This window comes from Ranitomeya imitator, chromosome 6 (assembly GCF_032444005.1).
Source record: "Ranitomeya imitator isolate aRanImi1 chromosome 6, aRanImi1.pri, whole genome shotgun sequence".
NCBI classification, from domain to species: Eukaryota; Metazoa; Chordata; class Amphibia; order Anura; family Dendrobatidae; genus Ranitomeya; species Ranitomeya imitator.
This window is the reverse complement of record NC_091287.1, coordinates 62,280,491-62,424,669: the sequence shown is the minus strand read 5'-3', so window position 1 is coordinate 62,424,669 and position 144,179 is coordinate 62,280,491. Positions and strand designations below refer to the sequence as shown.

Genomic DNA, 144,179 nt, shown 5'->3' with positions numbered 1-144,179 from the left:
CACGTACAACACAACAGCTTAATTTTAAGCGGCCTAAAATGACAGATTAAATATGTCCTATAGCAAAGTGGAAAAGATAAAAGCAGGAGTGCTTCTTTCAACTACTTTCTACTTTTGGTGACTATATTGGAGATAAAGTTTACTCTTTAAAGCCTGCTCCCACCCGCAGATGATAATTGCTGTCCTGCTTTGCCTTCTCATATAATAATAATAATCTTTATTTTTATATAGCGCTAACATATTCCGCAGCGCTTTACAGTTTTGCACACATTATCATCGCTGTCCCCGATGGGGCTCACAATCTAGAATCCCTATCAGTATGTCTTTGGAATGTGGGAGGAAACCGGAGTGCCCAGAGGAAACCCACGCAAACACGGAGAGAACAAACTCTTTGCAGATGTTGTCCTGGGTGGGATTAGAACCCAGGACTCCAGCGCTGCAAGGCTGCTGTGCTAACCATATTTAACTCTGCTACATTAAATGGACCAACGTCTGTCCTTATTTACCCCAAGGGCACAAACTGCAAAAATTTGTGGGAGCTCTTTCAATGACAGTCTGCCTGTGGGTGGGCACCACCAGATTCAAGGCCTTGTTCAGTTGCCATCATGTTAGGTCATTGCATATACAGATTAACAAGTTGGTTGCTGCCATGATAACCTTGACTGAAGCAAGCGGTTATACATTTTTGGAAGGTAGGGATTTCCCTTAGATACACCCTGTCATTCGATGGAAGGTATAAGAAGCTGGATTCACTGCTGAGCCTTGTACATAGCACACACTATCAGACTGGCTGATGTAGGGCAGAGAAGTTTTCTAACTTGGGCCTGACTATGTTATCACATGTAGAAGACCTTACAAGAGTCCTGACTCACAACACAGGAATGTCAGCACGAAAGCCATAAACAACTGTCAACGTCCCCTCTGTTCTGACGTACCATGGAGATTTTCCTGCCAAACCTAACCAAAATGTATGTAGTGTAGTGCTTAGCTCCCTTCTGTGGAAATTTGGCCGGATATCAAATATGTAGGGTGATCAGCAAGGACGATCTCGGAAAATTAAAAAAAAAAAAAAAAAAAAAAACTAGGGTTAAACTTTAGAAGGAAAATATTGTACTAAAGTTTTTTTTCTCACCAAAATAGATTTGTAAAAGATCAAGCATAACATGAAATTACGGTATATCATATAACTAAAATAAGGTGATTGCATAAGAGTGGACACCCTCAAACAAGTGGGGATGTGGCGGTGTTCAGAATTAGCCAAATCACATTTACACTCATGTTACATAGTAGTCAGTACACAGCTGCCATCATTTACAGTGATTCTGATTAACCCCCATAAAAAGTTTAGCTGATCCATTAGGATATTCCTGACATTTTCTTGTTTGCATTTTACAGTAAGAGCCATGGTATGCAAACAGCTCACAACAAAGCAAGGGGATCTCATTGTTTAAAATTATCAGTCAGGAGAAAGGTACAAACACATTTCAAGGAATTAGATATATACGATGAAACACTGAAGGCAGTGATCAATAAGTGGCTTAAATTTGACACAAAAGTGATATTACTTAGAAAAATTGTTGGCAAGACAAGGGCAAATAGGCTGCCAAAAGGCCTACAGCAACATTAAAGTAGTTGCCAAAATTTCTTGCAAATACAGGTTACATACTACATCTGGAAGCAATCTCCCATATTCCTTCATTGTCTGGCCTGTAGGGTAGGGTAGCAAGATGAACATCAGGTCTTAGAAACAAACAACAGCCAAGCCCAGCTATGTTTTGCCAAAACCTACGTCATGTCTTACAGGTTGGACTTTTTGGTTATAATTTGAAAAGGTTTGTTTAGTGCAAAACAAAATATCACATCACAAAAAGAACATCATACCCACAGTGAAGCATGGTGGAGGCAGCCATTATGCTTTGGGCTGTTTTTCGGCAGCTCGAGCTGGGGATTTAGTCAAGGTGAATGGAATTCTAAATAGTTTCAAATATTAGTTAATTTTGCTACAGATCCTTCAGGCCTCTGCTAAAAGTCTGAAGATAACAAGGAATTTTATCTTTCAGCACGACAAATGACCCTAAGCAAAACTATGAAATCAAGGCTGCACCAGAAGATGATCAAAGTTTTGGAATGGTCCAGCCATAGTTCAGACCAGAATCCCATGGAAAATCTGTATGTGACCTGCAGAGGGCGCTGTACACTGGGGATGCCCTTCCCAATTTGACAGATTTGGAGCAACGCTGCAAGGAAGAGTGGGCAAACATTGTGAATTATATAAGTGCCATGCTGATAAGAGTCCTGCCCAAAGAGACTGAATGCTGTCAGAAATTGAAAGGATACATAAAAAAAAAAAAAAAAAAAGGATTACCGTCGTTTGAAACTGGCCATACACATTAGACTTATGTTGGACGAACCCGTCGATATGGAAGGATCCAGCAGACTGTCTAATACGTATGGAAGCGCCGCCCAAATGATGGTCGGAACTGATGTCGCACAGGTATGTCTAATTTCGGACTGCTGATCGAATTGTTCTCCCCAAAATAAGCCATAGCTCGACATGATAGTTGGCGGCTTTTTCATAAATAACACAGGAGCACTTGGCGCTCCTGCATTCGGGATAGTCAGCTGGAAGATCAACTGTCCAACAGCCATCTAATGTGTATGGACAGCTTAAGGGTGTGCATATTTATGCAACCACATTATATAAGGCCTTTATTTTTCCTTTTTCCACCCAAAAAGATTTCTGGCTATTTTTCAATTTTATTGTAAAGATTGTAGGTGACATTAAAGGTGGAAAAAGTTATTGGTATGAGTTTTTTTGGGGGGTAACAAAAACCTAACCTTTTAACAGGGGCATGTAGATTTTATTTATTTTTTCAATATCCATTGTACATTAATATGCGCTATGGAAGCTCAGAGGCATATTAAAGAGTGGAGCTGATCTGCACTGCTGGACACAACAAACAGACCGATGCGGGACTAAACAGACCGATGCGGGACTAAACAGACCGATGCGGGACTAAACAGACCGATGCGGGACTAAAACAGACCGATGCGGGACTAAAACAGACCGATGCGGGACTAAAACAGACCGATGCGGGACTAAAACAGACCGATGCGGGACTAAAACAGACCGATGCGGGACTAAAACAGACCGATGCGGGACTAAAACAGACCGATGCGGGACTAAAACAGACCGATGCGGGACTAAAACAGACCGATGCGGGACTAAAACAGACCGATGCGGGACTAAAACAGACCGATGCGGGACTAAAACAGACCGATGCGGGACTAAACAGACCGATGCGGGACTAAACAGACCGATGCGGGACTAAAACAGACCGATGCGGGACTAAAACAGATCGATGCGGGACTAAAACAGACCGATGCGGGACTAAAACAGACCGATGCGGGACTAAAACAGACCGATGCGGGACTAAAACAGACCGATGCGGGACTAAAACAGACCGATGCGGGACTAAACAGACCGATGCGGGACTAAACAGACCGATGCGGGACTATTCCTGGAAAAGGAGGTAGATCCATTTTCCTAATCCTGGATGAACATACATCAGCAGTCCTTCGTTTAGAGGTTTTATCTGAAGTGACTGAGGATCTGCTTATCTTATACTCTGTCATTTAGGATTACTACTAATGTCACACTAGATATTGCGGAATTAATCAGTAATGTGTCTGATCTTCAGACAATTTTTCTGTCTTCTTAAAAAATTGTAATTCCTTGACGTTGCGCTCTTTAGCGGCTCATGATTCAGTCACGCAATGCGGCCGCCCGTCCTTATTTGTTTACTTCTAAAAAACAAGAAAAGCAGTTCTAAGACCCCAAGGATTCCAGCACCAGCTGCTCAATGGATTGTCAGCTTATGGAGACTCAAATTTATGCTGACCACATACTGCAAGAAATAAGTTCTCTGCTGCGCCAAGGAAACTGTAAATGTATGAAAATGGGTCAGATCAAAAGTCTAGACACATGCCAACAGCCTCCTAAATTAGTTAATTTTTAGTATTTGCAAGGTGTGCCAAGATATGCACCTGTAGGTACAATATATACCGTGTATACGTTCTATGATTCTAGCACAAGATTTGGCAGGTTTGGTACTTTAAAGTAGTGCCAGGCAGACGGAAGAGAGGAACTGCAGGATCAGACTATAACACGTTCCAAATTATTAGGTAAATTGGATTTAAGTGTCAAAGGTTTCATGTTTTCAAGCAACACGGGGGGGGGGGGGGGGGAAAGGATCTCTCTCCTAACAAAAAGTGTCAAATAGTGCAATGCCTTGGATAATGTATGAAAACAGTAAATATTATACAAAAAAACTTAAGCATCAGCATCGTACTGTGAAGAGATTTTGGGCTGATACACAGCACATACGGGTTCGTGCAGATAAAGGAGTAATGAGGAAGGTTTCTGCCTGACAAATTCATCAGATTAAGAAAGCAACTGCTAAAATGCAACTGAAAACAGCAAACAGGTATTTGAAGCTGCTGGTGTCTTTGGAGTCCCACAAACTTCAAGGTGTAGGATCCTCTAGGTTTGCAGTTGTGCATAAACCTACTATTCAGCCACCTCTACACCGTGCTCACAAGCAAATACGGTTGCAGCAGGCTCCGACATCCGACATACATGGAGACTAATTCTAAAAGAGTCTTGCTTACTGAAGATTGCCATGAACCCTGGATGGGACAGCTGGATGGAGTAGTGAATGGTTGGTAGATGGCCACTATGTCCCAACATCAGCAAAGGGGTAGCGTAGTCATATTTTGGGCCGGAATCATGGGGCAAGAGCTGGTAGGTCTCTTAAGGTGTAAAAATGACCTTGGCAGAGTAAATAGAGTTTCTGACTGACTACTTTCTCCTATGGTGCAAAAAAGAAGACTCATGCCATCCATAGCAAAATGATCTTCATGGATGACAATGCACAGAATATTTCAGTCATTGGCTGCTATGGGCAAAAAAAGGAGAGAAACCTATTTTGTGGCCACCAGCATCTCCTAGCCTCAATCCTACTGAGAACCTTTGGAGCATCCTAAAGCAAAAGATCTGAGAATGGGAAGCAGTTCATCTAAAACAGCGGCTCTGGGAGGCGATTCGGACATCCTGTGAAAGGAAATACAAGCAGAAACTCTCCAAAAGAATTGTGAAGGTGATATTAAGGAAGGGTTCTCATGTTAATGTGACTAGGTCTGTGAAGAATTTTTTGATTTCAGTAAATGTGACCTCTTAATGCTGAAAATTCAACTAATTATCATAATCAGTTCTTACGACTTACAAAATGTTTGGAATTTCTTGTGCGTAATAATTTGGAACAGGGGCGCAATTAATTGTTTTTTAGTTTTGCAAAAAAAAAAAATTACGGTACTTTTATCATTGGGAGGTTTGTCCAATAAAATGTGATCTACTCTGATGATTGGAACATTATATGGACTCATTTGTATCGACCACTTAGGAAAAATCAGGGACAAATAGTGTTTGCATAATAATTTGGAACGCGGTGTGCGGTGTACACAGGGTTTGTCTGTGGTTTTTAACTAGAGAGACACAAATCTGAAAAGGAGCTTTTTTTTTATTTTTCGTCTTGATTTTATTTCAGTTTAGTAAACTATTAATCGTTTCAGTTTTTTTTAACGTAGAAAACTTATAAAAGTACTACTAGTACTAAACCATTTTGTTCAGTAAATTTCTGATATACAGTAGTATAGATAAACCTCAAGAACAGGTTGTAGCTGTCATATGGAGATGGACGGTAAATCCCGCCATAATCAGAGGACAGGATGACCCGATTCGTCTGGCACATGGCAAGCAGCAGTTCCTCTTAGGCATCAATATCGGAGGCATCAATTACACCTTTCATTTCATAAGTGCGTGTGGAACAAAACTTACTGTATAAAATTATGTACAATTAAAAAAAAAAAAAAAAAAGTTTTCCTTGAGTTTTTCATTCTTTCCCTCCTGAACAGTGGCTTCACACAGGATATGTTTGGCCTCTCTTATCAGCGTTAGGGTCAGTTCACACTAGATGTTTTTTTTCAGCGTTTTGTTTTTAACGTTTTGTTTTTTTATGCAGCAAAACCTGATCTCTTTATAGTGAAGAAGCTGCAGAAAAAAAGCATTTTTCTATGCAAATTTTGCTGCGCTTTTGGCATACTAGATCTGTCTCTTGTGCATGTTGATAAAATTTAATGTTGAAAAAAAAACAAAAAAAAAAAAACAGACATTCTATAGAATTGGGCTCTGGCACAAAACAAATGCAGCCAAACTTGATACCTGCATTTTCTGTGTGTTTTTTCACTACCCATTCATTTCAATGGGTGAAAAAACGCTGGAAAAAAAAATGCTGAAATAAGTGCCATGCTCCATTGTGCAAAAAAAAAAAAAATAAGCTGCAAAAATGCCTAGTGTAAACTTAGCCTAATTCTATTTGTTTTCTGCAATAGTGCAAGGTGAACAGATAGTTCTCAAACTATCTCAAACTATTTGCACACAATAGTTAGATTAGAGCTCTATTAGGCTAAGTTCACACTTTGCGGATTCCACTGCGGATTTTTCCGCAGCAGAATTCCAAAATCCGCAGTGAAAACCTGTCGCGTTTTTTACCACGGATTTATCGCGGTTTTTAATGCGGTTTCTTCTGCGGATTTTCATCTGCAGTTTCCTATTGGAGCAGGTGAAAATCCGCAGAAAAGTAGTGACATGCTGCGGAATGTAATCCGCTGCGTTTCCGCGCGGTTTTTTCCGCAGCATGTGCACAGCGTTTTTTGTTTCCCATAGGTTTACATTGTACTGTAAACTCATGGGAAACTGCTGCAGATCCGCAGCGGTCAAATCCGCAGCAAAATCCGCAAAGTGTGAACATAGCCTAAGTGTTCTTACAACAACTTCCTTCCCAATGACAAGCTTAAAAACCATTATATACTAAAGAAAAAAAAAAGCGCATGTGTTTATTCATTGAACACCGACAACATATTTATCTTTAGAAAACTTCTACAAATGTTTCTTAGAATACATCCTGAAAATAATCACCAAAAACCACATGCATTTTTGCTGTACTTCTCTTTATACCATAAAAGTCTATGTAAGTAACAACTGCTGTGTGCTTCACCCGCTGAAAAAAAAAATTCTACAGTGGCTTACAGAATCCGGAAAATGGATGACATTTTACTAATCTTATCCACATGCTTTGTTTTTGTTTTGTTTGTTTTTTCAGAATGGAAAGTACCGTAATATTTTCAGACTTGAAGAATGACAATCTCGCAAAATTTTTGACGCCTTTAAATGTAACAAGGTTTAAATCTCCTGAAATTCTGCAAAAAAAATCTGCACATAATTACATGCAATAGTTTTCTGGAGCAGAAAAAAAAAAATCTGTCAAAATAGGACTGACCCCTTGGGGTATGTGCACACCGAGTTATTCAAAGTAGAGCAGCTTTAAACTAAAATAAAAAAAGCAAACGATTGAAAGACTCATTTCTATTATTCAGCCTTTTAAAGCTTTTTATTTTTCCTTTTTGTTGGTTTTGAAAAATCTCAGATGTAAAAAAATAGAATGTTCATGTCACTTCTTTAGAGCAAGCAGATCCTTTTGGAATCAGCTACAAATTAGGCATTGTCCCTTCAAAATACTGGAAATAAACCCAAGAAGGAGCCTTTCCTGAAGTGGTTTCCATTAAAAAAAAAAAAAAAAAAAAGCTTGCAGTTTTTAACTGTTTCAAAAACTCAATGTGCACATACCCCAATTCTGTGTCTACTACTGCACCAGTGTCAGCAGGTCACCAAGCTTAATTTGAGATTTGCCTGCCCATACAAGCAATCTGATGGCTTCTATTATCAAAAAAAACTCTGAAATCACCAGTGTGTAAACGCATGAAATAAGCTTTTACATTGGATTAAGGAGTAAGACAACAACTCATCTCAAGACAACACATTTTGAAGATAATAAACCATCTGGGGAATTTCCTGTTTTAATATAGTCGATAGTTAAAAAAAAAAAGTTAACAAATTCCATACATTTATGTGACTTTTCCCACCAAGGGTATCCTGAAGGTGCTTGAAGCCAGGATCTCCTCCTCCTACAGTCTTAGCCCAGGATCTCCTCCTCCTACAGTCTTAGCCCAGGATCTCCTCCTCCTACAGTCTTAGCCCAGGATCTCCTCCTCCTACAGTCTTAGCCCAGGATCTCCTCCTCCTACAGTCTTAGCCCAGGATCTCCTCCTCCTACAGTCTTAGCCCAGGATCTCCTCCTCCTACAGTCTTAGCCCAGGATCTCCTCCTCCTACAGTCTTAGCCCAGGATCTCCTCCTCCTACAGTCTTAGCCCAGGATCTCCTCCTCATACAGTCTTAGCCCAGGATCTCCTCCTCATACAGTCTTAGCCCAGGATCTCCTCCTCATACAGTCTTAGCCCAGGATCTCCTCCTCATACAGTCTTAGCCCAGGATCTCCTCCTCCTACAGTCTTAGCCCAGGATCTCCTCCTCCTACAGTCTAAGCCCAGGATCTCCTTCTCCAGTCTTATCCCATGATCCATCACTGATCTGACTCATTTGGTAGCGGTTTTGACCGTCCTGTAAATTGCTGAACAGTCACATGAGAACGGGCATTTTAACAAGTACACAATTACCGTAGTTATTTGAGAGGTCCTACCAAAACAATTTCACAAATAGAGATGGCATTACAGACAGACAGGGACCCACAACCAATAGATGGCCGTCAGACGAATGATGGTTCTGCCAACTGCTTGGTCATCAGCGATCTCTCGAGTCCTCCATACACAGGAGAACTCGCCCTGCCAAGCGCCCCTGTGTTCTCTACAAGCGGACTGTTAGACTCTAGCGGTGGCTTATTTTACAGAGAACAAAAAGGAATAAAAAAAATTTGACCTACCTACTTATCTCCCCCAATACCATGTCTGTGGAGTTGGGAGGTCCCCCATGCACATTAGGCTGTCAGCCAGGCCTGCCGATGTTAAAGGGCTTAGCTGGTGTTTGTGTAAGACCTTAAATGGATCCTCAATAGTGAGCTTGAGAGTAAGAACCCTGAGACTGTCTATTGAGCCCTGAGTTAGAGAACTTTAGAACCAAAGTTGGCTTTTGAGAAGGAGCCATTATTTAAAAAAAAAATGCTTCAAAGTGTTTAAAAACGGTCCATATAGACAAGACTGACACATACAGCTCAGGCAAAAATTAAGAGACCACCACATCAAACCCCTGTCATGGGCAGCCCAATCTCCAGACCTGAACCCCACTGAAAACCTCTGGAGTGTAATCAAGAGGATGATGAATAGTCACAAGCCATCAAACAAAGAAGAACTGCTTACATTTTTGCGCCAGAAGCAGTGTGAAAGACTGGTGGAAAGCATGCCAAGACGCATGAAAGCTGTGATTAAAAATCATGGTTATTCCACAAAATATTGATTTCTGAACTCTGCCTGAGTTAAAACATTATTAGGGTATGTTCACACGTTCAGGATTTCCATCCTTTTTTTTTCAGGACAGTTTTTTTAAAAAACTGCAGCTCTTGGCAGAAAACGCAGGTCCTTTTTTTGGTCCTTTTTTTGTCCTTTTTTGATGCGTTTTTTTATCCTTTTTTTATGCAGTTTTCTATGCAGAGACTGTGTGTTTCCTAGGAAGCTTTTTAGGGCTAAAATGGCTGAAAATACCCTAACCCTACCCCTAACCCTAATCCTACCCCTACCCCTACCCCTATTCTAACCTTAGTGAAAAAAAAAAAAAAAAATTCTTAATTTTTTTATTGTCCCTACCAATGGGGGTGACAAAGTGGGGGGGGTGTCATTTACTATTTTTTTATTTTGATCACTGAGATATAACCTATCTCAGTGATCAAAATGCACTTTGGAGCGAATCTGCCGGCCGGCAGATTCGGCGGGCGCACTGCGCATGCGCCCGCCATTTTGCAAGATGGCGGCGCCCAGGGAGAAGACGGCCGGACGGACACCGGGACGCCGGGTAAGTATAAGGGGGGGAGATTAGGGCACGGGGGGGGGGCATCGGAGCACTGGGGGGGGCATTGGAGCACGGGGGGGCGGGATCGGAGCACGGGGGGGCAGCCACACTCCGCCCACGCACTTCCGCCCGCTCCCCCGCACTTCCTGCTGCAGCGGTTCTGCACATCAAATCGCAGTAAAACCCGCAGATATATTTTTGATCTGCGGGTTTTACTGCGATTTTGACCTCACAATGGAGGTCTATGGGTGCAGAACCGCTGCGGTTCAGGAAAAAGAAGTGACATGCTCCTTCTTTTTTGCCGCAGCTATTCTGCGCGGCTTTTTAAACGAAATTACGGATCATGTGCACAGCAGTGACTGTTTTCCATAGGGTTACATTGTTATGTACCCTGCATGGAAAACAGCTGCGGAACCGCAGTAAAAAACGCACTGTGTGAACATGGCCTTATTGTTGATTCAAAATGATTATGAACTTGTTTTCTTTGCATTATCTTTTTTATGTAATTTTGACCATTTCTCCTTTTCAGAAAAAAAAATACAACATTTATTGCTTGGAAATTCGGAGACATGTTGTCAGTAGCTTATAGAATAAAAGAACAATTTACATTTTACTCAAAAATATACCTATAAGGAGAAAAATCTGACAAACTGAACAATTTGCAGTGGTCTCTTAATTTTTGCCAGAGCTGTATATGAGGTCAAGATTCTCTGCAACAGTGAGCAATCCCTTAAAATAAATGTATCTACATTTACAAAACTGGATTAAGTTAGAGCGATTCAAAATGACATTAATACTAGAAGACCACCGTATACATGATACAATAGGTCTAATTTATACTATAAGACCACCGTAATATATATTAGAAGACCACCATATACATGATACAATAGGTCTAATTTATACATGATACAATAGGTCTAATTTATACCAGGAGACCACCGTATACATATATACTGTATATTAGAAGACCACCATATACATGATACAATAAGCCTGGCATCTATACGCCTATATGGGCTAAGTGGAATTCTTACTCCAATTCATAGATGGCCCGAGACAATAGTTCAAAGGTCATCCCTAGTGGTAATGATGGATGCCACTTGTGAATACTGAAATACTAGAAGCAAAGGACACAGTACAGCATCCATATAAATAGCTCAGCTTTCAGTCATGGTCCCAAACAAAAATACCACTAATAACTCTTGGGAGGCAGGACAACTACAGTCTGTCCTTGAACTGATGACATCACCCGAAATGGTGATTAAAAGTGAAAATGTTTCATATATCAATGTCTACCAGAACATTACACCCTTGCTTTAGCAAGATTTACACCGCTATTGATTTTTGCTTCTAGAAACACACTTGCTACAAGTAACTTGCATGAAGCCAGTGGTAGACGATGACATTGCCACTTCAGGCACAGGCCATCAAGCAAACTTTGACTTTTTTACTTCGAGTCAAAACATTTTTAAAACTCGGATTTGTCACTTAGACAATTTTTTTTTAAAGAAAGTACACCAGCCACATCAGGTCAAAAATATCTAATTTAATAATACACAGATACAGGTGCTTCTCACAAAATTAGAATATCATCAAAAAGTTAATTTATTTCAGGTCTTCAATATAAAAAGTGAAACTCATATATAGTCATTACAAGCGCAGTGATCTATTTCAAGTGTTTATTTCTGTTAATGTTGATGATTATGGCTTACAGCCAATGAAAATCCAAAAGTCATTATCTCAGAATACTTTATTACACCAGCTTCAAAAATTATTTTAAAATCTGAAATATTGGCCTACTGAAATGTATGTTCAGTAACTGCCCTCAATACTTGGTTGGGGCTATTTTTGAATTAATTATTAAGTCAATGCGGTGTGGCATGGAGGCGATCAGCCTGTGGCAATGCTGAGGGGTTATGGAAGCCCAGGTTGCTTTCATAGCAGCCTTCAGCTCGTCTGCATTGTTGGGTTTGGTGTCTCATCTTCCTCTTGACAATACTGCAGAGAGGAACTGCAGCAAAAGGTTTCTGCAGCAACGGGAGGGGAGCAGAGTAGAACGGAGCAGAACCGCAGGAGTGCGGAGCAGAGGCAAAGCCACCAAGATACAGAGCAGGCAGAGCCGCAAGAGTGCGGAGTGTAAGCAGACTGAGAACACAAGGAAAGACACAGCAGGGAAGGAAGCCACAGACAAGGAGACCGAGATAAGACTAAGTACAGACAAGGCAATGGAACAAGACACAGGGACAAAGACACAGGGACCAGGATATTCTGCCTCCTGGAGGGCGGACTACAAGATCAAGGCAATAGCACAGAGAAAAGCCTCCACAGAGAGGGAGTAACTCAGAGCAAGGCCAGGCAAACTCAGCAGCTAAACACTAACTGAGCTAACACATTGCACAGGCCCAGACCACAGGGTGGAGCTGCACTATATACAGGAGGCCTCTTGGTAATTGGTCAGGAACTGATTAGACAGATGCACCTGATTCCTATAAGAACCAGAGAGTTCAGGCGCCGGCCCCCTATACACATAGCCATGAGGCATGCAGAGAGCAGAGACACAGAACATGGAGCTGGCATGAAACAGAAACCACATCATGGCCTGGAGCAGTGGGTAAGATTGTGTGAGAGATGTGAGGCCATGCCGTGATGCCAGCAGAGTTGTTACAGTTGGCCAATCAAGGACACAATTCCCCAGGCTCGGGGTTACCCGGTTAGCAGCACCTCAGGTATTCCCCAGCCTGTCTTCATCCGGGAAGAAAGGTGGCGCAGTGGATAGCACAGCAGCCTTGCAGCGCTGGAGTCCTGGGTTCAAGCCCCACTAAGGACAACATCTGCAAAGAGTTTGTATGTTCTCTCCGTGTTTGCATGGGTTTCCTCCGGGTACTCCGGTTTCCTCCCACATTCCAAAGACATACTGATACTGATAGGGAATTTAGATTGTGAGCCCCAACGAGGACAGAAACGATAATGTGTGCAACCTGTAAAGCGCTGCGGAATATGTTAGCGCTAAATTAAAAAAAATAAAGATTATTATTATCTGGCTCCTGTTAGTAGTCCAGATCCTTGGTGCTTCCTGGACCTTCACGAGCTCCAGCCAGATCCCGTCTTGCACATGGGCTTCCCCCATGTGCCTCACACAGGAAATATGTAGGACCATCCTGTGTTCACAGGAGCACACCCCCTGGGAGGTATATGGTAAACCAGTCCCACCCATCACTATCTGGTTAACCCTTGAATCCAGCCCTTTACTAAAAATGCAGGTATGTGGAACTACAAGACCCAGCGACCCATCCTGGATTCATATGACAGCAGAACTCTGTGTAATACATACCTGTTTTTCCATAAACCATTAGTTGGTACATCACAATAGGTATTGGTACTTTTGGCAGTGTGGACAGGTGCCAAGTTCTGCTGGAGAATGAAATTTCCATCTCCAAAAAGCTTGTCTGCAGAGGGAAGCATGAAGTGCTATAAAATTTCCTGGTAGACGGCTGCGCTGACTTTGGTCGTGACAATACACAGTGGACCTACACCAGCAGATGACATGGATCCCCAAACCATCACTGATTGTGGAAACTTCACACTAGACCTCAAGCAGCTTGGATTGTGGCCTCTCCACTCTTCCTCCAGACTATGAGACCTTGATTTCCAAATGAAATGCAAAATTTAATTTCTTCTGAAAACAACACCTTGGACCACTGAGCAACAGTCCAGTTCTTTTTCTCCTTGGCCCAGGTAAGACGCTTCTGGCGTTGTCTATTGGTCATGAGTGGCTGGACACAAGGAATGAGACACTTATAGCCCATGTCCTGGATATGTCTGTGTGTGGTGGCTCTTGAAGCAATGACTCCAGCAGCAGTCCATAGCTTGTGAATCTCCCCCAAATTTTTGAATAGCTTTTTCTTAACAATCCTTTCAAGGCTGCGGTTATCCCGGTTGCTTGTGCACCTTTTTCTTTCCCACTTTTTCCTTCCACTCAACCTTCCATTAATATGCTTGGATACATCACTCTGTGAAAAGCCAGCTTCTTTAGCAATGACCCATTGTGGCTTACCCTCCTTGTGGAGTGTGTTAATGGATATCGGTGAAATCAACACAGTCTTCCCCATGATTGTGGAGTCTTCTGAAACAGACTTAAGGTACCTTCACACTGAACAACATTACAATGATAACGATAGCGATCCGTGACGTTTCAGCGTCCTGGATAGCGTTATCGTTGTGTATCTGGATCCTGCTGTGACATCGCTGGTCGGAGTTAAGGTACCGTCACACTTAGCGACGCTGCAGCGATCCCGACAACGATCCGGATCGCTGCAGCGTCGCTGTTTGGTCGCTGGAGAGCTGTCACACAGACCGCTCTCCAGCGACCAACGATGCCGGTAACCAGGGTAAACATCGGGTAACTAAGCGCAGGGCGGCGCTTAGTAACCCGATGTTTGCCCTGGTTACCATCCTAAAAGTAAAAAAAAAACAAACACTACATACTTACCTACCGCTGTCTGTCCTCCAGCGCTGTGCTCTGCACTCCTCCTGTACTGTCTGTGTGAGCACAGCGGCCGGAAAGCAGAGCGGTGACGTCACCGCTCTGCTTTCCGGCTGACCGACGCTCACAGCCAGTATAGGAGGAGAGCAGAGCACAGCGCTGGAGGACAGACAGCGGAAGGTAAGTATGTAGTGTTTGTTTTTTTTTACTTTTAGGATGGTAACCAGGGTAAACATCGGGTTACTAAGCGCGGCCCTGCGCTTAGTTACCCGATGTTTACCCTGGTTACCAGTGAAGACATCGCTGAATCGGTGTCACACACGCCGATTCAGCGATGTCTGCGGGGAGTCCAGCGACGAAATAAAGTTCTGGACTTTCTTCCCCGACCAGCGACAGCACAGCAGGGGCCTGATCGCTGCTGCCTGTCACACTGGACGATATCGCTAGCGAGGACGCTGCAACGTCACGGATCGCTAGCGATATCGTCTAGTGTGACGGTACCTTTAGAAGGCCAGAACTTTATTTCGTCGCTGGATCACCCGCTGACATCGCTGAATCGGCGTGTGTGACACCGATCCAGCGATGTGTTCACTGGTAACCAGGGTAAATATCGGGTTACTAAGCACAGGGCAGCGCTTAGTAACCCGATGTTTACCCTGGTTACCATTGTAAATGTAAAAAAAAAAAAAAAAAAAAAAAAAAAACACTACATACTTACATTCCGGTGTCTGTCACGTCCCTCGCCGTCAGCTTCCCGCACTGTGAGCGCCGGCCGTAAAGCACAGCGGTGACGTCACCGCTGTGCTCTGCTTTACGGCCGGCAGGCGCTGACACAATGCAGGGAAGCTGACGGCGGGGGACGTGACAGACACTGGAATGTAAGTATGTAGTGTTTTTTTTTACATTTACAATGGTAACCAGGGAAAACATCGGGTTACTAAGCGCGGTCCTGCGCTTAGTAACCCGATATTTACCCTGGTTACCCAGGGACTATGGCATCGTTGGTCGCTGGAGAGCTGTCTGTGTGACAGCTCTCCAGCGACCACACAAGGACTTTCCAACGATCACGGCCAGGTCATATCGCTGGTCGTGATCGTTGGAAAGTTGCTGAGTGTGACGGTATTATTAGAGACGTTTTGTAAAGCTTAGGAAGCCTTTGTGGGTGTTTTTTGTTAATTATTCTAATTTACTGAGATAATGACTTTTTAGGTTTTCATTGGCTGTAAGCCATAATCATCAACATTAACAGAAATAAACACTTAAATACATTGATCTGTTTGTGACTCTACATAATACATGAGTTTCACTTTTTGTATTAAGGAACTGAAACTTTTTTTTACTTTTTGATGATATTCTAATTTTGTGAGAAGCACCTGTAGCTCGTAGAGTGAAATTCGGTGACAGAGCTGCCCGCAAAGCTCTAAAACAGAAGAAAAGGAGCATAGGTTCTGTCTAAACAGAGATGAGCGGATCGACTCACAGGACTCAGGTCCAACATTAAGGTCAATAGACAATAGTACTGGGTGGCTAGACAGGAGGCCCGCAAACCTCTTATCTTCCGATGTATCTTTGATTTGTTAGGGAGGGGTAGAGTGAAGCCACTGTTGGCCACAGGGATCGTGTGACATAATGCATAATGTCATGTGAGCCCCGGGAGAGCCAATGCCAACACCGCTGGAATGGCGCCAGCACCACATGATTTTTCATTAAAATCATCTTAACTCTCTATGCCGATTTTGTGCTCTTCACAATGAGAAACTTTTCCCCTTAGACCCTATGACATTTATCACACCTCTTCACAGAAACAACCTTGCACAACCACAAAATAGAGGAAACCGGTGACTGCCACCTCGGCGGTTTGTAACCTAGCAACGATTCAGGAGGACACGCTTACACATGTGCACCATTGTGTTTCACACAAAAGGTAGGAAAGCAGACGAGGAACTCCGGTCGCCACCTTCTTACTGTAATAATAATTATTATTACTACTACACTTTTAAACTATAGCTGAGGTTATGTTCACACACTGCGCTTTTTTATGCTAATTAAAAGCTGCTTTTTACAGTACCAGCCGAAGCTATGAGATTTCAGAAATCTCACATACACACACTGGGTTTTTTTCTGACTGAATTGGAAAAGTGCTGCGTCTTTGAAAATTGCAGCAGGTCACTTCTTGGGTTTTGGAAGCATTTTTTCACCCAGAGAAAGAAAAGTCAGGGGAAAAATGCAGGCATCAGGCTTTGCTGCAGAAAACTCAGGAACAGGTGGCACTAAACTGTATCAACATGCACAAGAGACAAAAGCACCTAAAAAAACGCAGCAGAAAAAAAAAAAAAAAAAAGCAGCAAAACCTGCTTTTTTTTTTTTTTTTTTATAAACAGCCTCTTTACTGCCAAGAAAACAGTAAAGAAGGAAAAAAAAAAAACACAACAAAAGCCACGTGTGAACATAGCCTAAGAGTCCACAAGTTTCCATTCATCACAACAATTTACGGTAGCTATTGCGGGATGAAGCCGCCCGTTTCACATCCAGAATAACCCCACAGAACAAGCGCTGCCAGATTGGATTTCCGTGGTCATTAAAAATGGATTGCCTTCACTTATTAGAAGTTGTGAAGCACGCGGGGAGGAAGCAGGTCAGCGCAAGGATGACAGAGCGGAGCTTTGTAAGCAGAAAAGAAGGGCGGCTCAGCACTACGCCAGCTCCGCTACGCTGCACTTACAGCAGGATCCCGCACCAAATGGATTCCTTGCTTCTTTTCCAAAGTGCTAGGAAATCTGTGATCACTTGAAGCTCTTAAAAGCAGGAAAACTCGACGTGTTTTCTTCAAGTTGTAATTTGAGATGATGTCGCAACATGTAAAAGTGAAGAAGGTGACATTCTCTCTCTATGGTGTAAACTGTATCCAAGAGGTGACGGATTATGAAATATCCTGAGAGCAGTTGCAGAAATGACTATCCCTTTATTCCAATAATCCAGCACTTACAGGGAGCCTGGCAGCACAAAACAACGGTTCAAACCAAACAAGCGCTTGGTGCCCCCTTGGTGTGGCCAAGGACGCCACTGCGGCGTTCCACTTAGTTGTTTCCCATCCATCTCCGCCGTCGTCGCCTTCTTTGATTGACAGCTCTGGCTTTTAAAGAGTCAGAGGAGTGCAGAGCAATATGGTAAAAAAAAAAAAAGTAGGTGGGAAGGTGCAGTGCCCAGTTTGGCCACACCAAGGGTGCACCGAGTGCCAGTGCTTGGTATGAACAGTCATTCTGTGCTGATTGACTCCCTGTAACTTAGAGCTGCAAGTTACGATAATTAGCAGTCAGTAACCATAAATTATCAAACGACTGATATCTGAGACTATATCTCCAAGCACATGATCACAGAGGATTCCCTGGACAGCTGGGACTGACAGCTCAGCGTAGCCTCCAGCCACCAACATCATCATTGATCCCCCTTCACAGGAGAGTTTCAGCATAAATCTTCCAAGGCAACTGGCCTTTTTTTTTAATTGAAACCGCTTCTATGCAAAATCACGAATGCTCACTGTTGGCAGCCAACACACCCGAGCTCAGGTAGATGATAGCTACATAAGAAGTCGATGGAAATAACGAAACACACTTTTTACAAAGATTGTGCTTCATACACCAGACTTCAACAGCAGCACAATGGAGTAAGAGGTGGCAAATTAATTAAGATCATAAAGTTTCTCCTTGAGGAGACAGTCGGGCATAGGGAGACAGAGGCCAAGGAATGCCCCCTGGGAAAAGGGAAGAAAATCTCCAACAAGAAGGGTTTATAGCGCCACCTATTGGAGGTAGCAATCCTACAAGTCAGTATTGCCCCTTTATTGAGCCTTGCCTCTTTATTGAGCCTTGCCCCATGACTTAGGATAAAAGGAAACACTAGAATGAAGAACTCCATGTGCAGATAACCGTTTCAGGGGTTCTGCCCCTCGACAATCGATAGTAGGGGGCATATTGGCCGGGTTAGAGGTCTTAGGAAGCTCATGAGCTGACAGCTTGTGTGCAGCCATAATATAACCTGATGCATAAAGCCTAAATCCCAATTCTCCTGTAATTGACAGGTCTTCCTCATTTCACCAGACACTTGTACACTTTCTTCCGAATGAAATCTATGGAAAACGCATCTTTTTTTGTCTTTAAATAATCTGCTTTGCACATATGCAATGGCTGCACAGTTTCCCCAAGGGTGGAGGGCTTATTCCTCTGTTGCCTTATGTCTTGGTCATGGAGACAGTATTAGCAGAGGTTGCAGAACACCGGCTTCTTCAAATAGACCGACCGCAAGATAAAGGGTTCACAGATCTGCAGCACATCACTGACATACCTGGGCAGCTGCCAAACAGGAACTCCTCACTGCGCCGCCAATGGGGCTCTGCCATATACAGGGGCCCTGCGAGACAGGTATGCCCATTCTCCCATATTGCACACATACCTGTCTTGCAGGGCCCCTGTATATATAATATATATATTAGATAAAAGGGAACAGCACAACTCTAGTACTTATCTTCAGGTGCAGGGCCTCAAGCAACCAGTCCAGTGATTGCAGCAAGTTTACAGACACTCAAAAAAGAGGCAGCACTCCATAGTTTAAGTGAAAAATGTGGAAGGTTTAATCGACCCACATAGCCGGGCGACATTTCAGCTCCATCTGAGCCTTTATCAAGCTTGATATAGGCTCAGATGGAGCTGAAACGTCACCCGGCTATGGAGTGCTGCCTCTTTTATGAGTGTATATGTATATACATTTTACATATATTTTTTTTTTTTGCACAGACTCCTTGTTACATGGAGCTGGTCATGTAAGCCTGCCCCATTCCTTTTTTTTTTTTTTTTGCCGACTGGTTTAGACTATTTAAATGAATGGATCCACAGAAATGATGTACAGCACAGGGATGGTACCGTTTCTTGACCTGTTTGATGCTTTGGAAACTCATCCATCGTTTGTTTTAGTTTTTTTGCATAAGTGAAAAACAGAACGCATGGAACATGATCGGATGAAAAATTGACCATCACACGGGGAATGCAAGATGGATCTATTAATTTAGTCGTCATGCTCCTGCTAGCTAAGGAAGTACCGTAATTCCAATGAAAGAGGCAGGAAACTTTTGTGTATGTGTATATATATATATATATATATATATATATATATATATATATATATATATATATATATATATATATATATGTAACTTTTGTGTATATATATATATATATATATATATATATATATATATGTATATATATATGTAACTTTTGTGTATATATATATATATATATATATATATATATATATATATATATATATATATATATATATATATATATATATATATATATATATATATATATATATATATATATATATCTACACACACACACATACACACACACACACATACACAAAACTTTCCTGCCTCTTTTATTGGAGTTACTTCCATGGCTAGCAGGAGCATGACGACTAAATTAATAGATCCATCTTGCATTCCCCGTGTGATGGTCAATTTTTCATCCGATCGTGTTCCATGCGTTCTGTTTTTCACTTATGCAAAAAAACTAAAACAAACGATGAATGAGTTTCCAAAGCATCAAGCAACAGGTCAAGAAACGGTACCATCCCTGTGCTGTACATCATTTCTGTGGATCCATTCATTTAAATAGTCTAAACCAGTCGGCAAAAAAAAAAAGGAATGGGGCAGGCTTACATGACCAGCTCCATTGAACAAGGAGTCTGTGCAAAAAAAAAAAAAAAAATTGGACATCGAGCAGTCTGCAGCCAGGTAATAAATTGGAATTTTTGGTAATTGCTGTTTATGCAGTTTTCCCAAGTATAAACCGGGGTTTTCCAACTATTCTAAAAAGATTATTCCCAAGATGGTAAGTTATCCCCTATCCATATTCCAGCAATCTGAAGTATGGAGGTTGGCATGTTGGATTTCCGCTCCATTCGTTAACTAAGAGTATAAAGTACTAGCTTTTGAACCCGTATGTGTGATTGTAAGGTTTTTGCCTCCGGGATTCAATTATTATTCCCATCTTCATAAATAGCCATTTTCAGATAGTGATTGCTCTTAAATACTATTTGCAGCCGTCCTTAAGATATAAACACTTTTCTTTTGTTTAAACCTCGTTGCCTTGGAGACCGACCACTGCTGCTAGACAGCAGACTATGAGCAGTGCTTACAAGCTGTTTTCTATTCCGTTTGTAAACACTGTCTTGAAGCTGGACAGGATCCCTGCAGCGCGTGGTTGCCTCCAAATGACGGACAGCTTCAGCACAGTGTTTAAATAACTAGACAGCAGAGGTGGTCGGTCTCCTAAGGAACGAGTTTTAAAGAAAAAAGTAAGGTGTTAACATCTCAAGAGCAGATGAAAATTTTAATAAGCAGCAAACTGCTTGTTCTTTTTACAGGAACTATCCGACAATATCCATCTACAAAGATGAGAGTAACCCTTTAAGGGTGCCTTATCGCCCAATGGAGGGTTGTTTCCATAACTCCATAGTAAATAAACTGATTGCTTTCGGGCAATTTTATGGCTTTGGTGACTAATGCTCTGTGCATTCCTGTAGTAACACTCCCTGGATTCCCGTTATCAGGGCAGACGTTGCTGTTTCCATGTGTCTGACGTCCAGTGGATGGACCTTGTCTAGCGAGCGCTCGGGTCAGTAACGGCCGTAATCTCTGGGGTATCGATCACAGTGGTGGTGCCTGCATGGTGTTCCCCTGGATTATAGGAGTCCATCCATATGCTGGGCAAAGGTCGCTGGGCAGACATCCTCACTGCACGTCCACCCAATAGACGGCCAAACTCGCCTTATAGCAGGGACCTTAGTAATAGGATAAATGGCTTATGGGATTCCCATCATGTTGCCCATGAGAGAAGACCACAGGTGCATGCACTTATTATTTAACCCCTATAATGCCAAAAAGGAAGTCGCCGTAGCCTCAGGCATATACTCCAACCCTCCCGAAAACACAGACCTGTTGAACTGGTCTGTTACTTACGAGGTTGAGGATTATTTTAGAGCACTTCTGCAAAAGGAATGCAGACTAAGCTGCTGCAGAAGCTCAACAAAGCGCTAGTCATACCTATAGACTAGGATGACCGCTGCCCGAGGAGCGTGATGCAACTTACAGCCCTGAGAAAGAAATATTGACATCTGCAATGTCCACAGGACACCATAAAACCTGGCGCTGTTATTGTTCGGCTGCCACATTACTAATGCACTGATGATGAGCATGCCTCCCAGCTCCAGCCACGTCTATGGGCCTCGCACTGCATGCCGTGAGCCTAGCCCTTTGCTGCTACCGCAGAACACCTTGTCCAGCCCAAATAACTCACAGACAACACACCGTACTAAGACCGGCCGGAAAAACGTGCCAACACCCACAGCCGTGCCCTGGATGGTAATGATCGCATGCAGATGTGCCCGCTATTTACCCTACTGAAGGACGGGTGTGCCAACAAGTTCTCATTTTCTACGACTCCTATAGAACGTGGTGACATTTAAGAAGGGTGCTTATGTTAAAGGGATTTGCCCCATAACCCGCATTCATCACCTAACACGGGACGTATGCAGCAGTGTGTAACCAACGCTTTATTAGCTGGGGACTGGTGATCACACATTACCACCTCCAAATTCCATGGAAGTCAATGGAGCAGTGGTCACACTCACACTGCTGGAGTTTATGGGAAAACACTTAATTACATTGTGTTACATGTCACTATGGGATATAAATTCCTTTTATCAGCGTTCTAGAAAATGGCACCTCTCTTTTAAAGCGTTAATCTATTTCTTAAAGCCAAGGGAAAAGGATCCGGCGGCAACGACAAGTTAAGACGGCGACTTTGACGGATAAATGCGTGCCCTCTGCGAGCTGCTGTGGGACGATGACCTCATGGTGCAAAATTAAGATACGATTTAGGATTTGCACCCTTCCCCCTTAGACTGGGGATAGACGCCGACTTCAGTTACAACCCAAGATCGCCGTACGCCGCGCTTCGCTGTACCAAAACGCAAGCGAGCGGAGTCACATTGCAATCCACAAAATACCGCAAACAAGCAAGTTGTCGATTTTTTTTTTCTTACGACTTGCTTGTTGTGTTTACGGTGCTCTGTGGGTTACAACGGGACCCCATTCGCTTGCATTTTGCTACGCTCCGACCTTTCAAAGCCGGTCGCTAAAAAGGAAAATGTGACCGGTCCCATACGGAGCACAAAGCTACAAACATCTGTCAGCAGCTGCCTGGTGCTAGTTGCCACTTATCCAGGCGGGCAGGTCTGCGGACAAAGCTACAAACATCTGTCAGCAGTTGCCCGGTGCTAGTGGCCACTTACTCAGGCGGGCAGGTCTGCGGACAAAGCTACAAACATCTGTCAGCAGTTGCCCGGTGCTAGTGGCCACTTACTCAGGCGGGCAGGTCTGCGGACAAAGCTACAAACATCTGTCAGCAGCTGCCTGGTGCTAGTAGCCACTTACCCACGCGGGCAGGTCTGCGGACAAAGCTCCAAACATCTGTCAGCAGCTGCCTGGTGCTAGTAGCCATTTACCCAGGGAGGCAGGTCTGCGGACAAAGCTCCAAACATCTGTCAGCAGCTGCCTGGTGCTAGTAGCCACTTACCCACGCGGGCAGGTCTGCGGACAACGCGGCAGGTCTGCGGACAAAGCTACAAACATCTGTCAGCAGCTGCCTGGTGCCAGTTGCCACTTACCCAGGCGGGCAGGTCTGCGGACAAAGCTACAAACATCTGTCAGCAGCTGCCTGGTGCTAGTTGCCACTTACCCAGGCGGGCAGGTCTGCGGAGGCGATGCTGTGCTTCACCGTCTTCTCCTCGTTTTCCAGGAACGCCAGCGCACGGTGCAGCCTGGAGCTTTTATTCCCTTTATTTTTCCTGAACCACATAAGGAAGACCAGAGCGATGAGCAGCCAGCTGAAGCTCAGCCCCAAGTATCCCAGCACGTACACAGGGAAGATCAGCACAAAAGTCTTGGAGAACTGATAGAAGAGTCCTGTGATATCCACACTGATCATGCCAGGCTCCTCGGGGGGCACAGCAGGGCAGCCAGCCCCCTCCTGCACAGCGCCCTCGTCCTGGGTCATCCTGCACCGCTCACCAGGCTTCAGAGAATGGCTCAGCCAGCAGCCCACATCAGGAGCTGCCGCCCACCCTGCGCCCTCCACAGCAGGCTCCCAGTGCTGAGCTGTCCCTCCTCGCCTCTGCCATGCACAGCGCCGCTGCCAGCGCCTGCTCCTGCTCCTGTGTGACTCAGGCCCCGCCCACCGTCCGGCCACAGCGGCAGTATGCGCGGGGAGGCGGAGCTGCTGCGGATTTTTTTTTATCCTTTTTTTTTCAAGCAGCTTTATTTAAACAAATATGTTAACAATGAGAGCAAAAGTGATCCTCATGCAAGCATTTCACGCATTACTTTAGCTAAAAGGGTTCTCCAATTTTGTTTTTAAACTTTAAAGGGTTAATCATTTTGGGGGCACTTTTATATTTTTTTTACTTTAATCGCATGCATGTATTTTGGAATAAAAATCATTTTTGTATAGTGGGATTTCGTTAAAAAAAAATTGCACCTTTTGGCTTTTATGGGATTTTTTTAGCTGCACGTTCAACTTTGATATGGTTTGTGTTTATAAAAAAGAAAAAGACAAAAAAAGTTATACAAGTAAAATTGCAAAAGAAATAAAATAAAAACAACATGGGGGAGAAATGGGAGAGAGCTCACCCGCTAATATAAAGGGTAATGTGTTATGAAGGCAATCCAGTAACACAGTGTGCAGTAATCAGAGCACATACAGTGATCTGACAATAACCCAAAAACAATAGAACGAGCTCTGAGACGTGGAATCTCTGTAGACCGCAATACCTGAACCTATCCTAAACACAACTAAAGGCAGCTGTGGATTGCGCCTGACACTACCTATGCAACTCGGCACAGCCTGAGGAACTGACTAGCCTGAAGATAGAAATACAAGCCTGACTTGCCTCAGAGAAATACCCCAAAGGAAAAGGCAGCCCCCCACATATAATGACTGTTAGCAAGATGAAAAGACAAAACGTAGGGATGAAATAGATTCAGCAAAGTGAGGCCCGATATTCTAGATAGAGCGAGGATAGCAAAGAGAACTTTGCAGTCTACAAAAAACCCTAAAGCAAAAAACCACGCAAAGGGGCAAAAAGACCCACCGTGCCGAACTAACGGCACGGCGGTACACCCTTTGCGTCTCAGAGCTTCCAGCAAAAACGAATAGACAAGCTGGACAGAAAAAACAGCAACAAAAGGAAAGAAGCACTTATCTAAGCAGAGCAGCAGGCCACAGGAAAGATCCAAAGCTCAGATCCAACACTGGAACATTGACAAGGAGCAAGGAAGACAGAATCAGGTGGAGTTAAATAACAAGGCAGCCAACGAGCTCACCAGAACACCTGAGGGAGGAAGCCCAGAAGCTGCAGTACCACTTGTGACCACAGGAGTGAATTCAGCCGCAGAATTCACAACAGTACCCCCCCCTTGAGGAGGGGTCACCGAACCCTCACCAGAGCCCCCAGGCCGACCAGGATGAGCCACATGAAAGGCACGAACAAGATCTGGAGCATGGACATCAGAGGCAAAAACCCAGGAATTATCTTCCTGTGCATAACCCTTCCATTTAACCAGATACTGGAGTTTCCGTCTAGAGACACGAGAATCCAAAATTTTCTCCACAATATACTCCAATTCCCCCTCCACCAAAACAGGGGCAGGAGGCTCAACAGATGGAACCATAGGTGCCACGTATCTCCGCAACAACGACCTATGGAATACATTATGTATGGAAAAGGAGTCCGGGAGGGTCAGACGAAAGGACACAGGATTGAGAATCTCAGAAATCCTATACGGACCAATAAAACGAGGTTTAAATTTAGGAGAGGAAACCTTCATAGGAATATGACGAGAAGATAACCAAACCAGATCCCCAACACGAAGTCGGGGACCCACACAGCGTCTGCGATTAGCGAAAAGTTGAGCCTTCTCCTGGGACAAGGTCAAATTGTCCACTACCTGAGTCCAGATCTGCTGCAACCTGTCCACCACAGAATCCACACCAGGACAGTCCGAAGACTCAACCTGTCCTGAAGAGAAACGAGGATGGAACCCAGAATTGCAGAAAAATGGAGAGACCAAGGTAGCCGAGCTGGCCCGATTATTAAGGGCGAACTCAGCCAACGGCAAAAAGGACACCCAATCATCCTGGTCTGCAGAAACAAAACATCTCAGATATGTTTCCAAGGTCTGATTGGTTCGTTCGGTCTGGCCATTAGTCTGAGGATGGAAAGCCGAGGAAAAAGACAGGTCAATGCCCATCCTACCACAAAAGGCTCGCCAGAACCTTGAAACAAACTGGGAACCTCTGTCAGAAACAATATTCTCAGGAATGCCATGCAAACGAACCACATGCTGGAAGAACAAAGGCACCAAATCAGAGGAGGAAGGCAATTTAACCAAGGGCACCAGATGGACCATTTTAGAAAAGCGATCACAGACCACCCAAATGACTGACATCTTTTGAGAAACGGGAAGGTCAGAAATGAAATCCATCGAAATATGTGTCCAAGGCCTCTTCGGGACCGGCAAGGGCAAAAGCAACCCACTGGCACGTGAACAGCAGTGCTTAGCCCTAGCACAAATCCCACAGGACTGCACAAAAGTACGTACATCCCGTGACAGAGATGGCCACCAGAAGGATCTAGCCACTAACTCTCTGGTACCAAAGATTCCTGGATGACCAGCCAACACCGAACAATGAAGTTCAGAGATAACTTTACTAGTCCACCTATCAGGGACGAACAGTTTCTCGGCCGGACAACGATCAGGTTTATTAGCCTGAAATTTTTGCAACACTCGCCGCAAATCAGGGGAGATGGCAGACACAATGACTCCTTCCTTGAGGATACTCGCCGGCTCAGATAAACCCGGAGAGTCGGGCACAAAACTCCTAGACAGAGCATCCGCCTTCACATTTTTAGAGCCCGGAAGGTACGAAATCACAAAATCGAAGCGAGCAAAAAATAACGACCAACGGGCCTGTCTAGGATTCAAGCGCTTGGCAGACTCGAGATAAGTAAGGTTCTTATGATCAGTCAATACCACCACGCGATGCTTAGCTCCTTCAAGCCAATGACGCCACTCCTCGAATGCCCACTTCATGGCCAGCAACTCTCAGTTTCCCACATCATAATTACGCTCAGCAGCAGAAAACTTCCTGGAAAAGAAAGCACATGGTTTCAACACTGAGCAACCAGAACCTCTCTGTGACAAAACCGCCCCTGCTCCAATCTCAGAAGCATCAACCTCGACCTGGAACGGAAGAGAAACATCTGGTTGACACAACACAGGGGCAGAACAAAAACGACGCTTCAACTCCTGAAAAGCTTCCACGGCAGCAGAAGACCAATTAACCAAATCAGCACCCTTCTTGGTCAAATCGGTCAATGGTTTGGCAATGCTAGAAAAATTACAGATGAAGCGACGATAAAAATTAGCAAAGCCCAGGAACTTTTGCAGACTTTTCAGAGATGTCGGCTGAGTCCAATCCTGGATGGCTTGGACCTTAACCGGATCCATCTCGATAGTAGAAGGGGAAAAGATGAACCCCAAAAATGAAACTTTCTGCACACCGAAGAGACACTTTGATCCCTTCACGAACAAAGAATTAGCACGCAGGACCTGGAAAACCATTCTGACCTGCTTCACATGAGACTCCCAATCATCTGAGAAGATCAAAATGTCATCCAAGTAAACAATCAGGAATTTATCCAGATACTCACGGAAGATGTCATGCATAAAAGACTGAAAAACAGATGGAGCATTGGCAAGTCCGAACGGCATCACTAGATACTCAAAATGACCCTCGGGCGTATTAAATGCCGTTTTCCATTCATCTCCTTGCCTGATTCTCACCAGATTATACGCACCACGAAGATCTATCTTAGTGAACCAACTAGCCCCCTTAATCCGAGCAAACAAGTCAGATAACAATGGCAAGGGATACTGAAACTTAACAGTGATCTTATTAAGAAGGCGGTAATCAATACACGGTCTCAGCGAACCATCCTTCTTGGCTGCAAAAAAGAACCCTGCTCCCAGTGGTGATGACGATGGGCGAATATGTCCCTTCTCCAGGGATTCCTTCACATAACTGCGCATAGCGGTGTGTTCAGGCACGGATAAATTAAATAAACGACCTTTAGGGAATTTACTACCAGGAATCAAATTGATAGCACAATCACAATCCCTATGCGGAGGTAGGGCATCGGACTTGGGCTCTTCAAATACATCCTGATAATCAGACAAGAACTCTGGGACCTCAGAAGGAGTGGATGACGAAATAGACAAAAATGGAACATCACCATGTACTCCCTGACAACCCCAGCTGGTTACCGACATAGAGTTCCAATCCAATACTGGATTATGGGTTTGTAGCCATGGCAACCCCAACACGACCACATCATGCAGATTATGTAGCACCAGAAAGCGAATAACTTCCTGATGTGCAGGAGCCATGCACATGGTCAGCTGGGCCCAGTACTGAGGTTTATTCTTGGCCAAAGGTGTAGCATCAATTCCTCTCAACGGAATAGGACACCGCAAAGGCTCCAAGAAAAACCCACAACGTTTAGCATAATCCAAATCCATCAGATTCAGGGCAGCACCTGAATCCACAAACGCCATGACAGAATACGATGACAAAGAGCATATCAAGGTAATGGACAGAAGGAATTTGGACTGTACAGTACCAATGACGGCAGACCTATCGAACCGCTTAGTGCGCTTAGGACAATCAGAAATAGCATGAGTGGAATCACCACAGTAGAAACACAGCCCATTCAGACGTCTGTGTTCTTGCCGTTCAACTCTGGTCATAGTCCTATCGCACTGCATAGGCTCAGGTTTAATCTCAGACAATACCGCCAGATGGTGCACAGATTTACGCTCGCGCAAGCGATGACCGATCTGAATGGCCAAAGACATAGACTCATTCAAACCAGCAGTCATAGGAAAACCCACCATGACATCCTTAAGAGCCTCAGAGAGACCCTTTCTGAACAAAGCTGCCAGCGCAGATTCATTCCACAGAGTGAGTACTGACCACTTCCTAAATTTCTGACAATATACAGTTAGGGCCAGAAATATTTGGACAGTGACACAAGTTTTGTTATTTTAGCTGTTTACAAAAACATGTTCAGAAATAAAATTATATATGTAATATGGGCTGAAAGTGCACACTCCCAGCTGCAATATGATAGTTTCCACATCCAAATCGGAGAAAGGGTTTAGGAATCATAGCTCTGTAATGCATAGCGTCCTCTTTTTCAAGGGACCAAAAGTAATTGGACAATGGACTCTAAGGGCTGCAATTAACTCTGAAGGCGTCTCCCTCGTTAACCTGTAATCAATGAAGTAGTTAAAAGGTCAGGGATGGATTCCAGGTGTGTGGTTTTGCATTTGGAAGCTGTTGCTGTGAGCAGACAACATGCGGTCAAAGGAACTCTCAATTGAGGTGAAGCAGAACATCCTGAGGCTGAAAAAAAAGAAAAAAACCATCAGAGAGATAGCAGACATGCTTGGAGTAGCAAAATCAACAGTTGGGTACATTCTGAGAAAAAAGGAATTGACTGGTGAGCTTGGGAACTCAAAAAGGCCTGGGCGTCCACGGATGACAACAGTGGTGGATGATCGCCGCATACTTAATTTGGTGAAGAAGAACCCGTTCATAACATCAACTGAAGTCCAGAACACTCTCAGTGAAGTAGGTGTATCTGTCTCTAAGTCAACAGTAAAGAGAAAACTCCATGACAGTAAATACAAAGGGTTCACATCTAGATGCAAGCCATTCATCAATACCAAAAATAGATAGGCCAGAGTTAAATTTGCAGAAAAACACCTCAAGAAGCCAGCTCAGTTCTGGAAAAGTATTCTATGGACAGATGAGACAAAGATCAACCTGTACCAGAATGATGGGAAGAAAAAAGTTTGGAGAAGAAAGGGAACGGCACATGATCCAAGGCACACCACATCCTCTGTAAAACATGGTGGAGGCAACGTGATGGCATGGGCATGCATGGCTTTCAATGGCACTGGGTCACTTGTGTTTATTGATGACATAAGAGCAGACAAGAGTAGCCGGATGAATTCTGAAGTGTACCGGGATATACTTTCAGCCCAGATTCAGCCAAATGCTGCAAAGTTGATTGGACGGCGCTTCATAGTACAGATGGACAATGACCCCAAGCATACAGCCAAAGCTACCCAGGAGTTCATGAGTGCCAAAAAGTGGAACATTCTGCAATGGCCAAGTCAATCTCCAGATCTAAACCCAATTGAGCATGCATTTCACTTGCTCAAATCCAGACTTAAGACGGAAAGACCCACAAACAAGCAAGACCTGAAGGCTGCGGCTGTAAAGGCCTGGCAAAGCATTAAGAAGGAGGAAACCCAGCGTTTGGTGATGTCCATGGGTTCCAGACTTAAGGCAGTGATTGCCTCCAAAGGATTTGCAACAAAATATTGAAAATAAAAATATTTTGTTTGGGTTATGTTTATTTGTCCAATTACTTTTGACCTCCTAAAATGTGGAGTGTTTGTAAAAAAATGTGTACAATTCCTACATTTTCTATCAGATATTTTTGTTCAACCCTTCAAATTAAACGTTACAATCTGCACTTGAATTCTGTTGTAGAGGTTTCATTTCAAATCCAATGTGGTGGCATGCAGAGCCCAACTCGTGAAAATTGTGTCACTGTCCAAATATTTCTGGCCCTAACTGTACTTCTATATCATCCTGACCCTGGCACAAAGCCAGCAAATTTTTCTCAGCCTGATCCACTGAATTAGGCTCATCGTACAGCAATCCGAGCGCCAGGAAAAACGCATCGACACCACTCAATGCAGGGTCTCCTGGCGCAAGAGAAAATGCCCAGTCCTGAGGGTCGCCACGCAAAAAAGAAATAATAATCAAAACCTGTTGAACTGAATTACCAGAAGAATGAGGTTTCAAGGCCAGAAATAGCTTACAATTATTTTTATAGCTCAGAAACTTAGTTCTATCACCAAAAAACAAATCAGGAATAGGAATTATTGGTTCTAGCATAGATTTCTGATCAATTGTATCTTGAATCTTTTGTACATTTATAACGAGATTATCCATTGAAGAGCACAGAGCCTGAATATCCATGTCCACAGCTGTGTCCTGAAGCACCCTAATGTCTAGGAGAAAAAAAAGACAACACAGAGCTGAGAAAAAAAAATGATGTCAGAACTTCTTTTTTCCCTCTATTGAGAATCATTAGTTGGGCTCCTTGTACTGTTATGAAGGCAATCCAGTAACACAGTGTGCAGTAATCAGAGCACATACAGTGATCTGACAATAACCCAAAAACAATAGAACGAGCTCTGAGACGTGGAATCTCTGTAGACCGCAATACCTGAACCTATCCTAAACACAACTAAAGGCAGCTGTGGATTGCGCCTGACACTACCTATGCAACTCGGCACAGCCTGAGGAACTGACTAGCCTGAAGATAGAAATACAAGCCTGACTTGCCTCAGAGAAATACCCCAAAGGAAAAGGCAGCCCCCCACATATAATGACTGTTAGCAAGATGAAAAGACAAAACGTAGGGATGAAATAGATTCAGCAAAGTGAGGCCCGATATTCTAGATAGAGCGAGGATAGCAAAGAGAACTTTGCAGTCTACAAAAAACCCTAAAGCAAAAAACCACGCAAAGGGGCAAAAAGACCCACCGTGCCGAACTAACGGCACGGCGGTACACCCTTTGCGTCTCAGAGCTTCCAGCAAAAACGAATAGACAAGCTGGACAGAAAAAACAGCAACAAAAGGAAAGAAGCACTTATCTAAGCAGAGCAGCAGGCCACAGGAAAGATCCAAAGCTCAGATCCAACACTGGAACATTGACAAGGAGCAAGGAAGACAGAATCAGGTGGAGTTAAATAACAAGGCAGCCAACGAGCTCACCAGAACACCTGAGGGAGGAAGCCCAGAAGCTGCAGTACCACTTGTGACCACAGGAGTGAATTCAGCCACAGAATTCACAACAGCCATGTGAGCAGAGTCCTTGGTTTCCAAGCAATGAGTGTAGAAAATCCACAGTGAAACAGCCGGCATTTCTGTAATAATAGATTTTATTTCTATAGCGCCGACATATTCCGCAGCGCTTCACATTTTAGAGGGGATTTGTACAGACAAGATAAGACGTTACAGAATAACACATAACAGATCCCAGGAGGAGTGAGGGTCCTGCTGCTCGCTAGCTTACAATCTATGGAGGAAATAGAGGGGACACGAAAGCTGGATGGTAAAATGTGCTTGTATTGTACAGTCCGGCCACCAGACAGTGTTCAGACACTGAGGGTTATTAAGAGCATGGGGGGTGTGAACAGATGATAGTTAAATAAGTAAGGTGAGGAGGTAGGCCAGTCTAAATAAATACTTATTTAAGGCACACTTAGAACTGTAGGTATTGGGAATTAATCGAATTGTCGTGGGTAATACATTCCAAAGAATTGGTGCAGCATGTGAGAAGTCTAGGAGACCAGAATGGGAGGTTCGGGTTATAGAGGATGTTAGTCTTAAGGTACCTTCACACTGAGCGACTTTAGCTCGATAACGATAGCGATCCGTGACGTTGCAGCGTCCTGGATAGCGATATCGTTATGTTTGACAGGCAGCAGCGATCAGGATCCCGCTGTGAGATCGCTGGTCGGAGCTAGAAGGCCAGCACCTTATTTCGTCGCTGGATCACCCGCTGACATCGCTGAATCGGCGTGTGTGACACCGATTCAGCGATGTCTTCACTTGTAACCAGGGTAAACATCGGGTTACTAAGCGCAGGGCCGCGCTTAGTAACCCGATATTTACCCTGGTTACCATCCTAAAAGTAAAAAAAAACAAACACTACATACTTACCTACAGCCGTCTGTCCTCCAGCGCTGTGCTCTGCTCTCCTCCTATACTGGCTGTGAGCGTCGGTCAGCCGGAAAGCAGAGCGGTGACGTCACCGCTCTGCTTTCCGGCCGCTGTGCTCACAGCCAGACCAGAGAAGCACAGCGCCGGGGACAGACAGCGGTAGGTAAGTATGTACTGTTTGTTTTTTTTTTACTTTTAGGATGGTAACCAGGGTAAACATCGGGTTACTAAGCGCGGCCCTGCGCTTAGTTACCCGATGTTTACCCTGGTTACCGGCATCGTTGGTCGCTGGAGAGCGGTCTGTGTGACAGCTCTCCAGCGACCAAACAGCGACGCTGCAGCGATCCGGATCGTTCTCGGTATCGCTGCAGCGTCGCTAAGTGTGACGGTACCTTTACAATAATCCTCACGAGAATGAATAAGAGCGACGGTAAGAGCTTTTTTCAGAGTCAAAGGTTAGAAAATGTTGAATTCTAAAGATGTATTTGAGGTGTAGGTGACATGAGTGGGCGAGTGATGTAGGGGATGAAGTAAAGTGGATAAATCCAGGTGACAAGGTACCTCAACTGATTAAACGGAATATAGTGTAGATCCACTAGACTGGATAAGCAGTGAAAAGGCGTTTATTATACTTCACAAAAGTAATTAAAACAGCGCTTAAAAAAAATGCATGGAGCAGTCAACCTCGTGGCAGGCACCGAATGTCTAGCCCGACACAGGGTTTCACCCTACAAATGACGGCTTCTTCTGGGGTTTGAAAAAAGCCAAAACCAGTTATAAACGCCCTGTCGGACAGTCATAGCGAGCTGACTAACCCATGTTCACACGTTCAGTATCTGGTGCGTTTTTACCTCAGTATTTGTAAGCCAAAAGCAGAAGTGGGTGATAATACACAAGTGGTGACGTGTTTCTATTCTATTTTTCCTCTGACTGAGCCGCTCCTGATTTTGGCTTACAAATACAGAGGTAAAAAACTCAACAAATACTCAACATGCGCACGTGGCCTTACTGTATAGTTTTAAATGCCCCTATTCATTTTAACATATAATGTGCTGAAAAAAAAATGTGTAAAATAAACAAGAATTCCAAGTGGTGTGAAATAGTGTAAAAACTCCCCCACAGTTTCATCATTTTTGGGTATAATTTTTATGGAGTTTATTGTGCAGAAGAAATTACCAGGCGACACTATTTTCCAGCTCAGTACAATTACGGCAATTCCAAACTTATATATATATTTTTTCTTTTATTAATGACAAAAATTATTCAGAGCCTAAATGCATTTTTTGGTTTGTATTGCCATTCTATGACATCTGTAACTTGTTGATGATGGATCTGTGTTATGTTTTTATGTTTTTGTTTTTTTTTGCGTGACGAGCTGTACTTTTTATTGATACCATTTTGGGATACACACGATCATTCTGATGTTTTGATTACTTTTTGCTACATTAATGGGGAGGTATGGCAAGCAGGAAAGCAGAGAACAACAATTTCACAGTTTTGATTTATGTTTTTCCTTTACAGTAATTACCCTATGGAATAAATCATTTTATAATTTGATAGATTAAACCTTTACGGATGCAAAAATATCATATATACTTGGTTTTTGTTTTGTTTTATTTTTTTTATAAATGAAGAAATACATGAAATTTGAATTTGTAGTTTTTTTTATTTTGTAAAAACTTTTTTTTACTCTATACTTTATTTTTTATTCCCTCCCATCGGACTGGAAGCTGTGATAGTTTGATTGTTTGTACTACACACTGCAATACTTTAGCATATAGTTAAAATCAAGATCTCATGTAAAGCCCGGGTCCTGGTTGGATTTCACAGGTGCACCAAGATGGCAGCAGAGGTGGCCTTTGACAAGCCTCCAAAGATGGCAGCAGAGGTGGCCTTTGACAAGCCTCCGACTGCTGTAGAAAACTGCTGACACTTCATGAACATGTTGTGGCACTACTGGAATCTTTGGACTTAAATGTGTTATCTGGGATTATAGTTATTTTGTCTATGGGGCTAAGAACTTCCAGGCAGGTAGTCGTTACCTACCTACCTTTTCTGCCCTGTGACAATCTGTTCTGGCCCAGGAGGTGACTCTACAGCTTAATTTCACCTCATATCAAAAGAGCTGCGCCTTCTCTTCCGGGCTGCTCTGTTGATGGGGCGAAACTGCCGACGGCATGCTAATCAACAGTCTGCTCCCCGCAGTTAGGAAGTGGGGAGCCATCTGTCAATCAGCATAGCATTGGCAGTGATGCCACATTGACAGAGCAGGGAATAGAAGATGCTTCTCTATTGATGTGAGGTCAACAGAAGCAGAAGAATTGCTGTCAGGATTGGTCCATGACGGCTCTAAATTAGCAGAGGTCGTTGCCAGGTAGAACAACCAGGTACTTAGCAACTGTCAGGAGAAATCCCCATAGAAAAAAAAATAACCAAAGTCCTGGATAACCCCTTTAAATGGTGCTATCTGAGATTGACAGCTGCATCTGTGTGGTTGAACAGTAGCTAGCTGACCTAGCTCCAATCGCTTCAGTCAGTGGCAGGCGATGGCTGTATAACACAGCCGGAAGCATTGTAACATTAAATATTAGATTTTATGGAGAATTTCCCTATCAACTCTTACTGCTGGTAACAACCTATTGTGTCTGCACTGGAGGTTACGCTGCATCACTAGGTGAAAGAGGAAGGTTGTGAACTGCAATGAACTCCGCAGATTGGGAGCTCGCGTGATCTTCTGGTATGTCAGCTTGTCAACAATCCGACACTCGACATAACTATTGTGTAATTTAAAAAAAAAAATTATACCCAAAAAAGTATGGTGGAATTGCATGTGGCAACTAACTAGAATGCAGTGTTTACTTTTAGCATTAAAAAAAAGAGGATGCTTGTCTTAGGTCATTAGCAGAACGGAGGGCACGGGTAGGGTGGTGGACAGGGACGAGGGAGGAGAAGTGTGGGTGGAAGTGATAACTTTATATTGGACTTTGTAGCAGATGGGCAACCAGTGTAATGACTGGCACTGGAACCTGGGAACTTTTCAGAATATTTTCCCACGCTCGAGTTCATATGAGGACATCCAGCAGAGGGCGCATCACCGCAACTCGAGGTAACTACAGGTCATTCACCTACATTCCATTCATTCGCAGGGTTTTTACAGGCAGGGGCGGCAGCATTAGCAGGCTTCTGCTTGTAAAATCAGTTTACCCTTTCAGATGGATTTACAGCGTGGGACGAGACTGATCATCGGAAGGTATGGAATATTGTTGTTTGTTTGTTTTAAATTTGTTCCAGGTGACAAGGGTCTCCAGGTGGATTACCAGTATAATAAAATATTACAACAACCTGTGTATTTATTTCATTAAAATACTTTGTTATAATGTGTGTGTGTATTTTTAACCATTTCATACTATTTTATTAATAATGGATAGCTGTCATTATTGACACCTCTCCATTATTAATCTGGCTTAATGTCACCTTACAATAGCAAGGTGACATTAACCCTTCATTACCCCATATCCCACCGCTACACGGGAATGGGAAGAGAGTGGGCAAGTGCCAGAATAGGCGTATCTTCCAGATGTGCCTTTTCTGGGGTGGCTGGGGGCAGATGTTTTTAGCCGGTAGGGGGGGGGAGGCAATAACCGTGGACCCTCTCCAGGCTATTAATATCTGCCCTCAGTCACTGGCTTTACTACTCTGGCAGAGAAAATTGCGCGGGAGCCCACACCAATTTTTTCCGTGATTTAATCCTTTAATAGCTAGATTGCCCATATTTTGCACATACACACTACTAACATTAGTAGTGTGGAATATGCAAAAAAAAAGGGATATGAGATGGTTTACTGTATGTAAACCATGTCTCATATCATGTCGGGTTTGGGAAGGAGATAGCAAAAGCCGGCAATTGAATTACCGGCTTTTAAGCCATTTAGCGCTGTATGAAATATTAATATATATGTGTCTCACTGACATATATATATATATACCCCTATACTATGTGTACACATTTATTCTACCTATTCTATTCTAACCTGTCAGTGTGATTTTACTGTACACCGCACTGAATTGCCGGCTTTTCTCTCTAACACTGCTGCGTATTTCTCGCAAGTCACACTGCTGGTCCGTGTGTAATCCGTAATTTTCTCACCCCGATAGACTTTCATTGGCGGATTTTTTGCGCAATACGGTGACAAACGCAGCATGCCGTAGAAGACCGTATAATACAGATCAGTAAAATAGAGCAGATAGGAGCTGGGCCATAGAGAAGCATTGTACCGTATCATGCAATACGTATTTTATGCACCTTTCATACATCCGTAAAACTCGCTAGTGTGAGGCCGGCCTTAGTGGGTATCCATCTGCATAGTCCCAGCTAGGGGGACCCCATACACAGTGACCTGCCAGAGGGTCTTTATATACAATGTCCCAGCTAGGGGGTCTCCTTATACTGTGCACAAGTAAGTGTTCCATATAGAGGGTCTCAGTTAGGGGGTCTCCAACTACCAGGTCCCAGCTAGGGGGTCTCCTTATACAGTGCACAAGTTAGTGTTCCATATAGAGGGTCTCAGCTATGGGGGTCTCCAACTACCGGGTCCCAGCTAGGGGGTCTCCTTATACAGTGCACAAGTTAGAGTGTCCCCACATACAATGTCCCAGATAGATGACCCCATACATAGATAGACGTGCACCGCAGGGTCGTACTCGCTACTGCTGCTCGCTGTATGGAAAGGCTCTCACAGAAAGCCCCCAACTCAGAGAACAATTACAACAGACACGTATGCCGCATGCGCACTGGGTAATCGAGAACGCGCACAAAAACGTCTCGCGCACTACTGCGGTTGCCAGGTAGACTGACGCCGCCGTTGCCTTGGTGAAACTGCCCATTGCACATGCGCAAAAACGACTAGCCTGGGTGTCATGGCGCCGGCCCGTCTAGGCAACAGAACGGAAAGTCTCGCTTGGTAACGGAACGAGCAGGAGGTGGAGGCTCAGGCTGATGGTCAGGAAGACGGACGTAGGACCATGCAGCCCGACAGGGTGAAGTATACAACCATTCATATACTGCGCACACAGTGACAGGACAGACATCCTATGACACGTAGTTCCTCAGTAGGTGGCGCCATTAGGTCACCATGCAAAGTAAATTGCTGGTGGGAACACAATTGAGGGGTTTGGACATGTCTGCTCCTGTAGAGACAGCGCCACCGCTGTGCACAGGTCGTGTGCGGTACTGCAGCCGGGAACCCTTCACTTCGATGAAGCTGCGCTGCAGTACCGCACACAGCCTGTGCCCAGGGGTGGAGCTGGTTCTCAGCATGTGCGCTGTGCTCAGGCCTTATAAACTGTGGCCAGGGTAACACCGCACACAGGCTAACCTCTGTCCTATGGAACCGATCCCAAATATCAGGTTAGGACTGACTAAATAAAATCCAATATGGCTGATTAAAGGGGCCACCTGTACTGGGCAACCCCCACCCCAGTGTAATCACTTATAAAGAAAACCAATGGGTATTCCTCTACCGGCACAGTCTCCGCAGGTCATGTGACATTATTGTGCCATGTGACTGCTGCAGCCAATCACTGACTTCTGATCAGCTGCAGCCCTTTAGTACTAAGCTGGGGTTGTCAAGTATTAAACACCTTTATCCTTTTTTAGGGTTAGATCTCATTTTTACATATGAGAAGGAGCAGCGTTTTTAGCGTGTGTGCCGGATGTAATTTTCCTCCACTTTAGGGCCATGGCTGCATGTTTCCATCAGTTTTCAGTGACATCAGTTTTTTCATATACTGAAAAAACAATAGCTAACGTCACCCATAAAGGTGTGTGCCCACGATCCAGAATAGCAGTGTTTAGGACCCAGCTCACCTGCAGTGTCCAGAACGCTGTGTTCTCCGATACAAGCAGAGGAGGGGATTTATAGAAACCCCCCATGCCCACAGTGCTTCTATTTGACAGTGCAGGTTTTCGAGCCGCAGCATGTCCATTTCCGTTGAGGCGCTGGTCTCTGCAACAGACATTTCCACAATAGAATATTAAATGCGGTAAATCCACATTGTTCAATGAACACGTGTGGATTTAACTGCGTGATTAGAACGCAGCATTTGGACACAGGGAAAATACGCTGCATCCAAAGCGCTACTGTATCCTGATCGTGAGCACGTACCCTAAATTCTAAAAAGCAGACCTGTGGTTGGCCATCCATGTGCTGCTCAATGTTTTCACAGACCCATTATTTATGAATGGACAAGCTTCATCCACGACTGTCATGTAAAACAGATAGGGCCTCCATTATTTATTTATTTATTTATTTGGGTGTTGGCATGAGATGGTTTTCACCACAACTTCTGGTGGTTGACCGCATGTGGTTTTTGTATGGGCAGACGTAAGGGTTTGTTCCCACCATGTACGGACTGGGGCTGAAATTCAGTCCTGGCATTTGAAATCACACAGGCCCATGTTGTCCCCATCCCCAAGCACCAGATGGCATATATTACTAATATTACCGTGGATGGAGGAAAGGAAGATTTTCTACAAGACCAATATTTCTAATGATACCCGTGGCCTGATGGGGTAAGTGACGGAGTCAGCGACTTTGTGCTCCATCACAGCTCTTAACAGTATGGGTGCCTTGAGATCGCTGATTCTGTTAACAATGTAGCAGACAAGGCAGCTCATCACCAGATAGGCCCTTCTGGCATTTGCCAGAATTGCCAGATGGCCAGTCAAGCCCTGGTTCCCACAATCCAGAACTGGCAGTTCTTTGGATGCAGCACATGTCCGCCATGTTCAAAGCACTTCCGGCTATCGATCGCTGGTGATTCCGCATGTGTTCACCGAAACGCACGGATTGCTGCTACGGACAGCCTCTGAGCAGTCAGTAAATCTTCTCCTTTCTGAGAAATTCTGACAGCTGCCTGACCCATGTTAACATCGGCCATCACATCAACCTCCCCCCTCCGTAGCCGCTTACCACCTCCTGTACTGCGGGGGGCTCTATTGGGGAACGGCTGCACTGTCCACCCAGGCAGCATTCACACTGCAGCTACTGCTTCTGAATGGGCCAGCGCAATAAAGCCCCCTCAGTGCAGGAGGTTGGGGTAGCTACAGGATATATGAATATAAAAAAAAATCAAAAAAATTACTCCCCATGAATCACAAGAAAAAAAGGGAAAATTAATTGAATAACCAAACAAGATAAAATTCTTTAAAGCTCTTAAAGGGAACCTGTCACCCCCAAAATGGAAATTGAGCTAAGCTCACCATCATCAGGGGCTTATCTACATCATTCTGTAATGCTGTAGATAAGCCCCCGATGTAACCTGAAGGATGAGAAAAAGAGGTTAGGTTACACTCACCCAGGGGTGGTCCCGGTTCTGTTCTTGTCCGGTGGGCGTCGCGGTCCGGGGCCTCCCATCTTCTTACGATGACGTCCTCTTCTTGTCTTCATGCCGCAGCTCCGGCGCAGGTGTACTTTGTCTGCCCTATTGAGGGCAGAGCAAAGTACTGCAGTGCGCCGAGAAAGGTCAGAGAGGCCCAGCATCTGCGCACTGCAGTACTTTGCTCTGCCCTCAACAGGGCAGACAATGTACACCTGCGCCAGAGCTGCGGCGTGAAGACAGGAAAAGGACGTCATCGTAAGAAGATGGGAGGCCTCAGACCGCGACGCCCATCGGACCCGGACCGCCCCCTGGGTGAGTATAATCTAACCTCTTTTTCTCCTCTTTCAGGTTACATTGGGGGCTTATCTACAGCATTACAGAATGCTGTAGATAAGCCCCTGATGACCGTGGGCTTAGCTCAACTTCCATTTTGGGGGTGACGGGTTCCCTTTAAAACTGTATATGCAAAAAAAAACTGGTAATTAAAGAGTGAAAATGCAAGCTTATGAACCTTTTATATACAGTGGAAACTGTCAATGTGGACACATAGAGGTTGGGATCCATCTTTTCTGGGCTCCAGAGTGGCGAATCTGCTGACTTATGGAGTAGGGGATGTCGGCACATGTTCCATGTAAATAGTGGCCACTATACCGGCTGTCATTTGGGTTCACCCAACACAGATTTCGGCTGCATTATGTTATTTTCTGTGAACACTAAATACAGCAATGCCCAGTTTCTGCTTCTTCTCCTTATTTCTCGGTATTTCTGCACTAGAAGGTTTTTCATATATCTCACTGAACTGTTTTTTTTGTATCTTTTGTAGTATAAATCCAAGGAGGACACCTGGAGCACCGAGGAGCTGAAGAAACACCTGAAGGTGACACATTAGTTTTCTCTAACTCTTACGTCTGCCCCCCACAGGTTATATCCCCCCGGATGACTCCTGTATTCAAATAGCGAAGCGTAGCGTTCTCGGCAGAATCGGCGCGATTTGTCGTAACCTAGGATACAGCGGAGGAATAACCTTACCTATAAAAATGTCATCCATTGTGCGAAACACAGATAATTTCATGCCTGAGATCACAAGGCCGCACATCTATTAGTCTGCTGTATGGCAGGTTGTTGCTGTAAAGCCACTGAACAACTGTGCGGCGAACGTGGCTCCGAAACAATCTATTGCTATACTAATAACATAACGAAAAGCTCAATAGTGTCACAATATAACACTGTAATGTTCCCAGAGCAAATAAAACATGAATATAATATGCATCAGTCCAATTAATAGCCGGCACTCACATCTTAATATTGCTTTATTTATCCAGTAGTATAAAAGGTCCATGCAGGTGTGAAACATGTTTCTTGGGAGCGCAGTGGATATTTCTTTTCTGCCTTTTTCATTTTTGTGGTGTTGTTTTTAACCATTTTTTGTGCCTGGATCAATAAAGCAATTCTTAAGGAGATGTGAGTGCCGGCCATCGTTTGGACAATCGCAATTACAGGACTGTTTTGCCGTGCACCTGGACAGGAGAGCTGATTGATCCTTTCTCAAATAATTTGCATGTTTTCTAAATGGCTCCCAATCCCTTTTTATTTCCAAGTAGCAACAAGTTTATAAGATGTGATTTTCCCCAGCGGATGATATGTTGCATGCGCCAGAAAGTGAATACTGCATCACTCCGTACAGGCAGCGGATGTCCCAAGATTTTATAACTATGCTTGCTACCTACAGGTTGTTACAATTTTTTACATTGCTTTTGCCCTCCTAACTCTCGTAATAAATGCTGAGTGATGTGCCCTCAGATAAATCATTTGCCGTCCAAATGTAATAAAGACCTAAATCTCTTTACTGGATTTGTCCCAGTCCATGTAAAGAGTCTATAAATTCAAAGATATGGGCACCTCGGGGGGCAATAATAAATGAGTGTATGTTGGGCTAACAATAGTTTTTGCAGTTGGGCTTCATTAAAAATTTAGGGCAGTTTGCCTTTTACAGACTTTTTGTTTCGTAGCGAGTTGCTGAAATTTCAGCTCTCCTTTGATGTGATCTGTGGTCATTGCTCAACTGAGAGGAGCTCAGAAAAAGGCAGATTTAAGATTTATAAACTCTGTTGTCCCATCACGTTCACTGACTGATGCTCCGATTACCCATTCTGCAGCAGTAGACGGTGAATCATAGAGGCTATTGAAAGCAAATGGTGTAAAATTGTTTACGGTGGCTAACTTGGGGGGGCCCAGGCTGGTCGAAGGTGATGTTCGGCGGAAGCAGGAGTGGGGTGATGCTGCGGGCACTAGGATGATAGAAGGTGATGTTCGGCGGAGGCAGGAGTGGGGTGATGCTGCGGGCCCCAGGATGGTAGAAGGTGAAGTTCGGCGGAGGCAGGAGTGGGGAGATGCTGCACGTCCCAGGCTGGTAGAAAGTGGTGTTTGGTGGAGGCAGAAGTGGGGTGATGCTGCGGGCCCCAGGCTGGTAGGAGATGGTGTCCGGCAGAGGCAGGAGTGGGGCGATGTTGTGGGACCCAGGCTGGTAGAAGGTGGTGTTCGGCGGAGGCAGGAGTGGGGCGATGTTATGGGACCCAGGCTGGTAGAAGGTGGTGTTGGACGGAGGCAGGAGTGGAGCGATGCTGCGTGTCCCAGGCTGGTATGTGTTATTCAGCGGAGGCATGAGTGGGGCAATGCTGTGGGACCCAGGCTGGTAGGAGGTGGTGTTGGACGGAGGCAGGAGTGGAGCGATGCTGCAGGCCCCAGGCTTGTAGGAGATGGTGTCCGGTGGAGGCAGGAGTGGGGTGATGCCGCGGACCCCAGGCTGGTAGGAGGTGGTGTTGGACGGAGGCAGGAGTGGAGCGATGCTGCAGGCCCCAGGCTTGTAGGAGATGGTGTCCGGTGGAGGCAGGAGTGGGGTGATGCCGCGGACCCCAGGCTTGTAGGAGGTGGTGTTGGACGGAGGCAGGAGTGGGGCGATGCTGCGGGCCCCAGGCTGGTAGGAGGTGGTGTGGGGCGATGCTGCGGGCCCCAGGCTGGTAGGGGGTGGTGTTCCGTGATGCAGGGGCTCCACCAGCATTTTGTCAAAGCCGGGACCTCTTGCACTTTCCATGCTTTTCTGCGGTGGACTCCAGGAACATAGCTGTCCAAGGCTGCGCATGCGCAGTTGAGATCTCAGGAGCTGAGATAAATTTGCCTTTTTTTTTCTGTATTTTCGTGTTGTTCCAACAAACAAACAGAAAGGAAATAAACGTGTATAGCAAAACATATATACCGGTAGTTGCAGTAATTTTCTGGGAGAAATACTTAATTTTCTCCTTCGCCTCATTGGGGGACACAGCCCGTGGTGTATGCTGCTGCCACTAGGAGGCTGACACTAAGTGATACAAAGAAAGTTCTCTCCTCCCCTGCAGTATACACCCTCCTGTTAGCTCTCAGCTAACCAGTTCTTGCTTAGTGTCCTCTACCCCTTGAGAAAGGCTCATCACGCCGAAACGCGCGTTGGGGTGGGTACACGCTGCGGACCATCGCTTTCCAGTGACTGCTCAGGTAATTATGTAGCTACTTTGAGTCAGCCTCTGTGCGGCCATTACTAGAGATACTATGTCTATGGTCTACATATATGTTTCCTGGCATGGCCTGGTATAACATTGTACTTTTGGTTTCTTTCCCCTGATTGTTATAATACAAGTCGATTCTACTTATATCTCCTTAAGTGGATTTTGTTACCTTGCTACTAATGTGATGGTCCTCATGCTTGTACCCCTGCCGTTTCCTTGTGCACATTGTGGCTTGAGTACTTTTTTCCTCTCCTCCTGGCTTTGCCAAATGTCCTGTTTTTACAATTTATCAATAAAGATTTTGTTATATTTTTTCTTTAATTCTATTGTTGGGTGTTTTTTGATCGTACTTTTTTCTTTGGTATTATGTTCTATGGTAGCGATTATCCCGTAGTTATATCCATTATAACCCATTTGTAGTATTTTTTGACCTTATATGACTTGTTCTGACTTACTTAATGGGTATGCTTCCTATGAAGCTGTGGTTCTTGCTTAGTGTCCGTAGGAGGCACACGGACGGGTCTGCTATTCAGACCCAAAACTCCTTATTATTTTATTTTTACCTTTTACATTTTTGATTTTATTTTTTCCACGGACAAATGGGGCAATGGATCCTTTCAAGGTTCCGATCTCCCCGAACTATCAAAAGGCGAGCACGGAGAGTGTCGCCTCTCCGTATCCTTTCCTGTGACGTGGAATGCCAAGCCTGGGTTGATTCTTAGGGGCGACGGGTCCCTTCAAGGGCACCGATCTCCCCACAACTTCAACAGACGAGCACATGGAGTGTCGCCTCCATGTACCCTCTTCCCCAGCCAGGCCTAATGCCGGACAACTGGCCCTGTCCACCCGGGGGCTGAGCTCTGTGGATGTACAGAGGCCCCTCTCTTTGGCGTCCGAGCAGCCCCCACTGTCCCACCACTGTTAAAGCGGATGGCACAAGGAGGCGGACGGTTCCTCTCCACCTCCCTAACAAAGGGATGATGGATTGAGGTTTATCCCACTATCCCTGCACCGTCCACGCTGCAATACCTGACCTGCAGCAGAACAGAAACTCAGTCATCCACGGCGGCTCTATGCTGGGACCCGCACCGATGGTGAGTGGATCCAGTCTTCCCTGGTCTTAAAGGCACATGACCAGAATTCCTGGTCTTAAAGGCACATGACCAGTATTCCCTGATCTTAAAGGCACATGACCTGTATTCCCTGGTCTTAAAAGAACATGACCAGTCCGAAGCCAGACACCCAAAATGAGCTCAGGAGCCCTCCACCGCTGATCTCAGTTTATCCCAGAGTACATAGTTCCCTCAGTGGACTTTGTCACTGATCGCAATCCATGGTTTCTCTGACCAAGAGATTGAATCCCTCCGTGATCCCTCTGTGGCTCGGAGTGCTCTCAGGACCGATATACATGGTCACTCTCCTATATGGGAGCCGTCGGCTAGCAGGGGCCGCAAGTATTCTAGAAACGTACAGGCATCTAGAAACGTACAGGCATCTAGAAAAGGGAAGTTTTCATTTCCTGATCTCTCTCCCCAATGATTTGCTGAAAACAAGACTCTGAATATGGATCGGACATTGCCTTGGATCTGGACTTGCCAGAGCTTCAGCAAAGGATGGATTCGCCTATTTATATCATCAACCAATCTCTGTACATTGACGAGGGTGTCCCTCATAAGGAGACTAAACTCCCTCGTAGAGCATTTGCCATGAAGTCCGGATAAGCAATTCACTGGACAGAAGCCTCTACGTGGGATGCCATGCCTGGTCTGATTTTTAAGGGTGACGAGTCCTTTAAAGGGCACCGATCTCCCCACACCATCAACAGACGAGCACACGGAGTGTCGCCTCCATGTATCCTCTTCTGCATCCAGACCTAACGCCAGACAGCCTGTCCTGTCCACCCGGAGACCTGAACTCCGTGGATGTACAGAGGCACCCTTTTTGGAGCACCCCTCTGCATCACCACTATTTACGAGATGATGCAAGAAGGCGGACGATCCCTCTCCACTTCCCTGTTAAGAGGATGGTGGATAGAGGGTCCCTAATTTTTAACTCTGCACTTTCAAAAGAGAGCGGCGATGGCATGAGACGATGACCTGCTGGATGCAGCCGCTCATTCTGCGACTTGGTAGATTAACTGGGTAGAATATCCTGTGGCATACCTACCAGTATCCCTGCCCGATGTATCATCAATTAAAAATACCACAGACTGTCAGATAGCAAATCTGGTTCTTTCCGTCTTGCGGCTTCGGGTTCAGTGCTCTACCTTTCCTAGCCGCCGCATGGATTGCTAGAGCAATGGTCTCCTGGCTGGAGACCTAATTTGATTCACACCAGTAACCCTTTCCCGAAGACAGTACAACTGGCCAATCAAATCTTTTGAGTGGGAGACTAACAAAGGATCTTATGTTTCCTACAGACCCAACCAGCAGTGGAAGGGTTATCTAGGGCAGTCTAGATCTAAGGGATCTTGGTTCCAAAAAGGGGAATGAAAAGTAAGACCGATCCTGGACCTCAAACTTCTAACAACCTTTGACAAGGTCCTCCTTCTTCAGATGGAGTTCCTCCGCTCAGCCATTCAACAGAAAAAGGTGGAGTTTCTGGCATCCATCGATGTTCGGGATGCTTACCCTCACATTCCTATTTTTCCCCTCTTCAAAAATTCCTTTTCTTTTCCATTCGTGAACAGCATTTTCAAGTCACCACCTTGTCCTTCGGCCTTGCTACCGCACCCAGAGTGTTCGCAAGGGTCATGGCGGCTGTCATGTTCCTCTTGCACCCTAGAGGCATGGTCGTCCTGCCCTGTTTGGTCGACTGTCTAGCCGCTATTCCAGGACCACGCTGAGTCGTCTATATCACTTGCTATACCCTCTCACCTGGGCTGGCAGCTAAACTTAGACAAGTTCTCATTTCCAGCCCAGCAGATATCCTTTTTGAGGATGATCCTGCACACTCCCAGAAGGATGGTAATTCTCCCTCGAGACAAGGTCATGGCCCTTCAACAGGGAGCTCGCACACTTGATCACTCATCCCCTCATTTCATTCGATTTGCTAGGAGGGTTCTGGGGAAAAATGGTGACAATAGAAGCAGTTTCCTTTGCTCCGATCGTTTTCAACAAGTCAAACAGACTTTCAGACGGTAGTCTCTGAGCTCCTTCTTCATCCAGGGCCTTTCTCCCGGTTCAATGGTTATTAGTAACTACCAATGCCAGTCATCTTCTCCCGATCATTGCTCTGGAGACCCAAACAGTAGTCCTAGAACAGGTCCACTGCCTTCTGGCGGGTCACCCCATCCAAATTCAATTGGATAATGCCACGGCTGTGCCATATGTCATCATCTAGCAGGTACCCATGGTCAGGCACCATGGCCGTGGTACCTCACATTCGCTGAGATTTATAATTCGGTGATCTCAGCAGTACATATCCCAGGAGTATAACTCTGGGCGGCTAACATATTCAGCCATCAGGGTTCCGCCTCAAGTGAGTGGGAACTTCACCCGGAAGTCTTCCATCAGATCTGCCTTCACTGGAGCTCTCCAGTTGTAGATCGGATGGCGTCCAGACTGAACGCCAATGTACTGTTTGTGGTTCGGCCTCGAGATCCAAGAGCCAACGCACTGCATGCTCTGTATCTTCTGTGGTACCAGTTTCCATAACTCCCTTTCCACTACTTCCAAAAGCCTTTCGGAAGCAGAAAGGGCCCCCAGTGATCCTCGGGGATCCGCACTGACTACGTCAGTTTTTTTTGTTTGCGGAGCTAGTATCTTTCCGCCTTATTGCAACAAAACTGTAAGTAGGGACTTTCTCGCAGGGAGTTTTCACACGTAGTTCTTCCCTATTGCATACCGTTAGATCATTGGGACCTTAATGGCCCTGGGAGTCGTACAGTAGACTCCTTTTGATCCGGACAGACTTTACGATCAGGGAAGGTCACCCTTTTTTCTCTGCGATATCCTCCTCCTGACGAGTCTATGGAGCTAGCTGTTCTGTTCTTTCAGACTTTTTTCCCTTATTACCTTCAAGACAAGGTTGTCCTCAGGCCATCCCCGTCCCTTGTTACCAAGGTGGTATTGTATTATTCTGTTATGAGGACATCGTTCTTCCCTCATCTCTTTCGGCACCAGTCCACAAAATGGAATGACTTCCCCATATTCTGGATGAAGTGAGTGCTCTGAGTAGGTACGTGTCGAGGACGGCGTCCTTCCGAAGGTTGGATGCTTTATTTGGGCTTCCTGATGGTAAGAGGAGGGCTTCCTGATGTTTACAGGAAGGGTTTAGCTGTTTCATCGGCCATGTTAGCCAGGTGGATTCTTTTCACCATCCAGGAGTCTTTCCGTGTTAGATGTCAGCCTATATCCCTGTCTATCGAGGGTTCTAGGCACCAGGCATAGGCAAAGCACGCCTGCAAGCTTGCGGATTCGTCCAGTCCGCATACATTCTTGAAGCACGATAATTCCCACACTTCCACAGATGTGAGTCTGGGCAGGCGGACTCTGCAGGCCGCGGCGGCGCACTTGTAAGTAGCGGTTACACAGGGCCTGATCGGATGTTGTCTCCACCCAGGGACTGCTTTGGGACGTCCCACGGTCTGTGTCCCCAATGAGGCGAAGGAGAAATAGGGATTTTTGTGTACTCACCGTAAAATCCTTTTCTCCGAGCCATTCATTGGGGGACACCGCTCCCACCCTGTTATTAGCTTATGCTTGTTTTTATAATCTGACATGCTATACTCTCATATATAATATGACATGTTATACGCTCATATATTGTTATTGATCTCCTACTGCTTTTGCACTGAACTGGTTAGCTGAGAGTCAGCAGGAGGGTGTATACTGCAGGGGAGGAGAGAACTTTCTTTGTATCACTTAGTGTCAGCCTCCTAGTGGCAGCAGCATACACCCACGGTCTGTATCCCCCAATGAATGGCTCGGAGTAAAGGATTTTACGGTGAGCACACAAAAATCTCTATTTCTGAAACAATTTCGAGGGTGCCAACACTTTTGGCCATGACTATTAATTGCGTTTTCTTTTGACTCTGTTTTTGTTTAGACCATGCAGTCTGACAGCGGTAATGATAGAAGACATAAGGAAAGAAGTCATCACAGACAGGATGAGGAACATACACAACGCAAACATAGGCCTGATGAGAAGAGAGACAAGAGAGAGCGACCAAAGGATCAAGGGAGAGATGGACATGCTGAGAAAGGGAAGGGTGACCATCAAGAGCAGCGCAGGGAGAAGGAGAAAGCCAGAGAAAGAGACAAGGACAAATATCGTGTATCAGAACGGCACCGAACCAATGACAGAGAGAAAACCAGTGACAAAGTGGACACTGGGGAGAAACCAGTTAAAGAATATGGAACATATGATCTGGGCAGAGAAGAAAGGAAGTTGAGAGACAGTCATGGTAAGTGCCATTATCTGACAGTCGGATCCCGCCACTGGCTATGTACCATGATAAAGAAAAGCTGCAGAAATGAAACCGCTCATATATAGATATTTTTTTAAATCCAATTACAAAAGTGACTTGTTTTTATCCTGAAACCACTTACAGCAGTAATATGACATGAAGCTTTGAATCTGAACCTGCTGAGATATAAAATGCTTCATTATTTTGGTAAAAATTACGTGCAGAAGGCTCTAGTTTGGCCAAAAACATTTCATGATTGTATTTTTTTTTTCACATTAGAGTCCCGTTAATCACACACATAAACCCACTCATGTTCTATCATACTACATACCAACTTTCCTGGATTTAGAGTTTCTGGTTTCATCACTGCAGATCATTCTGCACCATTGTTCCTCAGACTAATTGATGGATTCCGATCGGTCAGATCCCTTCATGTTTTGTGGCTGTCTAACCTCCGCAAAATATGCGACCGCGGGGACTTGAACATCTCAGTCGAGTATCCGTGATATTCTGTGCATACCCGAGCACCATTGGTAAAATCGAGTAATGAGCACTTGTGTTCATCACTAGTAATCTCACTCAGCTCTGCAGAAGAGCAGTCTGTCATTCAGTACATGTCTCACACTGGCAGCACAGCTGACACTCTTCTTCATTTTCTTCTGTTAGCCTTGTAAAAATAAACAATTTGGAGCTAAAGTGAAATTTTTATGAAAAAAAAAAGTAAAATATTAATTTTCTCCTTCACTTCATTGGGGGACACAGCCCTTGGTGTATGCTGCTGCTGTCACTAGGAGGCTGACACTAAGTGATACAAAGAAAGTTCTCTCCTCCCCTGCAGTATGCACTCTCCTGCTGGCTCCTAGAGAGCCAGTTCTTGCTTAGTGTCCGTAGGAGGCACACGGGTCTGCTATTCAGACTAAAAACCCTTTTTTTATTTAAATTTTTAAATCTTAAGAATTTTTACCTGGACAAATGATCCTTTCAAGGCTACGATCTCCCCGAAGCAGCAACAGGCGAGCACGTGGCAGGGCAGATAAAGTACGCCTGCACAGGAGCCGCGACAGGAAGCAGAGAATAGGACGTCATCGCATGAAGATGGGAGGAGCCGGACCTGGACCGCGACGCCCATCGAACCTGGACCGCATCGGGACCGCCCCTGGGTGAGTATAATCTAACTTTTTTTTCCTTATCTTTCAGGTTACATCGGAGGCTTATCTACAGCATTACAGAATGCTATAGATAATCCCCTGATGGCGGTGGCCGGAGCTTATCGGCCAAAAATGGGGTGACAGATTCCCTTTAAGGGGGCACATAGGAGTACATCATGTCCCAGCCTCAGGCACCTAAAAAGTCCCATAAGACTCTTACAGTCTTTTTCACTTTATGTAACTCCTGCCAGCCTGCGTTTCCAAAAGCTCAGAGTTCGCCGCTCTGCAAAGCCTGTGACCCCAAATGCGCTCAGGAACCCACCTCTGACACTGAGCCCAGTGTCCTTAGTCCCCCTGAGTGGGTCTCGTCTCTGTCGCAATCTATGACTTCTCTACCAAAGCGCTTGAATCCTTCAGTGTTCCTTATGGGGGTCGTGGTGTTCGCACATCTGACACAGAGAGACCCTCCCCTACATGGGAGCAGTCGGCTAGCAGGGGCCGCACACAATCTAGAAACGTACAAGCGTCTAGGAAACGGATACGTAGTACGTCTCCCATACAATCACGTGCCATGCCGTCCGCGAGCTCCATTTCTCGTTCTCCCTCTCCAGACGATGGTAGCGAACTCGATTCTGAGTATGAATTGGAGGTCTCCTTAGATCCGTATTCGCCAGACTTTCAGAGGACTCTTGATTCTCTGATTGAGGCTGTCAACCAAACTCTGAAGGTTGATGAAGACTCCGGCTCTGTGCTGGATCACGTTGTGTGCTTCAAAAAAGCTAAGCGTCCTAATAGAACATTCGCCATTTACCCAGAGTATCGGGATATAGTTAATCGGCACAGGGAACGACTGGATAAGCACTTTAAAGGACAAAAACCGCTTGAAGTGAAGTACCCTTTCTCAGCCGATCTGAGAAAAGATTTTGCCGAGTCCCCTTTAGTAGACACGCCAGTCTCTCACTTGGTATCCAAAACCCTTCTATCCCTGCTGGAAGTATCGTCTATTAAAAATCCCACAGACCGCCAGATAGAAAATTTGGCTTGATCTGTCTTTGAGGTCTCCGGTGCGGCTCTATGTCCTTCCTTCGCTGCAGTGGGGGTAGCTAAAGCAATGGTTTCGTGGTCGGAGACCTTGGCTAATTCCATTCAGAGCAGTAATCTTCCTGCGGAGGCAGCACAGCTGGCTAGCCAAATTTCTCAGGCAGGAGATTACCTGGTACATGCTTCTTTGGATGCAGCCCACTGTGAGGCTCTATCAGCGGCAAATGCCTTCACGATCAGAAGATCTTTATGGCTCAGACAATGGAAGGTGGATTCTGTGTCAAAAAAGTCTGACATCTCTTCCTTACCAGAGTGGGCGTTTGTTTGGAGAGAAGCTGGATCAGCTTATTTCGGATGCTACGGGAGGAAAGAGCAAATTTCTTCCCCAGCAGAGGCTTAGGCATCCTTTTCGGCATCAACAGCAAATCAGTTTCCGATCCTTTCGCTCCAAAGGACTGTTTGGTCCACTACTTCTTCAGGATCAGGACACTCTCCACGCAGGAACAGTGGACCCCAGACATCCTATAGGTCCAATCAGCAATGGAAGGGTTGGCCCAAACAGTCTGGATCTAAGGGTTCTAGGTCCCAGAGATTTTCCGCCCAATGACTCATGGGGTTATCCGGTCGACACCAGCAGGGTAGGCGGTCACCTACTGGACGGAAAAGTGAGACCCATACTAGACCTCAAACTTCTAAACAAGATTGTCAAGGTCTATCATTTCCGCATGGAGTCTCTGCCTCCGGTCATCACCTCAAGGGAAAAAGGGGAGTTTCTAGCATCCATCGATATTCGAGATGCATACCTGCACATCCTGATTTCCCCCCACCAAAAGTTCCTGCATTTCAGCAGTCGCGAACATCACTTTCAATTCACACCTTTGCCCTTCAGCCTCACTACTGCTCCCAGGGTTTTCACAAAGATCATAGCGGCTGTCATGTTCATCCTGCACTCTCAGGGCGTGGTCGTCCTTCACTATCCTGACTACCTCCTAGTCAAGGGTCCGTATTTCCACAATTGCGCGGAGTCCATTCATATCACTTGCAATACTCTTTCTCGTCTGGGTTGGCTGATAAACTTAGCCAAGTCTTCCCCCGTTCCAGCCCAGCAGATATCCTTCCTAGGCATGACCCTGGACTCCTCTCGAGGGTTGGTAATTCTCCCTCAATACAAGGTCCTAGCCCTTCAGCAAGGAGCCCGTGCACTTTCTCAGTCATCCCCTCATTCCATCCGCTTTGCGAAAAGGGTACTGGGGAAAATGGTGGCAGCAATGGAAGCGGTTCCTTTTGCGCAGATGCACCTCTGTCCCCTACAGCATGCTCTTCTAGCTGCTTGGGACAGGAACCCTTTCTCCCATGACTGCCGGTGCCGCCTGTCCCCGCGGGTCAGCCATACTGTCAGATAGTGGACATTGAGTTCTTCCCGCAACCAGGGGAAGTTCTTTCTCCCGGTTCAATGGCTAGTGGTGACTACCGTTAGCAGTCTTCTGGGCTGGGGATCAGTTTTTTGTCACCACACCGCTCAGGGCCGCTGGTCTTCTCAGGAATTGAAACTTCCAATCAATATCTTGGAAATCCGAGTGATATGGCAAGCACTACTGCAGTTTCATTATCTCCTAGCAGGTCACCCCATCCGAATTCAATTGGACAACGCCACGGCTGTGGCATACATCAACCATCAAGGGGGTACCCGCAGCAGGGCGGCCATGGCCGAGGTAACTCGCATTCTTCGATGGGCAGAGAGGAACCACTTGGTAATCTCAGCAGTGCATATACCAGGCATGGAAAACTTGGCGGCAGACTTCCTCAGCCGTCAGGGTCTCGCCTCGGGGGAGTGGGAACTTCATCCAGAAGTTTTCCAACAGATCTATCTTCGTTGGGGTACCCCGGATGTGGATCTGATGGCCTCCAGACTGAACGCCAAAGTCTCCAGATTCATAGCCTGGTCTCGAGATCCAAGAGCCATAGGAGTGGATGCTCTGCTTCTTCCGTGGCGCCAGTTCCTCTTCTGTACATTTTTCCCCCGCTGTATCTTCTTCCGAGAGTCATCAGGAAGATCAAGGCGGAAGGGGTTCCAGTGATCCTGGTCGCTCCGGATTGGCCATGCCGGGCGTGGTTTGCAGAGTTGGTGTGCCTCGTCGCCAATGTACCCTGGGTACTGCTGGATCGTCCAGATCTGCTCTCCCAGGGACCGATTTACCACCAGAACTCAGCGGCCCTGTGTTTAACGGCTTGGCTGTTGAATCCTGGATTCTGACCCAGGCTGTTTTTCACAACAGGTCGCGTCCACAATAATCAGTGCTCATAAGTCTGTGTCAGTACGTATTTATCACCGTACCTGGAAGACATTTTTTGATTGGTGCAAGGCTCGTAGATGTCTTGCTCTCGTCTTCTCTATTCCCACCATTAGAGAGTTCCATAGACCGGTCTGAACTCAAGCCTGGCGCACAGCTCGCTCAAGGGATTGCGACAAAACCTCAGGTAAAGACGTTCATTCAGGGGGTTACACATGTGTTTCACCCCCATTCACATGCCTTTAGACTCTTGGGACCTTAACTTGGTCCCGGGAGTCTTACAAGAAGCTCCTTTTTGAACCGCTTCAGGACATGTCGCTCACCTTTCTGTCCTGGAAAGTTGCAATCACATCAATCAGGCGGGTTTCGGAGCTGGCTGCTCTGTCCTGTCGGGCGCCTTTTCTTATTTTCCACCAGGACAAGGTTGTCCTTAGGCCGTCCCCATCCTTTTTGCCCAAGGTTTTCTCATCCTTCCACCTTAACGAGGACATTGTTCTTCCTTCATTTTGTCCAACTCCAGTCCACAGGGTGAAAAGGGCTCGCCATACTCTCGATGCAGTCAGAGCTCTGAGAAGGCACGTCTCGAGGACGGCATCCTTCCGAAGGTCGGATTCTTTGTTCGTGCTTCCTGAGGGTCACAGGAACGGTCTAGCCGCTTCAAAGGCCACGATAGCTAGCTGGATTCTTCCACCATTCAGGAGTCCTACCGCATCAGAGGTAAGCCTGTCCCAGCAGGGATCAGCGCACACGCCACTCAGTCAGTGGGTGCTTCCTGGGCCATTCGGCATCAGGCATCGGCGGAGCAAGTCTGTAAAGTCGCGACATGGTCCAGCCTACATACTTTCTCGAAGCACTATAATAATGTTCATACTCAAGCATCAGCTAATGCGGAGCTGGGCAGAAGAATTCTGCAGGCTGCGGTGGCGCACATCTAGGCAGTTGTTACGTGGAGCCTGATGTTTTCTGTTGTTTTCCCACCAAGGGACTGCTTTGGGACGTCCCATGGTTCTGTGTCCCCCAATGAGGTGAAGGAGAAGCAGGGATTTTTGTGTACTCACCGTAAAATCCTTTTCTCTGAGCCACTCATTGGGGGACACAGCACCCACCCTGTTAGCCTAATGGCTGGTGTTTTTTGTTAGTTTGACATGTTGTACTCTTATGTATTGTTAATGTTCTCCTACTGCTCTTGCACTGAACTGGTTAGCTGAGAGCCTGCAGGAGGGTGTATACTGTAGGGGAGGAGAGAACTTTCTTTGTATCACTTAGTGTCATCCTCCTAGTGGCAGGAGCATACACCCATGGTCCTGTGTCCCCCAATGAATGGCTCGGAGAAAAGGATTTTACGGTGAGTACACAAAAATCCCTATATTTTTTTTTTTTCTTTTACAAAAGGTTTCCACAATTTTGGCCACCAGTGTGTCATTAATGTCACTTCTTAATGTTTCAATCTTAGAAAAACGCAAACACAGAAATGAAGATCGAGAAAGACGTCATGAAGAGAGACGGGAAAAGGAAGGCAGAAAACGTGAGGTATCTCCACATTCTTCTGCAATTTGTTCTGCAGAAAAAAATTATTCTCTGTAATGATGAATCTGAGTTTTTATTACAATTTCATATGATTGTTTTTGAAAGACTGTTTAATTTGTCTCGATAATTTATTATAGTTTATCAGCACCTCTTGGTTTGCGGTTCTGTGCAGCACACAGGCTTCTGATTGATATCAGTGAAAACTGTGCTGCTTCTTTGTGGTGGCCTGTAGTGATGGACGCCACTTTCCAGCTGATCACTGGTGACTCAGTTTTAATAGTGATGAGTGAATGTGCTCAGATAGGGTCTTAACTGTGTGTCTTCGGCGTGCTCAAAAAATATGTTCGAGTCCCCACGCCTGCATATCCTGTTTGTTAGGCACTTCCTGCATATGTTGCGGCTGTCAAACAGCAGCGAGACATGCAGCCGCGGGAACTTGAACATATTTTTCGAGCACGCCGAAGACACTCGGTTAGCACCAGCGAATGCTCAGATAACACCTTATCCCAGTTCGCTTGCTCATCACTAATTAATACCTATTGTGGTCGCTCCACAGTCTGATTACTCTAACTGTAAAAAACCCTTTCCTATTACAGGGAACCTATCACCCCCAAAATCGAAGGTGAGCTAAGCCCACCGGCATCAGAGGCTTATCTACAGCATTCTGTAATGCATTCTGTAATTCTGTAGATAAGCCCCCGATGTATCCTGAAAGATGAGAAAAAGAGGTTAGATTATACTCACCCAGGGGCGGTCCCGGTTCTGTTCTGATCCAATGGGCGTCGCGGTCCGGTCTGGAGCTTCCCATCTTCTTACGATGACGTCCTCTTCTTGTATTCACGCTGTGGCTCCGGCGCAGGCGTACTTTATCTGCCCTGTTGAGGGCAGAGCAAAGTACTGCAGTGCGCAGGTGCCAGGAAAGGTCAGAGAGGCCCAGCATCTGCGCACTGCAGTACTTTGCTCTGCCCTCAACAGGGCAGACAAAGTACGCCTGCGCCGGAGCCACAGCATGAAGACAAGAAGAGGACGTCATTGTAAGAAGATGGGAGGCCCCGGACTGGACCGCGACGCCCATCGGACCAGAACAGAACCGGGACTGCCCCACCAGGTGAGTATAATCTAACCTCTTTTTCTCATCTTTCAGGGTACCTCGGGGTTTATCTACAGCATTACAGAATGCTGTAGATAAGCCCCTTATGCTGGTGGGCTTAGCTCACCTTCGATTTTGGGGAGACAGATTCCCTTCAAGATGTCTTGATTGCTTTTCCTGCACACGCAATGAATGTCCTCTTGTCCTTAGTAAGGTCCTAAGAAGGATTAAATCATGTAGTTTAGATTGTGATAAGGGATGTTAAGAACACCGGCTCTTTATATAACATTTTCCTTGAAATCAGTCATTTAGCTGGTTGGCATGGGTGTCAGGAATCTGTTGTTCCCCAATCTAATTTTAATGGCCTATCTGATTGATAGGCCATCAATATCAGACTCCTGGAAAATCCCTTTAAATGTTATTCTTTTCTGAAGTGTGAGATTAGTGACTGTCCTAATTAATATGTATTCTTATCATCATTGTCTTATTCAAGAGTGAAGAACACGAGGATCGGAAGCAAAGACACCGCAAAGAAAGCGAAGTGTTTACTAGCCATGATGCAGATCGGGAAAGGAGAAGGAGTGACAGAAGATATAGGGAGGCCTCTGACCGAGAGAAGAGACATCATAGTAGGCAAGAGAAGGGGACACCTTCAGACGAAAAGTCCCCAGAAGATCCTGTCCTGTATTCAGACAGAGCTAAGGAAAAACCTTCTACTGAGGGTTATACACATGGAGACAAAGAACAAAGACACAGGGATAAAAAAGACCGTAGAACGCGTGCACATGAGAGAATGAAAACTGATTCCCAGGTAAAGGATGGTGGCATGTTCATCGGTTTCACTGACATTATGCAGGTTTTATTATAATCAGAGATTCGGAGATTACCAACCCTCCTGAATTATATTGCATTTTTCTTGAAATCCTAAAATCTTCAGATTATTTGTCCTCTTTACTACATATGTTTATATAGTCTAAAGCTACCGTCACATTTAGCGATGCTGCAGCAATATAGACAACGATGCCGATCGCTGCAGCGTCGCTTTTTAGGTCGCTAGGAGACGTCAAACACCAGCAACAGCAGAACAATGCAGGAGCGATCCAGTAACGTACTTATCGTTCTCGCTGGTTGTTAGCTCCATGAAGAAACATTGCAGGCATCGTTGCTTTTGCTGTCAAATATGACGAATCACGCCGACCTGACGACCAAATAAAGTTCCGGACTTTCAGCTGCAACCAGCGATGTCACAGCGGGATCCAGATCGCTGCTGCGTGTCAAACACAACGAGATCGCTATCCAGGACGCTGCAACGTCACGGATCGTTGTCATTCTCGTTGGTAAGTTGCTTAATGTGACGGTACCTTTAGACACAGTGCGTTTTTTTTAGAAAAAAAGCTGATTGACAACCAATTTAGGCCCAATATGTACCTAGCAGCCCTATTACAAGCTTTTGCTTCACCAGGACAGACCCCTTTGAGTATGTAAATACTCTGGATTTTCCACCCAGATTTGCAGGCTGAAAACCTGCAGTGTATTACAGAGGCTCCCAAGTGAATTACATTTTAGGAAACCTCATACAAGCTGGAAAGCATACATCTGATGGAAATTAACCTATACCGTGTAAAAAGTGAATTGGGCTGAGTTGCATCCCTGCCCATGTCCTACATGGGAGTGACACAGCAGTAAAAAAATCTTTTGCATTTTGAGTGGAAAATATGTCTATTTTGTCCCAGCTATTGATGTAATCTTTTTTTTGGTAACACTTTTAGTGCAAAATCCTGTCGGCCCATTTTCTTAACGTGTGTTGTGGTTCAGTGGGTATTAGGGTTGCTGTGTCTTTCCATTGTTCTTGCAATGGAGACATTGCAGTGGAGCTTCGCCCTAAGAACCCACATCGTGGCTGCTGTGTTCACGGATATTATCTGACCTAGTATATCCATAGCCGCTTTGTAAGTCGGTTTACAGACATTAGCAAAGCACTTTTTTCTTTAAGACTGGAATTTCGTAATTCATGTTAACCCCCTCCCCCCCCATATACATTAAGGTACCTTCACACATAACGATATTGTTAACGATATCGTTGCTATTTGTGACGTAGCAACGATATCGTTAATGAAATCGTTCTGTGTGACAGCGACCAACGATCAGGCCCCTGCTGGGAGATCGTTGGTCGCTGAATAAAGTCCAGAACTTTATTTCGTCGCTGGACTCCCTGGAGACATCGCTGGATCGGCGTGTGTGACACCGATCCAGCGATGTCTTCACTGGTAACCAGGGTAAACATCGGGTAACTAAGCGCAGGGCCGCGCTTAGTAACCCGATGTTTACCCTGGTTACCATGCTAAAAGTAAAAAAAAACAAACACTAGATACTTACCTAACGCTGTCTGTCCTCCAGCGCTGTGCTCTGCACTCCTCCTGTACTGGCTGTGAGCCGGAAAGCAGAGCGGTGACGTCACCGCTCTGCTTTCCGGCTCACAGACAGTACAGGAGGAGAGCAGAGAAGCAGAGCGCAGCGCTGGAGGACAGACAGCGGTAGGTAAGTATCTAGTGTTTGTTTTTTTTAACTTTTAGCATGGTATCCAGGGTAAACATCGGGTTACTAAGCGCGGCCCTGCGCTTAGTTACCCGATGTTTACCCTGGTTACCGGCATCGTTGGTCGCTGGAGAGCGGTCTGTGTGACAGCTCTCCAGCGACCAAACAGCGACGCTGCAGCGATCCGGATCGTTGTCGGTATCGCTGCAGCGTCGCTTAATGTGAAGGGGCCTTTAGTTTATTTCAGGAGTGGCCAACTATCTAGTGTGTACATGGGCCTGTGGTCATTCCCCTGGCAGATAATCAGTTTTGATTCTATTTGTTTATGAGGAAGATAAGCTGCCATCAGATGTTCCTGGTATCAGCTTCTTCCTCTCTCCCCATTGAAAATATGTGTACTTGGCCGAAGACACGATATGGTACCGAAAATCCAATCCTCTACTATGAGCAGGCAAAGATTTGTACTTAAAGGGAATCTGTCACCGGGTTTTCCCATATAAAGTGGGGCCAGCAACTATACAGTATTCTAGAACATTTCGTATATGTCCCCAATGTGCTTTACTTAACACAAAAAAGACCTTTTATTATAGTCACCTACGGCGTGGTCCGTTCGATGGACATAGCTGGCCTTGATCAGGCGCCTCCTCTCTCGATCACTGTCCTACTCCTTGCTTTGTGTGGATGACGTATCCTCCTCATCCAGACTGTGTTCTTCATGTGGATTAGGAAAACCTGGTACCAGTTCCCTTCAATAATACTCTAACAAGCCCTTCATGTGAGCTCAGCTGCTCGGCATAGCTAGAAAAATGCTTTTTATCATTGTCCTGCGCCGTATGGTAATTGGCGCAAGTGGCCCGACGCACATCTCAGCACGGTGCTTGATATTGCCACCTCTCCTGCCTTGCTTGCCAAGGATCATGTGTTGCGTCTTAGGGGTCCCCTCGGACAGGATACTTTAAATGCCGCGGTCAGGGATCGATAAGAGGCATTTAAAGGGTTACAGTTTAGCTCCAATCACTTTTGTTACAGGTAGATGTTGGCTGTATGACACAGCCGTCATCTGCTGGGTATAGTGTGTGCTCAGCTCCTGAGCCCGCTCTATACATTCGCACTTGATGTGCTGTTCTTGTATGGTGGATGTCAAAATAGGTTAATCTATTGCTTTTCAGGCTCTATCTAAAAAAAAATTGACTAAAATTGATAATGTTTTGTAAAACTGTAGTGAAGTTTTCATGGCAGGGATTACATTATTTTGTTGCCTTCCTTGCATGCATCAATTTTTGCGTTGAATTTTCTTTTTTCCCCCTTATAATGATATAAAAATGTTTTGTTTCCATTTTAACAGGAAAACATCTCGAGTTCGAAAAGCCATTCAAAGTTGTTGTTGGCCAAAGCTGAAAGCAATGATGAAAAGGTAATAGTGACCTTTTCGTGACTGTATGTCATGCCATCGCTTTAGGAAAAAAATCGAAATGTTACTTATTAATATATGGGCATATAAACTTTTTCACTCAAGAAAGGCAGATGATACATATATACACACACCGTATATACTAGAGTATAAACCAACCCGAGTATAAGCCGAGGCCCTACTTTTGCCACGAAAAAAATGGATAAGCTTATTGACTCGAGTATAAGCCGGGTATGCATTGTCCCCTCATCCCTATCGTGGTGTGCATGGCTCCCCAGTCCCTGTCATTGTATGCATGGCTCCCCAGTCCCTGTCATTGTATGCATGGCTCCCCAGTCCCTGTCATTGTATGCATGGCTCCCCAGTCCCTGTCCTGGTGTGCATGGCTCCCCAGTCCCTGTCCTGGTGTGCATGGCTCCCCAGTCCCTGTCCTGGTGTGCATGGCTCCCCAGTCCCTGTCATTGTATGCATGGCTCTCCCATCCCTGTCCTGGTGTGCATGGCTCTCCCGGTCCCTGTCATTGTATGCATGGCTCTCCCAGTCCCTTTCATTGTATGCATGGCTCTCCCAATCCCTGACCTGGTATGCATGGCTCTCCCAGTCCATGTCATTGTATGCATGGCTCCCCAGTCCCTGTCCTGGTGTGCATGGCTCTCCCAGTCCCTGTCATTGTATGCATGGCTCCCCAGTCCCTGTCATTGTATGCATGGCTCTCCCATCTCTGTCCTCGTATGCATGGCTGTCCCATCCCTGTCCTGGGGTGCATGGCTCTCCCAGTCCCTATCCTGGTGTGCATGGCTCTGCCAGTCCCCATCATTGTATGCATGGCTCCCCAGTCCCTGTCCTGGTATGCATGGCTCCTTATCCCTATGTATGATTCCTGTGAAAAAAAACATCTTATTTACCTGCCTGCGCTCCCTCGGTGGCACTGCATCTTGTTCCAGCCTCCAGCAGCTCTTCCTGCCAAGCGATCACGTGGCCCCGCTCATTAAGGTAATGAATATGTGCGCCATGCATATTGGAGTGGAGATGTGTGCATATTAATTTCCTTAATGAGCAGTGCCACGTGTTCGCTCGGCTACAGGCGTCGACGGCCGGAACGAGATGCAGTGCCAGCACCGAGGGCGCGCCTGTAGGTGAGTATCATGAGTGATGAAAGGCGGCTGCTGTCACTGTGTGCTATTACAGCAGCGGCACAGGGTTTAGCCACAGTGACCTGCAGCTCCGCCGCTCCCCCTCCCCCGCCGCCTTTCTGGGACCGTGACAAGTGTATAACCCGAGGGGGGCGTTTTCAGCACATATATATATTTCTCCTTCGCCACATTGGGGGACACAGGACTATGGGTTATGCTGCTGTCACTAGGAGGCTGACACTAAGCTGAGACAAAAAAAGGTTAGCTCCTCCCCTGCAGTATACACCCTCACACTGGCTTCCAGAGACCCAGTTCAAGCTTAGTGTCCGTAGGAGGCACACGGTTTTTTTAATTCTACCCGGACGAAGGGGGCGACGGATTCTTTCATGGTCCGATCTCCCCCGAACCAACAACAGGCGAGCACGGGAGTTTCACCTCACTGTACCCTCTCCTGCGACGTGGGAGCCACTGCCTGAGCTGACCTTTTTTGGGCGACGGTCCCTTTCCCGGGCGCCGATCTCCCCATGTTGTACAGACGAGGACTGGTGTTGGTTACCTCCAGTATCCTCTTCTGCATCCAGGCCTTTTTATTGCCGGACATCTGCCCTGTCCACCAGGTTCTCCCTCGGCTGTACAGAGGCATACGTGGCGTCCGTGCAGACCACACTGCATCACCACTGTCTATGCGTGATTCAGGTGGTAGACGGTTCCTCTCCACCCCCCTATCTGGGGCTGGTGGATGGAGGCTTCCCAACCCCTGCACCGTCCCTGCCATTTCATCCTAGGCACTCCTCACCTCATCGGGGTAAGTGTCTCGTGGAGGATGGGGGGGGGGGGGGGGTCGCCGGTTCTGCGGTCCGGAGGGCTCCTCCTAAGTAGCGGCACATCGTTTGCTCTGGGCCCCTTATTTTCGGCACTTTGCGGCCGCACGCCGGGCCGAAGCCGCAAATTTAGTCCCCGGCTTCGGCCTAGCCGCAGGACGCTGCCGATAGGCTCCGCCCACTCTTTCGCGTCATTCTGTGGCGCCGCCCCCCGGTCCTGGCGCTTCTCGCCGCCTCCGAGATTTCTCTCCTGATCTCGGCGGCCATCTTGGTTTCCCTCACTGCACGCCGCAGCTCAGCCCTGCCGCAGCTTCTAGGCGACACAGCGCCCACGTGCAGCGATTTTATCCGGCCTTCTCTTCGTCTTCTCAGGACAGCGGGACACAGGACCTGGGTAAGGAGACTTCGTCAGCCTCTCCTCTGCAGTGCCGCCCTCTGCTTCCCTAGCTTATAGACCCTGTGGTCTATTTTTTGCATTAGGTACATCATGTCCCAGTCAAGGTCTAAAAAATCCTCTAAGGTGCATACGACCTTTTTTTCTGCGTGTACCACCTGCCAGGCCCCACTTCCTCGGCCTCAAAGTTCCCCCCTCTGCTCTGCCTGCGATGCTCCATGTGCCCAGGAGCCCTCCACCGACTCCGGCGTACCTAGTCCCCCCCCGTGGGTCGCTTCACTTTCGCAGTCCGTGGATTTTTTAGCCAACGCCATCAAATCCATCCAAAACCCTCCTGGGGAACGAGGCAATCCGTTACAGGTCCTAAGAGATCCCTCCGTAACAGGGGAATCGTCGGCCAGCAGGGGCCGCTCTCTCCATAAAGAGGCACGGTCATCCAGAAAACGGATCCGCACTACCTCTCCTGAGCGCTCACCTCGCCACTCAGATTCTGGTAGCTCCACCTCTCGCTCACCCTCTTTGGGGGCTCGCAGTGTGCACGACTCTGAACATGAGTCTGAAGTATCATTAGACCCGGAGGCTCCGGAGTTTAGAGCTACGGTTGACTCCCTCATTGTAGCAGTCAATCACGCACTTAAGGTGGACGATGACTCTAGTTCCGCTCCGGAACACGCAGTCTCTTTTACCAGAACCAAGCGTTCTCATAAGACTTTTGCCTCTCACCCAGATTTTCTGGATATAGTCAGGCGACACAGGGAGTGTCCGGATAAGCGTTTCACGGGAAAGAAGGACCTGGTATCGAAGTATCCCTTTTCAGCAGATCTCGTGAAAGACTGGACGGATCCCCCTATAGTAGATCCTCCGGTCTCGCGCCTTGCTTCTAAAACGCTTCTTTCCGTTCCGGACGGCGCTTCAATTAAGAGTCCCGCTGAACGCCAGCTAGACTCTCTTTTTTTTTATCAGATAGATTTTTATTATCCGCAAAGAATAAACAATCAGAATAATTCTCATGGCAATGTTTCATTAAACATTTACAGATAACTTTTTCCCCCCGACTCAGAGCCCCCCCACCCCGCCCAACCCCAGAGACCTCAGCCAGAGCCACCCCACTTCCCATCATCATACAAACATTTGAATAAACATCCGTTATATTTCCATTGAATACTAGGTTCCCTAAATTCTCATTTATCATCCTAATTCAAGTCCATCCACGGTTGCCACAGCTTGTGGAAGATGTCCAGCTTATTCCTTTTGGTGTAGATACTTTTCTCCAAAGTAAGTATATGCTCCGCTTGCTTAAGAAAGTCTTTTCTTGTTGGAGGTTCCTCTCTAATCCAAAATTTGGCGATCAATTTCCTAGCAATGAATAACAATCGTGCAATAGCTATTTTAAACATGTTGTCCGTAACAATTTCCTCCACATATCCCAATATGCAAGTCAGTGGAACCCTAGGGACAGAACATCCATACACCAGTTCAATACGATTTAAAACAACTATCCAGAAGGAGGACAGTCTAGGGCACTGCCACATCATATGCAATATCCCCGCCTGGGATTGTGAGCACCGAGGGCATTCCGAGTTCTGCCTAAGCCCAGCCTTGAACAACCTGTCAGGGGTTCTATAGGCCCTATGGATTACGAATAACTGTGATAGCCTGCCTGGTTCACTCATTGATATCTTGGGCACATATTCTAGGACCGACTCCCATCTATCATTGTCAATTATTCCCAATTCAGCTTCCCATTTCCCTTTGGCTCGGATGGGATATTTTTCCAGGAAAGAAAAAAGTAGAAACCCATATATTTCTGAAATCGCCCCCTTCGTGCAGCTATTCTTAAGGATATAGTCGAGCATGAGATCAATCTGTACCACTATGGCTCCCCTTTTATTCTGTGCCTGATAAGCATGAGAGATACGATTATACTGGAACAATTCAGACCGTGGCAACTGAAATTCTTCCTGCAACTCCTCAAATGTTTTAAGTCTGCCCTGACTTATCAGCTGCCCCAGCCGTTTAATACCTGCTGCAGACCAAAAGTGAAAACCCTCCCTCTGCCTAAATTCCGGTAGATAAATGTTGTCCCAAATAGGCGAGAATCTGGTGAACCCACTCACTTCCCTAATGAGTTTGACTTTTTCCCATACTCTGTGAATTAATTTGATAGTGCACCCCTGTGAACCCATTTGTTTGAATTGTCCTCCCTCCAAACTGTCACTCAAAACGTCTGCCTGTAGTAAGAAGCCAGCTAGACTCTCTAGCTCGCTCAGTGTACGATGCCTCAGGTTCTTCCCTATCCCCCTCCTTCGCCGCGGCTTGGGTGGCCAAGGCAATGGTTTCCTGGGCGGATGCTCTAGCGAAATCCATTCATGAACAGGATCTCCCGGCTGAGATGGCGGACCTGGCTAAACAGATAGCCATGGCCGGTGATTACGTGATGTACGCATCTCTCGATGCAGCGAATTGCGCAGCATCGGCGGCTTCAAACGCCATCACTATCAGAGGGGCTATTTGGCTCAGAGAGTGGCGCGCAGATTCCTCCTCTAAAAAATCTCTGGTCTCTCTCCCTTTTCAGAGCGGGCGCCTTTTTGGTGAAAAGCTTGACCAGCTTATTTCCGACGCCACGGGGGGAAAGAGCAAGTTCTTTCCCCAACAGAGGCCCAAGGCGGCCTTCCAGCGCCAGCCTTACTTTCGCTTTCGGCCCTTTCGTACCAGCCCAGCCTGGTCCAATCCTACCGGTTTTTCCAGATCGAACCGATCCGCTCGCGCAGACAGAGACGCTCGTCCCTCCTTCAGGCCGAATCCGTCCTGGCGAGGAAAGCCGAGGCAGTCCAGAACCAGAGGTTCTAGACCCCCCAGTTTCCCATCTCAATGACTCGGGAACGGAGCCAGTCAATACCACCAGAGTAGGCGGACGCCTACTCCTTTTTCAGCAAGCCTGGCTCTCTGTCGTTCACGACAAATGGGTCAGGGATCTGGTATCGTCTGGCTACAAAATAGAGTTCTCCGCTCCTCCTCCAACTCGGTTTTTTCCCTCTCGTCTCCCCAGTTCGGGAGCTCAGTCTCGCGCCCTCCTTTGCGCCATTCACTCCCTCCGCCAGAGCGGGGTCATTGTTCCGGTTCCAGAACACGAGAGGTTCAAAGGTTTCTACTCAAACCTCTTCGTCGTGCCAAAAAAGGACGGAAAAGTGCGCCCCATTTTGGATCTGAAGCTCCTGAACAAGTGCGTAAAAGTACGGCACTTCAGGATGGAATCGCTCAGGTCGGTCATCTCTTCGATGGAAAGAGGGGAATTCTTGGCATCGATAGACATCAAGGATGCCTATCTTCACATTCCGATATTCCCGCCACATCAGAGGTTCCTCCGCTTTGCCATTCTAGAGGACCATTTCCAGTTCACGGCCTTACCCTTCGGTCTTGCCACGGTGCCCAGGGTATTCACGAAGGTGATGGCGGCGGTCATGGCCATTCTCCATTCTCGAGGAGTCGTCGTGTTACCTTACTTAGACGATCTCCTCATAAAGGGTCCGTCTTTTCAGGCCTGCGAGGCAAGCGTCCACATTACCCTGGATTCTCTTTCGCGCCTGGGCTGGTTGATCAACTTGGACAAGTCCTCTCCCGTTCCTGCCCGTCGGATCTCCTTTCTGGGAATGATCCTGGACAGTTCAAGGGGTCTGGTCTTGCTTCCTCGGTGCAAGGCCCAAGCGTTTCAGCAAGGAGCCCGAACGCTCTGCCATCCTCGCCCGCGAACCATTCGGTTCGCCATGAAGATCCTGGGAAAGATGGTTGCAGCAATCGAAGCGGTTCCTTTCGCTCAACTCCATCTCCGCCCCTTGCAACAGGCCCTGCTGGACAACTGGGACAGGAGTCTCCCATCTCTCGATCGTCCTTGCCCGCTGTCTCCGCGGGTCAGACAATCACTCGTATGGTGGACCCTGGGTCCATCTCTTCTCCAGGGGAAGTCCTTTCTCTCGATCTGCTGGTTAGTGGTAACTACCGACGCCAGTTTCCTCGGCTGGGGTGCGGTGTTTCTTCACCACTCTTCCCAGGGCCGTTGGACAGTTCAGGAATCGAGACTCCCCATCAACATCCTGGAGATTCGTGCGATCAGACTTGCCCTGAGTCGCTTTCACGCCCTGCTCGCGGGTCACCCATTACGAGTCCAATCGGACAACGTCACGGCGGTGGCTTACATCAACCACCAGGGGGGTACCCGCAGCAGGGCGGCGATGCAGGAAGTCTCTCACATCCTTCGTTGGGCCGAAACCAACCATTCCACCATTTCCGCGGTGCACATTCCGGGAGTCGAGAACTGGGCGGCGGACTTTCTGAGCCGCCAGGGCCTTGCCTCGGGGGAGTGGGAACTCCACCCAGAGGTCTTTCGACAGATCTGTCTTCGCTGGGGGACCCCGGACGTGGATCTGATGGCGTCCAGATTGAACGCCAAGGTCCACAACTTCATTGCTCGTTCTCGGGATCCCCAGGCCATAGGAGTGGACGCGCTGATTTCACTGTGGCATCAGTTTCAACTTCCATACGTGTTTCCTCCCCTTCCCTTACTGCCGAAGGTGATCCGAAAGATCAAGACGGAGGGAGTTCCGGTCATTCTGGTCGCCCCAGACTGGCCACACCGCGCTTGGTACGCGGAACTTGTTCAGCTCGTAGCCGACGTTCCCTGGCGGTTACCAGACCGCCCAGACCTGCTTCGCCAAGGACCGATCTGCCACCAGAGCTCAGGGGCCCTACGTTTAACGGCGTGGCTGTTAACCTGGATTCTAACTCGAGCCGGTTTCTCTCAGCAGGTCATTCCCACCATGTTAAGTGCTCGCAAGGCGTCTTCCGCCTCCATTTACCACCGCGTCTGGAAAACTTTCTTCTCATGGTGCAGGCTCCGAGGTCACCCTCCGCTCGTTTTCTCTATCCCTTGCATCTTGGATTTCCTTCAGTCCGGTTTGGACTCCGGCTTGGCACTGAGTTCCCTCAAAGGCCAGATCTCAGCGTTATCCGTGCTGTTCCAGCGCAGGATCGCCGCCAACCTTCAGTTCAGGACCTTCATTCAGGGAGTCTCTCATGTGGTACCCCCCTACAGGATGCCGTTAGAGACCTGGGATCTCAACTTGGTCCTGGGGGTTCTTCAGGAACCTCCGTTCGAACCCCTTCAAGACGTTCCGCTCTCTGTCCTCTCCTGGAATGTTGCCTTCCTGGTAGCCGTGACGTCCATCAGAAGGGTCTCAGAGTTGGCCGCTTTATCCTGCCGGGCTCCTTTTCTTGCCTTTCATCAGGACAAAGTAGTCCTACGTCCTTCCCCGGCTTTTCTTCCAAAGGTGGTCTCATCTTTTCATCTTAACGAGGACATCATTCTTCCCTCCTTTTGTCCGCAGCCCAAACATAGGGTTGAGAAGGCCCTTCATACCCTGGACGTGGTACGGGCCCTCAGGAGGTACATTTCCAGAACGGCTCATTTCTGAAAATTGGACGCCCTTTTCGTGCTCCCGGAGGGTCACAGAAAGGGTTTGGCTGCGTCTAAAGCCACGATAGCCAGATGGATTCGATCTGCTATCCAGGAATCCTATCGGGTCAGGGGCAGCCCTATGCCGGCGGGGATTAGCGCACACTCCACTCGGTCGATGGGTGCTTCCTGGGCCATTCGGCACCAGGCAACAGCGGAGCAGGTTTGCAAGGCCGCAACGTGGTCCAGCCTGCATACTTTCACAAAGCACTACAATGTCCACATTCACTCCTCTGCGGACGCGGCCCTTGGCAGACGTATTCTGCAAGCGGCCGTTGCGCATTTGTAGTCAGATGGTACACGGAGTTATTTGGTTGTATTGTTTCCCTCCCAGGGACTGCTTTGGGACGTCCCATGGTCCTGTGTCCCCCAATGTGGCGAAGGATAAATAGGGATTTTTGTGTGTACTCACCGTAAAATCCTTTTCTCCGAGCCACTCATTGGGGGACACAGCACCCACCCTGGTAGCCTTACGGCTCGTTACCTTTTTTAGTTTTTGACTGTTTTGTTGACATGTTATACTCTAATGTTACTTGATATATTGTTGTTATTATCCTACTGCTTTTGCACTTAACTGGGTCTCTGGAAGCCAGTGTGGGGGTGTATACTGCAGGGGAGGAGCTAACCTTTTTTTGTCTCAGCTTAGTGTCAGCCTCCTAGTGACAGCAGCATAACCCATGGTCCTGTGTCCCCCAATGAGTGGCTCGGAGAAAAGGATTTTACGGTGAGTACACACAAAAATCCCTATTTTATATTTATATATAGTCCAACAAAGGAAGCCTCACACCACTGTCTGTGAATAAGGAGCTATTTTATTTAGCCCATGGTGGCGACATTTCAGTTCAGTGTAGCGAACCTATTTCAAGCACTGAACCGAAACGTCGCCATCATGGGCTGAATAATATAGCTCCTTATTCACAGACAGTGGTGTGCTGCTTCCTTCTTTGGAGTACTACATGCAAGGTTTGGTATATGCCTGTGGAAGCTCTTTTGCACTCAGGTTCTTTCCATGCTGAATGTGCTGCTCTATTTTTCTATTTCTTAGAATGTAAGTCCACAAGGACAGGGTCCTCTCCCCTCTGTACCAGTCTGTAATTGTAAATTTGTTTTCTGTAAATTATATCTATTACTCTGTACGTAACCACTTTCTCATGTACAGCACCATGGAACTAATGGTGCTATATAAATAAATAATATATATATACATTTATTTATTTAGAAAAAATTAATGTTTGTAGCAAAAAGTCTGTTGCTTAGATAAAGTCAGTCTGATGGAGCCAGAGACTGAGTGACAAATTATTGTTCACCGTCTTAAAAGCAGAAATATCTGCCCTTTGGAAATAATTGCAGTGGTGGCCGAGATTCTACAGCAGCAGCGAGGCGGCCAGATGAGCATTATGCCTCCACTGCTATTTTCTTTTGTTGGTTTTCAAAGTGAATTTTAAACCCGTCTGTGACAGTTCTGCTCCCATTTTGCATAGTTTTATTTGTGCTCACTGGTTTTGGATCAGAATTTACCATACCACAGAATAAACATTTATGTGAGGAAAGCTTTTTGCTGCACCCAAACTGTTCAAGCACCGCACACATTGTAATGTTATGTTTGATAGATCAGTAGGAAACGTGCGTTGTGTGCAGCTTCTGGACGTCTTTCCACTCCTCGGACAACCCTTTCTCAATCAGCTTTTTTGCCATCAGTAAAATAATAACGTTTATTTCTTTTATCGCTTCATTGGGGGACACAGATAACCATGGTGTATGCTGAACAATAGCCCCTCCCCGGCAGTGTACACCCACCGACAGGCACTGAGCACCTCAGTTTGTGCTTAGTGTCTGTAGGAGGCGGACCTGGATCTATCCCGGATCCGCATCTAATCCTTTTTTCCTTACAGGTTTGTTGTGTTTTATTAAGTCTTTTCCTTTGTGTTTCAGATACAGCTTCTGGGGAACAGGGTGTTATTTCACTCTGCCTTCTTATCATAGGCGGATGAGCGAGCAGTGTGGTGTCAGCCACATCGCAACTCTCAGGCCCGCTGGCAGGACAATATCCCCTGTCACCTTCAGGTGCTCCAGAGCTGATTCCGGTGGCCAGTCCTTGCCATTTCCCTCCTCACCCCTCTCTTCGGAGAGGGCTGAGAGGAAGATGGTGGTTACCAGCGGTGACCTCCCCCCTCCCTAGGGGGTTGATGCCGTCTTCTGGGAAGAAGGATCTTAGTATCCAGCGACCCTCCCACCCTTGGGCCCCTGGACGATCCTCATCGATTATGGGACCAGACATCTATCCGGTACACCGCTCCTCTCAAGGGAGCTGCAGAGCCGTCCTTAGCATTAAAATTTCGCGCCCTTGCAGAGCCGCCCTTAACTTTGAAATTTTGCGCCCTTTTAGCGCTATTGTCCAGCGGACCCGCGCTCATCATAAGCGCTGTTCCCGGCGTCCCCCTGTCCCAGCGCAGGCCTTTCTAATCGCGCTTTACCTTCTCTGTCAAAGCGCGCTCCCTGGCATTTTACTTTCACTTTCATTTTGGGCGAGTTTGCCACGCCCCCTCCTTGTGCGTGTTTTTCCCGGTGCCTCCCCGGGCCAATCAGACGTCGTACTTCATAAAGACATGCACCCCTTGCCGCCCCTCCTATCTCATTGATTCCGTGGCTAGGCCACTCCTCCTCGCACGAGGTCTCCTGCTTTCCTCCATCTTGGGAGCTGCGCAGCCTCTAGTGCATCACTCTGCACTAGATTTTTCGACTCGGGGTACACAGTTAACCTCTGTCGCTGCAGTTCGCTGGACTGGGTAGGCTCTTGTTCTCCTTTTTTTCTATGCCCTTGGGTTTTCGGCTAGCCTCCCCTCCGCAGTATCTCCACTGATTCTCCTCTGGCAGATAGCACACCAGGCTCTACATATGTCCAACTCTGCAGGGGCTTCTCTTTCTAAGCCCATCATAATTAATTTCACCTGTGCACGTTGTAAGAAAAAGTGGTCCTCAGGCCAGTCGTCATCTCTGTCAGTCCTGCAATCCTCCTACCATGTCTGCCCCACAGGAGCCCTCCGACTCCCGGGATGAGCGCACTCCCCCTGAGTGGGCCGTTGCCATGTCCCAGTCGGTCTCTGACCTGACTAAGGTATCCCAGTCTCTGGTCCAGGCACTTGAACGACTTCCACAGCTGTCTGCAGCCACTAGTGCTCCGAACTTCTGTCATGGCGATTTGCACGCATCTGATATCGACCCTCAAAGAGACAGACCAGCCAGACGTTCTAGAAAGAGGACTCTGTCTGGCTCCTTATCCAGCTCTCCGGGTCCCTCCGCAGCACCCAAGCTGCTCCCCTCTTCCCAATTCCCCTTTTCGGAGGAGGACCTTGGGTCGGATATAGATTCACAGTCTGGGTCTGACTGTGACCAGACCTCCAGTATGCAGACAATGGTTGATAGTCTTATCTCGGCTATCTCTCAAACCCTCAAACTTAAACAGGAAGAGTTTCCTCCCCAGGATCCTTCTGTCTCTTTCAAGTGGGTAAAACGTCCCTCTCGCTCCTTTCCCAACCACAAGGAGTTTGAGTCTACCCTGTCAAAGCACTGGGAGCATCCCGAAAAGCGATTTCTGGGAAGAAAACACTTAGACGTCCTATACCCTTTTAGTGCTGATCTTCTTGCCAGGTGGGTAGAGTCCCCCAAGGGGGATCCGCCGGTTTCTCGTCTTTCCTCCAAGACGATTCTGTCTTTACCGGATGGTGCGTCTCTTAAAGACTCGACGGACAGGCAGATCGAGACACTAGCCAAATCAGCCGTTGAGGCAACTGGTGCTTCCCTCTGCCCCAATTTCGCCTCCACCTGGGTGGCAAAGGCTATCTCCGCCTGGGCCAAGATTCTTCGCCGAGGCATCTTAGCTTCGGCTTCTCCGGACGAGCTGGCGGCCGAGCTGTCAGACCAGATTGGCCACACTGGCAAATACGTTTTGGCTGCCTCCTTGGATGCGGCAGCCTCTTCTGCCAGAGCAAGTAGCAACATCGTAACTATACGCCACATCCTTTGGCTGAAGGCATGGAGTGCAGATACTACTTCCAAATAGTCCCTCACCAACTTAGCCTTCCAAGGCTCCAGGCTCTTTGGAGCCCGTCTAGACCAGATAATTTCGGACTCTACTGGGGGCAAAAGCACCTCTCTCCCTCAGTCTAGACCCAAGTGTTTTTTCAACAGAAAGGGCCCTCGGCCCTTTAGGCCTTTTCACCCATTTCCAGCCTCGGATTCCTCCTCACAGCAGGAGCGTCCCTCTGCCTCAGGTGAACGAAGGAAACCTTCTTACAAACCTGCTCCCAGCTCGAGGCCCAAGGGCCGATCCTCCGGGTCCTTTGAGTCCCGTTCCAACAGGTTCCGTTCTAAGTGACGGGTTGCCCCCACCTGGAAGTCTTTCCAAGGTGGGAGGCAGGCTTCTTTCCTTCAAGGACTCCTGGTTGTCGGTGGTCAGCAACACCTGGGTCAGGGAGATCATTACCTCCGGTTACAAGATCGAGTTTTCTTCCCTCCCAGAATATCGCTTCTTTCTTTCTCGTCCGCCAAAGCAGTCGTCCCTATTACCCAGTTTCCTCCATGCAGTATCTTCTCTGGTCACCGCTGGCGTAGTTGTTCCCATTCCGTCAAACGAACGATTTTCAGGGTTCTACTCGAATCTCTTCATAGTCCCGAAATAGGACGGTTCTCTCCATACAATTCTGGACCTAAAATTGCTGAATCGTCACGTTCGACTCCGCCACTTCCGGATGGAATCCCTACGGTCAGTGATCGCCGCCATGGAGCCGGGGGAATTTCTCTGCTCGGTAGACATTCAGGATACGTACCTTCATGTTCCTATTTGTGTGCGGCACCAGAGATTCCTTCGGATTGCAATCCAGGACGATCACTATCAATTCACGGCCCTTCCCTTCGGCCTGGCGTCTGCCCCCAGGGTTTTCTCCAAAGTCATGCCGGCGTTCATGGCCGTTCTTCGTTCCAGGGGGATTCTCATTATCCCTTACCTGGACAATCTGCTTATCAATGGATCATCCAATCGAGACTGTGCTTGAAGCCTTCAAATCTCTCTCGACACTGACCAGTCTCGGCTGGATCATCAACCGAGACAAGTCCTCTCTGATTTCTTCCCAGTGTCTGACATTCCTGGGCATGGAATTCGAAACGAACTTGGCTCGGGTCATTCTCCCGAAGGACAAGTCTTCCGTTCTCTGCAAGGCAGTATGATCTCAAAAGCAACCAGCCCCTCATCCCCTACGATTCTGTATGGGAGTCCTGAGGAAGATGGTTGCCTCCATGGAAGCTGTGCCTTTCACCCAGTTCCACACTCGACCCCTCCAGCTGTTTCTTTTGTCCACCTGGAACAGGTCCACAACCTCCCTAGACTGTCCAGTTCGTCTGCCTCCCCAAGTAAGGCAGTGCCTAACCTGGTGGACTCTGTCCTCCTCAGTCCCCAAAGGGAGGTCCTTCTCCCCCCTTCGGTGGCAGGTCATCACCACCGACGCCACTCTCCTCAGATGGGGAGCAGTCTTCTGACAACACACAGCACAAGGTCGCTGGAACGCCCAGGAGGCTCTTCTTCCCATCAACCTCCCGGAGATCAGGGCAATCTTCCTTGCCCTACTCCACTGGCAGTCTCTCCTAATCGGTGGACCCGTCTGCATTCAGTCGGTCAACGCCATGGCCGTGGCGAACTTGAACCACCAGGGCAGGACTCGCAGCAATTAGGTGATGGCGGAAACTGCAAATATTCTGCGTTGGGTGGAACGTCACGTTCTGGCCATATCAGCTGTTCACATTCCGGGGGTCGAAAATTGGGCAGCTGATTTATTCAGCTGTCAAGGCCTGGCAGCGGGCGAGTGGTCTCTTCATCCCTCGGTCTTCAATCAGATATGTCAACGTTGGGGCACTCCGGACGTTGACCTCATGGCGTCTCGGATGAACCACAAGGTAGCTCGGTTCGTAGCCAGATCCTGGGATCCTCTGGCCATTGGCCACGGCGCCCTGGTAATTCCGTGGTCCCAGTTTCAGCTCCCTTACCTGTTCCCTCCTTTTCCCTTGATCCCAAGGGTCATAAAAAAGATAAAGTCAGAGGGGATTCCGGTTATCCTCATAGCTCCAGACTGGCCAAGGCGTCCTTGGTATGCGGAACTCGTGAGCATGCTCTCAGATACCCCCTGGAGGCTCCCAGACCGACCAGACCTTCTCTCACAAGGTCCTCTCTTCCACCAGAGTTCTCAGTCTCTGAGTTTAACGGCATGGCCGTTGAGGCCGTGGTCCTAAAGGAGTCCGGTTTTTCCCACCAGGTCATTCAGACAATGATCAGAGCTAGAAAACCAGCTTCTTCCCGCGTTTACCACAGGTACTGGAAGGCTTTCTTCCGATGGTGCAAGACAAACCATGTTTTTCCGATGTCTTTTTCCCTTACGGACTTGATTGGTTTCCTTCAGGCAGGTCTCGACTCGGGACTGTCCCTCAGTACCCTAAAGGGTCAGGTCTCCGCTTTGTCCATTCTTTTTCAGAAGGATCTGTTCTCCATTCCTCAGGTGAAGACCTTTCTCCAAGGAGTTGCGCATCTTGCTCCTCCTTTCCATTCCCCGTTGGAACCTTGGGATCTCAACCTTGTTCTAGGTGTTCTACAGGCTGCGCCCTTCGAACCCCTTCAGGACATTTCTTTTTGCCTTTTTTCTTGGAAGGTGGCCTCTCTATTTGCCATCACATCAATTAGGTGGGTCTCTGAGTTGGCAGCTTTATCCTGCAGTTCTCCGTTCCTGATTCTTCATCAGGACAAGATAGTTCTCAGACCTGTCCCTTCTTTCCTTCCCAAGGTGGTATCTGCTTTCCACATCAATGAGGACATAATTCTTCACTCATTTGGCCCTTCCCCGGTTCATCCTCTGGAGAAGTCTTTTCACAAACTGGACGTGGTCAGGGACATTCGGGTCTATCTTTATTAGAACTGCCCCCTTTCGCCAGTCCGATTCCCTGTTTGTCATCTCTGAAGGTCGCCGGAAAGGTCGTTGGATTCGTTCAGCGATATTGGAAGCCTACCGTTTTCATGAGAAATGGCCCCCTCCGGGGGTGCGGGTCCACTCCGCCAGGGCTGTCGGAGCTTCTTGGGCTGTTCGTCACCAGACTTCTGCCTTGCAGGTCTGCAAGGCCGCAACCTGGTCGTCCTTGCACACTTTTACGAGGTTCTATAGCAGTGTTCCCCAAGTCCGGTCCTCAAGAGCCACCAACAGGTCATGTTTTGAGGATTTCCTTAGTGTTGCACAGGTGATAATTGCATCACCTGGACAAGCAAGCAATCAATCACCTGTGCAATACTAAGGAAATCCTCAAAACATGACCTGTTGGTGGCTCTTGAGGACCGGAGTTGGGGAACACTGTTCTATAGGGTTAATACCCAGGCCTGGTCTGATGCAGGTTTTGGTAGGAAGGTACTTCAGGCGGCAGTTGCACACCGGCCGACCTGAGTCCTTTCTTTTAGTTTTCTCCCCACCTGTAACAACTCTGCTGGCATCACGGCATGGCCTCACATCTCTCACACAATCTTACCCACTGCTCCAGGCCATGATGTGGTTTCTGTTTCATGCCAGCTCCATGTTCTGTGTCTCTGCTCTGTGCATGCTTCATGGCTATGTGTATAGGGGGCCGGCGCCTGAATTCTCTGGTTCTTATAGGAATCAGGTGCATCTGTCTAATCAGTTCCTGACCAATTACCAAGAGGCCTCCTGTATATAGTGCAGCTCCACCCTGTGGTCTGGGCCTGTGCAATGTGTTAGCTCAGTTAGTGTTTAGCTGCTGAGTTTGCCTGGCCTTGCTCTGAGTTACTCCCTCTCTGGAGGCTTTTCTCTGTGCTATTGCCTTGATCTTGTAGTCCGCCCTCCAGGAGGCAGAATATCCTGGTCCCTGTGTCTTTGTCCCTGTGTCTTGTTCCATTGCCTTGTCTGTACTTTGTCTTTTCTCGGTCTCCTTGTCTGTGGCTTCCTTCCCTGCTTTGTCTTTCCTTGTGTTCTCAGTCTGCTTACACTCCGCACTCTTGCGGCTCTGCACTCAGACCTTGCTTCGCACTCTCTGGCTTTGCGGTTCTATCTGGCTCCGCTCTTTGCGGTTCTATCTGGCTCCGCCTCCTGTGTTTCTGCACTTGGCTCCGTCTCTGCTCTTGGCTCCGCCTCCAGCGTTTCCGCTCTTGGCGTTACCTCCAGCGTCTCCGCTTTTGGTTCCGCCTCCAGCGTCTCCGCTTTTGGTTCCGCCTCCAGCGTCTCCGCTCTTGGCTCCGCCTCCAGCGTCTCCGCTATTGGCTCCGCCTCTAGCGTCTCCGCTCTTGGCTCCGCCTCCAGCGTCTCTGCTCTTGGCTCCGCCTCCAGCATCTCCGCTCTTGGCTCCGCCTCCAGCGTATCCGCTCTTGGCTCCGCCTCCAGCATCTGCGCCCTTGGCTCCGCCTCTTGCATCTCCGCCCTTGGCTCTGCCTTCTCCTTCTCTTCTCTTAGTTCCACCTTCTACTCGTACTCAGCCTCCTGCGTTTCTGTTCTTGGTTCTAGCTCTTGTGCTTTCGCTCTGCATCCGCTCTTGCGGTCTTTCTCTACTTGTTACTTAGTCCTCCTGTCTGAACAGGTTCCAACCTGTTTCACATACCTGCCTGCAGACCGGTCCCTACCGGTTCTTCCTATGTTCCAGCCGTACCCGCCTGCCTACCAGAGAGCCAGCCGTGTCCGCCTGCCCGCCAGTGTCTCTGTTGTACTCGTCTGCCTGCCTGTGTCCCAGCCGTGCCCGCCTGTCAGCCAGAGTGCCAGCCGTGCCCGCTCCGTTCCTTAGTGGGATCAGCAGCCACAGCCAGACATCACCCTGGAGTGGCACCTGGTAGCTTCCTATTGCACAAGTCTGACCTCACCATCAGAGGCTCCAGCGAACACCTAGGTAGCTACTTAGTTACGCCCCTTCCAGGGAAGTTTGGTCTGTGGTCCAGTGGGGCCACACCCCCGTATGCCCGCGCCATCCAGTCTGGGCGCGTGCGTGACACCACCTTTTTTTGGGACTGCTTTTGGACATCCCACGGTTATCTGTGTCCCCCAATGAAGCGATAGAGAGATTTTTTTGGTACTTACCATAAAATCTCTTTCTTGGAGCTTTCATTGGGGGACACAGCACCCTCCCTGCTTGTTTTCTGGTACCGTGTTTGGGTCTAACCGCCCTGGATGAGTTGGTACTTATATGTTCTGAGTACTGGTTGCTTCTCCTACTGCTTTTTTCACCAACTGAGGTACTTGTTGCCTGTCGGTGGGTGTATACTGCCGGAGAGGAGCTATCCTTTTTGTGCATAGTGTCAGCCTCCTAGCAGCAGCAGCATACACCCACGTTTATCTGTGTCCCCCAATGAAGGCTCCATGAAAGAGATTTTATGGTAAGTACCAAAAAAATCCCTCTATTCACCTCCGGTGTCAGAGCTGTTCCATCAGTGTCAGCACTGGCTCTCCCATCAGTGTCAGCACTGGCTCTCCCACTGATTGTGTCACATTATTATGTCACGTGATCCTTGTGCCCAATAGGCACTGGCTTCACTCTCCCCGCTTTTTGGACGAATCAGAAATCAATAGGAAGTCAGAGCTGCAGCTGGCCGCTTACTACCTTTTCGTATCAGAAGGTGGGGAAAGGGAAGCCAGTGCTTATTGGGCACAAGGATCGCGTGACATAACAATGTGGCGCGATCAGTGGGAAAGCCCGTGCCGACACTGCTGAGACAGTGCTGACGGCGAAGGAGAGTATAAGTGTTATGTTAGTACAGCTGCTCAAAGAGATAGTCACAGGAACACTTTCCATTTAAGATATCAACTGGTTTATTAAAGCGTACTGCATAAACAAGTGCAGAGTTAAGTAAATAAACACTGCCCTTCTGACATAACGGGAAAAAACAAAATAGAATACAGTACAATTTGCGTGGCTGCAGGAATTCGCCAGCTCATGGAAAAAAAACACACATGTTCAGTTCTCTTTAACACAAGCACAGCTCTGGAGATCTCGTCTCCAGACACACCGAACATTGAATGAGTCCAAAGGCTCCACATTTACATTGTGGACCACACCCTGGGGTGGAGATATTGTGAACAGCCTCCCACCCACTCTTCTCTGTTCACAGAGACCCAGCCCTTAACATGACCGATTAACCCCTCTCAGCATTTAGTGTGCCAGAGCATTTTTCCAGGTTCATATCACTGAGGCTCACAACCTGACTGACAAATACGAGAGGCGTTCATTAAAGATTTCCCCTGACCCACCTCCTGTGGACTGAGAGCAATGAAACTTGGCACAGTTAATAGTCCTTCTATACATAGGTGCCACCTAGGGACACAATCTTCTCCCATCTCATTAAGCAACTGTAAACATCTTGTTTGTAGAAATCGGCAGGTTGCTCCAAAAGCCAGGTTGTGACTTCGGAAATCAGAGTCTCATTATCTGGAAAATGCTTAAGGTACCTTCACACTGAATAAGGCTAGGTTCACACTAGCGTTGCGCCGCCCTGCGTCGGCGACGCAACGCGCGACGCACGTAAAAACGCGCGCAAAAACGCGCGCGTTTTGCGACGCGTGCGTCGTTTTTGACGAAAATCGGACGCACAGAAAATGCTACAATGTAGCGTTTTCTTGCGTCCGACGCTAGCGTCGGAAACGACGCACGTGGCGAAAAACGCCACCAAAACGACGCACGCGTCCCCTATGTTAAACATAGGGGCGCGTCGCCGGCGCGTCGCCGGCGCAACAGCGACGCACATTGGCGGAACGCCAATGTGAACGTAGCCTAACATTACAACGATAGCAATCCGTGACGTTGCAGTGTCCTGGATAGCGATATCGTTGTGTTTGGCACGCAGCAGCGATCTGGATCCTGCTGTGACATCGCTGGTTGGAGCTAGAAGGCCAGAACTTTATTTCGTCGCTGGATCACCCGCTGACATCGCTGGATCGGCGTGTGTAACGCCGATCCAGCGATGTGTTCACTGGTAACCAGGGTAAATATCGGGTTACTAAGCGCAGGGCCGCGCTTAGTAACCCGATGTTTACCCTGGTTACCATTGTAAATGTAAAAAAAAAAAAACACTACATACTTACATTCCGGTGTCTGTCACGTCCCTCGCCGTCAGCTTCCCGCACTGACGGTGAGCGCCGGCCGTAAAGCACAGCGGTGACGTCACCGCTGTGCTCTGCTTTACGGCCGGCCGGTGCTCACAGTCAGTGCGGGAAGCTGACGGCGAGGGACGTGACAGACACCGGAATGTAAGTATGTAGTGTTTTTTTTGTTTTTTACATTTACAATGGTAACCAGGGTAAACATCGAGTTACTAAGCGCGGCCCTGCGCTTAGTAACCCGATATTTACCCTGGTTACCCGGGGACTTCGGCATCATTGGTCGCTGGAGAGCTGTCTGTGTGACAGCTCTCCAGCGACCACACAAGGACTTTCCAACGATCACGGCCAGGTCGTATCGCTGGTCGTGATCGTTGGAAATTGCTGAGTGTGACGGTACCTTAACCCTTCAAAAATAACTTAATTGTTGGAAAGAGGTGGAAGTCCAATGGTGCGAGGTCAGGTGAATAAGGGGGATGCGGTAGAATTTCGAAGCCTCTGAAGCTTGCTTCAATTTGGGCAACAAGTGACTTGTGAACTGGTGCATTGGTCTTGCAGGAGGCAGACGTCTTTGGTAAGCATGCCACGTCTCTTCGTTTTGATTGCCTCCCGCAATTTCCGCTGCAGTGAAGTATAATATTATTCATTTATATAGCACCATAAATTCCATGGTGCTGTACATGAGAAAGGGGTTACATACAGAGTTATAGATCTCGTTTACAGTACACAAATTTACAATGACAGACTGGTACAGAGGGGAGAGGACGCTGTCCTTGCGAACTTACATTCTACGGGATAATGGGGAAGACAGCAGGTCGGGGGTGCGGCAGCTCGGGTGGTGGTGAGGCGGCAGAATGGTTATTGTAGGATTTCTTGAAGAGATGGGTTTTCAGGTGCCATCTGAAGGATCCAAGGGTGGTAGATAATCGGACGTGTTGAGGCGTGGAATTCCAGAGGATGGGGGATATTCTGGAGAAATCTTGGAGGCAGTGGTGTGAGGAACGAATAAGTGTGGAGAGTAAGAGGTCTTGGGAGGATTGGAGATTAAGTGAGGGAAGATATTGGGAGATTAGTTCAGAGATATAGGGAGGGGACAGGTTGTGGATGGCTTTGTAGATCAGTGATAGTAGTTTGAACTGGATTCTTTGGGGAATTGGGAGCCAGTGGAGGGATTTGCAGAGGGGAGAAGCAGGGGAGTAGCAAGGAGAGAGGTGGATTAGCCAGGCAGCAGAGTTGAGGACAGACTGGAACGGTGCAAGAGAGTTAGCGGGGAGGCCACAGAGGAGGGTGTTGCAGTAATCAAGGGGGGAGATGATGAGGGCATGCACAAGAGTTTTGGTAGATTCTGGGCTGAGGAAGGGACTGATTCTGGCAATATTTTTGAGTTGGAGGCAACAGGAGGTGGCAAGAGTTTGGATGTGCGCTTTGAAGGACAGGGCAGAGTCAAGAGTAACTCCGAGGCAGCGAATTTCAGGTGCGGGAGAGAGTGTGATGCCGTTTACCGTAATAGATAGATCAGGTAGGGGGGATACACGAGATCGGGGAAAGGTGATGAATTCGGTTTTGTCTACATTGAGTTTTAAGTAGTGAGAGGTGAAGGAGGATATGGCTGACAGCCACTCTGGGATTCTGGACAGCAGAGAGGTGACATCTGGGCCACAGAAGTAGATCTGAGTGTCATCCGCATATGGGTGGTACTGGAAGCCATGGGAGTAGTGTGGGAGTGGGAAACGCTAAATGTGCAGTCGGAAAGGTATGAGGCAATCCAGGACAGGGCATGATCTTTGATGCCAATGGAAGAAAGAATCTGTAGCAGTAGGCAGTGGTCGACTGTGTCGAAGGCAGAGGACAGGTCGAGAAGGAGGAGGATGGAAAACTGTCTGTTAGCTTTGGCTGTAAGTCGTTAGTAATTTTTGTCAGGGCAGTTTCGGTGGAGAGGTGGGGGCAGAAGCCAGATTGGAGGCTGTCAAAGAGAGAGTTAGATGAGAGGTGGGAGGAAAGTTTAGCATGGACATGCTGCTCAAGGAGTTTTGAAGCAAACGGGAGCAGTAATATGGGGCGATAACTGGGCATAGCAGTTGGATCAAGGTTAGTTTTTTTTGAGGATGGGTGTGATGGTGGCATATTTGAAGGCAGAGGGGAAGGTACCGGAAGATAGCGATAGGTTGAAGAGATGGGTTAGGGCTGGAATGAGCGTGTTAGTGAGGTTGGGGAGCAGGTGGGAAGGGATGGGGTCAAGTGTACAGGTGGTGAGGTGTGATTTGGAAAGGAGGTGAGTAAGCTCTCCTTCAGTAATGTTGGAGAGGGTGGTTATTAGGGAAGGGCAGACGTCTGGTATATGGAGTGGTTGGGGTGGTGGAACACTAATGGTTTGCATTGTTTGGATCGATCTTGTTTTTGAAGTAGGTGGCAACGTCCTTGGAAGAGATGAGGGGAGTTGGAGGTGGCAGTGGTGGGTGGAGGAGAGAGTTAAATGTGGTGAACAGTTGTTTTTGGTTATAGGATAATGAAGATACAAGGTTTGTGAAATAGATCTGTTTAGCAGAGGTGAAGGCTAATTTGAAGGCAAGTGTAGCTTGTTTGAAAGCAGTGAAGTCGTCTGGCAGGCGTGTTTTCTTCCAACGCCGCTCCGTGACCCTGGATGCTTGTCGAAGTTTTGTTTGTGAGATTGTTATGCCTATTGATTTGTCGCACTTTCCAACGCCGCTCCGTGACCCTGGATGCTTGTCGAAGTTTTGTTTGTGAGATTGGTTTGCCTATTGATTTGTCGCACTTTGCCATGCATGAGAGGGGCGACTGAGTCTATAGCTTATGTGAGGGTGGTGTTATAGAAAGCAGTGGCGCTGTCCGTGTCGTGGAGAGAAGATATGGAAGACGGGTAGAAGAGAGTCTGAGAGTCTGTGAATGTCTAGATGTGTGAGGTTTCTGCGAGGATGTGCTAATGGCTGGACATGGAGGGCGGGTGAGGAGGACAACGATGAGAAGGTGAGTAGATGATGGTCAGATAGGGGAAGGGAGAGGTTGTGAGATTAGATAAGGAACAGAGGTGGGTGAAGATGAGGTCTAGTGTATGTCCGTCTGTGTGGGTGGCTGTGGAGGACCACTGAGTGAGTCCAAAGGATGAAGTAAGGGCCAGGAGCTTGGAGGCTGCTGGCCCTTACTTCGTCCAAAGGATGAAGTAAGGGCCAGGAGCTTGGAGGCTGCTGGCTGGCGGGTGTCAGTAGGGATATTAAAGTCACCCATGATGATGGGGGGGATGTCAGCAGAGAGAAAGTGAAGAAGCCAGGTGGAGAATTGGTCGATGAAGGCAGTGGCTGAGCCCTGTGGTCGGTATATGACAGCCATTTGTAGATTAGAGGGAGAGTAGATACGGACAGAGTGAACCTCGAAAGAGGGGATGATAAGGGAGGGTGGGAGTTGAATAGGGTTGAAGGAACAGTTTTTTTGAAAGAAGGAAACCCACTCCTCCACCATGTCTGTTGCCAGGGCGAGGAGTGTGGGTAAGTTGGTAAATAGTATGCTCCAGTGATCATGTACCCTTTGCTAGGAAATCCATCAATACTACTCCGTGCTGGTCCCAAAATACTGTGAGGGTTGGGCACGTGCCTTCTTTGGAGGCAGTGAGTTATGTTGCTTCCATTGCATCGACTGGACTTTAGTCTCAGGGTCATAGTGATTGACCCAGCTTTCATCTTGTGTGATCAGTCTGTCAAAAAAGTCCTCCTGGTTTCCATGGCACATCGTCAATAGAGCCTGAGAGCATTCGGCTTGTTCCTTCTTATGGAAAGGTGTGAGCAGCTGGGGAACCCAGCGAGCGGATACCTTATGCATGTGAAGATGGGCTTGGATGATTTTTTCCATGGGCCCCACACTAATCTTGACATTTTGAGCTAAGTGGCGAATGTGTACGCGGCGATTTTCCAAAATGGCGACCTCCATTTGCTGGATGGTGTGTTCATCAATAGCAGAGTGGGGTCGTCCTGAAATTGGAGCTGTTTGCACCGTAGCCCAACCACTTTTGTATTGACGATGCCAGTTCTTGACTACATCATATGATGAGGAATCATCACCATAAACCTCTTTCATCTCATCGAACGTCTCCTTCGGTGTGCAGCCTTTCAAGTAAAGGAACTTGATGACTGCTCTGAATTCCGCTGGGTCCATTATCTCACAGCACGTCATCACCTGTAAAATCAAGACCGTTATCAGTTCTGAGTTGCAAATTTGCACGTAACCTATAGAGACTTACATCATTACACATGAGCAGTTTCTGTGATAAATAGAAGTGGGTCAGGGGAAATCTTTAATGAACGCCCCTCGCATCTGCCCTCTAGTATTTTACCAGTGACCTTCTCACACTGGAGAATGCATGCCGATTGATGAGGGGTTGTCCGAATAGTGGACGTATCCCTTTAACATATACCAGTACCCAGTGAGTGGAGCCTTCCTGAGACTATGGTAATATTCAGAAGCGTACAGTTATTTTCACAGTTGGGTAAATCAACATTGTCAGCCATACTAAACATTTAATTGCAGAGACATTCAGTAAGCGTTAAAGGATTTTTTTTTTCCGGTTTTTCTCTTTCGTTTTTTTTCCTCCCCTTCCACCCAGAGCCATTTTTTTTTTTTGTTGATGTAGCCGTGTGAGAACTTGCTTTTTGGCGGCATGAGTTGTACTTTTGAATGACACCGTCCAGCGGCAGGGCGTAAGCAGTGAGCGGAGCTGACACGGCTCAGCTCCTGGATGTTCTTGGGTATTGCAGTATTGAGATTAGCTGCAACGCCTGAGAGTGGCCTTTACACATCCCACCAACTCCATCACTATCATTCCCTTCTTTTGAGGTCCACACCATCAGGCTCTTCCGTCCCCTCTCCCTCAGAGTAGCGGTCATATACCGGGCCCCAGGCTCACCCACCCACTTCCTGGACCATTTCTCTGCCTGGCTGCCGCACTTCATGTCCTCAGAGCTCCCAACCCTTATCCTGGGAGACTTCAACAACCCCTTAAACAACCCCACTTCTACATCTGCATCCCAGCTTCTATCACTAACCAATTCTCTCGGCCTCTCACAGCTCTCAACCTCTGAGACACACAAGGACGGTAACACCCTTGACCTGGTCTTTGTCCGGCTGTGTTCAATCTCCTACCTAAATAACTCACCGCTTCCCCTCTCTGACCACAACATTCTCTCCTTCATGCTCCCAAATCCTCGCTCACCCCAGCACCCTCCTACCTACCATTCAGTCAGAAATCTACAAGCCATTAACCCTCATACACTTTCAGACTCCTTACACTCATCACTTTCCCCAATCTCTTCTTTTTCCTGTCCTGATCTGGCGGTACATCACTACAATGACACTCTTAGAAGCACCCTTGACCAAGTAGCTCCCCTCACCCTCAGAACCTCCAAACACAGAGTAAAACAGCCCTGGCTCACATCACAAACCCGATTTCTCCAGCGAGGCTCTAGGAGTGCTGAACGCTTATGGAGGAAAACTCACACACCAGAAGACTTCATACACTTCAAATTTATGTTAAAAACCTATAACTCTACCCTTCACATCGCCAAACAGACCTACTTCACCACTCTGATCTCCTCACTATCCAACAACCCCAAGAAACTTTTTGACACATTTCACTCCCTCCTCAGGCCAAAAGCTCAAGCCCCTATCACAGACATTTGTGCTGATGACCTGGCCTCCCACTTTATAGAGAAAACAGACAATATCCATCAGGAAATCCTCTCCCAGACACCAAGTTCAGTGACTCCAATCCCTCCCTGCATCTCCCCTGGCTCACTCTCCGCATTTGATCACATCACAGAAGAAGAAGTCTCCAGGCTCCTCTCTTCTTCTCATCCGACTACATGCTCTACCGACCCCATTCCCTCACATCTCCTCCAGTCTCTCTCTCCAGTCGTCACTACTCACCTAACTACAATCTTTAATCTCTCACTCTCCTCAGGCATTTTCCCATCCTCCTTCAAACACTCTATCATTACTCCGTTACTAAAGAAGCCCACCCTTGACCCATCCTGCACAAACAACTACGGACCGGTCTCCAATCTCCCCTTCATCTCTAAACTCTTGGAGCGCCTAGTCTACTCCCGCCTTACCCGTTACCTCTCCATTCACTCCCTCCTAGACCCTTCACAGTCCGACTTCCACCCCCTACACTCGACAGACACTGCACTCATCAAAGTGACCAACGACCTTCTGACAGCAAAATGTAATGGTGACCACTCTCTGCTCATTCTTCTCGATCTTTCTGCAGCTTTCGACACTGTTGACCACCCTCTCTTACTCTCTAGGCTCCAGTCACTTGGCATTAAGGACACTGCTCTCTCCTGGTTCTCCTCCTATCTTTCTGACCGCTCCTTCAATGTTCTGTTCTCTGTCGACAGTCCTTGGCCCCCTTCTCTTCTCCCTCTACACGGCCCCAATTGGACACACCATCAGCAGATTTGGCTTTCAGTACCATCTTTATGCCGACGGCACACAACTATATAAGTCATCCCCTGGCCTTACTCCTGCTGTACTACAGAACACCACTGACTGTCTGTCAGCAGTCTCTGACATCATGTCCACTCTCTATCTGAAACTCAACCTCTCCAAAACTGAACTTCTTCTGCTCCCACCATCTACTAACCTCCCTAAACCTGACGTTTCCCTCTCCGTGGGTGGCACCATAATAACACCCCAGCAGCAGGTGCGTTGTCTGGGTGTTATGTTTGACTCCGATCTCTCCTTCACATCCCATATACAATCTCTTGCCCACTCATGCCATTTACACCTAAAGAACATCTCTAGAATCCGCCCTTTTCTCACTATAGAAACAACAAAAACCCTCACTGTCGCCCTGATCCACTCCCGCCTGGACTACTGCAACGCTCTATTAATTGGCCTCCCCCTCACTCGACTTTCCCCTCTCCAGTCTATCCTTAATGCAGCAGCCAGGGTCGTCTATCTAGCTAATCGTTACTCAAACGCGTCCGCTCTTCGCCAGTCATTACACTGGCTGCCCATTCATTACAGGATACAATTCAAAGTACTTGTTCTCACCCACAAAGCTCTCCACAGTGCGGCACCCCCTTACATCTCCTCCCTCATTTCTGTCTATCGGCCTATCCGACCTCTGCGCTCTGCAAATGACTTCGACTAACCTCTGCACTAATCCGTACCTCCCACTCCTGACTACAAGACTTCTGCCGTGCTGCGCCAATCCTCTGGAATGCTCTACCCCAAGAAATTAGGACCATCCACAATTTGCATAGTTTTAGGCGCTCCCTCAAAACACATTTGTTCAGAGCGACCTATCACATTCAGTAATCAAAGTCATTTTATGTTTGTGTGTGTAGCCCATTCACTACTTCCATCTATCCCCCACTCCCTGATGATGGCTGGACCATCATTGTAAATACATAATTGTAAATACACACCTGTACTTTGTATTTCCCCCACCTCATTGTAGATTGTAAGCTCTCACGAGCAGGGTCGTCTTGTGTTGCTTTAATTATTGAATTGTTAACATTATTACTTATCATTGTTGTGTTTGAAGCTGTTAAACTGTAAAACGCTGCGGAATATGTTGGCACTATATAAATAAAGATTATTATTAATGGATGGAGCTATGGTCTCCTGGCTCCTCACACTGTGCCAAATGTCTGACCCATACTGATCTGAAATTGATTACCTATTCTAAGGCTAGATTATCAATTACTTATGTCTGGAAAATACTTTTAAAGTACAGGATTTCACTTTTTCATTTTTTTTTTATTTAAAGGAAATCGACACCGATACAGTATACGATGAGTCCACAAACTATGAAGAAGACTTTGAAGTGAGTAACTTGACTTAAAGGGGTTGTCCATTACTGGTCCATTTTTTAGCACCTGCGGACCACATTAAAAATAAAAACAATGGGTATTAACCTCTTACAGCTACGCGATGACTGCGCCGTATTTCCCGTCTGGTCACGTTGTCATGGGTCTGCTGCAGCCACTCTTCGGTTGTTGATTGGCTGCAGCTCATCAGTATCCCATCAGGGTGGACGTTCACTATGACAAGATCGTAATGATTGTGCAGCCGATCAGCGGCCACTGTTTGACTGCATTAAGCCCCCGTCACACATAGCGAGATCGCTAGCGAGATCGCTGCTGAGTCACAAGTTTTGTGACGCAACAGCGACCTCAGTAGCGATCTCGCTGTGTGTGACACGTAGCAGCGACCAGGCCCCTGCTGTGAGATCGCTGGTCGTGTCGGAATGGCCTGGGCCATTTTTTGATCGTTGAGGTCCCGCTGGGTAGCACACATCGCTGTGTTTGACACCTTACCAACGACCTCGTTGACAGGACGTCCCATTGAATCGCCATGAAATAGGATCGTTGTACAGGTCGCTACAGGTCGCCGCATCGCTGCTGCGTCGTTGGTGAGATCTCACTGTTTGACATCTCACCAGCGACCACATAGCGACGCTTGAGCGATCCCTGACAGGTCGTATCGTTGTCGGAATCGCTCAAGCGTCGCTATGTGTGACGGGGCCTTTAGACCCATGGCTAAGCCGTATCACATTACCTGCTGGGATTAATGGCACCATCACTGGAGCATGCATTGTCTTTTAGTAAAGCTTTGAAGTCATTAACAATGGTGGTCCAGTAGTGGCAAACTCTTTTTAAATGTGTTTGTGTTTTACCAAATTATGTTACAATAACATGTTATAAAAGCCAAAAAGTTGAGATATATTAAAAGATCATTTAAATTGTTTGTGAACATACCTCTTTTTTTTTTTTTTTTTTTTTTTTAGGATTATGATGATGATTTCGAAGATGGAAGTGAAGAGGAGAAGACTGCAGACAAAACACTGGAACCCAAAGAAATCTTCAAAAATGCTGAAGTAGAGGAGATTCAGAAAGCCATGCTTCTGGAGAATGAAAGCGTAACGGCCATCCCATCTGCATATAGACACCGCGATCCTCAGGATGATGATCCAAGCACTGAAGGTTGATTTTATTCTTTTTTTATTCTTTTTTTTTTTGAGGGGGGGGGGATTGCTGCTTTAATTTTGGTCACCTTCAAGCAGGGATGCACAACATTGTCAGAGGGCTGAAAAAAATACCAGGAATTTTATGCCATAAAATAAGTGCAGAGTCCATTTCCACTCATCATCTCATTTGTGCTCCAAAAAGGAAGCGATCATGGATACAGCATTGTTCATTGTAGTTTATGTACGAGAACAGTAATCGTAAATGGCCACCCCAGCTGAGTGATGTTTGGCTCCCTAGAAAGGAGTATGGTGCTCTATACTTTCTATATGGGGGCTCCTACAAATAGTCACAAAGTGCACCAAAAATATCAACCCCAATTTCACCCAAGCACGACTACTCTTCTCTTTGATGTGAACAATGCATGTGAGCAGCCACCAGAGAAGCATGTGAGTGACCAGAAAATTGAGGACCGTACAGAATCTCGATCTGCAAGTGGTCCCATGGGCGTAGGTAGTGCACCTCTGCCTTAAAGGGATTTTCCTATTAACATTGTCTTCACATTCACATGGCTTATTAAAAATGCAAAGCCATGTTGTTCAGGTGCAGAAAGTCTTGTAGACCTTACACTGCTCTCCCGAGAACCAGTCTGAAGTGTACAATATGTTATCTTGTTTTGTGGCTCCATTTTTAATTATGCAAATAATTATTGCAATGTTTGCAGTGCCTTAGCAAGCGAAAATCTTCATAGACAATATTTTTTTTCTTTAAGGCGACTTTCTATATAAAATTTGATGCCAGCATGACAAAAATGAAAACAGTTTACAGCAAATCGGTTGCTGTTCCTAACAACGAACACACATGCACCATAAATAACTGTTGTCAAAATCATGAATCCCCATTGTTAGAGTTTCATAGTTTGCTACTAGTGTATCAAACAGTGCAGACAGTTTTTGAATATTGTTCTCAAAATGTTCTTATCTGTATTTTTAGGGCGAAATTCCACTCCAAGAAGGAGGTCTCAGCGAGGAACATTTATTGATTTTGGATCTGCAAAAAAGCGTCAAGTTAGTGGCCAAATCTCAAACAAGCAGAAGTATGTATTTGTGACTGTTAACCAAATAGTTTGTGGGTGAAGAAGACTTTATAACTATGACTGTGATCCTGCTAAAAATGACAGTTAGTAAGAAAACGGGTCTCTTTGCAAAATTCACCTTGCATAGTTGGGAGAGAAAGCCCGTAGTTGGGGGAGAGCCCGTAGTTGGGAGTGGCAGCCCATGATAGACAGAGGGAGCCCATAGTAGGGAGAGGGAGCCCATAATAGAGAGGGGGAGCCCGTAGTAGGGAGAGGGAGCCCGTAGTAGGGAGAGGGAGCCCGTAGTAGGGAGAGGGAGCCTGTAGTAGGGAGAGGATGATAGTAGTAGGGAGAGGGAGCCTGTAGTAGGGAGAGGGAGCCCATAGTAGGGAGAGGGAGCCCCATATTAGAGAGCGAGAGACTGTAGTAGGGAGGGGGGGTCCATAGTAGGGAGGGAGAGTCCATAGTAGGGAGAGGGAGACTGTAGTAGGGAAGGGGAGCCCATAGTAGGGAGAGGGAGACCGTAGTAGCAAGAGGGAGACCGTAGTAGCGAGAGGGAGACCGTAGTAGCCAGAGAGAGATTGTAGTAGCGAGAGGGAGACCGTAGTAGCGAGAGGGAGACCGTAGTAGGGAGAGGGAGCCCATAGTAGAGAGCGAGAGATGATAGTAGGGAGGGGGGGTCCATAGTAGGGAGGGAGAGTCCATAGTAGGGAGAGGGAGACTGTAGTAGGGAAGGGGAGCCCATAGTAGTGAGAGGGAGACCGAAGTAGTGAGAGGGAGACCGTAGTAGTGAGAGGGAGACTGTAGTAGCGGGAGGGGGAGCCCATAGTAGGGAGAGGTAGACCGTAGTAGAGAGGGGGAGCCCGTAGTTGGGGGATGGAGCCCGTAGAAGTGAGGGAGAGCCCATAGTAGGGAGAGAGAGACCATAGTAGCGAGAGGGAGACAGTAGTAGCGAGAGGGAGACCATAGTAGGGAGGGGGAGCCCATTGTAGGGAGAGGTAGACCGTAGTAGAGAGGGGGAGCCCGTAGTTGGGGGATGGAGCCCGTAGAAGTGAGGGGGAGCCCATAGTAGGGAGAGGGAGACCATTGTAGGGAGGAGCAGCCCATATTAGCGAGAGGGAGACCGTACTAGCGAGAGGGAGACCATAGTAGGGAGGGGGAGCCCATTGAAGGGATAGGTAGACCGTAGTAGAGAGGGGGAGCCCGTAGTTGGGGGATGGAGCCCGTAGAAATGAGGGGGAGCCCATAGTATGGAGAGGGAGACTGTATTAGGGAGAGGGAGACCGTAGTAGGGAGGGGAAGCACATAGTAGGGAGACCATAGTAGGAAGAAGGAGTCCGTAGTAGGGAGGTGAATTCCGTAGTAGGGAGGGGGAGATTTTAGTAGGAAGGAGGAGCCCATAGTAGGGGGAGGGAGTCCCGTAGTTGGGGGAGGGGGAGCCCCATATTTGGGAGGGGTGCCCATAGTAGTGAAGGGGAGCCCGTATTAGGGATGAAATCCGTGTGTCATCAGTGTGACGCGTACCGACGCCTGGGAAAAGCAGTACAGTTTGCGCTGTTGCCAAGCGCCGGGTGCGGAAGGCAACTCTCATTATTGTCGCCTGAGAGGTGACAATGATGAGTTGTAATCAGCACCCTCTGTGTACATCGTGTATAAAATAAATCCCTAAAAAAATAAAATGCTGTGGCCGTCCGTGTAATTTTCATTACCAGGAGAGGGAAAGCCCACGGGTGGGGGCTGATATTAATAATCTGGGAAAGGTGACAATATCCAAAAAGGTTCCCAGGCTATCATTAGCAGCTCACAGCTGTTTGCTTAACCTTTACTAGTTAGTTTATGGAGTACCCCAGAAAAAAAAAATGACTTGGGGTCCACCTATAAATTCCAACCAGCAAAGGCTAAACAGACCACTGCTGACTAATATTAATAGCCTGGGAAGGGGTTAGGGATATTGCCCAGGGAGGGAAACATCAGTTACCAACGTCGGCCCTCAACTACCCCAGAAATGTGCATACATAAGATGCGCCAAATCTGACACTTAGCATCCCTCTTACCACTTGCCCTGATGCAGTGGCAAGTGGAGTAATAGGGTTGGGGTTGATGTCAGCTGTTTTATGGCCGCTGACATTAAGCCAAGGGGTTAGTAATGGAGAGGCATCTATAAAATACCACCATTACTAACCCCATAGTCATATTCTAAAAAATACACAGCCAGAATAAAGTCCTTTTAATTGAAACAAAGACACAGACTCCTTTTATTTGTAATAAACACTCGCCACCCTCTTTTTCCAATTTATTGCTGTAAAAATGAAAATAGAAAACGCCATATTCCCCACCTGTCCGATGACAATCCATTTGTCCCACAAAGAACTCCAGCTCTGCTACATCTGGATTACATGCCTGAGCAGTGGCATGATTCAACCGCTCAGCCATGAATCCAGGACACACTGAGCTGAGCTTGGGCCGCAGCTTCATTGGTGAGCGGTAACGTCATAGGTGTTACCGCCGGTCACTGGCAGCTGTTCCACTCTCAGTTCAGTGTGAGCCGACCGATGAACTGCGGTAACCTTCACGACGTCACCACTAGTACCGTGAGAAACCATGTCAGTTCCCGCACCATGACGTGCTATGTTTGTCATGACTTTAAACTGTTGCTACGTGTAAACTCGCAGTGACAGCTCAGTGCCGACTGTCACTGACAGCTGTGCGGCATGGGAAGAGCTGCAATGCATTATACCTGCGATCAAAATAAAAAAAGTGAAAGTCCCATAGAGAGACTACCGTAAGTAAAAAAAAAAAAAAAAATTAAGGAGATCCTGTACTAATTAGGTGCAGTGCATATGTTTGGAAAGGTGACAGGAAATGCAGCCTTATTGTTTGGCTGTGAATAAAATCTTGGCTGTCACATTCCTAGGCAATGATTAAATCTCTGTACAAATCTATTAGACAATTTCCACTTTGGCTTTATATTGTCTCCAGCTGTACATTTAATATATTTGTATATTATTATTTTACTTAAGAATACGCAGCTTAGAAATCCTCCGACTCATCGACCTAGATTTTTCCTCCACTTTTTCATTATTGGATCTGCCTCCTGTGAAAGAGTATGAAATGTACATCCGGAATTTCGGAAAGACCAATACGAAACAGGTATTTAGTAATAGCAGGTCTAGAAAAAAATGATTGAAGGCTCATACTGTACTTGAGATATACGTATATGCTGTAAACACCAGGAAATGCGGTGATTATAATGAAAAGTCTCAGCCACTTATCTCATTATATCAGGCTTACGTTCAGTGCAACGAAGATGCTGTAGACCGAGAAATTCAGACTGAAGAAATAGATTTTGAAGAAAAGTGGACCCAGCATCCAGGGGAGGGCGCTGTTGTGTGTGGAGGTAACATCAATTATAATAATGATTAAAATTCATTTTCTTCTGTAAAGGAATTTACATACGTATATACAGTTGTGGCCAAAAGTATTGACACCCCTGCAATTTTGTCAGATAATACTCAGTTTCTTCCTGAAAATGATTGCAAACACAAATTCTTTGGTATTATTATCTTCATTTAATTTGTCTTAAATGAAAAAAACACACAAAGAATTGTCCTAAAGCCAAATTGGATATAATTCCACACCAAACATAAAAAAGGGGGTGGACAAAAGTATTGGCACTGTTCGAAAAATCATGTGATGCTTCTCTAATTTGTGTAATTAACAGCACCTGTAACTTACCTGTGGCACCTAACAGGTGTTGGCAATAACTAAATCACACTTGCAGCCAGTTGACATGGATTAAAGTTGACTCAACCTCTGTCCTGTGTCCTTGTGTGTACCACATTGAGCATGGAGAAAAGAAAGAAGACCAAAGAACTGTCTGAGGACTTGAGAAACCAAATTGTGAGGAAGCATGAGCAATCTCAAGGCTACAAGTCCATCTCCAAAGACCTGAATGTTCCTGTGTCTACCGTGCGCAGTGTCATCAAGAAGTTTAAAGCCCATGGCACTGTGGCTAACCTCCCTAGATGTGGATGGAAAAGAAAAATTGACAAGAGAATTCAACGCAAGATTGTGCGAATGTTGGATAAAGAACCTCGACTAACATCCAAACAAGTTCAAGCTGCCCTGCAGTCCGAGGGTACAACAATGTCAACCCGTACCATCCGTCGGCGTCTGACTGAAAAGGGACTGTATGGTAGGAGACCCAGGAAGACCCCACTTTTTACCCCGAGACATAAAAAAGCCAGGCTGGAGTTTGCCAAAACTTACCTGAAAAAGCCTAAAACGTATTGGAAGAATGTTCTCTGGTCAGATGAGACAAAAGTAGAGCTTTTTGGGCAAAGGCATCAACATAGAGTTTACAAGAGAAAAAAAGAGGCATTCAAAGAAAATAACACGGTCCCTACAGTTAAACATGGTGGAGGTTCCCTGATGTTTTGGGGTTAATTTTCTGCCTCTGGCACTGGACTGCTTGACCGTGTGCATGGCATTATGAAGTCTGAAGACTACCAACAAATTTTGCAGCATAATGTATGGCCCAGTGTGAGAAAGCTGGGTCTTCCAGCAGGACAATGACCCAAAACACACTTCAAAAAGCACTAGAAAATGGTTTGAGAGAAAGCACTGGAGACTTCTAAGGTGGCCAGCAATGAGTCCATTTCAAAAAACCTGATCTGCACATCCAAACATAGACTGAGTGTGAACAGGTGCTGAACCCAGAGTCGCCAACTCGTATATAGTTAAATAAATAGGGCAGCACACTGCAGCGCAAAAACATGTAAACTTAAAAAAACGAAATTTGAACTGCATTACTGCACTAGAAATATGAAAAATGAGAGCTTTTAGCGCACAAAAATGGCCAATTTTATGTGTACCTCGTAGCCACGTTAAGGCATCTCTCTTATACGAGGTCCTAAGTTTGACCTACCTCACTGAGAATAAACGTCTCCATCTGAATGGGTACATGCAAAAACCTCTTCTTGGACTCAAATTCTCTCTCTATGTGGAGGGGTATTGGACCTACTATAATTAAAACACCTGAAGCTAGGAGGCGGGGAGTGCACGATCAGAAGGCTAGAGAATACATTTCAAAAAACCTGATCTGCACATCCAAACATAGACTGAGTGTGAACAGGTGCTGAACCCAGAGTCGCCAACTCGTATATAGTTAAATAAATAGGGCAGCACACTGCAGCGCCAAAACATGTAAACTTAAAAAAACGAAATTTGAACTGCATTACTGCACTAGAAATATGAAAAATGAGAGCTTTTAGCGCACAAAAATGGCCAATTTTATGTGTACCTCGTAGCCACGTTAAGGCATCTCTCTTATACGAGGTCCTAAGTTTGACCTACCTCACTGAGAATAAACGTCTCCATCTGAATGGGTACATGCAAAAACCTCTTCTTGGACTCAAATTCTCTCTCTATGTGGAGGGGTATTGGACCTACTATAATTAAAACACCTGAAGCTAGGAGGCGGGGAGTGCACGATCAGAAGGCTAGAGAATACATTTCAAAAAACCTGATCTGCACATCCAAACATAGACTGAGTGTGAACAGGTGCTGAACCCAGAGTCGCCAACTCGTATATAGTTAAATAAATAGGGCAGCACACTGCAGCGCCAAAACATGTAAACTTAAAAAAACGAAATTTGAACTGCATTACTGCACTAGAAATATGAAAAATGAGAGCTTTTAGCGCACAAAAATGGCCAATTTTATGTGTACCTCGTAGCCACGTTAAGGCATCTCTCTTATACGAGGTCCTAAGTTAGTCAAACTTAGGACCTCGTATAAGAGAGATGCCTTAACGTGGCTACGAGGTACACATAAAATTGGCCATTTTTGTGCGCTAAAAGCTCTCATTTTTCATATTTCTAGTGCAGTAATGCAGTTCAAATTTCGTTTTTTTAAGTTTACATGTTTTGGCGCTGCAGTGTGCTGCCCTATTTATTCAGCAATGAGTCCAGACCTGAATCCCTGTGGAGAGATCTAAAAATGGCAGTTTGGAGAAGGCGCCCTTCACATATCCGGGACCTGGAGCAGTTTGCCAAAGAAGAATGGTCTAAAATTCCAGCAGAGCATTGTAAGAAACTCATTGATGGTTACCGGAAGCGGTTGGTCGCAGTTATTTTGGCTAAGGGTTGTGCAACCAAGTATTAGGCTGAGGGTGCCAATACTTTTGTCTGGCCCATTTTTGGAGTTTTGTGTGAAATGATCAATGTTTTGCTTTTTGCTTCATTCTCTTTTGTGTTTTTTATTTACGACAAATTAAATGAAGATAATAATACCAAAGAATTTGTGATTGCAATCATTTTCAGGAAGAAACTGAGTATTATCTGACAGAATTGCAGGGGTGTCAAAACTTTTGGCCACAAGTGTATACTTGGCACCATTCAAACAGAAAAGACCCTCTTTTTTACTCCACCGTTTCACCCTCTTTCATGATGGATTTTTTATTTCATTAAATATGAAGTTTTAACATATATATTTTTCTATTTGGGATTGCTGGATTTTCCCTCTTCTATTACAGCACCACCCATCATTTTAGTGACTTGTGAGGGATTTTCAATACTTGGGGCCCCCACAGATCAAAAATGTTTCATGTTTCTATTGCATGTTAGCAGAAATTTAAAATAATACTTATCCTATAATTAAAATGCCCAGCCACTTCTTCAGTGAGGATAAAGACTTTTTGAGGATGGTTAGAATCCCGCTGATCGATCTTCTTTGTCATGTGTTATTCACGTTATGTACGTGTAGAGGTGCAGATTGCCTGATTGAGGTTTGTGAAGCCTCTTTGCCGTACCCTGCACACTTATAGAATATCTATCATTTATTATGTAGGTACTATCTAACATGTAGCAGATCAGTGTGGTTCTGGGTGCTGAGTACCCCAGATATCACTGAAAGAGTAGTGGGCTGCTCAGCAGACAGAAGCAGTGATCTTCTGCCTGATTGTGTGCAACAAAAGGTGTACAAACTTAATAGAAATAAGGATGATTTCATCAAAGCTTTTATGCCAGAAAGCTTATGTAAAAGCTTTGTAAAGTCACAAATTTTGTGACTTTTAGCATCTTCATGTCAGATTGAATCAGTTCCGCCAGAATGGGTGGAGCTGGGAGGAGGCATTATCATTAATAGGCCCTCCCCAGGCCTATTAAAGTAAAAGAGCCACCTTCAGCAGCACTAAGGCTGCATTCTGTGAAGGTGGTGCTTATTATCCCTAGGAACGCTGAAATAATGACTTTTATAAATTTCCCGCCATACCTCTAGTGCTCCATTGAAGATAGTGCCGAAGTCTCACGAGACTTCATAAATCTCGCGAGACGTCGGCACTATCGTCAATGGAGCACGGTGAACCACTCCACTGCGCAGGGGCCAGATTCCCAGCCCCGCAGCGTGAATACATCATACTGCGGGGCGGGATCTGGGGCCTCCGTTACACGAAGGCGCCGGTGACGTCACAACAAAGAGAGGAGGCGGCACCCAGAGGCAAAACGGGGGATGATGGACGGCTGCGAGGCGGTTGAGTCAGGGGTTAGAAGACATACCTCCCTGACTCGAGATAGGTATGGCGGGAAATGTATAAAAGTCATTATTTCAGCATTCCTAGGGATAATAAACATAAGAGCCACCTTCACAGAATGGAGCCTCAGTGCTGCTGAAAGTGGCTCTTTAACTTTAATAGGCCCTGGGGAGGGGTGACAGGTTCCCTAAAACTACTAGTGTTTTGTACGAAAATGATATTCCAGTCTATGACTAGAGTAGCATTTCTGATGTGGTGCATGGTGAGGCTGAATTCATTAAAAAGGATGTCCTCTACTTTATCATTGATGACCCATCCTTAGGATAGGTCCTCCATGTCTGATCGGTGGGGGTGCAACACCCGGCGCCCCCAATGATCAGCTGTTCTCGGTGTTGGTGGCGGCCGCCGGCCGGAAGTGCTCAAATACACAGCTTCTCCAACTTTTTATAGTGGCTGCGGCAGGGTACTGGACATCCTCCTCCTGTCCAAATCAATAGGAGGCGGATGTCCAGTACGCCGCCAGTATCAGAAGATTGAGCAGCTCCGCAATTGAGCATTTCCGGCTGTCGGGTGCCGAGAACAGCTGATCACGTCGTACTCCGATAGATCAGACATTGAAGACCTATCCTAAGGATGGGTTATCAATGATATAGTAGTGGACAACCTTTTTAAGTGCGGTAGACCAGTCCTAATGAATCGGCCCCTATGAGTTCATTCTGCACTTGGTGTCTAGGCTCATAGACCTTCTGTTGAGCCTGTACATCGCTCTCTGCGCACGCTCTTCTGCTTGCTGAGCAGCACTTGCAGAGCGTTTTTTTGGGCATCCTGTGACAATCTAAGGATCCAGACTACACATGTTGGTTACAACCTAATGTTTTAAAAAATAATGATAGCTTTTTAACTGCTGGTAGTTTAGGGAGGAGAGCCGATTACATTTTATAATTTTCTTTACAACTTGCAGGTCACAGAAATGATGCTGTGCAAAACGTAGGGATTGTCACCAAGGTGGACACTCAGCGTCTGACAATGTTCCTTCGTTCTGCCTGTCAGGTTGGTCTGGTCCGATATTCTGAGCATGTTACATAAGCTTCTTACTTCCTTTTATGTTATTTTTGTAACTTCGCCAACATATAATTATTGCAACTGAATGTTTGATCGCTTTTATTTTTTCTACTTTGAAACTAATGTGTCTCTATGTCTAGGTCGTCACTGTTCTGCTAGAAGAGGATCGTGCTGAAAAGCAGTCTAATTACAAGGTTCAGTCTAAAGACCCCTGCCTGTCCATCAGCGAGAGCTGCTTCCATTTAAATACCAACCTAGCTTTTCTCCAAGGTAGAAAAAAATATCAATTGACATTCTCCTGTTTCTACAGCTGCTCATGCATTAAAGCAAAAGCAACTGTTACAGTACTAGATCAGCACTACAGGGTTCTTCGTACTCTTTCTTCCTCCTTTATTTAGGGGCCATTTGCATTGACCAATTGTGACGACACAGCATTTATTCTTAATTAGGCCAGATGTGTTTTTCGGACAGGAGCACCCACTGACCCTCGAGTCTCCACCACACCACATGAGCGTTTAACCAGGCCGCCAATCACCTGATGCATGAGCAAAATGTGAAATGATTTGTAAACTGGCTTAGATATCATCATTTTCTCTGCAGCACTTGTAAACCTCACATATGCTGATAGGAACACTGATATTTCATGCACGCAGAACAATCATATTAACAATCGTTCTGTATGCAAGGAAATGCGGACAGCCTATCTAAATCATTGCGGATCGGCCAGTGGAAATGCAACTTACTGAAAACTCCTCGGCTTCTTTTATGTAGTTTGGTAAATAATGCTTTACATTTGTCTCACTAGACTGTGTAGTGCTGGCCTGGGGTATTGCGGCCAAAGGAAAGGCGCCCGGACAATAAAAAGATGTTGGCCAACAGCGATCTCACCCAACTCCTTCATACACGGGCCAAGAGCTCATGTGTTCTCTAGGAGAGAGCCGCTGCTAGCCTTCTGTGGCAGCTCCTTATCTCCAGAGAGAAATGGCCGGCTACGTCTCTCCTCTGTCTTCATCTTCAGGGAGAAAGTCGTGATACCCCCATACACATTAGACTGTTGGATGCTATTTGTGGGTTTAGCCGACTTTAGTCTAATGTGTATTGGGACCCTAAAGATGACCTGTCACCAGTTCAAAAGTGGTCAGATTTAGCTTTTATGTTATTCTTTTCTCACCAGGAGATAATGACCTAGTAAAGAAGTTTCTTTTCTATCTAAAATGAGTGTCTTGGTCTGAGCGCCCTAATCAGCTGTACTTTTTCTTCTTTGCAGCCTAATAAGTGTCACATCACTGGAATCGGGCCCTTCTTCCCTATATTATGCTGCTTTTTCAGATGTAATGGCAAAAACCTGCTGACAGATTCCTTATGAGCTGTTGATTTTTACAGTAATTCTTTGTTAAAGATAAAAAAAAAAAAAAAAAACAACCCTCTGAACATGTTTCTCCTTCATGGTTTCCAGGTCGCAGCGTGTACCTACTGCAGTTTTCTGAAGCACAGAGGCACCTGTTGCTTACTGTGCACGGATTGGATACCAGCACCACGTCTACCAGTCTCGGGGACAAGTATATTATCTGTATATGGAATATATGGCAGCCTTCCACGCCGCAGAAAATCCTCATTTGTGAGTCTGAGGTATAAAAATGTTGTATTATTTCTCTGTTTAGGTGATCTGTGAAAGTTCTCTTCTTACTTTATTGTTTATACTTTGTTTTTCACTTTTGCCTGGTTATTCACGAACCCCTACTTTTGTTAACTGCTTAGAGGCCTCGTACTGTAAAGCGTCTCTGCATTAGTGACCACATTTTTATGGGAAATGAATTAACCGATCAGTATATTTTTGGAGTGTGGGGGGAAAGCTGAGTCCCTGGGGAGATCAGGGCACAGGGATATATAGATGTTGTTAAGAGTCAAACCTGCCCGTTTTCAGAGCCCGCGACTGAGTCCATTATAGTTACATTACATTACACTGAGATTTAGGATTTAATCAATGTTGATTTCTGACCACCCCTTTAATATTTCAGATCTTACACATTGAAGACTATTTAGTACAGACTGAATTTTCACATTTTACTTATTGGAATTGCATAGGTGAAATGTTGCTGTTTCAGCCCCGGCCTGGCATCTCTGCTGTTTGCTGGCGCAGCGGAAGGATCTGTTTTAGTATGGGATCTACGAGAGGACTTGAGCATACATCAGACTATGGTTATCGAAGGCACCAACTGGACATTTAGATCTCCCACATTTTCTACAGGTTAGTCATTTAAGTTCTAAGAAGTTCATATACCCTTTTAAGGCCATATGGATGCATTAGGAGGTGCTCTGTGTTTGGGCGCAAACATCCGACTCCTCAATTTCCATGACTCCAACTCCACCAAAATGGGCTCCGACTCCACGGCCCTGGTTTGGGGCACTCCTCTGTTAGCCACAATAGGGGCCTTCTACTAAAACAACTCTTTATCTGGAGGGCCAGTCCCAAACATGTAAAATGAGCATGGTATAAAGATAGCTGAGGATATGCCATCCATGACCGTCGTGTTCCACTTTCCTAACTTTGGTCGACAATGGATGTTTCTCTATCGCCTCATTGGGGGACACAGGAAACCATGGGTGTATGCTGCTGCCACTAGGAGGCTGACACTATGCAAATAAAAAAGTTAGCTCCTCCTCTGCAGTGTACACCCTACCGACAGGAAGTAGGCTATTCAGTTTAGCTTAGTGTCAGTAGGAGGTGGACACGGGTCTTTCATTAGACCCTTATCTACCTCAATGTGCGTCGTTTTTTTCTTACAGGTTTTTCGGAGGGATACAGGGTGAACAGTCACACCTGTAGTCCCACAATACGGACTATGAGTACGGCGTGTACTGCCACCCCGTAACCTCATAGATCCCTCTCCAGGACCAAGATCCTAGCACACAAGCGTGCTCAGAAGTCCGGTCCTGGCTCCGTCCCCCACCCTCTCGCCCACCAGAGCCTGTCGGTTGGAGGAGACGAGGACGTCCATCACAGCTCAGTGGATGTCTCATTCCCCTCAGGTTAGTAACGGCGTGGGATGTTTAGGTGAGTATTTTCCCCTCCCATTCCCAGATCACTCACAGTGTAGGGGAGCAGGTCGCTTTAGAAATGCGCTGCACGATTTTTACCTTTTATTTTTATTGGGGATCTTAGAGCCACACGGGCAGAACCGCATCGCACGAAGGCCGGTCAGGCACCCGCTCTCCCTCCTGAGCTGCGCCATTTTTTTTTTCCACCGTGAAGGACTGCTAGGGACGCTGGATCTGTCCCCTTCTTCGGCGGCCGCAGTGCTCTCCCTTCAGCCGCACTGGTCGGCGGCCGCAATGTCTCCACTTTCAGCACGACAGCCTGGCAGGCTGCCGCACCACTTCCCCCTGCGGCCGCACTGCTCGGCGGCCACATTGCGTCCTGCTTGGACGCGCTGCTTAGTCCCTGCAGCGCACTGCACCGGCGCCGCGATTCTCCTCTTTGGTGGCGCTGGCCTCTAATTTAGGTCCCGGCTTCGGCCGGGGCCTACTTCCGGCGCCGCGACTCCACCACTTCCGGTTTGTTCAGGCGGGCTTTTCTCCCGCCCGACAACCCTCTCCCCGCATTCTCCGCCCACCAGCGCCATCTTGGTGCTCCTGGGTGCTCATCAGACTCCGCCCTCCCCACTTCGCTGGTGCCACACATCGCCACTCCAGCGCGCAGTCTGGCATTTTTTTCCTGCGGTTCCTCTTCTTGAATTGCGGCAGGAGCTCATATCGCCTCCATTTTCTTCTACTGTGAGTAGCTCAGCACTGTAGACCTCTGTCCCCCCCGAAACCCCCGTCTCCTAACCCTCTAAGAATCCGTGCAGCCACTGGCTGTGGAGCATAGTGGGATTGTAGAGCCGTGCAGTCACTGGCATAATGCGTGATAGTACTCTAAAGCAGTGCAGTCGATGGGTATCAGTACTCTAGTCCCGTGCAGTCACTGGCATAATACGTAATAGTACTCTAGACCCGTGCAGCCACCGGCATAATACATAATAGTACGCTGGAGCCGTACTATCACTGGCGTAGTAGCACTCTAGAACCGTACAGTCACTGGATAGTGGTACTCTAGAGCCATGCAGTCGCTGGTGTAATAAGTGCCCTAGAGCCGGGCAGTTACCAGCGGGGTATGGCAGTATGCCCCACGCTGCCGTCATCGGTGCCACTGTCCACCCCTCACTCTCCACAGGGAGAGGGATCATTATAAAACGTGCCATATAGCATTCACTTCGTAGAAGGTTTTCCGTTTTGTCACACTACTGTTGTGGTTTCTGCTATTGCAGATCTGTGCCTTGATCTTCAGCAGTGCGAGTTTCGGCTATTTCTCTAGACATAGTGATGCTAGAGCCCTGGCATATCGAAAGTTTCCTTATCTCCTGCTCAGGAGCACTCGCCCTCCATCTCCCTGCAGCCCCCTCCGGATGCAAGCATTACTCTGCTCTAAGCAGAGGGGAGCGGCTCCTACCCACTTCATGACTGCAGTGTTCGGACCTAACTTCCAGCTGGTTAAGAGTCCGTATTTCCCAGCAACGTCTGCTGTGGCTCAGTGGATAAAGAATCTGACCACATATCGCAGGCGCAAGGTTTGAACTCGGGTTCACAACAGAGAGTAGAGTTTAGTCTCCCTGTTGACAAGCCTACTGTCCTACCTTCAGGAGAACGAGCACGGCAGGACATACTTCAAGACAGACTCCGTGGTGCGGCTTACTACACGGAAGCTGTTATTCTGCCTAAGGCCGTCAGGTATCATGACCTAGACCGCTACACAGAATCAACTCTCTCCTATACCCTTCTCCAGGGTTCTCTCCATGCTGATTTAGTCAGGATACCGAGAGCCGATCGCAGCAGGATACCGAGAGCCGATCGCAGCACGAGAGCCGATCGCAGCAGTACTCTATCCGCCACAGTCTCAGGATACGGAGAGCCGATCGCAGCACTATAGCCGATCGCAGCAGTACTCTATCTGCCATAGCTGCAGGATATCGAGAGCTGATCGTAGTGGTGCTCTATCTGCCATAGTCGCAGGATACTGAGAGCCGATCGCAGCAGTACGCAATCCTCCATCCAGGTTGCTCACGCACCACCTTCCAGGTACAGTACGGTATTTGAAGCTGTCTTTTCTTCATCGGATAAGACGTTTATTGGATTGACCACTGCAGTGGTACTGGCATTCTGTACTGTATTCAGGTAGGTCAGACGAACTCTCCTATTCCTCCCGTTCGATTGCAGCAGTACTCTGTCCGCTAGCCAGGTTTTAGATGTCATCCTCCAGACACATTTAGTCTATACCTGCCGTCTTTCCAGTGGTTTAGACGTGCCCGAGATCGAGTACTGCATTGGTCCTGCTCTTTTGCCCCAGAGTCAGGTGAGTCAGTAACGCTCTCTATCACGCTCTTATGGGTCCTTTGCAGATTCTGCCTAGGCTCCCCTCTAGTCACCACTCAGAGGGAGGTGCCCGGTATCCATCACTTCTGGCTGGCTGCCGCAGCGGTTACAATCCGCTTTCAGGTGAGTCAGAGACGCAACCTTTGCCGTGTGTTTCAGGGTCAATAACGTCTGTAGTCTATTAACAGTTAAGCAGAAGATCTACCACATACCACAAGGTGGACCTCAGTGCCACAGGGTTGACCACAGTGGCAGCATAAGTGGCCTGTCCATTTTCAGGTAGGTCGGACACGCTGGTCTCAGGTACCGACTGGTCGCAGCCTTTCTTCAGCCACGCACTGGGCCTTAATTACGTGTTGTTCCCCAGGGGCCTTCCTCTCCATCTGGTTATTCGGACCTATCACTACCTATCCAGTAGGTCAGTTTACAGTGCGGTCCTTGGTCTATCTGCACTATCCAGTGCGTTACTCCTATCATATATGATTTACAGTATTATACGTTCAGGCTGTCTCTTACGGAGTCAGAGCCCATATAATACCTTGACTCATGATTGTTCACGGCACTATTCTAGGGGTCTTTGAACTTCCTCAATACAGAGCTTCCATTTTATGTGTCAGCACTTACCTCTTCTTTCTTACAGACACTGGATTAAACCTCGAGCAGCTCTGGGATTTGTTTCCGACCGTGGCAGGAACAGGTTCTCCCACCTCGGATAGGAATGGTATCGTACTCTGTGCAAGCATCATCCAGTGTAGAAGGCTGCTCCACGCCTGGATCCGATGATGGGGTTTTGGTGATAATACGTTCCTTCCTTCAGCAGGATTCGTATCCTTTTCACCGTTATTCTCCGTTGTGTGGTGTCTTATACCTAGGTAAGTAGATCCACACGCTAGAACCCTCTCCCCGTTCCAGAAGGTCCGGGTCGGATAGAGTCACTCATGTCGTCATAGGTAAGGATCTTCCTTTTGGCAGTCAAGTTTTTTTCTGGGGCCTATGTACTCCTTCCTAGGGCCAACTTCCCATGGAATTGACATTCTCCAGGTTTTCCATGGACTATCCTCCTTTGACTGCTCATATCCGATTGTGCTTATCAATGCCCATCTTGTCTACATTTTCCATAGTCCCTATTAACCACCTTCATCCCCGTTCGCTACCCGTCTGGTAGCCTCCGTTCTATCTACTTAGACGGGCAAGAGGTGGTCTCTTCAAACGGTTCTTCCTTTCTGATCCGTTTTGTTGATGTAGCAGAGCCTGCATTGCTGAGCTGAGATCCAGGGTTTTCACCCGAGGTCCCCTTCAGTACGGCTTCAGCGTTTTGCTCTCTAGCATGTCCTCAGTACCCTACTCTCAAGTTTTTTCTTGTAATTTCAATTTAATGGTCTTTTCTGGGGTTTCTCTTGGAATCCTTAGTCCCGCCGTACCAAAGACGGAAGAGTCTCGGTTTCCTATATTCCCTCTCTTCTGAGCTTACTGCGAACTGGATCTCTTCTCCGTTTCTGGGCCTTCCGGTTTCCAGATTTCCCACCGATACAGTCCTTCTCTTCCAGAGAGAGCATCCCTCAAGGATACCTATGGCGGACTAATAGTCCATGGTGAAGTCGACCATTGAAGTGTCCGCCGCTACTTTGTGCCCTGCCTTTGTCTCCCTTGCGGACTAATTTACTCTTGCAAGGAAGTACATGGTATCCGCCCCCCGCGGATGCTGCTGCAGGTGCTGCTTGGACATCCAGCAATCTGGTGCCTATCCGTAGGACCCCTTTTGATTAAGGCATGGCAGGACTTATCCTCTAGGAAACCTTCCGAGGGTTTTCCATCAGTGTGGCTCCATCTTGAACCAATTATTAAGGAGGTCATTGGAGGGACAAGTTTTCTTCTCCCTCAGACTAAACCTCGTTGTTCTCCTGGGACCGCGTGTGCTTTCCTTTATCTTATGAAAGCCTTTATCCAGGCCCTCCTTTTCTTCAAGACATCGGACATTTTTGCGAGGGGCAGGTCCTTTTTCGTTTTATACCTTCCTTTTCAGGCTTTCTATCACTTCCAGAGTCTGTGGCGGAAGTTTTGTACATTCTGTGGATCACAGGTTCTGTGCTCTGCCCTTACCTTGCCGAGGTTCTCCATGGCTCTGTCCATCGTTCTTGATTCCCTTCCTTTCATCCTGCTCGGACTCATCCTTCGTAGCTTTCGCTCATCACGCTACCGGGTCAGGGCGGGGTGCATCTAGCCAGCTAAGGCCCCCCTTTTCAGTATACGGGCTCGGCGTAGAGAGGCTCTCCGGCCTCCAAATCAACATATGCCCGCAAAATCCGGTCAGCAATGTTTAGATTTACCAGGTCAGAGCAGTGCTCCTCCTTCCAGGTTTAAGGCGCACTCTACCCGGGCAGTGGGCGCCTCCTGGCAGTGCACATATAGGGCCTCTGCCTTGCACCTCTACAGACCGATGATCGGTCCTCCACATGTTCGCGAAACTTCCATGCCTAGCTTCGGCGTATGCCGGCTTAGGTAGGAAAATCTTGCAGGTGACGGTGGTGAATTCCTCTGACCTAGATTGGAGTGAACTGCTGTTCCCACCCCAGGGACTGCTTTGGGACGTCCCATGGTTTCCTGTGTCCCCCAATGAGGCGATAGAGAAAACAGGATTTTTTGGTTGCTTACCGTAAAATCTGTTTCTCGGAGCCTTCATTGGGGGACACAGCACCCTCCCAAGTTGAACAGCTCTGTTTACTGTGTTATACTGTTAACGTTTGAGTTCTTTGAACACTCTGACTGTTTGAAACTGTTAAACTGTAAAGCGCTGCGGAATTTGTTGGCGCTATATAAAGATTATTATTATTATATTATTATTCTTTCTCATTTACACGTTGCTTCTCCTACTGCTTTCTCACTAACTGAATATCCTGCTTCCTGTCGGTGGGGTGTACACTGCAGAGGAGGAGCTAACTTTTTTATTTGCATAGTGTCAGCCTCCTAGTGGCAGCAGCATACACCCATGGTTTCCTGTGTCCCCCAATGAAGGCTCCGAGAAACAGATTTTACGGTAAGCAACCAAAAAATTCTGTTTTTTATGGTATACAAAATAAGGCACACACTTGGCACATGTGAAATAAACAGCCATGATGAAAACATTCATTAAATTCCATAGCTACTATGGTAAACGACCTAAAGATTTGTCTAATTTAATCCTTGAGTTTCTATCATTCCAATACCTAACTAAGGAATTGCTGAATATATGGAAATCCATCAATCAAATGATTAAACTAGATATTCACCAGACAAGAGTTGAAGGCTTTCATTATTTTAGCTACATTTTGATTGGTTACCGGTCCCACTTTTTGATTGCCCCAGTGTGGATAAATTTCCCATATTTAATGACATTCCAATGTGTAATGCTAACATAGGTTGGGTTTTTGGTCCACTGAGATCTGCCAGCAAAAAAACAAAAACAAAAAAAGTATAAAATCTATGCTGTTGGTTTTGCTTCCTTCCCTACAGTAAAGTTGGGCTCTTTCCCCACACTCCCTTTATGCTCTAAGCACAGAAGAGGCCATGCATGTTGCAATTGTTTTAATTTTTATTATTATCTTATTATAAAAATAACTTTGTAATATGTCTTATCAGAGAAATTCACTTCTTTTTCCGCCAGAACTGATCATTCTTTCTGAGATCATAGGTAAATTCTGTAGGGAAGACGGGTTTTGCTGGGATAGGAGATGACACGTTCCATAAGATTCTATGTAAACGGTAAGGAAGAGGAGGTGGGAGGAGCTCTGCCTCTAGCTCCTCCTCTTACCCCTCCCATTTACATAGAATTTTATCAGCACCAACTGTCATCTTCTATCCCAGTAATGGGAAAATCCGTTTTCACTTATGTTACCTGTAAGTTGCGAATTTTGAGAATGAAGGATCAATCCAGATACAGAAAGAAGCAGAACTATCTGATAAGATATGTTACAAAGTTGCTTATTTACATGTGTACTAGTTAGTTTGGTAAATTAATATTATTGATTGCATATTTGTTTTACAGACGGCATTTTTATTCAAGTGAGTCACACACATCCAGTAAAGGCCGTAGAACCTGTCCCAAGTACAGAGACCAAGGGCCGTGGGATTTCGTCTTTGTCGTCCCCTGAAGGTACAGCGAGTTCTGTGCAGTTAGAAGAAATAATGGAGCTGATTTTTTATTCTCGCATTTGGCCTGGGTAATATGCTTCTTCAGGGGGAGTCTGTCAGCGATAATTCCTAGTAAAAGCACAGATCCTTGCAGTGAATATAGCCCTAATTAAAATCCCACCTTTCCTGTTCTAATTGCTGCCTCTGTTCCACGGAAAATGAAGTTCAAATATGCTAACTAAGTGCACCCTGGGTGTGGCCAAGAGGCTCCGTGCACAGTCCGCTCATTGGTTTTGCATGCCCCGCCTCCCTCACTGGTGATTGACAGTGCTGGCCTGAACTTTCTCTGCAGACAATGATGCTGTCAGTCATCAGTGAGGGAGGCGGGACATGCAAAAAAGTTGGCGGAGCGGCGCACTGAGCCTCTTGGCCTCACTAATTCTGCTCCGAGCCCCAAATTAGCATGTTTGACAAAGCTTACTTTTCTGTAGAACGCAATCAGCGATTAGATCACTGAAGGTGCGATTGTTATAGGGGATATACCCCCTCCAAGCTGTGTGCTTAGTTTATATGGTCAGTTTAGACTCACACACTCCCTTTAAGAGTCTATACTACCTTAAAGTACAACTTCCTACTGATTGGCATGTGTCATCTGCTATAAGCTTTGCCATTATAATACTGATAGAACAATCACCCTTAGTTTTAATGTTTGATTAGGATGAAAAGTCATTTTTCGATCCCTTCATTTGGGGTGACAGGCGTATATGCTGCTGCCACTAGGAGGCCGACATGTAATATTCAGTTGTGAGTTGTGATCTCTCATATCGGTCCCTGGTGGATCTCACAATATCTCGATCTCTTTCTCAGACTTTACAGGTGTATTTCAGGGATCAGCAACTTTTAGCTCTACAGTTAATATGCAACTTCAACTCCCAACATGTCCAGATCAGTGCTTTACAACCTATCGCTGTTAATGCTGGGAGTCGTAGTCGTGGCACAACAGCTATGGTGCCAAAGGTTTTCGATCCCTCATGTAGATGCTGTTCACATACATGCTTTGAAACATATACATGTATATATATATCGAAAAGACGGAGGCAGCACACCATTCTCAGTGATAAAAAGGAGTCACTTTTATTAGCCCGTCTAAGCAACGTTTCGGTCCATGAAGATGTGAACCTCTTTCAAGCTAACATTAAATAGTAACTGTTCATGTTCATTTTTATTTAGTAAATCAATAGAAAATAAGCAACTTTCTAATATATCTTATCTGAGAAATCTGCTTCTTTCTCTTCCCGGACTGATCTTTCACTCCTAATTCAGGGGTAAAATCTGTAGTCAGAGAAGACAGATTTCCCCTTACTGACATAAGAGATGGTGCTTTTAAAATTCTACGGAGGAGGAAGAAGCTGGAGGCCGACACAGACATTCTGCTGCAGGTTTAGTTAAAGCGATAGTCACAATTCTCCATAGAACTTTATGAGCACTAACTGTCATCTTCTATCTCATTAATTCAAAAATCTGTATTTGCTCCAGACAGATTATCCGTGAATTGAGAATGAAGTTAATTTTGTTATATTCACTTAGTGTCAGCCTCCTAGTGGCAGCAGCATACACCCACTGTCTGTGTCCCCCAATGAGGCGAAGGAGAAATAACATTTCTCTACAAAGATAAATTGCAAAATTTCTTATTTTCCCAAGTGCTATTAATTTATGAAAAAAAGAAACAGAAATGATGGTTAGTCTTGAAGGGACAGATGCTGATAAAGATCTCTATAATTCCTAAGCCATTTTTATATTTTTCATTTATATACGGTAGTTTCTTCATTGTGTGGTATCTGCTTACTGGTAACTTTACTCTGTCGCCTCATTGGGGGAGACAGGACCATGGGTCTTATGCTGCTGTCCACTAGGAGGCGACACTATGCATAATCTGAAAAAGATTAACCGTGGCTCCTCCTCGGCAGTATACACCCCTGGACGGCGTCAGCCTTCTCCAGTTTTTGCTTAGTGTCGCATAGGAGGCACACCTAAAAAAATTTTTTACTCCGTTTTTTCCCACGGAATTACAGATGAAGAAAAGTGGGTCTCCTGTGAGACTCCCGGCATGGCTCCTTCCTCAGCCCCCTATTACGGGGTGCCCGGTTGAAGTCGAGATGGCTATTCCCCATGTCGCTCCTTCCCCAGTCCCTCGGGTGCTGGTTCGAAGTCGAGACCCCCCCCCCCCTCCTTCCCCAATTCCTTTTGGTTTCCGGGTTGAGGTCGAGGCGAGGATGAAGCCCCCTGAAGGTGACAGCAGCAACCTCCCTAATCCCCCTCTGGGGGCATTAGGTTGAGACGCCTCAGGTAGGGCCTGTACAGGCAGCACTCTACAGCTCCCAGCAATGGGCCAGCACACTGTGCCTGCATCCAGGGACCCCAGCCCAGCTGCGGGCTCCTGTTGGGGCCGGGGGGAGTGCAGGCAGGAATGGCACAATAGAGACAGAGGACTCCCTGTGCCCCTATATCTGCGGCAGTACCAGCTCTATAGTGCATCAGGGGGACCCCTCACAGGGCCCCCCTTCCGCTTATAGCCCCACCGCTATCCTGCTTTTAAATCCGGGGGTGGGGGGTCCGGTTCAGATCCGACCCCCTCCCGGACTTTCGCGCTGGCTTGGAGCCTTTCTGGGCATCAGGCATCTAATTTAGGCTTCGGCCTAGCTGAAGTCGCCGCCTCCTCTCCTTCCTCCGGATGACAATTATGACACTCTACAGTGTCATAGAGGGGGCGGATCGAGACAGAAAGGGTGCGTTTTTTACACAGCTCTGCTGCCTTTTTCCAGCTCTCCGCCCCCTTCTCCCCCTTCTGCTCCTGGGCTGGTGGGAGGACACCATTGTTTTTCAGGACGAGGATGTCACATGGTGCCCGAGAGTTTTATTCTGGGGGCGCTACATTGATGACATCCTCGTCCTGTGGTCAGGAGATGGCCCCTCCTTCGAGAGCTTTGTTTCACATCTTAATAACAATTACCTGGGTCTTAGGTTCACGTGTGAAGTGGGAGGAGACAGTATTCCTTTTCTGGATATATATATATATATATATATCAAAATGTCCTGATGGGCATCTTGGGACATTGATTTTCCGAAAATCTACAGCATCAAATAGCTTGCTGAGATGGGAGAGCTACCATCCGTTTAATCTAAAGAAAGAGATCCCTAAGGGGCAATTTTTAAGACTCAGAAGAAATTGCTTGTCTTTGAGTGACTTTGAATCTAAGTCTAATAATCTCAAAAAAAGATTCAGGGATGGAGGATATCCCCCACAGATTATCGATGAGGGATATAGACAGGCGGCTGGGTGCAATCGATCTGAACTCCTTGTACCTAAAGTAAGAGATGATGGAATCAAATAACACGACTGATCGGAAACTTTGATGACCAAAATAAAAAGGTCATGGGTATTCTTAAGATATTCTGGGCGGTACTCAAAGCAGACCCTGATATTGGTAGAATTATTTCACCCCAGCCTTCTGTCACATTTAGGAAAGGAAAATCTGTCCGTGCCTTTGTATCACATAGCCATTTAAATCCACCAAAACGGTCAGGCACCTGGCTGGACCGCAGAGAACAGGATACTTTTAGATGTGGTTCATGTAGCTTTTGTAAATTTGTTACACCCAGCAAAACCTTTACCAGCGCCGTTACTGGCAGAACCTATCAGAATAGGTACTTTGCCAATTGCAAGACAGCTGGGGTAGTGTACCTATGCACTTGCATTTGTCCACTTAATTATGTGGGCAAAACAAAGCGACAGCTAAAAGTGAGGATTGGGGAGCATATTGGAGACATCATCCATAAAAGAGATACCCCCTTAGCACGGCACGTTAATGAGATACATTCTGGGGATCTCAAGTCAATTTCATTTAGGGTGATCGAGACTGTACCTCAATCTGATAGGCAGGGGAACTGGGACAGGAGGATCATCCAAAGGGAGACTAGATGGATCTATTGGATGGAATCTGTCAATCCTGGGGGCCTTAATGAGCAACTTAATTTTGGGTGCTTCATCTAATCTGGAAAACACCGTCTAAAAAAAAAATCATGTCTTGCCGACGTTATATTGGTCCTTAAAGACCATGACGTAATTTATTGACCTGTCACCTATATTTTGGTGACCTCTTTTATGTTAATACTATTTTGGGACCATATATGTCTGCCTATTGGCTATTGCGGTCCATTTTTAGTCTTGTATAAATATTGCTCTGAGCATGCTTTAGTAATTAACTAATCTGTATCCTAGGCCAATTCTCTCTATTGCGCTTCAGGGTGCGCTATATACATTTTGAGTGGTGCAGTTGCTTAGCGCACCCAGCCTCATAGGCGCATATGAGACGCATCTATGGCTCCGCAATTAACCGGATGTTATGCACTGACTGGTGCCTCCCTGCTATTGCCTAATGTGGAATGCATACAGCGCTCCACCTTTGCCGTGGATACTGTGATCTGCGCAATACTGTTCTGCGCACATCGAACGGCTGATGCTGGGACATGCGCACTAGACCGATATGGGCATAAACAGCATCCCAGCCTGCACCGAAAGTAATACAGACACTTCCGGGGCCTGTGTATTTAGTGCCAAACACAGCATGCCCTCAGATTTACTTGGACCGCGTGCAGCGTCTCCATACTCCGCTGCCCGTCGCCTATTACTGGCATTCCCCTGATGAACCCCTTGGGATCTCCTTTGGGGAGAAACGCGTCGGGATGGGACACTGCTTCCCTAACATAAGTGTATTGTAATTACACACCTGTGCTGCTGAATTGGCTGCCTGCCATTATGCTTGTGTTGCACCGTTTTAGCCATGAACATCTTTACATGGGGCTCTTATTAAGTTGATTCATATGCTATTGCCTGGTGATTATGCCCCCATACATACAGTGGGGCAAAAAAGTATTTAGTCAGTCAGCAATAGTGCAAATTCCACCACTTAAAAAGATGAGAGGCGTCTGTAATTTACATCATAGGTAGACCTCAACTATGGGAGACAAACTGAGAAAAAAAAATACAGAAAATCACATTGTCTGTTTTTTTATCATTTTTTTTTGCATATTATGGTGGAAAATAAGTATTTGGTCAGAAACAAACAATCAAGATTTCTGGCTCTCACAGACCTGTAACTTCTTCTTTAAGAGTCTCCTCTTTCCTCCACTCATTACCTGTAGTAATGGCACCTGTTTGAACTTGTTATCAGTATAAAAAGACACCTGTGCACACCCTCAAACAGTCTGACTCCAAACTCCACTATGGTGAAGACAAAAGAGCTGTCAAAGGACACCAGAAACAAAATTGTAGCCCTGCACCAGGCTGGGAAGACTGAATCTGCAATAGCCAACCAGCTTGGAGTGAAGAAATCAACAGTGGGAGCAATAATTAGAAAATGGAAGACATACAAGACCACTGATAATCTCCCTCGATCTGGGGCTCCACGCAAAATCCCACCCCGTGGGGTCAGAATGATCACAAGAACGGTGAGCAAAAATCCCAGAACCACGCGGGGGAACCTAGTGAATGAACTGCAGAGAGCTGGGACCAATGTAACAAGGCCTACCATAAGTAACACACTACGCCACCATGGACTCAGATCCTGCAGTGCCAGACGTGTCCCACTGCCTAAGCCAGTACATGTCCGGGCCCGTCTGAAGTTTGCTAGAGAGCATTTGGATGATCCAGAGGAGTTTTGGGAGAATGTCCTATGGTCTGATGAAACCAAACTGGAACTGTTTGGTAGAAACACAACTTGTCGTGTTTGGAGGAAAAAGAATACTGAGTTGCATCTATCAAACACCATACCTACTGTAAAGCATGGTGGTGGAAACATCATGCTTTGGGGCTGTTTCTCTGCAAAGGGGCCAGGACGACTGATCCGGGTACATGAAAGAATGAATGGGGCCATGTATCGTGAGATTTTGAGTGCAAACCTCCTTCCATCAGCAAGGGCATTGAAGATGAAACGTGGCTGGGTCTTTCAACATGACAATGATCCAAAGCTCACCGCCAGGGCAACGAAGGAGTGGCTTCGTAAGAAGCATTTCAAGGTCCTGGAGTGGCCTAGTCTCCAGATCTCAACCCTATAGAAAACCTTTGGAGGGAGTTGAAAGTCCGTGTTGCCAAGCGAAAAGCCAAAAACATCACTGCTCTAGAGGAGATCTGCATGGAGGAATGGGCCAACATACCAACAACAGTGTGTGGCAACCTTGTGAAGACTTACAGAAAACGTTTGACCTCTGTCATTGCCAACAAAGGATATATTACAAAGTATTGAGATGAAATTTTGTTTCTGACCAAATACTTATTTTCCACCATAATATGCAAATAAAATGTTAAAAAAACAGACAATGTGATTTTCTGGATTTTTTTTTCTCAGTTTGTCTCCCATAGTTGAGGTCTACCTATGATGTAAATTACAGACGCCTCTCATCTTTTTAAGTGGTGGAACTTGCACTATTGCTGACTGACTAAATACTTTTTTGCCCCACTGTATATGAATGAATTATTTTTCTGGCGGTGATGCCACCATTTATCTATATTGACAGATTATTTGTATTTCTGGCGATGATGCCCATATATCTCTGGTGGTGATGCCATCACTTACATCTGATTTCTGAATATGGGAATAATGGCTCCATTCTGGCGATGATGCCCACATGATTCTGGCGGTGATGCCAATTTTTTATGGTGCTAAAGCATCTGAGTTTCTGGGATTTTCACCACTACCAAGATTTATGCCATCTTGTTCATGCAACTATTGGAACAGCACAATAATGTTTTTTTTCTGGCGATGATGCCCATATGATTCTGGCGGTGATGCCGATACTTGCTTTGATGATCGAGCGTCTTAGGTCTGGTAACTTTACCACAATGAGTATATATTTCCTATGCCACTATTATAAGGTTTGATCTCTGAAAAGGTGATCATAGCCTTTATTTACTGGTTAAGAAGTGAGCATAGTATCATATAAGATGTGTCTCCTGTTTAAGTGACAATTTTTTTTTCTACCGTCTTAGACAATTTGCTATTGACGGAGACACCAATCTTTTTCTATGATTATTCACTGCTGTATTTATAATTAATAACAATCTTTAAACAGGGAGTATTATCTTTTACATCTTTCTAGATCACTCATCCTTCCAGATTTGATACCACTCATAGTTCATATATTTCCTTAGATGGAATTGAACAAGGCTCACTAGTGTCATTCTGCATTGACAGTCATTAGCAGCTACAGCACTTTACTGTATTTATTCATTGTGTGTTTTTTTTTGTGGTGCGTTTTGGGGTGGTGGCTTTGGTAGGGATACCTTTTAGGGTCTTTTAGGGTCAGTCTATGTTGAGCGGGGGCGCCATTTCATATCCCAGGGTGCCAACCTCCGCTGCAAGGAAGGGAATTCAATAGGGATAGGCACGTCTATCTTCCCTAGCCCTTTTCCTTTTTAGTGATTATTGGTATTTAACGACTATCTGATTTTGTTTTTGGGTTCCCTGCCATTGGTTGCTTGTTATGTGTGGTTTCTAGTCCTAATTTTTAATTATTGTCATTAAAGAATATTTTTTAGGTCTTTTTTGCAATTTTTCAGTTCTCTATTGATACTAGACCTAGGCCATCCTTTTTTGGTTCTCTCCCTTCTCCCCCTTCCTCTTCTTCTCGGCAGCCATTCCTGCTGCAGGACAAGGATTAACCCTGCATCTCCCAGTCAGAAGGACCAGGCCAGCCAGTCTCCGGGGGGCACAGGACTGTGGATCTTCGGCGCTGGACCTAGGGGCAAACTGGTGGGGTAAGATCACAGCTGGGTTTTTTACTCAACCGTGAATCCATATTCCCTATAAGGCTCCCCTATAGGTTCCTCTGCATAGCCACCCCTGTAACGGTCCTCTGCATAGCCAGCCCTTCTGCACTCTGTGCACTATGCCGGGCTCAAGGTCCAAGAGAACCAGGCAGGACTGCTATTATGCATTCTGCACAGCCTGCAGGACCGCTCTCCCCAGTGGCAGCACGTACCCGCACTGCCAGGACTGCATCGAGACTACTGTATCAGAGCCACAAGATGCCCCTGCCAATGCTTCGGGGCCTAATGCCACACCGGAATGGGTCACTCAGATGTCGCAATCTATGACGCAGTCTATAGATAACCTAACCTCCACATTGCTTCAGGCTCTGCGGAGTCATGCAACGGCTATGACCGTTACCCAGCAAAGGGAGAGCTTGACTCGGGAACAGGACGACCCTGGCACATCCACGTCTAGGTCAGGACGCAAGCGGACCCATAGGTCAAGTCTATCTGCGTCATCCCATAGCACACGTTCATCCCCTTCTAGGGAGAGACACCGTAGTTCCAGGTCCTCTAGACCGTCCCCTTCCAGGGGCAGACAATGCAGATCTCTGCAATCCCCGACCAGAGAAGTCCTCCGCCCCAGCTCACCCAGCAGGGGACGCCTCAGTGATACACAGGATTCGGAAGGCGTCTGTGACTCCGACTCAGACAAGAAAACGGAGGGGTCCCTGCTCCCAATCCCCCCTAGCAATACAGCGATAGTTGAGGACATAATCTCTTCCATCCATCGGGTGCTGGACATTTCTGATCCGCCACCAGAGACCCCAGAACACAAGATTTCCTTTGAAGGAGCTCTGAACCCACCTAAGGTTTTCTCTAACCCAGAGTTTAAGGCGATCCTTAAAAAGCAGCTCTCACAGCCTGAGAAAAAATTCGCTAATCGCAAATATCTGGAGGCAAGGTACCCTTTCCCACAGAAGGACACCAAGGAATGGACAGATCCACCCGAAGTGGACCCCCAGTCTCTAGGCTAGCAGCACAGACCCTCCTTTCACTGCCAGATAGCTCAACCCTCAGGGACACAGCAGACCGGCAGGTAGAACGTATGGCTCGTTCAATTTTCGAGGCTGCAGGGGCATCGCTGGCTCCCGCTTTCGCTTCAGTTTGGGCTGCCAAGGCCATTGTGGCCTGGGCCAAAAAGCAGACGCAGCCTCAAATAAGTCCCTCACGCACCTCCCCTACCTCTGTGGGTGACTTTTTCGGTGAACAGTTGGACACGATGATATCCAACGCCACCAGGGGTAAGAGTACTTCTCTTCCCCAACTGAAACCTAAATGCACTTACAGGAAGCGTAACCAAACTCGATTCCGATCCTTTCGAAACTCCTCGGGCTGGTCCGTCTCGCGTCCAGCACAAAATCGTAACCGTTCCCCACGCAGGGACAACTCACGATCGATGCGAAGGTCAGACAAGACTTGGCAGTCAAAAGCAGGCCAGTCTAAGCCCAGAGGAGGAAAATCTCAGACTTTCTCCTCATCATGACTCTCGGACTCTGGAAGACACCACACCTGTAGGCGGCCGACTTTTGCTCTTTCATCAAGTCTGGCTGCCTATTACAGAAGACAAGTGGGTCAGGGAACTAGTGTCTTCCGGATGCAAGATAGAGTTCACCTCCAACCCACCGGACCGATTCTTCCTCTCGACTCACCACGGCTCCCAGAGTGTTTACCAAAGTCATGACAGCCACCATGGACGTCCTGCACTCCAGAGGCATAGTAGTCATTCCATACCTGGACGATCTCATTAAGGCTCCCACCTTCAAGGACTGCGAGCTTAGCGTCTCAATCACAACCGACACTCTGAGTCGCATGGGCTGGTTAGTCAACTTACAAAAGTCATCACCAACCCCGAGTCAGTCTCTGACCTTACTGGGAATGCTATTCAACACCTCCAGGGGTCTAGTGCTCCTTCCCAAGGACAAGGCACTGGCTCTCCACCTAGGAGTTCGCACCCTCCTTCGCAAACCCCGTCGATCTCTCCGGTTTGCCGTGAGAGTCCTCGGCAGGATGTGGGCAGCAATATAAGCGGTCCCATTTGCCCAGTTTCACCTCAGGCCTCTCCAACTAGCCATTCTCAAGTCCTGGGACAGGAATCCTTTTTGTCTCGACAGGGAGTTCCAGCTAACGTCGTCAACCAGGAGGTCCCTGCACTGGTGGCTCAATGCAACCTCGCTAACAAAGGGGAAATCCTTTCTCACAGGTCAGTGGAAGGTTCTGACCACCGTTGCGAGCCTGACGGGTTGGGGTGCGGTGCACCTACACCACAGGGCAAGTGGTCCCCAGTGGAAGCGACCATGCCCATCAACATCCTGGAAATTCGTGCCATCCTCCTGGCATTGAGGGCCTTCCATCACTTACTGGCAGCCCCTCACATCAGAATACAGTCGGACAATGCCACGGCTGTGGCATATGTGAATCACCAAGAGGGGACTCGCATTACCCAGGCGATGCGAGAAGTGTCACACATTCTCCACTGGGTGGAGGACACAGGGTAGGTTCTCTCAGCGGTCTACATTCCGGGTGTGGACAACTGGGAAGCAGACTTCCTCAGCCGACAAGGAATAGACTCGGGAGAGTGGTCTCTCCATACCGAAATTTTTCGCCAGATCTGCCATCGCTGGGGGACCCCGGATGTGGACCTAATGGCATCCCACTTCAATGCCAAGGTCTCCAACTTCATGGCCAGAACACAGGATCCGCGGTCGCTTGGAGCAGACGCTCTGGTTCAGGACTGGACCCAGTTCCAGCTTCTGTACATTTTTCCACCTCTCCCCCTGATATCCAGAGTGGTGAGGAAGATCAAGCAAGAGGGAGTTCCAACCATCCTAATCGTACCGGACTGGCCCAGACGTACATGGTACACCGACATCGTACAACTTACAGCAGACGCCCTTGAGACCTGGGTTCTAACCCAGGCAGGGCTCTCGCCGGATGTCATTAGGACCATGACCAGGGCACGGAAGCTAGCCTCTGCCAAGATCTATTACCGTACCTGGAAAGCTTTCTTTACCTGGTGCGAATCTTGTGGCCAGACCCCATTCCCTCCACAAACTACTTGGTTTTCTCCAATCGGGTCTGGAGGCCAGGCTGTCCCTGGGCTCGCTTAAGAGCCAGGTGTCAGCCCTCTCAGTGCTTTTTTCAAAGGCGCATGGCTACCAAGTAAGGACATTCTTTCAGGGGGTTTCCCCCTACAGACGACCACTAGAAATGTGGGACCTCAACCTGGTCCTTACAGCATTGCAGGAACCACCCTTTGAACCCCTTAAGGAGTTGCCGCTCCACCTTCTATCCCAGAGGGTGGTTTTCCTGGTGGCAATCACCTCGCTATGCAGGGTGTCTGAACTGACAGCACTCTCCTGCAGACGGCCCTTTCTGGCTTTTCACCAGGACAAGGTAGTCCTCCGTACGGTCCCATCCTTCCTCCCGAATGTTGTGTCCAACTTCCACCTCAATGAGGAAATTTTTCTGCCTTCCCTTTGTCCTTCCGGAAGTCTGATTCTCTTTTTCTTTCTTCCGGGAAGGCGGGCCGCAAGGGTCTGCCAGCTTCCAAAGCTACCCTTGCCAGGTGGATCAAATCCACCATACAAGAGGCCTACCGCCTTAAGAATTCTCCTCTTCCAGCCGGTATTATGGCACACTCTACACGGGCGGTAGGGGCCTCCTGGGCCATTCGGCACCAGGCTTCGGCATAACAAGTGTGTAAGGCGGCCACTTGGACTAGCCTACACACTTTTACTAAACACTACAGGGTTCATACCCAGTCCTCAGCGGACGCAAGCCTGGGTAGATGTGTTCTGCAGGCGGTGGTGCCCCAAGTGTAGGGGCCTGTCTACACAATATTGGACCATTGCTTCCCACCCAGGGACTGCTTTGGGACGTCCCATGGTCCTGTGTCCCCCAATGAGGCGACAGAGTAAAGGAGATTTTTGTGTACTCACCGTAAAATCTCTTTCTCTTAGCCTCTAATTGGGGGACACAGCTCCCATTCTCTTCCCTTTCCAGGCCGTTGTTACTGTTGAGTTCTCATATTGTTTTCTTGAGCTTGTACATAGTTGCCTTCTTATAGGCATGGTTATGTTATTCATGTTACGTTCCTCCTAATGCTTTTGCACAAAACTGGAGAAGGCTGACGCCGTCCAGGGGTGTATACTGCAGAGGAGGAGCCACGGTTAATCTTTTTCAGATTATGCATAGTGTCGCCTCCTAGTGGACAGCAGCATAACACCCATGGTCCTGTGTCCTCCAATTAGAGGCTGAGAGAAAGTGATTTTACGGTGAGTACACAAAAATCTCCTTTTTTCATTTTCCCCATTCTTTTGCAGATATGTCAGGTTTGTCTTTTCAAGTGGCATCACTAGATGAAAGTGGCCATCTTATTTTGTGGGTAAGTTTGAAAGGCATATATAATATAAATATATGTTACTGTAAATACAATAAGACCCAAATATATTTTCCTTTTCATAGAAGATATCAAACCCTTGATTAAATAAGGAATTATTACCATGCCAAATATAACTGTTTCTCGGACTCTTCTTTATTGGGGGGAGACAGGAAACCGTGGGTGGGTGTCAGCCACCAGGAGGCTGACATTAAGAATTACGAGAGAGAAAAAGCGCAAAAATTAAAAAAAATGCTATTATTTGCCTGTTATGGTGCCCCCTGGTGTTCTTTTCATTACTTATCAGAATGTTCGTCGTATGTGTCCAGTGTCGGTGGTCACACATGCTCAGTCTTTTTCTATTACCCAGAGGTAACAGCCAGTTAAGGACTTTTTTAATGTATATTTTCCTGACCTCTGCAGTATAAATTCATAAGGTAATAGGCTTCTGAAAACGTGTGTCCAAAATGACTCTATGCAATGTAGAGGGGAATGGACCTAATTTGTAAACCCATTAGTTTTAATGACATTTTCACAAATTCCAGTATGTAATTAATAAATGTAATTGCAGGTAGTGGTAGAGCTAAGAAAAGCTGACCTTGCTGGCTCCCAAAGTGACCTGGGTAAGTTTTCAATATTAATTCAGTTACATTTCTTTTTTTATAATGTCTGTGATCCAATAACATGTACCTCGATGTCTAGGATTAATCCCAGGAGGGAAAGTGAAGCTGATCCACAGCTCATCTATACACCTTAGTGACAAGTAAGTACACCATTCTTAATCCTTTCTAATATTAGGGATATTAATACCTCCTTACCAGCTCCTGGAGACCTTGTTTTCTTTTTTTGATAGTATTCTCAAGGGGCCACATAAGAAACTGGGTCTGATATGGAACTGAATTGGGTTCTATATTAATTCCCACAGATGGCGTTCCCTGGTGTATTATCCCAGCACGCATAATTTACAGAAGTAATTCCCCTCCAAATGCCATTCCCACACCAAGCCCCCTACCCTGACCCCCATCCTATATTTACATACCATAGTCCAACTTTCAGATTAGCAGCAGTGCACCACTGAGGAGTCCAGCTCAATTTTTGTCATTGACCTACATCTAATGATTGGCTCTGCGTGGGTCGGGTCTGCGCAGGTCAGCTCTGCGCGGGTCGGGTTGCACACTTCGTCCAAGTAGTCTGGTTAGCTGCCAGCACCGCACTGCTATTTAGTTACATTTGATTTCTGGCCCTTTGGGTGTCCATGTCTGGGGGCCGGACTTGGACTGCTACAGGACCAGATGTGGCCCGCAGATCATTGTCCAGATCTATTATGGACTAGCTGAAGAGCCCGGCGTTGCCTGGGCATAGTAAATATCTGTGGTTAGTTATAGCACCTCACTTCTCTTATTTTCCCATCATGCCTCTCATTTTCCCAATAACATCTTTCATTTTCCCCCTCACATCTCTCATTTTCTCCCTCACACCTCTCATTTTCTCCCTCACTCCTCTCATTCCCCCCTAACACTTGTCATTTCGACCTCACATCTGTCATTTTCTGATCACTCCACTATTTTTCCTCACTCCTCTCATTTTGCACTCACACCTTTTCATTTTCACCTCACACCTCTCATTTTCACCTCATCACCTCAGTATATACATGTTTCTCCTTCGCCTCATTGGGGGACACAGGACCATGGGACACAGGACCATGGGTTATGCTGCTGTCACTAGGAGGCTGACACTAAGCTGAGACAAAAAAAGGTTAGCTCCTCCCCTGCAGTATACACCCTCATACTGGCTTCCAGAGACCCAGTTCAAGCTTAGTGTCCGTAGGAGGCACACTGATTTTTAATTCTACCCGGACGAAGGGGGCGACGGATTCTTTCATGGTCCGATCTCCCCCGAACCAACAACAGGCGAGCACGGGAGTTTCACCTCACCGTATCCTCTCCTGCGACGTGGGAGCCACTGCCTGTTTGTCATCTCCCTTATATATAGTATACATCTGTATATCATCTCCTAGTATATACCTGTATGTCATCTCCCCTGTATATAGTATATACCTGCTGTGTGTCATCTCCCCTATATATAGTATATACCTGAATGTCATCTCCTTCTATATATATTATATACCTGTATGTCATCTCCTCCTGTATATAGTATATACCTGTGTCATCTCCCCTGTATATAGTATATATCTGTGTGTCATCTCCTCCTGTATATAGTATATACCTGCATGTCATCTTCTATATATAACATATACCTGTATGTCATCTCCTCCTGTATATAGTATATACCTGTAGGTCATCTGCTCCTGTATATAGTATATACCTGTGTGTCATCTCCTGTATATAGTATATACCTGTATGTCATCTCCTCCTCTATATAGTATATACCTGTGTGTCATCTCTCCTGTATATAGTATATATCTGTGTGTCATCTCCCCTGTATATAGTATATACCTGTAGGTCATCTGCTCCTGTATATAGTATATACCTGTATGTCATCTCCTGTATATATATGTACCTGTATGTCATCTCCTCCTCTATATAGTATATACCTGTGTGTCATCTCTCCTGTATATAGTATATATCTGTGTGTCATCTCCCCTGTATATAGTATATACCTGTGTGTCATCTCCGCCTGTATTAGACCTCGTTCACACGTTATTTGCTCAGTATTTTTACCTCAGTATTTGTAAGCTAAATTGGCAGCCTGATAAATCCCCAGCCAACAGGAAGCCCTCCCCCTGGCAGTATATATTAGCTCACACATACACATAATAGACCAGTCATGTGACTGACAGCTGCCGTATTTCCTATATGGTACATTTGTTGTAGTTTGTCTGCTTATTAATCAGATTTTTATTTTTGAAGGATAATACCAGACTTGTGTGTGTTTTAGGGCGAGTTTCGTTTGTCAAGTTGTGTGTGTTGAGTTGTGTGTGGCGACATGCATGTAGCGACTTTTGTGAGATGAGTTTTGTGTGGCAACATGCGTGTAGCAACTTTTTGTGTGTCGAGTTGCATGTGACAGGTTAGTGTAGCAAGTTTTGCGCGTGGCGAGTTTTGCGCGTGGCGAGTTTTATGTGTGGTGCCTTTTGAGTATGTGCAAGTTTTGTGTGAGGCAACGTTTGCATGTGTTGCAACTTTTGTGCATGTGGCAATTTTTCCACGTGTGCAAGTTTTGCGTGTGGCGAGTTTTCCATGAGGTGAGTTTTGCACTTGTGGCGAGTTTTGCAAGAGCCTAGTTTTTGCATGTGGCGAGTTCTGCGCGTGGCGAGTTTTGAGCGGCGACTTTTGTGTTTCGACTTTTATGTGGCGAGGTTGGTGTATGTGTGGTGAAATGTGTGCTGAGGGTGGTATATGTGTTCAAGCACGTGGTAGTGTGTGGCGCATTTTGTGTGTGTGTGTTCATATCCCCGTGTGTGGTGAGTATCCCATGTCGGGGCCCCACCATAGCAACTGTACGGTATATACTCTTTGGCGCCATCGCTCTCATTCTTTAAGTCCCCCTTGTTCACATCTGGCAGCTGTCAATTTGCCTCCAACACTTTTCCTTTCATTTTTCCCCATTATGTAGATAGGGGCAAAATTGTTTAGTGAATTGGAAAGCGCGGGGTTAAAATTTCACCTCACAATATAGCCTATGACGCTCTCGGGGTCCAGACGTGTGACTGTGCAAAATTTTGTGGCTGTAGCTGCGACGGTGCAGATGCCAATCCCGGACATACATGCATATACACACACATACACATTCAGCTTTATATATTAGATGTGGAGAGGGTGGATTTATTAATTTGACACATTGTAGTCCTGCGCTCTTGATTGAAATGCTGCTCTATGTAAATGTTCTCTGGGGGCTTCTTTCCGCCATCCCTGATTTCGCATGTAGCAAAACCATATTGAACTGTGCATACTTGAATTATGTTGATAGTGTGGCCCTGTCGAAATGCTGGTTCCTCAGTGGCCATTGTGTAAGTCCCCAAATCCTCTTCCATTTTTTGTATGATTAATTTTTCAAAAATACAGTAAAGTTATGTGTCAGTCTTCCAGTTTTCATGCTTATAACTTTGTTTTCTAGGTTTTTTCACAAAGATGTTCTAATGCTGGGAAGCCCCCAGGCTCTGAATATTAAGTTTCTTCCTAAAGACTTCAATCATTTTGTTATTGGAACTGATATTGTAAGTTACAGGACGTTTGTTTGCACCACAAACAGTTTTATAGAATATGATGTCTCCAATTAAACATTACTAATTGTGCATCACCAGTGTTTTTTTGCACATTGATTAGATTTTGTCTTTACCTTGGTGGCATTCATAGCCTTATATCATTTTGAGTTTGTTTTGGAGAAGAAAGAAGTGTGATGGAGGTTTTGCTCTTATAACTTTGCCATACTATGATGATTTTTTTTTTATTAATTACCCTAATGCTTGTATTGAGTTGGAAATCAGCTTACTTTATGGCACTTTATGGTTTCCCAATAAGGATCGCCACTTTCTAAAAGCAGAGAACAACTACGATGAGCAGCTCTCACTCTGTAAAACTGAGCACAATCATATTTTGCATTAATGTGACTGGTCACCTTGTTATCTACTCACATAGATCATGCAGCAGGTAGCCGGCTGTCAGAGATGGACAGACTCTGCATAGAGGTGAACAAGCCCTGGGAATACAGATCAGGAAGGAGTAATCGTGTTTTCTCCTCCCGTCCTAGCAATCATCGGATTGTCCGGTGCTGGGAGGGTGTTAGTAGACCCAGATCAGCTCAGCAGTGCAGTTAGGAGGCTGAACGTCCCCTGTAACCTGGGCCAATATTCCAGCCACAGTCACAGAGGAAATCAGCAATAAAATAAATAAAAATGACATAAAAGTTAGGTCCCACATATCATATAAAAAGATGCCAAGATTTTTAAATAGCCAAACAAGAAATTAGTATTAGCCCAGACTATAACTAGTTCATAATATGTTTCCCTTACAGAGAGCAGCGTATGACCCTTCGGGTTTCTTTTTGAAAAACGTTTTTTTGTTTTATTAAAAAGACTGTTGCTTTTATTGTAATGTAGTCATTCTACAGGATTTTACCAAATTCACATGTAAACTGCAAGTCTGTTTTTCTCTCTTACCAGTCACCTAAAATGTACTTGTCCATAGGGTTTAGTAACGCACGGAACGCGATACGGTTTGATTGAGCCCCCGATGCAATACAGATCTATGCACAGCAAGCTCAGGCCGGCGCAGGTCACAGCCATTGATTTCTCACCATTTGGAGCTGCCGCATTTTTGGTACGTGGTCATTTTACTTTATGTTTAAAGCTTTTCATAACTATATTTAAGGAGCCAAATATACACCCCTGGTTCTTATAAAAAGGGCTCTTCTCATAAAGACAATTCCTGTCTATATGCCCTCATTGTGGATATGGATGTCATTGAGGCCTGCTTTATTTGCATGGGGTACACAGGACCCCTGTTCTCTTTATTGGTGATGGTCCTATTGGCGGATATCAGAACCTTATTTTAATTAAGCCTACCAAAGATTGCAGGTGTATGAAAATATTGAATATATGAACCTTAAACTACATTACTGCCATATAGGCTATACTTACAAAAAAAAAAAGTACTTGGCGCACAAATTGGCCAATTTATGTGTGTCCACCAGTCACGGACAAGGTGTATTCAAAATAAAAAAGTAGAAATCTTGCAATTTTCACCCTGGTCTCTAGAGAATTTTTTAGACTCCTAATTGTTACAACTCATGTCACACATACAGTGAACAGACGCAGATCATGTCTTTTGTATTGAAGCATCTAATGAGTCTGGAAAAGTCATTGTGAAGGGAGTGGGGTTAGGTGTGATATCGTGTTTTCTTTATCGCCTCTCATTGGGGGACACAGGAACCATGGGTGTATGCTGCTGCCACTAGGAGGCTGACACTATGCAAATAAAAAAGTTAGCTCCTCCTCTGCAGTGTACACCCCACCGACTGGCATTAAACTCTTCAGTTTAGCTTAGTGTCAGTAGGAGGTGGACACGGGTCTTTCTTTAGACCCTTATCTACCTCAATGTGCGTCGTTTCTTTTCAGGTTTTTTCCGGATGGGATACAGGGTGAACAGTCACACCTGTAGTCCCTCAAGCGGACTATGAGTACGGCGTGTACTGCCACCCCGTATCCTCATAGATCCCTCAGCAGGACCAAGAGCCTGACACACAAGCGTGCTCAGAAGTCCGGTCCTGGCCCGTCCCCCACCCACTCGCCCACCAGAGCCTGTCGGTCGGAGGAGACGAGGACGTCCATCAGCAGCTCCTATGGACGTCTGATACCTTCTCAAGGTTGGTAGCAGACGACGGGGGATTTTACTAGGTGAGTATTTCTAAAGGTCATCGCTGCATTTGCAGCACTTTCCCCGTTCCCTGCGCGGTGGCTACCTTTCCATGCCCCACTGCGTTCCTCCAGCGGTCGCCGTTCTTCCTTCAGGCCCCGGCCTCCCGGGGCCTGCTTGCGGCACACTCCTGCCTGCAGTTTTTCCTTCAGCGGTCGCTGGCTCCTAATTTAGGCCCCGGCCTTTCCCGGGGCCTACTTGCGGCGTACCAGCTGCCCTCAGCGTTCTATGCGGCGGCCTCTCCGGCGGCGCTCACCTCCACAGCCAGCTGGGGCCTATTCCGCCGATTCTTCTCTGGCGGCAGCGCTCCCTCCCTTATATGCGGCGGCCGCCGCGCCGCTCTGCCGGGCAGCGTCTGCGCCGCGGGGATCTTCCCTCCGGTCACCGGCTCCAAATTTAGGCCCCGGCTTTTCCGGGGCCTACTCCGGCGACTCTTCTCCGGCGGCAGCGCTCTCTTTCTTTCATGCGGCGGCTTCAGCGCCGCTCTGCTGGGCAGTGTCTTCGCCGCTCTGCCGGGCAGTGTCTGCGCCGCGGGGGTTCTTCTCAGCGGGCACCGGCTTCTAATTTAGGCCCCGGCTTTTCCGGGGCCTACTTCCGGTGCCGCGCTCCGCCCACTTACTTCTTCATCGGGCGGGCTTTTTCCCGCCCGACATACTGTGCCTGCTCATCGGCGCCCCCCTGTCTGGCTCCGCCCCCTTCCTCCAGGGACAGAGTCTGTGTGTGCTCACCGCTTCTTAGCTGCAGGAGCTCACGCAGCGCGCCCCACACCTTCGCCACTGCATCCTCCGTGGGCACAAAATCTGCACAGAATCCAGCACCTCAGGGCAGGAGTTCTCCTCCGGCAAGTGGGACATCTTCCAGGACGGGTCCGTGAGTAGCTGCACTGCAGACTGACACCCCCCTCTGCCCCACTGTCCCCTAACCCACTGGCATCTTCAGAGGACCTCTCAAAATGTCTACCTCTAAAGGGGGCCGCTCTCGCCCCCCTACTTCTTCTTCTGCCTTAGTCACGTACTTTGCTTGTTCGTCCTGTAACAGCAAACTTCCCTCAGGTCAGTCCTCCCCGCTGTGTCAGTCCTGCAGCAACCCGATTGTTCCCACCGCCCAGTATCCCCCGGCTGTTCCGCCCGAGAGTGATCCCCCCATCCCAGGATGGGCCGCCTCTCTGTCACAATCGGTGGCCGATTTAACACGGGTATCTCAAACCCTGGTGTCCGCGCTGGATCGGTTACCCCTGCAGACCCCGGCCGTAGCCAGCGGGTCACAGGAACCGCCGCCAGAGCTCTCCTTGATAAGCCACAAAAGGTCCAGACAGGAACGTCGGTCTGAGTCCTCTTCGCGCTCCATCTCGCCGCTCGGCCCTCCCCCGCGGTTGGTGTCCCACCGATCCTCCTCCCCTGAGTCAGGCGAGGCATTATCTGATGCGCGTTCGGAGGATACTTCGGAGCTGGATCCTAACCAAATCGCCACCATGAGTGAGACAGTCCAGAACCTCATTGGGGCAATAAACCAAACATGTGGCATCAAGGATCCCTCTACGGAACCCGCAGATCAGGCGGTTTCGTTTAGACGGGCCAAACCACCTTCAAAATTTTTCGCTCATCCTGAATTCGAGGAAATCGTGTCCAGAGAGAGAGCGAACCCCACTAGGCGTTATCAGAGGGGAAAACGCCTGGGTGTGTTATATCCTTTTCCTCCAGAACTTACCGCCAATTGGACGGCCTCTCCCTCGGTGGACCCCCCTGTTTCCAGGCTGTCCACCAACACGGTGCTTCCTCTGTCCGGCGGAGCATCTCTGAAGGATTCTAACGATAGAGTTATAGAATTCTTCGCGAAATCTGCTTTTGAAGCGGCTTCAGCGGCTCTATGTCCAGCTTTTGCGTCCACTTGGGCTTCAAAATCCATCTCAAAATGGGCCAAGGATCTTCGGCGAGGTATTCTGGATGGGGCGCCTCCCGCGCAATTAGCGGAACTTGCCAACCAGATTTCCCACGCTGGTGAATACCTGGTTTCCGCCTCCCTGGATGTCGCGTCTTGTGCGGCTCAAGCTTCCAGCAATGCCGTTGCCATCCGCCGGACCGTTTGGCTCAAGGCCTGGCAGGCGGACTTGTCATCCAAAAAGTCCCTCACTAGTCTGCCCTTCCAGGGTTCTCGTCTCTTTGGTTCCCAGCTGGACCAAATAATTAAGGACGCCACCGGGGGTACAAGTTCTCTTCTCCCCCAGGCCAAGCCTCGTCGCCCTCCTCCTAGACGACAGTTTCGTTCTTTTCGGCCTTTTCGTCGCTTCGCTGCGTCAAACTCCTTTTCCCAGCAGCAACAGAGGCCACAGGCACGTCAAGAGAAGAAGGCGGTGTCCTTTAGGCCCACTCCGTCCTGGCGTCCTCGTTTCTCCCAGGGTAGATCCTCCAGGCCCAGGACTGGAAGATCCACCTCGGCATGACTCTCGGCAAGACTCCAGCCCAACTCCCAGATTGGGTGGCCGTCTTCTCCTTTTCAGGGACGTCTGGATTTCCGCAGTAGAGGATGCATGGGTCAGGGAAGTTGTATCCTCGGGATACAAAATAGAATTCGCTTCCCGACCTCGGGATCGTTTCTTCCAATCCCGTCCTCCAAGAGACCCCGCTCTAGTTCCGGGCTTCTTCTCAGCCATCGCTTCTCTGCTCAAATCCGGGGTGATCGTTCCCGTCCCAGAAAAAGAACGCTTCACGGGTTTCTACTCGAATCTTTTTGTGGTACCGAAAAAAGACGGCAAAGTTCGCCCCATTCTGGACCTCAAATTGCTGAACAGGAGAGTTCGCCTGAGACACTTCAGGATGGAATCCCTTCGTTCAGTAATTGCTTCCATGGAGGCTCAGGAGTTTCTATGCTCAATAGATATCCAGGACGCCTACCTCCATGTCCCGATATTTCCCGGACATCACCGTTTCCTGCACTTCGCAGTGCAACGAGATCATTTTCAGTTCGACGCTCTGCCGTTCGGTCTTGCAACCGCGCCAAGAGTGTTCACAAAGATCATGGCGGCGCTGATGGCCATCTTGAGAGTCAGAGGCTTGGTCCTATTTCCATATCTCGACGACATCCTCATCAAGGCTCCGTCCTTCGCTCAGGCCCACGAAAGCCTGTCCATTGTTCTCGACACCTTAGCCCGTTTCGGGTGGCTGGTAAACCAGAAGAAGTCCTGCCTTATTCCTTCTCAGCGCATCATCTTTCTGGGCATGCTTTTCGATACTCGTCAGAGCAGAGTCTTCCTTCCCACAGACAAGAGATCCTCTCTCTGTCGGGACATACGCTTGCTCCAGGGTCCTCGGCCTCCCTCCCTCCGTTCGGCCATGAAGGTTCTGGGGAGGATGGTAGCTACATTGGAAGCGATTCCCTTCGCCCAATTCCATTCGCGACCCCTTCAGCAAGCCATTCTGTCTCAGTGGGACAGGTCGGTCTTCTCCCTGGATCGACCGATCAAACTCTCCTTTCGGGTCAGGCGGTCTCTCAACTGGTGGCTGACGTCACCTCTCATCTCCCAGGGCAGGTCCTTCCTTCCGGTTCACTGGCAGGTGGTGACAACGGACGCCAGCCTGCTCGGCTGGGGTGCGGTTTTTCGCCACCTGACGGTCCAGGGCCGCTGGTCGCTGCGGGAGTCATCTCTGCCGATCAACGTCCTCGAAATTCGGGCCATCTTCCTGTCCCTCCGCCACTGGGAAAGGATCCTCAGGGGCCTTCCAGTCCGGATCCAGACGGACAACGCCACGGCTGTGGCATATGTCAACCATCAGGGGGGGACTCGGAGCTCCTTGGCCCTTGCCGAGGTATCCAAGATCCTCCTTTGGGCAGAGGCAACGGTTCCGGTGATATCCGCGGTGCATATCCCCGGCGTGGAAAACTGGGCCGCCGACTTCCTCAGCCGCAAGGGCCTTGCGGCAGGGGAATGGTCCTTGCATCCGGAGGTCTTCCATCAGATTTGTCTTCGATGGGGAACTCCGGATGTGGATCTCACGGCGTCCCGAGTCAACAGGAAGGTTCCGCAGTTCGTCTCCAGGTCCCGCGATCCTCTCGCAGTGGGCGTCGATGCTCTGGCCATTCCTTGGTCACAGTTCGAGCTGCCCTACCTGTTCCCACCCCTTCCATTACTTCCCAAACTGTTGAAGAAGATCAAAGCGGAAGGGGTGCCGGTCATCCTGATCGCCCCGGATTGGCCCAGGAGAGCTTGGTTCGCGGAGCTCGTCAACCTTCTCGCGGACACTCCCTGGCGCCTTCCAGACAGGCCCGATCTGCTGTCCCAGGGTCCGATCTGCCACCCGAATTCTCGGTCGCTCAGTTTAACGGCGTGGCTGTTGAGACCGCGGTTCTGAGAGCGTCCGGCCTTTCGGACCGGGTGATTCACACCATGATTCAGGCTCGGAAGCCTTCGTCTTCCAGGATCTACTACCGCACCTGGAAGGCCTGCTTCCGGTGGTGCGAGTCCAACCGCGTTCCGCCTATGGTTTTTTCCCTGCCTTCTCTTTTGGCCTTCCTTCAGGCAGGACTGGATTCGGGCCTGGCTCTTAGTTCCCTGAAGGGTCAGGTCTCTGCGCTTTCCATCCTCTTTCAGAAGACCTTGGCCTCTCGGCCACAGGTTAAGACCTTCTTTCAGGGGGTAGCCCACGCCGTCCCGCCGTACAGGGCCCCTGTGGAGGCATGGGACCTAAACCTGGTACTGGACGTTCTGAAGGTTTCTCCCTTTGAACCTCTTAGGGAGATTCCTCTATCAGTTTTATCATGGAAGGTAGCCTTTCTTGTGGCCATCACGTCCATTCGCCGCGTTTCCGAGCTGGCGGCCCTGTCTTGCCGTCCTCCGTTTTTGGTCATTCACCAGGACAAGGTGGTCTTCCGGCCCCCACCTTCTTTTCTTCCTAAGGTGGTTTCCACCTTCCACCTCAACGAGGACATCGTTCTACCTTTTGTCCAGCTCCGACTCATCCTCTGGAGCGATCATTGAACAAGCTGGATCTTGTCAGGGCTGTGAGGATCTATCTGGACAGAACGTCCACTTTCCGGAAGACGGATTCCTTTTTCGTAATTCCTGATGGCACGCGCAGAGGCCAGCCGGCTTCTAAAGCGACTATTGCTCGATGGATCAGAATGGCAATCTTGGAGGCTTACCGGGTCAAGAACAGAGTGCCCCCTCCTGGGATTAAGGCTCACTCTACCCGGGCAGTCGGCGCCTCCTGGGCGGTGCACCACAGGGCTTCCGCCCTACAGCTGTGCAAAGCGGCAACTTGGTCTTCCATCCACACGTTCGCCAAATTTTACAAGGTCCATACCTACGCATCGGCGGACGCCAGCCTAGGCAGAAGGATCCTGCAGGCGGCAGTGGTGAGTCCTCTGACCTGATGGAAGTCTGTTTTTCCCGCCCTTGGGACTGCTTTGGGACGTCCCATGGTTCCTGTGTCCCCCAATGAGAGGCGATAAAGAAAACAGGATTTTTGGTTGCTTACCGTAAAATCTGTTTCTTGAAGCCTCCATTGGGGGACACCGCTCCCTCCCAATGTTTTTTGTTATATGTTCTCTGACTGTTCTCACGTTTACAGTTCTCAAGTTTGTGGTTATGGTTTTTCAACCTTGTTCTTTCTCCTACTGCTTTCTCACTAACTGAAGAGTTTAATGCCAGTCGGTGGGGTGTACACTGCAGAGGAGGAGCTAACTTTTTTATTTGCATAGTGTCAGCCTCCTAGTGGCAGCAGCATACACCCATGGTTCCTGTGTCCCCCAATGGAGGCTTCAAGAAACAGATTTTACGGTAAGCAACCAAAAATCCTGTTTTATGACTGGTAGATCTGGTGTCATCAGTTGGGTATACAGAGCTACTGGTCATTGTAATCCTGCCTCTGATGATAAGGAGACTGCTGAAAACTCTTCCTGAAAGGACAGGAAGTATGAGTCTTAAAAAGCCCCAGTGGCAGGGCCGGTGTCAGCACCCGGCGCACCGGGCAAATGCCGGGGCCCTGGAGAGAGAGGGGGGCCCACTCACGCTGTCATAGATACAGCTGGGAGAGCAGAGCAGGAGAACATGCTCTCTCCGCCCACAAAGTCACTGCTGGCTGCGTTCTCTTAACCCCTATGTGCCAGCTCTGACACAAGCATCTTCTCACTCAGTGAGTGCAGCCAGGCAGGCACACATAGGGGTTAAGAGAAGGCAGCCAGTGTGACATTGTTTGTGGGCGGAGAGAGCACCTTCTCTGCTCTGCTCTCCGCCCCTGGCTGGCTGCCGTGCTGCTGAAGTTATGAGGCAGATTCAGGAGGAGCTCCTAGTCCTACCAGTGCCTGAGTGAGTGGTGCTGCTATATACTATGTGGGCTGCGCTGCTATATACTACGTGGGCTCGGCTGCGCTGCTATATACTACGTGGGCTGCGCTGCTATATACTACGTGGGCTCGGCTGCGCTGCTATATACTATGTGGGCTGTGCTGCTATATACTACGTGGGCTGCGCTGCTATATACTACGTGGGCTCGGCTGCGCTGCTATATACTACGTGGGCTGCGCTGCTATATACTACGTGGGCTGCGCTGCTATATACTACGTGGGCTGCGCTGCTATATACTACGTGGGCTCGGCTGCGCTGCTATATACTACGTGGGCTGCGCTGCTATATACTACGTGGGCTGCGCTGCTATATACTACGTGGGCTGCGCTGCTATATACTACGTGGACTGCTATATACTACGTGGGCTGTGCTATATACTACATGGGCTGCTATATGCTACGTGTGCTGCTATATACTACGTGGGCAGTGTTATATACTACATGGCTGTGTTTATATGCGATCATGAATCGGGGTATGTGTTAAAGGGGGGGCCCACTGAGACTCTTTCGCCCGGGGCCCTCAAAAACCTGGAGCCGGCCCTGCCCAGTGGCAAGTGTGAAAATTGTAAAATTACTACGTTTTTTATTTTTAAATAAAGATTGTGATGTGGGGAAACAAATTATTAAGGGTATGTTCTCACATTAAGTATTTGCAGCAGAAATTTCTGCATTTTTTGGCTGGAAAGATGCTGCGTAAAATAGGTGCATGTTTTTTTTTACACGCGTTTGTTGCATATTTTCCCTATTCATTAGTTTGGGTGAAAGCTACAGCAAAAATACTGAAAGAATTGACATTCTGCAGATTTACATCTGAAAGGAAAAAATAAGCAACGTGCATGACGCTTCAGGAATTTCACTCACTTTGCTGGTACTAGGAAATCTTTGAGGTTTTCTGATGTAATGACCGGGGTAAAAAAGCCCTCCAAAACACGACAAAATTGTAACATGTACACAGACCATAACATTTTTTTTCTTTTAAAAACATGTAAAACAAAAACATTAGTTAAAGAATAGGTTGTTTTCTGATGATACATTCCCTTTTAAGGCTATGTGCACACGTTCAGGAATCTCTGCAGAATTTTCCTGAACAAAACCGGACTTTTTCTGCAAGAAATCCGTTCGCGTTTTTTTTTTTTGCGTTTTTACCACGTTTTATTCTAGTTTTTTTCCGGAGCTTCCCCAATACAATAATTTAGCGTCAAAACGCAAAAAATCCGCAAAATTAATGAACATGCTGTTTTTTTTTTTACTGCAATGCGTTTTTTTTCCGCAAATGTGCATAAAAATTGCAGAATGCTTTAAAAATGATGGGATGCTTATGTAAGCTTTTTTTTTAAGCGTTTTTCCCATGGAAAACGGCCCAAAAAACGCGAAAAATCCTGAGCGTGTGCACATAGCCTAAGTCTATCTTAGGCCTCTGGATAAGTTCTCATAGTGGGACAAGTTTTAATAGGACCTTTTAACAAATTTTGACTTTATAATCTGTATATTACTGTACTATATTGTAGTTAAAATTAAAATGTAGCTTTTCTGAACAGGTTTTTGATGATTTGCTGTATAATAGCAGGAATGTAGATAAAACCTTTTTTTCTTCTTTTTCCATTGTGCCAAAATTACTGGCACCCAATACGTTAATTTTCTTATTACCAAGTCATTTCATTTTGTTCAGCTCTTTGGGTGTGTAGAGAAGGTCATCCTTTGTGATACTTGCCCATCCTTGGTCCTCAGCTGCTCCCGCCATGCTCATTGCTCTTCCTTCTGCTCCCACCACTCTCCTCTCTCTTCCTTCTGCTCCCACCACTCTCCTCTCTCTTCCTGCTGCTCCCACCATGCTCCTCTCTCTTCCTGCTGCTCCTGCCACACTCTCTTCCTGTTGCTCCCGCCACACTCCTCTCTCTTCCTGCTGCTCCCGCCACACTCCTCTCCCTGCTGCTCTCGCCACGCTCCTCTCTCTTTCTGCTGCTCCTGCCACGCACCTCTCGCTTCCTGCTGCTCCTGCCACACTCCTCTCGCTTCCTGCTGCTCCCGCCACGCTCCTCTCTTTTCCTGCTGCTCCCGCCACGCTCCTCTCTTCCTGCTGCTCCCGCCACGCTCCTCTCTCTTCCTGCTGCTTCTGCCACGCTCCTCTCTACCTGCTGCTCCCGACATGCTCCTCTCTTCCTGCTGCTCCCCTCTCTTCCTGCTGCTCCCGCCACGCTCCTCTCTCTTCCTGCTGCTCCCGCCACGCTCATCTCTCTACCTGCTGCTCCCGCCATGCTTCTCTCTTCCTGCTGCTCCCCTCTCTTCCTGCTGCTCCCGCCACGCTCCTCTCTCTTCCTGCTGCTCCTGCCACGCTCCTCTTCCTGCTGCTCCTGCCACCCTCTCACTTCCTACTGCTCCTGCCACACTCCTCTCACTTCCTGCTGCTCCTGCCACGCTCCTCTCTCTTCCTGCTGCTCCCACCATGCTCCTTTCTCTTCTTTTCTCTTCCTGCTGCTCCCGCCACGCTCCTCTCTCTTCCTGCTGCTCCTGCCACCCTCTCACTTCCTACTGCTCCCGCCACACTCTCTCTCTTCCTGCTGCTCCCGCCATGCTCCTCTCTTCCTGCTGCTCCTGCCATGCTCCTCTCTTCCTGCTGCTCCTCTCTCTTCCTGTTGCTCCCGCCACGCTCCTCTCTTCCAGCTGCTCCCTCCATGCTCCTCTCTTCCTGCTGCTCCCGCCACGCTCCTCTTCCTGCTGCTCCCGCCACGCTCCTCTCTCTTCCTGCTGCTCCCACCATGCTCCTTTCTCTTCCTGCTGCTCCCACCACGCTCCTTTCTCTTCCTGCTGCTCCCGCCACGCTCCTCTCTCTTCCTGCTGCTCCCGCCACACTCCTCTCACTCCCTGCTCCCGCCACGCTCCTCTCACTTCCTGCTGCTCCGATATTCTCTTCCGACACTTCTAGAATTATGCCAATGTGATCGTGCGAGATTTTATCTGTCTTAAGTGACCACACTGACGGCTCCTCCAGTAAAAGCTTTTGGCTTACACAACAAATTTATTCTTAGAACCCCATTTACTTGACAAAGGTTAAAAACATGAGTCTTTTTGGCCCCATTCGGTTGGTAGTACAAATCTGCATAGCTTTTTATAACTTTGCAGTAAGTTGGTATGCTTTTTTGTGTTTTTTTTTTTTAAACTTCCATTGGAGATATGCTGAATGTCTAGAACTTTTACACTCTTTACACCATATATAAAACCAATTGTGACAGCCATTAATTCTGTCGTTATCCTGTTAAGACTGTTTAATCTTCTCCCTGCAATGAGAATTATCCGGCAAGTCTGCCTCCACATGCATTATCTTCAGTATTCCTAATGAAAGGCTCTTATGAGACTAATAAGCCTAGCCCCGAGTTACCTTCACAGTACAGCGGCTCAAATATCTCAATAATAGGGACTTTAGATAAGGAAGATAACCTAAAAGAACATCAAACTCTTCCAACTTCTGCTGTCTCCACTTGTCCCTAAGGGAAAGTCTTTGATCTTCAAACTCTTATAAATCTTTATGTGCCGAGTATAAAAAATAAAAAAACTGGGAAATCTAAAAAAATACTTTTTTTTTTTTTTTGCTGGGAAGGTCTCATTGCCACATAATGCTTCACCTTGGGCTCATCTTAGTCTACATCGCGCACAACTTTTATGGTTGCTTTGGTGCCTCCATTTGAAACGTCTTCTGGCAATTTATTCCTAATGCAGCCCTATTGCTGTCAAAGTAAAGGAAGCCCTATTATACGTCAGTGGGATCTGTGGGGCACAGTTTGGATCTGTTGTGATTTGGATCTGATGTGGAACAGTGTCATTGCTTTTTGTTAAGCAATGATACGTATGTGAACAGTGCCTAGAGCCATACATAAAGTTTGAGATGTGAATTGCATTATTTTCTGCTGAATAAAGCCATTTCTTTGCACTTTGCGTCATTAGGCAGGATGCTCGGATGGCTCCATTAGATTGCACACAATGAGCACAGCGTTCCCGGCTGAGCAGTGGGATGACAGCACTAATGGCCAGTCTGTTACTACCCTGCAATGGTCCCTCACCCGACCAACCGTGTTCTTTGTCCTGGATGCAGCATCTTACGTGTACATATGGGATTTGTCACAGAACCATTTACATCCAATAGCCAAAGAATCCATTATGCCTGACCGGTGAGTAAGCATAGTCTCGTGGTAAAGTGTCTCTCCAACCAACATCTTGGGCACGTAATTATTAATCTAGATTGAAGTTAGATTTCTTTGTAACGGACGAAAGGATTCAGACAGAGTTCGTCACAAAGTCCCATTGTATTGAAGTTGGTGACAAAGTGCATTGAAGTAGTTGTACTTATGTAAAGTCATGCCTTGTGTATTTTGCAGTCACGTACCGACTAGCTTATCATCTGCTTCTCTCAATAGAGCACAGAGAGAATATTGAGACAAGCCAGATCAGAAGCTAGTCTGTACGTGACCGCTAGCACTTACAGTTACATGACTATGGATCGAACCAGCAAGCAAAGCTAGGATTTGGAAAGTTTCAGTACTTACCGAAAAATTGCATTGGGTTGGACAACCATCATCAGCCTATACAGATATGTGTCAGCAAATTTTTTCTATGCCCGCAGCCATGGTCCTCAAGATTCAGTTGGCCACAGCATAAGTGTATAGTGTACACCATCTAAAGCTGTGGTGCCAACAGGATCGGTTGTCGTAACCATTTATAACCCCTGTGATATGGTGGACGTCTATAACCATTTTTAGAAGCTTGATGACCCTCACCGGTCTCCACAACTACCGTTCTTTTTAGTGAGTCCACATATGTATGGCTTTTTTTTTGCATGAGGCTATGTCCCCACGGTTAGTGCTCGGCAGCGCTTTGGATGCAGCACATGTTCTCTCCATCCAAAGTGCTGCCAGCTTTTGAACGTGAGTGATTCCGCACGTGTTCATTGAACCGTGCGGATTCACCGCGTCCTATACATTGGACTGGTGAAATTTATCTTGCAGAGACAGAGCATCTCCGCAAGATAAATAGACATGCTGCTGTCTGGAAAGACGTGCCGTATGTTCGTCTCCGCAGGGAAGCCGGAGACGTCCGTGCACGCATAGTGGAGATGGGATTTCTATGCTGTAACATCTAGCCGCTGCGGATGTTCGCAGTGTCTAACCCACAGCGTTTACTGACCGTAGGAACATACCGTTAGTGAACGGCACTAACTTTAGTCCATTATCTGACCCTGGTAAGGTTTTCAGTGCTCACACCTCTATGGACAATGGTCACCTTTGCGTGGGACGCACTCATGGCTATTGTGCAATGTACGAAGCTGTGCCAATGTTGGTGCTCCACAGCTCCCTTAACCAGCTGATCAGTAAGAATGCTAGAAATTCATATTGATGACATGAAAGTCTTGGCACGCACTAAATGGGAAGATGTCAACAGCTTCTTGCTGCCAAAAGTACGGATAACATGGATCAGCACCTGGCTCCATGATTGCAGCCAGGTATATTTTTTTTATCTGAAACATTCGGCGTTTCAGAAAAAATATTGTTCGAAGATCTGGCTAGGGGACCATAGAGAATGATGTGACTAATCCAGTGCCGCCTATGTCTGGATTCCCCCGCACCATTCTACCAGATTGTCACGTCTCTCCCTTGTGTGTACATGCAGACAGATCTGCCAAGCACCTGGAGTGGCCCTGGGAAAGCTTATGTGCTATCACATTATAATGGCGACATTATTTTCTGCTTTATATTCACAGTGTACTGAGTATTTCGGTATTTGGAGAACCCGAAAAGAACAATAATCTAATGGGTCTGGCCTTGGGCAAGTCTTCGGGAAAAGTGGAGATCCATTATATTAAGAAGAAAATGGCTAAAAGTCAGCCACAAGAGTTAGAAAAGTTGCATCTAATTTTACAGGAGATTTTGTAATCTGCAGTAGTAATGTCAGTGACATACTAATATTGTAAAGTTTTGTATGTACAGAATTTATATTCTACATCCACAGCATTATTTATTCTCTGTTTTCCAAATACATATTTTTTTATTGCTCAGTTCTGCTGTTGGCACAGTATTTGTATGTCCGTACACTTTTATAGATTATGTATCTTGTAGAAGAGCATGACTATATATATATATATATATATATATATATAATTAAAAATCTAATCAATAAGTTTTAGACTAGTGGATGAAGAATCGATGTCCACACTTGCTTCCAGGACAGCCTTGATATTCAAACTCTTGGTTATTAAAAAATAATGTTTATATCTGCGATTGGAAATTTGTTTCATCATTTAGACGAGCAAAACGCGTTTCTGAATTTTGTAACGTTTTACTGAAAAGTGCTGTTTGCATGATCAGCTATTAACATGAACAACATTTCCGCACATGGGAATATTGTCACTGTCCTATCTGGCAATTGTGTTAGTAGTAATGGAAATATGTATAGCCCATTAAATTGATTTTTTTTCTTGAATTGATGCTTTTATTTTTAGCATCTAATTATTTGGTTCATCCATTTCCCAGGATCTACACCAGCAGAAAAAGGAGCAGCACTGGCTGGGGTGCTTAAGCCCCTTTACAAAGACGCCAATGTCAGGCTCTGGCACTATGGACATCGCTGTGCCAAGTTCTGCAGAGAGTACTTGCTCTGATGATTTGTGGGGGGACTGATCACATCGGTGGTCTACCAGTTTTTTTGTTACTATTATAAAACGCCTACAAGAAATGCAACGAAAAACGCTCCAAAATTCCTAAATCCAGCCTAATAGTTACAGGTTTTCTTCAAGATGACATGCCCATTCTGTTCTCTTAATTAGGTTGATTATTTTCTTATCCATGATTAATAGACAAGCATATTAAGTTGGGTTATTGAGGTTAGACACTTTTTTTAAGCTCCTGTGCAGAACACCCAGTGAACCCCTCTCATCTGGTAAAGACCTACACAGTCAGTACATGTACAGTTCTGGCCAAATGTTTGGAGACTGAGACAAATTTGGGATTTCACAATCTTTGCTGCTTCAGTGCTCTTTATATCATTTACTCAAAGGTTTCTGCGGTTACTGAATTAAACATTTCAGCAGTTTTTAAACTTTTTTGGACGAATAGAAGGAACAAGGTGAAGCGAAAGACCAGCAACCTGATGGCTAGATAACAAGAAAACGTCGTCGAAGACCCTGGTGGACCTGGTGGACCTATCTATGCTTGCACAAGATTGATCTTCGTACGGATCGTTCATCCAGTAGCTATGGCTTGAGATCGATCTGAAGGCCATTGACGAAAAAAAAATGTAAAGACTCTATTTCCAGTGATGACCCTTATTTTTCCAGACTTGTGCAGTTTGCTCCTGCAGCAGAGTATCATTGAAATCCTGACTGCTGACAATCCATTCCACAATTTCCATGTCTTTGTTTGTACACACGCATTTTGAGGATTGAACACAGGTTCTCAATGGGGTAGAGATCTTGGGAGTTTCCTAGCCATGGACCCAAATTTCCAATGTTTTGCCCACTGAGCCACTAAGTTATCACTTTTTCCTTATGACATGGTCTCCATCATACTGTAAAGTACATTGTTCATCACCAAATTGCTCCTGGATAGTTGGGAGAAGTTTCTCTTAGAGGATGTTTAGCCGAAATTGTGAGTGAGCCCCCTCTATTTATGAATAGCCCCCACAAATGTATGGTATTAAGATGGTTTACTGCTGGCATTACACAGGACTCAAGGCAGCGCACCCCATCTTCTCTGGACAACCAGTCTTTAACCCCTTCCCGACCCATGACGCCACGTAGGCGTCATGAAAGTCGGTGCCATTCCGACCCATGACGCCTATGTGGCGTCATGGAAAGATCGCGTCCCTGCAGGCCGGGTGAAAGGGTTAACTCCCATTTCACCCGATCTGCAGGGACAGGGGGAGTGGTAGTTTAGCCCAGGGGGGGTGGCTTCACCCCCTCGTGGCTACGATCGCTCTGATTGGCTGTTGAAAGTGAAACTGCCAATCAGAGCGATTTGTAATATTTCACCTATTATAACTGGTGAAATATTACAATCCAGCCATGGCTGATGCTGAAATACCATCGGCCATGGCTGGAAATACTAATGTGCCCCCACCCCACCCCTCCGATCGCCCCCCCAGCCCTCCGATCTGCCCGGTACACTGCCCCGCTCCCCTCCGTCCTGTGCTCCGCTCCCCCCCGTGCTCTTGTCCGCTCACCCCCGTGCTCCAATCACCCCCCCGTGCTCCAATCACCCCCCCTGCACTCCGATCCACCCCCCCCGGTGCTCCGTTCCACCCCCCCGTGCTCCATTCCAGCCCCCCCGTGCTCCGTTCCACGCCCCCCGTGCTCCGTTCCACCCCTCCCGCTCCGATTCCCCCCCCCCGTGCTCCGATCCCCCCCCCCGTGGTCCCCCCCCACCCCATCATACTTACCGATCCAGCCGGGGTCCCGTCCGTCTTCTCCCTGGGCGCCGCCATCTTCCAAAATGGCGGGCGCATGCGCAGTGCGCCCGCCGAATCTGCCGGCCGGCAGATTCGTTCCAAAGTGCATTTTGATCACTGAGATAGATTATATCTCAGTGATAAAAATAAAAAAAAAATAATAAATGACCCCCCCCCCCCCCTTTGTCACCCCCATAGGTAGGGACAATAAAAAAATAAAGAATTTTTTTTTTTTCCACTAATGTTAGAATAGGGTTAGGGGTAGGGTTAGGGGTAGGGTTTAGGGGTAGGGTTAGGGGTAGGGTTAGGGGTAGGGTTAGGGCTAGGGGTAGGGTTAGGGTTAGGGTTTCGGTATGTGCACACGTATTCTGGTCCTCTGCGGATTTTTCCGCTGCGGATTTGATAAATCCGCAGTGCTAAACCGCTGCGGATTTATGGCGGATTTACCGCGTTTTTTTCTGCGCATTTCACTGCGGTTTTACAACTGCGATTTTCTATTGGAGCAGTTGTAAAACCGCTGCGGAATCCGCACAAAGAAGTGACATGCTGCGGAATGTAAACCGCTGCGTTTCCGTGCAGTTTTTCCGCAGCATGTGTACAGCGATTTTTGTTTCCCGTAGGTTTACATTGAACTGTAAACTCATGGGAAACTGCTGCGGATCCGCAGCGTTTTCCGCAGCGTGTGCACATACCTTTAGAATTAGGCTATGTGCACACGGTGCGGATTGGCTGCTGCGGATTCGCAGCAGTGTTCCATCAGGTTTAAAGTACCATGTAAACCTATGGAAAACCAAATCCGCTGTGCCCATGGTGCGGAAAATACCGCGCGGAAACGCTGCGTTGTATTTTCCACAGCATGTCAATTCTTTGTGCGGATTCCGCAGCGTTTTACACCTGTTCCTCAATAGGAATCCGCAGGTGAAATCCGCACAAAAAACACTGGAAATCCGCGGAAAATCCGCAGGTAAAACGCAGTGCCTTTTACCCGCGGATTTTTCAAAAATGGTGCGGAAATATCTCACACGAATCCGCAACGTGGGCACATAGCCTTAGGGTTAGGGTTGGAATTAGGGTTGTGGTTAGGGGTGTGATTAGGGTTATGGCTACAGTTGGGATTAGGGTTAGGGGTGTGTTGGGGTTAGTGTTGGAGTTAGAATTGAGGGGTTACCACTGTTTAGGCACATCAGGGGTCTCCAAACGCAACATGGCGCCACCATTGATTCCAGCCAATCTCGTATTCAAAAAGTCAAATGGTGCTCCCTCACTTCCGAGCCCTGACGTGTGCCCAAACAGTGGTTTACCCCCACATATGGGGTACCAGCATACTCAGGACAAACTGCGCAACAATTTCTGGGGTCCAATTTCTCCTGTTACCCTTGTGAATCTAAAAAAATGCTTGCTAAAACATAATTTTTGAGGAAAGAAAAATGATTTTTTATTTTCACGGCTCTGCGTTGTAAACGTCTGTGAAGCACTTGGGGGTTCAAAGTGCTCACCACATATCTAGATAAGTTCCTTGGGGGGTCTAGTTTCTAAAATGGGGTCACTTGTGGGGGTTTCTACTGTTTAGGCACACCAGGGGCTCTGCAAACGCAACGTGACACCCGCAGACCATTCCATCAAAGTCTGCATTTCAAAAGTCACTACTTCCCTTCTGAGCCCCGACGTGTGCCCAAACAGTGGTTTACCCCCACTCATGGGGTATCAGCGTACTCAGGAGAAACTGGACAACAACTTTTGGGGTCCAATTTCTCCTGTAACCCTTGGGAAAATAAAAAATTCTGGGCTAAATAATTATTTTTGAGGAAAGAAAACGTATTTATTATTTTCACGGCTCTGCATTATAAACTTCTATGAAGCACTTGGGGGTTCAAAGTGCTCACCACACATCTAGATAAGTTCCTTTCGGGGTCTAGTTTCCAAAATGGGGTCACTTGTGGGGGGTTTCTACTGTTTAGGCACATCAGGGGCTCTGCAAACGCAACGTGACGCCCGGAGAGCATTCCATCAAAGTCTGCATTTCAAAACGTCACTACTTCAATTCCAAGCCCCGGCATGTGCCCAAACAGTAGTTTACCCCCACATATGGGGTATCACCGTACTCAGGAGAAACTGGACAACAACTTTTGGGGTCAAATTTCTCCTGTTACCCTTGGGAAAATAAAAAATTGCAGGCTAAAAGATCATTTTTGAGAAAATATTTTTTTATTTTTATTTTCATGGCTCTGCGTTATAAACTTCTGTGAAGCACTTGGGGGTTCAAAGTCCTCACCACACATCTAGATTAGTTCCTTTGGGGGTCTAGTTTCCAAAATGGTGTCATTTCTGGGGGATCTCCAATGTTTAGGCACACAGGGGCTCTCCAAACGTGACATGGTGTCCGCTAATGATTGGAGCTAATTTTCCATTTAAAAAGCCAAATGGCGTGCCATCCCTTCCGAGCCCTGCCGTGCGCCCAAACAGTGGTTTACCCCCACATATGGGGTATCAGCATACTCAGGACAAACTGGACAACAATATTTGTGGTCCAATTTCTCCTATTATCCTTGGCAAAATAGGAAATTCCAGGCTAAAAAATCATTTTTGAGGAAAGAAAAATTATTTTTTACTTTCATGGCTCTGCGTTATAAACTTCTGTGAAGCACCTGGGGGTTTAAAGTGCTCAATATGCATCTAGATAAGTTCATTGGGGGGTCTAGTTTCCAAAATGGGGTCACTTGTGGGGGAGCTCCAATGTTTAGGCACACAGGGGCTCTCCAAACGCGACATGGTGTCCGCTAACAATTGGAGCTAATTTTCCATTCAAAAAGTCAAATGGCGCGCTTTCCCTTCCGAGCCTTACCATGTGCCCAAACAGTAGTTTACCCCCACATATGAGGTATCGACGTACTCGGGAGAAATTGCCCAACAAATTTTATGATCCATTTTATCCTACTGCCCATGTGAAAATGAAAAAATTGAGGCGAAAAGAATTTTTTTGTGAAAAAAAAGTACTTTTTCATTTTTACAGATCAATTTGTGAAGCACCTGAGGGTTTAAAGTGCTCACTAAGCATCTAAATATGTTCATTTTTTCCTTCCATGTTGCTTCTGCTGCTGTGAAGCACCTGAAGGGTTAATAATCTTCTTGAATGTGGTTTTGAGTACCTTGAGGGGTGCAGTTTTTAGAATGGTGTCACTTTTGGGTATTTTCAGCCATATAGACCCCTCAAACTGACTTCAAATGTGAGGTGGTCCCTAAAAAAAATGGTTTTGTAAATTTCGTTGTAAAAATGACAAATCGCTGGTCAAATTTTAACCCTTATAACTTCCTAACAAAAAAAAATTTTGTTTCCAAAATTGTGCTGATGTAAAGTAAACGTGTGGGAAATGTTATTTATTAACTATTTTGTGTCACATATCTCTCTGGTTTAACAGAATTAAAATTCAAAATGTGAAAATTGCGAAATTTTCGCCAAATTTCCGTTTTTATCACAAATAAACGCAGAATTTATTGACCTAAATTTACCACTAACATGAAGCCCAATATGTCACGAAAAAACAATCTCAGAACCGCTAGGATCCGTTGAAGCGTTCCTGAGTTATTACCTCATAAAGGAACACTGGTCAGAATTGCAAAAAACGGCAAGGTCTTTAAGGTCAAAATAGGCTGGGTCATGAAGGGGTTAATATGTCTGAAGGAGGTTTCATATGAGAAAATAACTTACCGCAGTCCTCTAAAGTCCAATCCCTTTACTTCCTGCAAAGTTATTTTCTCTGATGAAGGAACTCGATTTGTGTGTGTTTGGTTTTTTTTCCTCTGAAAGTGCCTGTTAAGACAGGAAC

At 47.0% G+C, this 144,179-nt stretch overlaps 2 protein-coding genes across 3 annotated transcripts in view; one reads left to right on the top strand and one right to left on the bottom strand.

Annotated features, from left to right (window-relative positions):
* Nucleotides 1-23,749, bottom strand: part of ESYT2 (extended synaptotagmin 2) — a 152,717-nt gene extending 128,968 nt beyond the window's left edge. Inside the window, exon 1 of one of the 2 annotated variants that reach the window (XM_069729714.1) lies at nt 23,261-23,749. In XM_069729714.1, coding sequence (XP_069585815.1) covers nt 23,261-23,578 — 318 coding nt within the window. In that variant the 5' untranslated portion in view covers nt 23,579-23,749. The remainder of the gene's footprint in view (nt 1-23,260) is intronic. The other variant, XM_069729713.1, reaches the window with a different exon arrangement.
* Nucleotides 23,750-37,344: 13,595 nt separating this feature from the next.
* DYNC2I1 (dynein 2 intermediate chain 1) lies at nt 37,345-138,077 on the top strand. The gene is made up of 23 exons (XM_069729712.1): nt 37,345-37,490; nt 40,657-40,710; nt 48,422-48,779; nt 54,716-54,792; nt 56,373-56,690; nt 59,760-59,828; nt 86,583-86,639; nt 87,603-87,798; nt 88,774-88,876; nt 91,876-92,005; nt 92,141-92,252; nt 97,348-97,436; nt 97,589-97,718; nt 98,905-99,077; nt 99,534-99,696; nt 106,879-106,986; nt 119,157-119,218; nt 119,784-119,835; nt 119,915-119,975; nt 123,290-123,389; nt 124,360-124,491; nt 135,865-136,088; nt 137,675-138,077. The coding sequence occupies exons 1-23, from the start codon at nt 37,476-37,478 to the stop codon at nt 137,844-137,846; spliced, it is 2,955 nt and encodes a 984-aa protein (XP_069585813.1). The 5' UTR covers nt 37,345-37,475; the 3' UTR covers nt 137,847-138,077.
* Nucleotides 138,078-144,179: the final 6,102 nt, after the last annotated feature.

Bases quoted from the DNA above. Each gene is read 5' to 3' on its own strand.
- DYNC2I1 (XM_069729712.1), top strand. The intron at 87,799-88,773 runs GTTGATTTTATT...CTGTATTTTTAG, and splicing joins TGATGATCCAAGCACTGAAG to GGCGAAATTCCACTCCAAGA. The intron at 97,719-98,904 runs GTAGAAAAAAAT...CATGGTTTCCAG, and splicing joins CAACCTAGCTTTTCTCCAAG to GTCGCAGCGTGTACCTACTG.